We start from the raw sequence: 105,164 nt of genomic DNA on the forward strand, positions 1-105,164 counted from the left end.
GTAAATGCATAATCAAGATTGTAAAGATGCCGTTCCACTGGTAGCCAGGTTCGTGAGTTCATAATCTAGATTATGAATTCGACAACTTAGCTTTAAGAAAGATCGCTATCTGAGATTGAAGATCTTGTGAGGTCGTGAGCCGGGCTTAAAAATTTAGCTTTTCCATAATTAACCATTTGACAATCCGGTTTTTAGAAATATCGTGGTTCCACTGGTAATTCTAAGTCTTGCTTCAAGAATCTGGTTTCCCATCGTTTTAAACAAAGTAAGCAGCACAACACCTTTGAGCGACACATATTAGGCTTAGTCGAACTAACACCCTATTCCAGGAAATTAAATGCTCACTTAATGACATAAAATGTATCAGTTATATCATATACTTGTTTTTCTTTCCTTTTTTCGTTCTGCTAACTAACTGAATTTGAAGGAAGCCATAATAACAGTGCAAGAATAAGCCATTCATATTCATGTTTTTATTCCACAAATTTTGAGAAAATCATACAAAATATGCGAGATTTGAAATACTTCTTGTAAAATTAATCATGGTCGCAGAAATAGTTAGAGCCTACTAAAGAGCAAAACCTTAATAGAAAAATACAACTCCTTGATAAGCAAACATAAAAATAGTGGCTAAGCATTACAGGTTACAAGCTAACAAACATAATCGATTTCGAAAAGAAAAAAACATACAGAGGCTTTTTATTTTGGGGTCCACGGAGCTTTACGCTGTTTATCAAATATTATGAGGTCTTCAACCTGCTTTAATTTTTGTTAGGATTTCTAAGATTAACATATCCATTTTTAATATGTCTTTTATGATTTCAATATATTACATGAAATATGCATGGCCAAAGCCAGGGGGAGGAGCAGACAATGCAGCTACCTCCTCCATAGAGATAAAACAGACATCTGTTAGATGTCTGTAGAAAATAGAAACATTTCTTTAAAAATGGAACAGAAAAGTGTCCTACCTTCCAACCCTCTTCCAGAAAAATCCTACTAACCCTCCATTAACTAAATTTCTTTCGGATCTGATTACTGGAATTTTTAAACAACCATTATTTCAGGCTTAAATATTCTTACTTTACGCCTTAATAAATCATAGCAATAAGCTTCCAATAAACTATAATAATGGAAAGTTGCAGAAACCTTACTCCAAAATTGGCGATGGGAAGTCCTCGTATTGTATTCCATAAAGATATTTTGTAGAAGATGAGCCCATGACCTTTGCCAAGCAAACACGCTAGCCACGGTAATTCAAAATGCCACGGTATTTTGGTAATTCCCCTAGCCACGGTAATTCAAAATGCGTTACTTAATGATGCCTCAAAGTGAGAATTATGCTTCAATATCTCCGATAGACTCTTGGTTTGATTTATCTTCTAGCGCATCATTTATCACTAATATTTAAATATAATTTTTCAAAATACATTATTTCTTTTTTCCTACTAGCACAAAAATCATTAAAAAACATGAAGATTTTAATGAAAACATCAGCAAAATGCTGATCTGGTTTCGCTACTAGTTAGCGCTGATTGCCTGGCGACAATTTTTGGCAAAAACAATAGCACGGAAATCAGTACAGAGTATGAGCACTAAAATAAAAAGAGGAGGGTAACGGTACATTTTTTTTATTGAAAGTGGGTAAGGAGGATTTTAGGACATGGTGAAACAAGTTAGCTTTTTATGAATTGAAATATCTCCAAAAATTCTCGAAGACGGCTCTATATTTTTTTTTTTTTTTGGCAAATTGGCATCCTGGGATTTTCTGGCCTGAAAAAAAAAACGATCTATATAGTTTACAATTCGGAGAAAATTCGTTAAGAGCCTTTGACATAACATTGACGTTTCATTATGACGTCGACTTAGTCAGTCATTTTCGGTCGCTCTTATTTCAGTACAAATTGAGAGCTGAAAAGTTAAAATTGAAAGTGAATTGTACTGAACAAAAAGATATTACTGAACAAAAAATTGCTATAAAATATGAATATATAAGCTAAATAGGGACACATGTAAATGAATTGCAGTATATTTGGTAATTTTTCCGTCCATGGTGCAGCGAAATGTTTAAGACAAACATTAAGAGCCATAATATCAAAAACTTTAGGAAAATACAAGGAATTCTAATTTTTCCTAAAAACTTTCAGAGGAAATTCTGAAAGGATGATTTTAGAACAAGCTGAGACAAGTTTCTTATTTATTTATTATTATTTTTTTGAAGTGATGAAAACTAGGTGTAAATGATATTAACAATTTTGAGTTACTATCTCATTGTTTACCAATTTATGACACTATCATTGCTACGATAATTAGCTCCTATGTTTTAAAACACTTGAAACAAAAGTTTCAAACAACTGGCCATTATTAACATTAAAATAGCCCCTTTTCAGTTTTCGGTGGAATATCAATACAGTCGATTTTCCATTTATCCCGTCTTTAACCCCTGAAGAAATTGCAGGGTTTTCTCGTTTGGCAAAAGTTTTGTATAATTCCAAAGTTTTCCCTACTTCACAAATTTCCTGGCAAAAGAGTGTCATGTAGTGTTGGAAGTGCGGAAAAATGTTTCGAGCGATTCATCACAAATTTCCTTTTTTCACAAGTTTTTCGGACAACTTTCCAGCACGAAACAAAGTGCTATTATGACAATAATGGCAAGAAGATTGAAATAGAATAGGGCTAATTAGCTAAAAAGAAGCAAGAATAACTCTTGTCCAAACGCTTTTCAGTTTTCTGTAAAATGTATGTCCTTTCGAATGTCGCACAGCCACAATATTCTAAGATTAAGAGTCTATAACTAGAAACGAGGCTTAAATAATACCATTCTATCAGAACATAGGCTAAAAACTATTGCGTATCACAGCTCATTTTACAAGCTAATCAAACTGGACCTTCAGCAAATCATCAGCAGAGATGCACAGAGCATGGGGCACATATCACACTGGCCGCGTGACCAGATCGTCGAACACTTAATGGCACACTTTCAGTCCACACATCCTTTTCAAAGTCATATGCTTCGACAGAGGCAATAATCCCACGTCCATCGTATCCACCTTAAAAAATAATTTAAAATCATTGTTCAAATTTTATTAATAATCTTTACCTTGCCATTAAGCACAAAAAAAACCAAAAAAAAAAAAAAAAATCCAGGGAGGGTAAAATCAGATAAATCTACATGTACGAGGTTGGGCAATGACGGATTAAGGTCTCTGGGAATCCCGGGCCCTTATTTATACCCGTTGTCAATCATTGCTGCATGTTTTCCCTTTTAAAACATGGGATAGTAGCACAATGGGAAACCTTTGTCCCTGGGACGACACCCACCATTTCACATCAGGAGACATATTTCTGTAGAACCGTTTTGGTTGCAGCTACTACCTTGAAATATTGGTCAAATGTCAAACGAGGCATAAAAGACACAAAAGGGGTTCTGGGCTTCCTCAGATTAGTTTTGTTGCTGAAAAACTACAATGGATCCCAGCATTGAAGATCAAATGAGCCCTTCTTTTATCTTATCATGATCATCAGTGCCATATGGCAGGGTCGGGGGATAACTAATAATGAGGATCGATTAGATTTAATCATTTCGTTAATTTTAAGTTACTAACATTTACCCCGATTGAACATCAGACAAGTGCGCAGGATTATTTTTTGGGGGTTGGGGAGGAGGTACAAAAATAAATTTGGATTCAAAGAAAAGCCCTACCGATGGCATAAAGTTTTGAATCCAAAACTACAAGTTGGAATGCACTCCTTGCTGAAATCATCGGTGATAATGATGTCCATACATCATTCTCTGTATCATACCGCTCCAATGCTGCTAATTGATTGTCCCCATCAAATCCGCCAGCGAGGTAGATGTAGTGTTCGAAGGCAGCACAACCTAAAATGGTTTTATGAAATGATTTTCCAATCAACTGTAAAGCTCGATTCTGACATAGGACAACAATGTCTTTTGCTTCGGGAAAAAAACAGCAAAGTGACACTGTCACGTGCGATTTAGGTGTTAAATCTGATGGAAAGTAAAATTCTCTAAAGAATTCATGGAAAAACCCTTATTTAAAAAGGTAGGTATTTGAAAACAAAACTTTTTATTTATTATAAACGGGTTTTTTCTCACTTCGCACTTCCTGATAAATCAACCCTGGCGAAGCTCTGACCCTCGTCCACAACAGGCCGCTCTAGAGAAGATTAACGGCACTGAAATGTCTTCCCCTCTACGCGTGCACCGCTGCCAAGCAAGAGCATTAAGAAGATATTTTTTGCGGCCCGAGAAACAGATTTTTTGAATTTATTCAAAACAGAAATTAATAACCAGAGACTTGAAGATATTTACTCATCAGATGGAGAGGAAATCCGACTACCGAAGTGAAATTCTTCTCCTGTCTTGGAAAACCCAACCAAGATTCATAGAAAACTAAAATTTAAGGGCGTGGATAAAAGGGTCCAGACTAGAAGAGGTCAATGTCTTCAACCAAGAATACACTCAGGAGGAGAGTCCGGTTAACAGGTCCTCGTACCCATTGAATAGCAAACATAATTTTGGTTTCAGTAAAGTGCAAATGAGATCTAAATAATTATTTCGATTTTGCTTTAAAAAATACTCAATTTTATTTTTTACCTACCCAACAATGTTAAGGGTATAACAATGATAGAAAGAAAAAAAGGAATTTAATAGGAAGTGTCTTACCCTACCGAACGATAACCTAGACCTTACCTGCGCCACTTTTTCGTCTGCTACAGGGAGATACTTGAATCCATTCGTCTCGTTCAGGATGGTAACACTCAACACTAGATAATCTCTGTCGACCATCAAATCCTCCAATGGCATATAATAGACGATTTACAACTGCAACTGCAACGCCCACTCTAGGACTGGCCATTGGGGCCAAAAAGGACCATTTATCTTGAGATGGGTCATACCTTTAATGACGGCAATATTAAACAGTTACAAATTATTGAAAATCTTGAACATACGTAAACATCACAAGAATGAAAACTCCCTCTTAAATGTGTCAGAACGAACTCCCTCTTAAATGTGTCAGAACGAATTTCTTTAACCTTGCTGTTAAACTTTCATAACTATAATAGTACTAAACTTTTTCATGAACATAGTTTAACTTCCAAAACAAAGCACTGAAAAATTTTTTTAGGAGAATAGAATAAGAATAAGCCATTTATTAAAAAAGGATGATATATATATATATAAAAAAAAACACAGGATAGTAAATAGTTCAACTTGCCAGAATGGAAAGAATTGAATGCTGAGCAATGAAACAAGATTATGTTTATTTTCGTAAAAGAAAAAGGAAAAAAATTATATACGATGAATAAATACAAAGATTAACAATCTTTGATGATTTGGCGTTAGAAGGGTGGGGCAAAAAAAAACAAACAAACAAAAAACAACAAAACAACAATCAAAACAGCTTTACCGACAATTCCAAATGGTTTTATGTTGGTTCTAGATTTAACGAAAGTCGAACGTTAAGTAGAATATTTTCTTTTGTCTTTTAAGAGATCCAAAGACTTGATGTTCTTCCACCCTACTTGTTCAATACCTTACATTTTCCCATGGTGAAAAATGTCTTAATTTAGATCTCTACAAAAAATGGCGGAATATTTTGCATACAAGATTCTCAAGGTCAACTTATCGTCCAAAAATTGTTACTAAAGACGATAAATACCACGTACACATGATTTTACAATAATTCTAGACATTGACCCGTCATGGATTTAAGAAATGTTGCACCATCATTGTAAAAAGATAATAATAATTATTTTTCCAGCAGAGTTAATTGTTTAATCACCTGTCCTAAAATAACAAAAAAATCGTCTGAGAGCATATATTGTAAATGAAATAATTACAAGACAGAAAAGTTACGAAAATCCGTAAATTGAATAAAAAACGACCCAAATAATTAGATGCAAAACAAATTTGACACAAGAAGGTAAAAGAAAAGGAAGAATTTCAGTCGAGAAGAAAAGTAAAACGCAACTGTTGAGCAGTTACCTCAGCTGGGCATCAAGCCCTCTTTAATGCGGATAAAATGAAAAAAAAACATGAGAAATAAAAACCGGAAAGCCGAATTTTGAAAAGTACAACGTACAAAGAAACTGCGACCAAATATCAAGAAAAATAACAATAAGTCAAAAACTCTAGAACTGATAACAAAAAATAAATATGAAAAATTCAAACATCCAGCGGTTTAAATTTTAGCGTTATAAAAATTTTGGAGGTATATGAATAGATTTTATGTGTAAAATATATGCCAAGAGATTTTATTAGTGAAAAAAAAATACTTTAAAAAACAATACGTTTAAGTTCCTTGTGAAATACTCGATTTTGGGACAATCTTACAGCAGCAATACTTACCGCTAAAAAGGAAAGATATTCGTATCACTGAATTAGTTAGCTTCAGATTTATCCATTAGCCAAACCAGAATTGTGATATTACTTACACTTTTTTCTAGATAATGAACTAAAAGGGCTTAGAAAACCAAATCTCAAAATGTAATTTGGTAGATAGACAGAGTTGAATTTAAGCTATCGAACAATGGCAAAATTGCCGCCTTTTACTGAAATATTAAAACCACCGGACAGCAGAAAAAAAGAGCATACCGAAAACAAGCAAAGCGCAAACAATTAAAACAAGCGTAAACCCTAACAAATAAATAAGAATTGTTGTTACAGACAATCTCATGGCAAGGCTATTAAATGAAAGAAGCAAAATCTTTCGCGGGAAGAAGCGGATACTTCTATCTCCCTCCCTTGTATTTAGAAAAATAGGATGCGTGGGATGGGAACTTGATGTCTAAAATTAATCAAATTCCCTTAGAACTACTCAAAATATCTTTTATTTTTAACTTTCTTAATAGTAGAAAACATATTTTCGTCTACAAACAAAAACCGTCTAAAACGGACATACTCTGACGATACATTGACATTTGATGCGATAGTTTCCTACCGTTTTTTCTGTTAGCTTGAATCTTTTTTTTCTTTAATGGTTAACCGGATTGTTCTCTTTTTTCTTCTTATTTTTTAGAAGGTGTTATTTAGACTTATTGGGTGATTTGCAGTTTATTGACAAAAAAAGGAGAGAAATATGGAGGGAAATAGAGACATTTCAAACTATGCAGGATTAAGAGACAAAAAAATGTCTTGGGTGGCCTTAATTGCGAATTGTTAATTATTAAATCAACCTTACTCTACAATTTCATTTTAAACATTTTTACTGGTCTATTTAGGTTTGCTTTTGGGGTTCTATATTCCCAAACATGACTCCCAGACTACATTCCAGACGCTAAGGCGTATAGAAGTGCGTACCTTAGTGAAGAGAACGAGAAAGCTTTTTCGAAGTAGAACAAATACCACAAAAAGCACAGCTTACTACCAATTGCGGATCCAAGGGGGAGGCCGGGGGCGACCTTGACCCCCCCCCCCCCTAATATTTGTTCTGGAGCTCACATTCTTTGTTTTTTCTTCTGTTTTTCACTCTCGTTTTAAAATAGATTTGTCAATTTAGTCAATTATTGACACCCTTGTCACATTGGCCCCCGAGATTTTGGCTCTAGATTAGCCCCTGCTGCTCAAATTCTGGATATGGAAGGTCCATTCAATGTTGGTGGGATTCTTATAAGTTGTAAGGTATTATAGGCTGATCCTTTCTTGATAAATGATTCATTTAGTTAAAAAATTAATTTATTTAAGTAGTTATAGGGGTCTATCGTTGTCAACTAAAAAATAATCTTGTCAGAAATAGTTATGAGTCATATGTAAAACATTGTTTACATTATTCCTCGGTCAGCATTACAGATATAAAATGCAGTAATTCAGCATACCAGCACATAATTTGGGATAGGTGGATCCCCTCCTTAAATTAATTGAAAGGCCTAACCAAACTGGAGTGTCCAGTATTTGGGGAGGGGAGCTCAACTATGGAAAAGGTGTCTTAACAATAACACAAATAAATACACGTATTTACATACAATTATACATTTTGCAGGAGATTAAAATCCTGACCCTCCCCCATCCAGAAGGGTACGGTGTCAACGATACGATCAGTTGATAAATTTTGGCCATGTATAAGAAACCAAGAGAGCAGAGGATACAATAAATGAAAAGAAAAATCAAATCGGTGAAAAAAACGAGGAATTTTATCAGCCAGTGGTAACACATGAAGACGCAAACAAGCAAATATTTTGACAAGGACCTCTGCTAAGTCGTACTCAGTGAAAAAAAAAAAAAAAAAAAAAAAAACTATTTTGTTCTCTTTTCGATGATACATGTTTTGGCTATGAAACCAAAAATATTATATATCAAAAATATTTAGGTTTTACGATTTTTAGGTCACTATCTTTAATAAAGGTTTAACCCTCTACTACTATACATTTCTACACAAAAATGAATAGGCAATTTCGTCTAAAAAATTGTCAGAACTATTTTGTTTTCTGTCATTATATCTCTGAAAATTATCAGATCCCCTCTTACCCCCCTCCCCGCCCTGTTGTTTGTCTTTTTTATACGTACTGTTTTTTATGTGAATGTCACGTCTAATATTTGTCCATATAACAATCGGCAGCAAAATCACAGCTCTCTACCGAAATATGCGAATTTATTTTGTAAGATTTTTCGTTTAAATGAATATATATATCCATCTAATCAACGAATTTTGACGGTATAGTACTTTGTATTGGTAACTGTATATTGTAATGCAAGTGTATTTTTATAAGTTAAGGATACGGCACTTCTATAAATCCTTTAAGTATCAAGGGCATGAAAATAGAAGAATTTTTAGACCCCCCCCCCCCCTAGACTCACCTTAGGCTTATTCATACCTGAAAACTAATATTTCCCAAGAATTGTCTTTGGGTTGTTTCAAAACTTTGAAATTTTTAGGGTAGTACCATATTTTCGTAAGTGTTGCCACGCTGAAACGGAAAACCAAATAAGCAAAATTAATTTGTTAAATTTAACAACGCTTTTCGGCCGTTAAAATTCAAATATTAGCGTTCTGTTTGTTCCCAAAGGCAACTAAACCTTTAAAAGAAAGCTGCACTTTTTCATACGTTTGTTTCAATCTACTTTTAGCTTATTTTTGCCGATTTTTCACCTACCCTTTTTTTTAAGTTTAGTGCCTGCTACTACCAGAAACGGAATCACACAATATGGAGGCCTTTTCATTTAAAATTGGATTCCCTTAATTGTTCCCAATTTCAAAAATACTCATGGTTGTGGAAGCTTCTACTAAACCGATTCAAACAATCATATTTCCTTTTCATTGTACTTGATACTTGAATAGTATCCCCTGAGGCTGTTTATCGCACCCTGAAAAGTGAGTTTCAAAAAATGAACCTTTGGATTAAACAGTTGAATTTGAGAGTGGAGCTGGTTCTCTCCTCTCAGCTTAATGAAAAAGGTCTTTATTAAAATAGCCTTAAGATTTTAGCGCTTAGAATTTCCAATGTGGAGGCAAGAAAACGTATATGACCATCGGAAGAGCTAGTTAAAAAAATATCTACTCTAATTAAACTTTACTAATGTTATAGATCGTTTCCAGTTTTAAGACCATTCTACACTTAAATTAGGAGAGGTTGCTTGATTTTTTTTATTTATTTGGCATCCGCCTGTTTTTGAAAAATTACACTGATCAATTAGTATGTCATTAATTAAAGTAAAGAACCATAAAATTACCTTTCTACACTATTTAAGAATACTTTCCCTTGAGAGCCGCCAACTGCGTAAATATAACCATCCAAAGCAGCTACACCATGCCTCGTTCGCCTCTGAAGCATGGGTTGTCGAGGCTCCCATTCATCTTTAGCAGGGTCATACACATCAACCCACTGACAGTCAGAATTTGTACCAGGCATTAAAGTTCGACCTCCAATTACATAAAATAATCCTCCTACAAAAAGAGAAGCGAAGAATTATACAAACACTGAGAAGGACGCATCTTTTTATGATAGCCAGATTTTCGATAATAATAATTTTATTTATCGGTTAATATTTTTGGCAACACAAATGTGGAGAAATTTACAAAAATCAAATCCATTTGATAATTTGAATAAATACTGTCCAGAAATCCGAGAAAACTTGGGATTCAGAGGGGAGATCAGCCCCAAGGCCCTCATGCGCACATCCCAGATTAGAGCCCCCTTCTGAGACAAAGCCTTGGGTCTTAGCCCCTCCCCCCAGGGTTGGATAAGCCCCCACGCCTGGGATACAATCCGAGATATCCTGACAACCCTAAGAAAAACATTTTAATTACACCCACAATACAACATACTTACACTAATGATCATAATTTTTGGTTCGAGAATTAAAATACTTAGTTCCAGACTAACTTTTAAATTAAATGTTTAATTGTCACAGGAATGTTTCTTCTACTTAAATTGTTGGTACAACTATCTTTTAAGGTTTGTTTGTATGCAAAATCCGAAATTTGTATACTGATTTATAATTCAACTTACGCTAAATTAAATACGTAAATCACTTGTTTAAGGGGAGGGGGAATTGAAATATTTGTGCTATTGCCTTTTAGAATTTCTCTGAATACTCGGTATTCAAAAAATAAAATTAAAAAATTATGATAAAACAAGCTGTTACGAATTTAAATTTGGAATATTAACTTTTATGAGATAAACCTCATAAGCAATTAAGGTTTTACTTTATTTTCAATAGTAGAAAATTCCCAAATTTGTTACAAAAGGCTAACTTTGAAAAACCATAGCAGAAAAAGTGCAGGCATTGGAATACTTCTGATTCAATTATTCAGATTTAAAACAAAGGTTATACTCAGTTCACATATTTAGAAGAAATACGTACTTGGCTACGTTTTCTTTTCTTTTTTCTTTTTTAATATCAAGGTACTCCCAGAGGTTCGGCTATAGTACAGCTAGCGTTAAATTACTTTTGTTCTTTCTTTTTTGCTTGAATATTTCGACCGTATAAAGCTTCTTCATGTTTCTTGATCACACTTACTTTTTTCTAGTTAATGTAAGATATTTCTAACGTTGTTTTGATCTAAGCCACCATTTTAAGCCTTACTGTTCTGCTGAGTGATTATAGGGTTTATTATTAAATGCAATCAATTCTAAAAGTAATAATATCAGTATTTAGCCTTTGGCTGATCGACCTTAGAAACCAAATCTATATGTCCAAATCCATATAGTAAACAATCAATGCAAACAAACATACAATAGATATTAATGTAAATGAATAAATAAATCTTAAAACGAGTGAAACTTAAACTGAATATGCAAATCAAGCTTGAAACGAACAAAAATCACTACAAGAAAGAGTTTGGGTATCGCCTCCTTTTTTCACCGTAAAAGTCAAATCCTAGTGCGCCATTGGCGCTTTATTGAAAACTATATATCTTGAACAGTCTTGGAAAGTACAAACAACAACAAATTTAATATTTGATATATAATGACATTAACTTTCTAAAGATCTATCAGTTAAAGATTTTATTTCACTGTAATTTTATTTTCATTTTCAATGCTGTAAGAAGTGGAAAGGAAAATATTTGTAATATAATTCGTTTTCAGGGAAGCGCCAATGACGCAGTAGGCTTTTGGTTTTTACAATTAAGGAATGGGGTAGTATCCAAACTCTTGTTTATAGTGAAACTATATTCGTCTTGAGGAATTTTAGAAAAAACTAATAAATTAAAGTGAACATTTGATGTAAAATGATATTAATTGCTGACAGCTCATCAGTTCAAAATTTTACTGTAATTTTAATGTTTATTTTCAATATTAAGTACAAAAGAAAATGTTTTTAATAAAATTCGTTTTAAGTAAAGCGCCAATGACGCAGTAGGTTTTAGACTTTTACAATGAGAGAAGGAGGCGATACCCAAACTCTTGTTTGCAGGATTTTTGTTCGTTTCAAGCTTGATTTGCATATCCAATTTAAGTTTCACTCGTTTTAAGATTTATTTATTCATTTACATTAGTATCTATTGTATGTTTGTTTGCATTGATTGTTTATTTAATTTCTGTTAGTTCTGAGTTTCATTTATACTTCAATAGCAATATTTTTTTTCGTTTTAAGCTTGATTTGCTTATTCAATTTAAGCATTAATCGCTTTAAGATTTATTCATTTTTGAGATTATTATCATTTTAAGATTATTTCGCTTTATTTATTTATATTATTACTTGTTGTATGTTTTTTTTGCTATGATTGTTTATTTAATTTCTGTTCGTTTTGGGTTCCATTTATTCTTTAATAGTAATTTTTAGTTGTTTTGAGTTTGAAATTTAACAGGTATTTGTATCTGCTGATCTTAAGTTTAAAATGGCGTTTACTTTTCCTTGAAAAACTTCTTTTTCGAAAAGTTTTTTTTTTAATTAATCAGCATAAAAAGCCAACTCTTTTAATGGATTATTTGTTATGAAAATCCCTTGTTTGGAATTTAGGTTACTATTGTGCAGAGTCGCTCCTCATTTACAGCTCGTTACTACGAGCTTTTTGATGGTGACTCAAATTAAGGAGTTTGTAGATGCCCTCCTATGGATTACTTCTGCTAGCAGATTGCCCCAGACATCAACCGTATGCCAGATGAAGATGTTTGACAAAATACCTGTATCCTTTTCAAGATTGAGAAATTAGGAGGTTGACAAGAATGTCATCCAAGTTTCCATTGATCAAACATCTCTCGTCCAGAGGTTCCATTGATTCTACCGTTATTTTTTTTTTTTTTTTTTTTTTTTTTTTTTTTTTTTACTTTAAACCGCGAATTTTCAGTTCTAGGTCGTTCAAGGGGTTGCAACACTTGAACAGTCTTAGTAATTCTTTTACTTAATATTTCTTCTAATATTTTTAATGTAATCCTATTGTATATAGATTTTGCACTCCTCTGCAAAATAAATGAACTACAAGAGAAAATCACAACCTTAAATACGAATAAATGAACACAAACACAAAAGATACATTCATTTTTATTTGAACGAAGTGTAATGTCAGGTCACTGACCTATTAAATTTAAGGTACACATGTCATAAATTTTTTGAATGAGAAAAAAAAATATATATATATATATAGGCGTCATTTGAACGTCTCGAAAGGCAAGCTGACCAAGTCCCCTCTTAGGTTGTAGCATCAAAGCTCTTGATTGGTTTTTAGCTTTGTGCAGTAATAAGATATTACCTGAGAATAAGAACTTTCAGGAAAAAAACAGAATTAGAATCACTTTTTTTCCTTATGCACAATTTACTGAATGGCATTGGAAAATCTCTTTCTCCTACCTTCTGTTTCTGATTTCGTCTTTTACTCCATTATCAATTTTTTGTAACATTAATACAAATCTTAGCGTTGTTATTGTTTTTGTCGCTAATGTGCCAAACATTAAGCATCGTATAACAGCACGGCACAGGCATTTCTTTTTGTTTTGAATTTGTAAATCAATTAGCCATGTATGATTCTTGGCCAAATTATGTTCAGGAAAGGGAAAAGGGGTTCCAGGCGATCTTTAGAGGGGATACAATCCCCTTCCTTTCTGAATGATTGTATGTATTACTTTGTCATTTAAATTGTGTCAACAATGCGTAGTCATTTAGTCCGTTGTCTAAGGTTAGCAGTTTATTCTCATGCATCGAGAGTCACTGACGAGAATTCAAATTCTCTATATCACCGCGCCTCACATATATTAATTTAGTCCTAATACAAAGGTTTGAGAGGGATTATCTTGTTAAAACTCTGTGTGTTAACTCGAGAGTTAAGAGAAAGAATTACAAGAAAACTTTCTAAATTACCTAGAATTGCACCTCCTAAACCAGAACGCGCATGGGGTAAACTGGCCTGAGTGGTCCAAATTTTTTCAATGCCACAATATCGTTCCACATGGTCAATTGAGACGCCACCGTACCCACCAGCAACAAATATTACGCATGGTGAAGCCGGTCTCCTCTCTTTAACCCCTGGACGAATATGCAGAGATAGCTCTTTGAAAATTTTTGCCAAATATTCACGACAAGCAGGGGCCTAGAAACAAGGAAAACACCAAGATGTGAAAAGCAGAATTTAATTTATAAATGGAAAAAATTTGAAGATATTATTACATTGTTTGTTTTTTAGCCTGACATAAATAGAATATATAATATAGTAACCTACAACAATTTAAATGATACACCTATATTTACTCAGCAGGATAATAAACATATAAGAAAGACAAATTTGGGTAGTGCTTACACACAGAGCCAATTAAATAAATTTTAAGTGAGATTGAAGAAGCTGAGAGAAACAGGAGGAAGGGAGGAGGAGGTAGAGAGACAGAGGGGTAGGGAAGAGTAGAAGGAGAAAGAGACACGATTTTCTTGCTTTTTAATTCATTTCTTATTTTTTAGTAAAGAATTGAGTTTCCATTGCCTAACTGTGCTTATATTTCACATAGCAAAAAAAAAGAAAAAACAAGAATAGAAAAAAATTATTGCAAATTGAGTTCAAACCGAACGATGTAAGCTGTTTTTCTATCGGTAACTCACAAAGAAAGAAAAAGCTACTTTTTGCACTTTTTTCCCCTATTTAAAAACATATTTTCCAAAAAAATCAAAGACAAATAAAGAGCAGATTTAAACCTAAAACACGTAGAAGCAAAACAATATAATAATCAAAACTTAAACAGAAATTACAATAAATTCTCAAATACCCAGAAAACAGATTCTACTATGGACATATAGATATAGGCTATCCTAAAGCGAACGCAAATTAAACCGAATAATAAAATCCAACTTAAACGAGCATAAATTACCATAAAACAAGTTGGGCTACCACCCCCGTAAACTCCCTGAAGGTCAGAATGTCATTTGCACTTTATTGAAAACAAAGAATATTTTAAGCAGTTTCTCATTTACAATCATAAAATTTAAAAAAAAACATACTTGAGACTCCCTGGAACTAATATAATAACATTTAGATAATCAATCTAGTTTTATTAGGCTTGTATGCAGTAATTGTTTATCCGAACTTCCTTCCTTTTTAATACATTTCTAACAACAGCTAAATTATTATAAATTATATTATTTTTTGTTTAATTATTCTACATATTTTATCTATTTTTAAGATATTGTATTTATTTTTAAGTATTTTACTTATTTTATGTATTAAATATTTAAATATTTTTTATATTATGTTATTAACTATAAACAACAGTTAAAATATTTACTGATTCATCAGCTCAAAATATTGCTTCAAAAATACCAATCTCCAATCTAGAAACTTCTTTTTGAAATCAATGTTCTATTTGTTTGTATGAAATAGGATCAAAAGAAAAAATAATGACAAAAAGAACCAATAAACAATGGTAAAATAAGGTTTAAAGTCACAAATATAATTATTCTGATATTTTTTTTTCCTGTATAGAAAGTGTCAGAGATGAAGTGACGTCATTTACTTTAATTTTCTTTACTTTTCTTTTATGACATAAAAGTTCGTTGACATAAAACTTTTGTGTCATAAAAGTTCTTTACTTTTATGACATGACAATTTAAAAAGGAGTGAGGTCATAATAAAGTATATATCGAGGGCCATAATATTAATCCAAATAGTTTCTTAAAGCTTTCACGAGAAAAGAGTCTAGTACTGATACCAAGAGAAGTGATCTATGTATTCCAAGCGCAGGGGATTAAAGCTCAATTTCTGATAAAAGAATGTTGACTGTTTGAATAAACGCTGAGTTCTGTTAAATATGTTGATTTTTAGAGTATATGAACAATAACCAATATTCGAAAATTGCAGCAAGATTATGTCACGAAAATGGAGAAGGATTAGCTTCGGGTAAGGGTTATAATTCATAATTTTAATGTACCTTTAAAGAAAGCTGTTTTTTTTATGTTCACTATATATGCAAACAAATAAGACAAAGGATGATCGTCAAAAGAACTTCGTTTTGAAGTATTTGAATAATAGTAAATATTAGTCAGTGAATTATCATACATATTAGTCATATACAGCAAAATTTATCCACAAAGGGTAACTGGATCAATTTGAGATAAGAATATTTAATAATTCAGTTCATTTAAGGCTTTATTTATAAGAAAAACTTTTTTTCTCTAGATTTATCATTATGCCAACAAAGAAGAAAATGTATGAGCGTTAAAGGAAGATTATGTTGAAGTATCTGACTAATAATACATATCAGCCATATAATTCAAAATTTAACTGGATTAATTTGATTTAGATATACTTGATAATTCCGTTCATTTAAGCCTTTGCTTAAAAAAAAAAAAAATTTTTTCTCTAGATTTATCATGACGATATCATCACTCTTTGATATCATCACGGCGAGGAAAGTTTGCAATATAAGATGAATGGACAATCAAAGCGTCTGAACACCAACGTGAAAGGCTCCTACAGAAATGGGGGGGAAAAATATAGAAAAATCCTCTTTTCAAAATACAATGTCTGAGAGCGCACCCATTATTTAAATGACCATTTCTGAGGACGAGAGTATTATTTCTAATGTTGTCACCGGTACTGTTGGCAAAGGTACTCAAAAGCTAAGAAAAAGGGCAAGGAATAAGAAAAAACCTAGTCAGTTGGCTGGGAAAAAAGACAAGTTTTGCTGAGGCTACAAAACGTATCCCAATCAGGGTGAAAAGCAGACGCATCAAAAGATTGGCAGAAGATAAACAATGCATTTTAATGCAGTGGACAACAAAGTCTTGAGCCAATTCGGCTTTTTGTCAAAAATTCTTCTCTATGAGACTAGAAGAGAACTGATTCAGGGCGAGAATATGACGTCAAGAAAAAAGCGACAAAATGTGTAAAGGGGTTGATAGATGGTGCTAGTATACCTGACCCTAGCAGCAGGAAATGCATCTCCCAAAGAATATTACCACGCAAAGGACCTCGTTAAGGTACGACCGAAAGAAAAGTCGGTCATATGGTGCCCAGCAACGGGTTTTACGTGTGAGAAAAAATAAGTATAACCAGGCCTCATGTTAAGGGAGATGTGAAATATACTCACTTAACTATTGACATAGACTTGGCTGAAGAAATTGAGAAGCGGAATTTCCGACTCAAGATTGGTATGAGGTGACACATGCTTCTTAAATCTCTTTACAGTAGGATTCAAAGCCATTCGGCATAAAGAAAGACACAACCTAGACTCTTATAATAGATGACAAACCGGTAGCAGCAAGGAGGGAAACATTTACAGCGTTGGTAAAGGGATCTTGGATTTGTTTCAAGTTCAATGATGGAAATAAAATTATTTCATTTGAACGTATGTATTACGTACACTTTAGCTGTGTCTCTGTCTCCGGGGAGCAGTGATAAGGAATACCAACATTTGCATGCTTATACAGGCCACATTATTGTCGCCGTCCAATCTTCTTGTCCTGGGTATGCACTTTCTTGGGCTATCCCCACCAGCACAGAAACGTTTCAGTCTTGCGCTTATAACACATAAAGTCTTTGAACAATTTTATTGCGTAGATATGTTTCATTGTTTGTTTTTTTTTCAGAAAACGATCGATTGTCCTTATTTCTCGCATATAGTTCTCAATAGTATAATTGGAAAGATTCTTTAGAATCTCGTTTGGGGGGGGGGGGTCACCCTCAACTCCCCCCCCCCCCTTGTATCCGTGCTTGGTTCATATACTTCACAATTTATCCAAAAAGATTAACTGGATCAATTTAAGGTAAGAATATTTGATAGTTCAGTTCATTTAAGCCTTTACTAATAAGTAAAACTTTTTTCTAGATTCATCATTATGCCAACAAAGAAGAAAATGGATAAAATTTATCCGCTCTCAATACCGCTCTCTAGAGCTATAATGAAAGAAAGGTTGAGGTGGTTAGGGCACGTTGTGCGGATGAAGGATGACAGATTGCCGAAGATTGTTCTTTTCGGCCAACCCTCTAGGGCTAAACGGAAAGCAGGTCATCCCCGTCTGGGGTGGGAGGAGGTCATAAAGAAAGATTTAAAGGAAATGGGTACTTCGTGGACGGGTGTAAAAAGGGAGGCTTTGAATAGATTGGGGTGGAGGAGGATCGTGCGTAGCTGTGTTGGCCTCAGGCGGCTTGGTGCTGCGGTGAGTTATTAGTAGTAGTAGTAGTAGTATATTTGATAATTTAGTTAATTTAAGCCTTTACTTACAATACAAACTAATTTTTTTAAAATTCACCAACAAAAAAGACAAAGGATGAGCACTAAAGGAACTATGTGTTGAAGCATCTGACTAGTAATACATATTAGTCATATACTTCAAGATTTATTCTCGAACAATAACCGGATCAATTATTTGATTAAATAAAAAAAACAAGTTTTTTAAACTGAAAGTAAGGAGCGACATTAAAACTTAAAACGAACAGAAATTATTCTGTATATGAAAGAGACTGTCCCCTCCTCAACGTCTCGCTCTTTACGATAAAGTTTTTTATTATTTTAAAAAATAAAGTTGTGAGACAGAGTCAAAGTTTAGCGTAAAGAGCGAGGCGTTGAGGAGGGGACAGTCTCTTTCATATACAGAATAATTTCTGTTTGTTTTAAGTTTTAATGTCGCTCCTTACTTTCAGTTTAAAAAACTTGTTTTTTTTATTTAATTTTTGAACGTTTTTGAATAAATGCAAGTTTTGATCTTGGCTCACCGTACATGAATAATTAAAACAAAATTTTCATATCAATTTACTTTTATTTAGTTAAATGGCTTTCTCGAAACTTGTTTAATTTTATTTCCGAACGTTTTTATTAGTAATAAATATACGTAACTTACGAATTAACTTACGTAACGAACTTCTATATTCATATATTTTTAATACGTTTATTAGGGGGTTCGCCCCCTAGTCAATACCTTGCTCTTTAAGTGAAAGTTCAAATTTTGTTCCAATTCTTTAGAAATGACCGCTTATTCACAAAGGCCGTTAATTAGAATAAATAGCTCTTATGAAAGTACTAAAAAATGTTTGGCTTAAAGAGCGAGGCATTGACTACGGGGTGAACCCAATTATATATGTAATATTTTCTGTTCGTTTAAAGTTTTGATGTTGCTGCTGTTGCAGTTGAAATACTTGTTTTTTTATATTAAATTTATGATCTTTTTTTAAATAATGCTGGGAAGTGTGGCGTCCCCTTCATAGCAATGTCCCTTCCCCCATGAAAACTTCCTTCACGGAAAGATCCTCCCCCATAACCCCTGACCCCCCCCCCCCCACGCCCAGGAAAAATAGCCCCTGAAAACGTCTGTATACTTCCAAATAACCAATACTATGTGTTAACAGTGGGTAAAGTTCATAACTTTCAGCCCTCCCCCCGGGAAGTTCGGGGGATTAAGTCATCCTAAAGGACATACTTATAATATTTTCGAACATGCTGAACAAAATGGCTATGTCAAAATTTTGATCAGGTGTCTTTTGGAAAAAAATGAGCGGGGGGGGGGGCCTAGTTGCCCTCCATTTTTTTGGGTAACTTAAAAAGGGCACTAGAACTTTCAATTTCCATTCCAGTGAGCCCTCCCACGATATTCTAGGACAACTGGTTCGATACGATCACCCCTGGGAAAAAAAAAAACAAAAAAAAAACAAACAAACAAATAAACACGCACCCGTGATCTTTCTTCTGGCAAAAAATGCAAATATTCCACATTTTTGTAGATGGGAGCTTGAAACCTCTACAGCAGGGTTCTCTGATACGCGGAATATGATGGTGTGATTTTCATTAAGGTTCTATAATTTTTAGGGGGTATATCTCCCTTTTTTCGAAAATCAGCCAAATTTTCTCAGGCGCCTAATTTTTGATGGGTAGGATTAAACTTATATATTTGAAATCAGCATTAAAATGTGATTCTTTTGATGTATCTATTTGTATCAAAATACCATTTTCTAGAGTTTCGGTTACCATTGAGCCGGGTCACTCCTTACTAACAGTTCGTTACCACGAACTGTTTGATAATTCAGTTAATTTAAGCCTTTGTTTAGAAGAAAAACATTTTCTTCTAAATTCGCCAATAAAGAAGACAAAGGATGGGTATTAAAGGAACTATGTGTTGAAGCATCTGCATGTGAAGCATCATATACTTCAAAATTTATGCGCAAAGATGAGAAGGATCAATATGAGGTAATGAGGAACTATGCGTTGAAGTATCTGATTAACAATACATATTAGTCATATAATTCACAGTTTATCCAAAAAAATTAACTGGACAAACTTGAGGTAAGTATATTTAAAAGTTCGATGCATTTAAGCCTTTGCTTATAAAAAAAACTTTATTTTCCTAGATTTATTATTATGCCAACTAAGAAGAAAACGGATGAACGATAAATGAAATTTATGTTGAAGTATCTGACTAATAATACATATTAGTCATGTATTTCAAAATTTATCTACAATGATTAACTGGATCAATTTATGGTAAGCATATTAGATAATTCAGTTCATTCAAACCTTTAGTTGCAAGAAACACTATTTTTTTAGGTTCACCATAAATGGCAAAAAAAGAAGACAAAGGATGAGCAATAAAGGAACTATGTGTTGAGGCATCTGACTAATAATCCATATTAGTCATATACTTCCAAATTTATCCATAATGGTGACTGGATCAATTTGAGGCAAGCATATTAGATAATTCAGTTTATTTGAGCCTGTACGTACAAGAAAAACTTTTCTAGTGTCACCATATATGCCAACAAAGAAAACAAAAGATGAGCATCAACGGAAGTATGTGTTGAAGCAACTGGCTAATAATATATATTAGTCATATAATACCAATCAACCAAAAGTACTTTTTTTTCTGGAAACAAAGCATCAACATAAAGAGTCAAGGCGAAAGAAGTACGGTTTTCCATTGGGAAATAAAATGTCCAAACATTGTCAAAAGGAACCTAGAAAGTCCTAGAACTATAAAGACATCAATTTACCTTCTCTAGCAAGTCACATTTGGCCATTTGTTCTACAATATATGAGGGAGAAAGAAATTGACATCTAACAGCGCCAAGAATGGCCTCCATTTTTGGCCGTCTAGTTTCCTCATCAGCTCGAACCCAACGGACCACTGCTTCGTACACTTCTCTTTCGTCATTTATATTTAATCTATCATTTTGAATTAAGTCTACTAATTGACAAGGGGACACTTGTAAAAATTCCTCTTCTTTCGTCACCTGGAAGTGTTAAAACCATTATTCATTTTCCGATCAGGATAAATATTATAGATATTTGGGCATACATAGAATCTTTTGAACCTTCACTAGTTTTTTTGTATTCCCTGCTTTTTGTATCATGGTTATATGAAAATTGCAACTTGTAATCAACATCTTGACTGACGAATTAAAACGCTTTGAACTAGTTTTATTTGGGGTTTCAGAAACTCGCATCCCAGGGGTGGGAAACATGAAATTAGGTAAGAATTTATTTACTTGGGCAGGAAGGATGGGGTGCATAGGCAGGGAGCAGGGCTCATGATGAATAAGGTAGCTGCTAAAATTTGTCTAGGTTGAGATGGTATTAATAATAGGATGCTAGTGGGTTTCATTGCACTAAAAAATGCAACGAAACAACAAAATTAGGTACTTGTGTATTATCCCGAACACACTCAAGAAGTAAAACTAGGTTAATCCTAATGAAATATACCACAACTCAAGAAGTAAAACTAGGTTAATCCTAATGATGAAAATATAATAATTTAGAAACAAAATTAAGGCCACTACAACAAAGAATTATGGAAAGCAGGCCGCCCAGAACGCATTATATTAAATCGTTAACCGCCTCTATATATTAAATATTTAATTAAAATATACGTGCATCCAACTTTTTCACGAAAGAATAAGCTAATTATAACTGAACATGAAAGAAAAAGTGGTTTTACTAAGATCAAACAAAGTAACTTCTTGAGTGTGTTCGGAATAATATACAAGTACCCAAAATTATACATGAAATGTGGAACGTTCTGATTTATTTAATGAAAATAACAAACCGTTTCGCAAAAGGAATAAATCAGTAAAGCTTACCAAAATCTGTACAAAAATTTCCCCAGACAGGACATCATGCCCTTTGGACGACAAGTTCTCCAAAAGCTTAATTCTTTGGGGTTTAGACATGCAAGTTGGGCTGTGGAGATTCAAGACTTGGCCTTGGAACGCATTTCATACTGATTTCTCTTCCTATTTTTTTAATCAGGAAAACTGATAACTAAAAATTTACCCATAAGAAAAATGAAAATTCTCACACTGGCCCCTTTGCGGCACAGGTCATGGATACTTTACACACTTATCTATCTTTAAGATCCGAGCTGTTAGCCCCAGCAAGGCCACACCCAGAGAGGGAGGGGGGGGGGGTTGAACTCCCCCCCCCAAATGTTTGTCTGACTCGTAAAAACGTAACAAAAATAGATATAAACAAATTTTGTATGCGTTTTTTGTTTTTTTGTTTAACCCCCCCCCCCCCGAAAAAAAATCCTGGGTACGGCCTTCAGCCCCAGCATAAACCAAAAATTTTATTCAGTGAAAAGTATTTGGTTCTAGTGAAATTGTTGCTATAAAATGAAAAAAAAATCCTTAGGTGTACCTCTTATTTAATGGGAATCGAAGCGTTCAATTAGTCGAATTGCTTCACATGTAACAAGTCGAAATAAAACCACAAAGCCCTAGATTCAAAACTTCAACGGCGTAAAACAACATACCAACGCGAAGTGAGTTTGTATGAAAGCCTTTGCAGCTCTGTAGAGATCTTGACAACCATGCTGTTGCGCAAAATTGGCAATTCCTATTACGTTGCTTGGATCAAGATGATGTTCAAGAAAGGCACAACACGCCTCGACAATTGCATTGACCTGCAAACACAAAATTTATAGAAAAATTTTATGAAAAGGAAAAAATAAATAAATGTAGGGGAGACGTGGGTTCGCTGGAACAAGGGTACACTGAGACATGTGTACTTCCGCAAGAAAATATGGGGTAAAAAAAAGTTGTCTATGCGCATCGCGTTTGCCATCTATCACTAAAACTGTGGACGAAAAATAGTGACTGTTAGATGAAATTTCTTTCAAAGTTTTGAGGTGAGAAGTTTTTCTGTGTATTTTGAAAAAAAAGCCAGTGTGCAAGATTTTGAAGTAATTTAAGGTAAGCTCAGTTGGGGAAATGCATTAGTTCAGTTGGAATTGATCAATTTCTTGGCTTTTTGTTGATATATTCTTCATTTTGGCCGCTTGCCATCTACTGGTAGAGAAGCAATTTTTTTCTAGAACAGTGTCTATATGGTACTCTGGGATATTTGGTTCAGGGTACCTAATGACACGTCGAGTACATTGTGTCCCACGATACCCAAATGCTTACAAGCTGCTAGTAATCCTTAAAGAGTGGGAAGGGGGGGGGGGCGCTAAATTTATTTAGGAGCTGAAGGAGGGCGATAGACACATTAGCTGTATGGATGATGTCTTTAACGGGGATATCCCACTTTAAATTTGAAGAAATTGTGACGTCAAGTAGTTTAAATGAGGACACAGAAATTTCAGGAGGGATAGGATTGAGACAACAGGGCGAGGATTTGAGGAAACAAACCGGCAATATCATGAATTTAGAGGGGTTTACTGTTATGTCTAAGTCCAAGGCGTCATCTTCAATTTCATTGAGAATACTCTAGGGTCGCTTATTAAATTTCTGAAGCAAGTTTCAACAACCATCAGATCATCAACAAATTTCTATTGGTCAGGAAATTCCTTCGCTAGGCTGTTAACAATGACTGAAAAAAGGAGGGGGGCCCCCTTTTTTCGACCAGTTTTATCTTTTTAACTCTTTTATTGACTTTATGCAGTTAAATTATTTACATTTTTTTAGTGTCCCTTTTAATTTACATATATTTATATCTCGTTCTTTTTTTGTATTTATTCGCTTACTTTACCCGCCTTTTTTCTAGTGTCCCTTTTAATTCTTTTTCTGATTTGTATTTGTTGAAGTTTAGTTTGACAAGTTTTTTTTTTTGACTTTTTAATTGACTCTCTACAGTTTAATTATTGACTCATAAATTATTTCTATTTATCGTTGTTGTTTTTTGCATTTTTGCCAGTTTTAGTGCAACCATATGATTTTTCGACTCCGAAGTCCGAATTTGGCCCTTTCTGGGCTTGTGGTAGATATTTTTAAAAATAAATATCTTATCTTATCCATCTAGCTGGGCTTAAACCTGACTATATCCTACATAAGTCCAACTCAAAATTATTTAAACTACAGTAAAACCGAACTGTACCCACAATCCGTCATTCTTCTCTTTTTCATATTGTCAACTCTTACCTTATTCAGGATGCCAAAAATCAGGAAGACCAACGCATCATTGTATGCTTAGAAGGCTGGAGATATGAAGAATGCAATTTATGCTCATCTAGATGGGATGCCACTCCGAGCGGCTGTAGAAGTTTATAGCATAAAACAACCTCCCTCGGCAGATATGCTAAAGCATATCGTGATGCGACAGACGACAGACGAAGAAAAAATGCAATTTTCTTTCACCCTTGGCTATGACAACAGAAGGGTATTTTTAAGTGAACAGGAGACATATCTTGACCATTATATACTGTAGGCTGCAAGAATGCACTATGGTCTAATTAGAAAGAAAGCAAATAGAACTTGCATGACAATTGGCTAAGATGAATTATGTTACATACCCTGCAAATTGGGATGAAGAAGAAATTGCTGGTGAAGACTGGTTGAAAGTTTTTCTTCAAAGACATCCCTCTATCTCACTGCGTCGACTGGAGCTTACCAGCATTCATAGAAACCTAGGATTCAATCGCCTGGCTGTTGATGTATTTTACAACAACCTTTGTGAGCTGTACTCGAAGCTCAAGTTTCCTGCTAGTCGTATTTTCAACATGGATGAAATAGGGTTCACAAATGTCCGAACAAAATGCCAAAAAGTGCTGACTCCCAGGGGTGCCAAAAAAAAAAAAAAACTTGCCTGGGCTACTTCACAAGAAAGGGGGAAGCTGGTAACAATGGTTGGAACAGTGAGCGCTATGGGCGGATTCATTCCGGCTTTCTTGATCTTCCCGCGGACCCGTTTTGTTCTCAGGCTTCTTGATGGAGCTCCTCCCGGAACTGCTGCTGTTGCAAGTGGTAAGCCTGGTAATGCCTGGATGACAAAGGACTTGTTCAGGCAGCAATAAGAGCATTTCATTTCTCATGTGCATCCATCCCCTATTGAGCCTGTCTTACTTCTGATGGATAACCATGATAGCCACACAAGTTTTGATGCAGTGTCGTATGCTAAAGAAGTAGGAATACATCTACTTACCTTTCCACCACATACATCTTGAAAACTGCAACCTCTTGATGTTTCAGTGTATGGCCCTATAAAAAATTACTGGTGTCAAGCAATTGAGAAGTGGCTGAGATCTCACCCTGGCAGAGCAGTGACTGAGTACAAAATAAGTCAGTTGCTTGGAGAGTCCTTCCCAAAAGCATTCGCTCCCGCAAACATTGTCAGTGGGTTTTCACAGCCTGGTATCTTCCCTTTCACCACTGATGTCTGGCCAGAGAGTGATTTTCTCCCAGCTCTGCAGACTACAAGTAGAGCACCTCCTTCTACACCAGAGGAACAGTCAATTGCATGTGAGGATGATTTGTCAGAGACTGATGGAGTCGTGGGTGACTTGCCTCGCCAATTTCAAAATTTATACTGGTCCTTGCTTGTTCAACCAGAAGATATAGCTCCACTACCAAAGAGAGAAGCTGCAAATCGGAACAGAGGCAGAAAACCTGTTCAGTCAAAGGTACTTACATCTACACCCGTGAAAGATGCTATTCATGCGGCAGAAACTGAAATGAGACAGAAAAAAGAAAGGAAGGAGTCAAAATTGAAAGGGAAAAAAGCGTTGTGCAAGAAGTCAAAACACCAGCCAAAAGAAAGACATGACCAAAAAAAAATACTTAACCTCAGTAACCAAAGTGAAGAGGAGCAGGGTGTTGTGTGTGACGATAACTCGGAAGACTCTTTCTGATCTGAAGACCTAAGGATTGCTATGGATCAAAACAAAACAGATGCGATAAAACCTGGTGATTTCGTTTTGGTGGAGTACAAAGACAAGAAGGGTTCAAAATTTTATACTGGTGAGGTCCTAAAAGAACTAGGTGATGGTTACTTTGTCAACTTCCTGAAAAGGCAACTCCCATCTTGGAAGTTTGTGTTCCCCAGTGAAAGAGAAGAGGCCTTTGTGAATGCTCAAGAGGTCAAATTGCGTCTTCCAGTTCCTAGGGTATATGGTGGGACTGAACGCGTTTCAAAGATGATTATTTTTTAGATTGATCTATCTAAATATGCGGTTGAATGAGAGAAACTGGCAAAATTATGTTGCTGTAGTGCCTACCTTTTTGACTTGTACCTGAAAAGTTTTTGCATGTTTTGTAACATGTTTTTTCTTAATAACTGAAAACAAATTTGTATTAACAACTATGTCCCAGAGTACCTTGAAATTGTACCATAGCACCCAGCTCATGGGTACTATGGGACAAAATCAGTGCATTCAGAAAACGAACGGGCTCAACCTCTGTTATAAGCTTTGAAAAATAGAAAAATATATATTGAAATGGCGAATGATTAGGCTATTTCAGAGCCGGTTGATTCAGTAAAATCGAGTCAGAAATGCCTGAGATATACATCTTGAAGCTGAACATGTCCCAGGGTAGCCATATCTCCCCTATTTAATTTCTCAATAAATCAAGAACACCAATTCATATACACATGTCCAGCCCTTAAAGGGAGGGTATCAAAGTAACAAACGGAAAATTATACTTCTAAACTCTAATTTCTAGAATTTTTCTAGAAAAATACTCGCGGCCAACCTTAGACCTCCGTCCTTTCCAACAGCAGGCATTAGAATCTAAAAAATTATAACAAACAACTTTCTTTAATTTACACCCTTTTGGCTTATATCTTACAATTTAACAGCTTTTTAACATTTTGTTTTTCCGTTTATTTTGTTTTAACTGCTTATTTTCGGTAATTTCATGATTTTAACACCTGGTTTTTTGTTTCTCTGAGTTTTAACAGCACGTTTTTTGTAATTCCAACTTTTAACATTTCACTTTTTTCATTTTAATTTTTAAATTAGTTATTTTTATCTTTTTCAAGATTTATATATTTCATCCGGGACATACGAATGTATCGGCATTTCCGGAACTCACAGCCCTGACTTTTTTAGACTGTGGGGTTATATAAGGATGCTTTTGGGTCGGTCGTCCTCATTGACTTTCTTTAATTTTGGCCTTTTTGCTTATATCTTACCTTGCCATACATTTTTAAAGTCACAGAGAGAGGGGGCACCTCACGACTCCGTATAGGGACACCAGAGAGGCCTCTTGACATCGCATAAGGACATAGGATACGCTTCGTCCATCTTGGGGTCCTTATGGGGCTTAGGAACGTCTTTCTTTAATTCACACCTTTTTTGTTTATATTTTACGATTTATCGGCTTTTTAAACGTTTTGTTTTCCGTTTGTTAAGTTTTGTTCGTTTTCTGTATTTTTCGTTTTCTGTTCGTTTGTTCGTTTTCTGTATTTTTGTGATTTTCGTTTTCTGTATTTTCGTTTTCTGTATTTTCGTTTTCTGTAATTGTTCGTTTTCTGTATTTTTATGATTTGATCATTTAGTTTTAGAGAAATTCAAGTTTTATAGTACTTAATCTTAACTTTTTTCGAAATTTTAATGTTTCACACGGCATTTGGCTACCCAGCGATCGCAATATCTTTTTAGCCATTCTAAGTGATCGTAAGAGGATTTTTTTTATATTGAGGGTAGTGTGAGGATTAGGAACGGATAATAGGGGGCACAGATGAGCAAATCGCCGCAGCCTGTAGAGGGATAACGCATGATGGATGTTTACTTTGCCGACTTGGAGTTTTCTGTGGTTGGTTTTTAGCCTTTGGTAAGTGTGTTGTCAGAAATTTATAGTTTGCAAGGTTAAGTTTGATTTTCGTGGTTTCTATGGTATATTTCTTAGAATTACTGAGTCCTACTGAGTCGTATTCTTAGTAGGAGGCCTCCCCCAGGCTACTCAGCGCATCCCAAGGTGGTGGATAGGGGAATGTCCTACAGATATGTAGGATACCTCCATAGGAGGCGCGGACCTAAGGGGGACCTAGTTCCTGGGGGTCCATAATTGAAACTGGGACACCCTAGCCCGGGGTCATAAATACAGGCGTAGGAGGAGGAAGGCCCCTAAGATGTACACCGTATAGGGCCCACCTGCGTGTGGACACTTCCCGGCGGTTACAAACCCTCCCCCAGCAATGGGTCAAATTGTTTGGTGCTGCAGAACACCGAACGAGAGGATCCCTTTCTAGAGGGACAACTGTGAAGGGCAGATGATCCAGAACCATGGACAATGGCCTCTGCTAAGGATAGAGAGGAATTGCATACCGCTATCCTGACAAAAGTGCCACGAAACTCCTTCTCTTTTATATGAAATGGCAAAACATAGAATAAGAACCTGTGCTACCGCGTCCGGGGCAACCATATGTCTGATATCTAGAGTAATAAATAGTAGAAATGATAATAACGATGATAATGATAATGTTTTATTTACCGCGTCCGGGGCAACCGACGATTATTTAACCGATTTGATGACTTTAACCGAAAGACATCACTTTCACTCAGAAAGTTAAACATACGAACACTTGCTAAACCGGGAAACAAGAAATTAATTTGAAATGAAATAACCGCTACCATCGGGATATTATTGGATTATCAGAGGCCCACCTTCCTTTAAATGGAATAGAAACCATAAACGGGAACAGCCTCATCACCTCAGGACGAAGTGACGGTGTTCACCGTCAAGGTGTTGGCTTTCTACTCTCAAAACGTGCTAAAAAATCTCTACTTGCCATAAATCCACTCTCAGAGCGTATCATTACTGCCGGTTTTAAGGGATCCATCGCTAAAATTTCTATCATCCAAGTTTATGCCCCCGCCTCTTCCCGGAGTGACCAAAATGTAGAAAACTTCTACGTCCAGCTCCAACACACAATAGACCAGGTGCCCAAGAAGGATGTTCTGTACGTCATTGGGGACTTTAACGCTATCGTCGGACAATCAAATGCAGGTTTCGAAGACGTAATGGGCAAGTTTGGACATGGAAGACAAAACCTTGGGGGGAAATGGACATAGATTTCTGTCGTGATAACAAGCTTTTCATTACCAACACAATGTTTCGACATATAGAACGCAGAAAGGTCACATGGAGATCCCCAGACAGCCAAACCTCAAATATGATTGACCTCATACTGGTCCGTAAGTGTTGGAAGTCGTCAGTGCTGAATACAGTATCTTTGGCCGGTGGTGATTTTGACTCACACCATGTTCTAGTCATGTCAGAACTCCGTATGCGCCTCCAAAAACCCCAACCCTCTAGGAAAAGCTACCCAAAATACCGTATCGATCTCCTAAAAAACATCGAAACAAGAAACAAATATAAAACTGCTCTCTCGAATAGGCTGTCAAGCATCCAACTCACGGGAATCCCAACCACCAAGGAAGTCGACCGCCTGGTTGGTGAAAGCGCTTCAATCATCAGAGAAACGGCTCATGAAATCTTAGTCCCGCTCTGATAAACCATGGATCACACCCAAAATCATCGATATCTTTGCTGAAAAACATATTCACGCCAACAAACAAGACCAACAAAGCCAGGATGAATACAAGAGGTTAAAACGTCTAGTAGAGAAAAAAATACGACAGGCTCTGCGCCAATACGTCAACGACAAGTGCTATGAATGCGAAGACGCCTTAAAAAAAATGACAGCCACTACATGTAAAAAAAAAGTACGAGAACTGTCGAAAAAGAAACCTGCGGCAGCAACAACCCTGTTAGATAAACATGGATAACTCATCCCAGATTCTGAGGAGAGGTGGGAACGCTGGAAGGAACACTTTTGCCAGAAACTGAACCCCACAATAACCCCTGGCCCATCTATCCTACTGTCTTTTCAACTTCCGGTGTACCCAGTAGATCCAAGTCCACCACCATTACGAGAACAGGTAGTTGCTGCTATACAATCCTTGAAAACAAATAAAGCTCCTGGCCCAGATGGCATACAGTCAGAACTACTTAAGTCGGGCCCAGAAGAACTGGTTGACATCTATCATAAAGTCACAGTAGGCATCTGGGAAACCGGCCACTTTCCCAGATCTTGGGCGAAAGCCATGATTGTCCCCCTTTACAAAAAGGGTGAAAAAGGCGAGTGTAATAACTACAGACCAATTAGTATAACCAGCCAACCGGCAAAGATCCTCACGAAAATCCTACTTGACCGACTAAAATCCCTGACAGACCTCATTTTAGAGGAATATCAGGCCGGCTTTTGAAGAGATCAATCTACTATAGATCATGTATTTTCCACCCGGGAACTGATGGAGAAAAATATAGAAATTGCGAAAGAATTGCTCTTATTTTTTATTGACTTTAAACAGGCCTTCGATTTAATATGGCGCAACGGGCTTTGGCGCATATTTCTGCATTATGGAGTTCCCAAAAACATAGTAACGTTGATTAAATATATGTATTTGAACTTCTGTACCCAGGTTCAGACGCCTGAGGGATTGACAGAAGAGGCCCAGACGTCAGGAGGTGTTCTTCAGGGTTGCCTCCTATCCCCTCATCTATTTAATCTGTTTCTAAATGCAGCTTTACCACTTTCTGCATTTAGAAACACGCAGACGACATCGTGAAAATTAACAGTTATGAACATCTCCTCCAAACAGACACAAACGAGATAGTGTCAGCAACCGAAGCCCTTTGAGATGGTTGTTAACACAACAAAAACGAAAGTCATGCGGGTATACAGAGACTCTGCAGCCAGAGCCACACAGCTAACCATAAAAGGAGAGCAAATTGAAAATCTAGAATCTTTTGTCTACCTCGGCAGTATTTTAACCTCTAACAACGATTGCTCAAAATCAATTAGGTGTAGACTGGGCCTTGCAACCAGCAGCTTCAAGAGCCTATCATCAATTTGGAAAAGTAAATTACTATCAAAATCATTGAAGGTCCGGTTCTTTAACTCTCTCATAATCCCCATTGCTATGTATGTAAGTAAAACATGGTCAATCAAAGCTGATGACGAAAACTCCGCATTTGAAACAAAATGTCTCCGTCGCATAACAGGGATCACCTACATCGACCGAGTATCCAATGAAGACCTCCGTAAACTCCTCCACTGCTCATACACTATCATGGACCGAATTAGAAGTCAGCAACTCCGCTGGGTTGGTCATATGCAACGAATGTCATCAAATAAACTCCCCAAAATCATGTTTGAAGGACGGGTAAATGGCACACGACCTCGTGGCCAACCTGGCAAGAGATGGTACGACAACTTCAATGGCCAGAACCTCCCCCAACTCCTGCGTCTTGCACCAGATAGAACCGAATACCCTCGCCATATCCAACAACTAGTGAGAAGAGAAGAAGCCCCAATGCAGCCACAAAGGCCGGATGGGACATATGTCATTTCTTAGAATTCCAAAATGCATGCTGACTGAAACTTATAAATTAGGATGTCTAGTCTAGTATTTCATGGTTTGACTTGTGTGAAGCTTATAATTGGGAGGTTTAGTTTGCTGTTTCGTGTTTTATCCTGTCTGAAATTATGAAATTGGGATGGTTTGTTGGATTTTTCAGGATTTTCAGACTTGGGTTTCTTAGCTTTTCGTGGATGTATGGTGCCTGAAGCTTATTATTTGATACGTTTACTTTGATAGTTCGTGGTTTGACTTGTCTGAAATTTTGATTTGGGATGTTTAGTTGGCTGTTCGGGCTTTACCAGTGTTAGATTTCTTAGCTTTTCGTGGGTGTGTAGTGTCTGAAGCTTATTATTTTGGGTGGTCAGTTGGCTAAAAATTATAAATTGAGATGCATAGTCTGATATTTCGTAGTTTGACTTGTCTGACAGTTATTATTTGGGCTTTTCCGGGTTTGGTTTCTTAGTCTTTGGGTTATTAGAACTTTATGGTTTGATATGTTAAGTTTGCTATTTCTTAGACTTTCGTGGGTGGGTGTTGTCTCAAACTTATAATTTGGGATGTTTCATGCTTTGACTTGATGACTTGTGTTAAATTTAGGATTTTAGATATTCAGGTTGCTACTTTGACCTATGCTTAGCTAGATTTCTTAGCCATTCGTGGGTGTGAGGTGTCTGAAGCTGAAGATTTTTTGCGTTCAGTTTGCTATTTCGTTGTTTATTTTCTTAAAACTGGGGAGGTGTGTGTTGGCTGAAACTTATAAATTGGGACGTTTATTTCATGGTTTTACTTGTGTGAAACTTATGATTGAGATGTTTAGCTTGCTATTTCAGCCTATTCTAAGCTAAGCATCTTAGCATTTGTAGGTGTGTGGTGCCTGTAACTTATTATTTGAGATGTTTACTTTGGTATTTCGAGGTTTGACTAGTCTGAAAGTTCTGATTTGGCCCTTACCGAGCTTCGTTTCTTAGTCTCTGTATTGTTATAAATTTATGGTTTGATATATTTCACGCTTTGACTACAATTGCCAGCTACCCTCTTGAACATCAGAAAAGTTAGTTTAGATTCAAGTTGTTTTGTTTGTTTTTTTCTTCTTTTTTGTACGCTGAAAATGCCTTGTTCTATACGGGCGAAATATTCGTATGATTTTTCTTCTCTTCGTTTCCTTAACTGGCCAAAGACCCCTTTGTCATTTTATGATGCATTTCTTTGTTTTGTCATGGCTGGTCAGTTTGGCTTTGGATCTTTTGTTTTTTCTTAGAATTAATTAAAAAAAAAATTTCCACAAAATAAGTTTTTCAAAGAAAAGTAAAGAACTCCATTAAACAAAAAATGAGCAAAATAAAATCAAATAATCTATCAAGCGTGAAACTACCAAAAATCAGCACGATAAATAAATGAAACCCAAAAGGAACAGAAATTACAATAAATAACCGAGTCAAACTCAAAACGAGCAGAAATAACATAAGTTGGACACAAAACCCCTATGCCTTCCCATGGCCAGAACATAATTTGCACTTTACTGAAAAAAATACAAGTGAATGCGCATTGTCAGTTTAATATACATAGACTGATATTTAGTCATCAAAATGTTATTATTATTTGATTTACTAAAGTTATTTAAGTAAAAAAATTTATATTTTTTTCAGTAAAGCGCAAATTATGATCTGGCCTTGGGAAGGCATAGGGGTTTTGAGCCCAACTTATGTTAATTTCTGCTCATTTTGAGTTTGACTCGGTTATTTATTGTAATTTCTGTTCGTTTTGGGTTTCATTTATTTATCGATGCTTATTTGTGGTAGTTCCACGCTTGGTAGATTATTTGATTTTCTATTTGTTCATTTTTTTTGTTTCATGGAGTGCTTTACTTTTCTTTGAAAAGCTTATTTTGCGGAAATAGTTTTTTAATTAATTTTTGTTCGTTTTATATTGACATAATCTTGTCAGAGAAACGAAAATAATACTTTAAATCTTTTCTTCTTTTTAAGAATTTATATTTTGGCCTGCTATTTGTATACTAGTGAAACATTTTAAGCAGTTTTTAACGACATACACCCTATTAAAACTCAGGACACAAATAGTAGTGCTTAATTTAGTTTCATACCTCCTCTAATTGACCTGAAATGGAAAACTTGATACCATTCGCGAAAAATTCTGCTTACTTTCTTTGATAGCTTGAATACACTTACGCTATTTTAATTTGGTTCAATTTCAAGAGCAGAAGCACCCCTAAAAGTTTGAACATAATACCCTCAATTATTCTTCGGATGCTGCTGAGATACCTTATTGGGAATTAGCATTAACTCAATGCATTTTGATTAAATCTTATGGCAACATTTAGTTTTTAAACATAAAGTCAAATGGGAGGGTGGGCGTGGGAGGGGGATTAGTTTCCCTCCAATCACTTTCGACTATTAACAAGGGCACTAGCCCTTTGAATTTCCAATCGAATGAGCCTTTTTTGAAGTTTCTACGACAACGCCTTCTATAAAAAACCTTATATGCCCCCAGGGCATAACTTACAACCCTTGCCCTGAAGACGGTGGGGGAGTGTCCTCCCCCAAAAATAATTTCCATCTGGAAATCAACTACGCAAAACAAAATGGCTATCTCAAGATATTGATTGGATGTGTTTGGGGGAATGATGGGCGTGGGGGGGGGGTTAGTTGCCCTCCAATCACTTTCGACGATTAAAAAGGGTACTAGCCCTTTGAATTTCCAATCGATGAGCCTTTTTTGAAGTTTCTAAGATAACGCCTTCCATAAAAACATTAGACACCCCCAGGGCATAACTTATAGCCCTTACCCTAAGAGCTGTGGGGAGTGTTCTCCTTAAAAACGTAATTTATATCAGGAAATCAAGTATACTGAACAAAATGTCTATCTCAAAATTTGGATTGGATGTATTTTGTGAAATGGTGGGCGTGGAAAGGGTGTTAATTGCCTTACAATCACTTTCGACAATTAAAAAGGGCACAAGCCACTCTAATTTCCAATTGAATGGGCCCTTTCCGAAGTTTCTACAACAACTTCTTCGATACAAAGTGCTCTGCTCTAAAAGGAAAAAATTATTAATGATACATTGGGCCAACATCATTCTTATATGCCCACAGGGCATAACTTAAAACTCTTGCCCCGAGGGTTGTGGGGGAGTGTCCTCCTCAAAAACATATTTTCTATCTGGAAGTCAACTATGCTGAACAAAGTGGCTATCTCAAAATTTTGATTGGATGTGTTTGTGGGAATGATGGGCGTGAAGGTGGGGGGGCCAGTTGCCCTCCAATCACTTTCGACTATTAAAAAGGGCACTAGCCCTTTGAATTTCCAGTCGAATGAGCCTTTTTTGAAGTTTGTATGACAACGCCTTCATTAAAAACCTTATATGCCCCCAGGGCATAACTTAAAACCCTTGCCCCAAAGGTTGTGGGGGAGTGTCCTCCTCAAAAACAAATTTTCTATATGGAAATAAACTACGCTGAACAAAATGGCTATCTCAAAATTTTGATTGGATGTGTTTAGGGGAATGATGGGCGTGGGGGGGGGGCTAGTTGCCCTCCGATCACTTTCGACCATTAAAAAGGGCACTAGCCACTCCAACTTCCAATCGAATGAGCCCTTTTTGAAGTTTCTACGACAATTTTTGTGCCCGGATCAGGAAGTGCCCGGGTATGGAGAGAGAAAAAGAGAGAAAACATTGTGCCCAAATCATTAAAACTACGTTGAATAATCTGACTATCTCAAAATTTTGATTGGGTGTGTTTGAGGGAATGATGGGCGTGGGGGGATAGTTGCCCTCCAATCATTTTCGACTATTAAAAAGGGCACTAGCCCTTTGAATTTCCAGTCGAATGAGCCTTTTTTGAAGTTTGTACGACAACGCCTTCATTAAAAACCTTATATGCCCCCAGGGCATAACTTAAAACCCTTGCCCCAAAGGTTGTGGGGGAGTGTCCTCCTCAAAAACAAATTTTCTATATGGAAATAAACTACGCTGAACAAAATGGCTATCTCAAAATTTTGATTGGATGTGTTTAGGGGAATGATGGGCTAGGGGGGGGGCTAGTTGCCCTCTGAGCACTTTCGACCATTAAAAAGGGCACTAGCCACTCCAACTTCCAATCGAATGAGCCCTTTTTGAAGTTCCTACGACAATTTTTTGTGCCCGGGTCGGGGTTTTAGTGCCCGGGTATGGAGAGAAAAAAAAAGAGAAAACATTGTGCCCAAATCATTAAAACTACGTTGAATAATCTGGCTATCTCAAAATTTTGATTGGGTGTGTTTGAGGGAATGATGGGCGTGGGAGGGCGCTACTTGCCCTCCCATCATTTTCGACGATTAAAAACGGCACTATCACTTTGAATTTCCAATCAAATGAGCCTTTTTTGAAGTTTTTATGGCAACACTTTCTATAAAAACCTTATATGCCCCCAGGGCATAGCTTACAACCCGTGCCCCGAGGGTTGTGGGGGAGTGTCCTCCTCGAAAAAGATATTTTCGGCCTGGAAATCAACTACGCTGAACAAAATTGCTATCTCAAAATTTTGATTGGATGTGTTTGGGGGAATGATGGGCGTGAGGGTAGGGGGGCTAGTTGCCCTCCAGTCACTTTCGACTATTAAAAAGGACACTAACCCTTTGAGTTTCCAATCGAATGAGCCTTTTTTGAAGTTTCTACGACAACGCCTTCTATAAAAACCTTATATGCCCCCAGGACATAGCTTACAACCCTTGCCCCGAGGGTTGTAGGGGAGTGTCCTCCTCAAAAACATATTTTCTATCTGGAAATCAGCTACGCTGAACAAAATGGCTATCTCAAAATTTTGATTGGAGTTTTTTGGGGGAATGATGGGCGTGGGGGGGGGGGGGCTAGTTGCCTTCCAACCACTTTCGACTATTAAAAAGGACACTAGCTACTCCGATTTCCAATCGAATGAGCCCTTTTCGAAGTTTCTACGACAACTTTTTCGATACGAAGTGCCCGGGTATGGAGAAGAAAGAAGAAAAAAAAAGAAAAACAAATAATACATTGTGGTCACATCGTTATTTATTCACATCGCCTATGATCTGGGAGATGTGTGTAGCTGAAACTCATAAATTATGATGTTTGGCCTGGTATTTCATGGTTTAATTTGCGTGAAGCTCATGAATGGGATGTTAAGTTTGCTATTTTTTCCTATTTTGAGCAAAGTTTCTCTGCCTTTCAAAGGTGTATTGTCAAAATCTTATTGTTTGAGATAGATACTTTGGTAGTTCTTGGTTTGACTTGTCTAAAAATTATAATTTTGGAGGTTTAGTAGGCTGTTTGGGCTTTTATAGTTTGGTTTCTTAGCCCTTCATGGGTGTGCGATATCTCAAGCTTATTATTTGAGATATTTACTTTGGTATTTCGTGGTTAGACTTGTCTGGAATTTATTATTTGGTCTTTTCCGAGCATCGTTTATTAGCCTTTTATAGGTGTATTGTATGGAATTTATGGTAAAACTTTTCATTTAAAGTTTAAGAAAGCAAAGGAAACATACCCGAGAAACTTTAACAGAAGAGGTGAAAACACCTCTTGCTTTTAGCCCCAGCTTGGGATATATAGCCTAAAGTAAGGTTCCCCTTAGGAATAGTAATATAATGGCTTTACAAATTTTCCCGTCCCTTTTGGAGCACAGTGACACATTTCCTATTACCACTAGGGGATATAAAAGTTTGAAAGTTGTCCAGAGCTTTTTTTTCCAGTCCTCTGTTATAAGTTGGGATACTAGCATTCCTCCTAAAATGAAATTATTTATAAGCTGGCTTAGGACTGATCTAACTTGGATGGCAACTATTAAGTCAGCATCGGGTCATTTTTCTTTGTTGACTTAATACTGAAGTCCACCAACTATCTATTCACTCTACTTCGTTCATTGGCGTCAGGGGAAAATTCCCCTGGTCCTCCTCAGTTCTACTTGGGCTAGATGGCCGATTATAAGGGGTTTCAATTAGCATTTGATGTAAGTGAGCCGAATTTTTTTTCTTTATAGCAGTCATAGTTTTTTGGTATTTTTTTTCTGTTGGACATATAGAAGTGAAATCGTGTTCTACGATAATCAAAGAATGACGGAAGATCTCTCATGCGCCATTCCCACGAACAATCTCTCATACCAAGAAGAAATTAATGTTAAAAGTAACAGCTCTTTCTGTCTTCTTGTTATGGAAGAGATAAAAAAACAACAAAAAAACATGTAAATATAATAAATCAAGAAACAGCATAATCGTCTTGATATATTAACAAACAACGTAACTCAGCTATCAACAGGACTTTTCAAAACATATTTTTCATTCCTGACAACCTACGAATATTTATGTGGCGGGATATTGGATTTTGATTTTTCTATGAAAATTGCATATTGCACAATTTACTTAAATAGATTAGTGTCTGTATAAATTGAAAATTTGTGGGCAATAGCAACAACCTATTAAACTATTAGATTTAAGGGCGTTTTTCGAGGGAATACGCCGGGTTCCATATTTAGGAGTTAAATACATGTTTAAACAATGGCCAAATTATATAGAATATCAGATATTGGATAAAAAATTGCAAGAATCACAACCTTTTGGAACCACTTGCCAGGAAATTCTCCTTTGCATGTGCCTTATTAATAATTAAAGCCATTATTTTTAATATTGCTTTATTATTACTTAATAAGGTACAGAAGGAAGCAAGCAACTATTTCTGCAATTCTGCTTTTTGTACTTAACAAAGACCATTGTATGATACACCTAGAGACTTCATTATTTCATAAGTACTTACATCATTTTACAGAGAAAATTATCATTTAAAACGTTCATCCTCTATGATTTTCAGGAACCCTATTTTGTAGAGCGGGGGGGGGGGGGGACTAGCCCAAAAAATACCTTTTTATCTTCAGAATGACTAAATAGAAAAAAATCCTCACACCTCCTACATTTTAATAATTAGTACCACTGACACCTGCAGTTTTTATTTATAGAAGTACACAACGATGTCAATTCACGAAAATTTCGGGGGGAAAGAGATGCATTTTTCAACATCTAGGGGGGCAAATTGTGGTTTTTTTAAATAAGAATACTCCATCCTTGTGACAACCCTGGATTTGTGGCGGATGTTTGTCTTCTCATTCTACGAGTCTTCCATATTATATGTCTGTTATTTGCAAATAAATCAGTGATAGAAATTATTGCGACTTTACCTGAAACATGGTAGCAGCTGGCAGTATTTGGCAAATGGAGAGCTCATTGACACTAATTTCACCAGTATAGATAAAGTTTAGTAACTTATGCATGACTGTGGGACAAACACCTTGAAGTCTGATTGTATGGGCTTCCATTTCTTGACAACCTGATGTGAACATTGCCTAAAAACAGAAAATAACTTGATATTTCTTGAAATGAATCTGATGGAAACGAAAATATGACATATCTGATGTCGATATTTTCCATTATGGCAACATCTTCAGTCTTCATAACTTTGAATGTGCGGACTGAACAAACCACAAGTAGACGTTTTATTGCTGGGGCAGCAAGGTGTCCAACCAGAATTGCCGCTACTGATCTATCTTTAATTTTAGGAGAAATTAGAAATAAATTTAAAGCATATTGCTCCGGAATTAAAAAATTTTATATCTTTAATCCATATTGGAGTGTTAATAACTCGTTACAAGTGATAGATTCTTTGGCGAATTTTTCACCTAGAAGAGTCGATTAATTTGATTTTACTACTTTTTATAAAAAATTGTCACTAAATTTTTTATTATAAAAATTGAAAATGGTGATAAAGAAATCTTTTCTTTTTTCTAATATCGGATTTTTTAAAATTGATACTTATAATGAAAAAGCCCGATGGACGAATTTCTTTAGAAGTACTATTAATTCAAGATGTTATAGCTTGGATATGGTATACAATTTATTGGAATTTGTTCTATTTAATACATTTATAAGATTTAATGGGAATTTATATAAACAAACTGTAGGTATTCCTATGGCTGGGAATGCGAGTCCATTCATAGCAGACCTGTTTTTAAGTCAATTAGAACATGAATATATTATAAATAAAAATAGCCCAATTAATGTAAAATATAACCTTTCAAATAATAAAAGATATCTGGACGATCTCTTGGTCATAAATTGTGCAGAGTTTATTGAGATTTCAAAAAATATTTATCCACAAGAGTTAATTCTTGAGCCTAGCTATGGGATGGGACACTCCGACCATTTCTTAGATTTAAATATTAATATTTCAAATAATTATAAATTAGTTTTTAAATTATATAATAAAACGGATGATTTTAATTTTGAAGTAATTAATTTTCCATTTCTTGAAAGTAATATACATTCAAATATTACTTATTCGGCTTATTATTCCCAATTATTTAGGTATGCAAAAATATGCAGTAATTACACAGATTTTAAAAATAGATGTAAAAAGCTGAGCGAAAAACTTATCTTAAGAGGTTTTTCTGCCAAAAAAATTAGTTGGCAATTCAAAAAAATTTAGTTTTATGTATCATGAACTTTTAAGTAAATATACAAAAAATTATAAAGAAATACTGAATGATATTTTAATATAATTTCTCTTGCGCTTTTCTTTTTTTGGAAGTTTGACTTTGTAGGGGTTTTCAAACAAGCTTGAGGATCTTTAAATTGGTAATTGGTTCCAGATACCAATAAAAGATACATCTGGACATGTCTTCATTTGTTCCAGAATGGTCTCTTTCAGTGACCTCTGGGATTTTGTTATGGAGACATTGAAACACTTTTTGTATGTAATTTTTAATAGCTTGACTAGTATGCATGTATTTCACAAGTTTTACCTGACATAGGGTTACCATATAGATCTTATGGTAGAGGCTCCACCGTGCTGGGTAAAGAATGTAAAGCCTCGAAACCCGTTAAGGCAGGTGGCATTTCTTCTGATGAGCCCTAAATGGAAGGTTCTACTTGGAAATATTTTGCTAGATTTAAGGTGCTTTTGCTGGTAAATTTACAACGACTTATATTTATTGATGACAACTTTGCATGGATTTGGACTTTTCTATTTGGTTGACGGTTCGGGTATACTGTTTGGTCCTAGGTAGTTGGATAGATGGGTAAGGTAAAAGCCTCGTTCAAGTGCACATTTGTCTCAATTGCTGGATTAGGATGACAGGTTTTTTTTTTTTTTTTTTTTTTTTTTTTTTTTTTTTTTTTTTTTTTTTTTTTGCCAAGTAATTACCTCTTAAACATAATATATATATATATATATATATATATATATATTTTACGATTTTAGAGAGTAAGATTTTACGATTTCAGAGAGTAAATATAAAGATTTTACTAATGCTTTTCCCTCTAAATTTCCCCCCTTCCCCCTCACATCTTTTATTCACTTATATGATATTTTATATTTAAGTCCAAATTTGGGGCGGTATGCGTGGCTGTGTTGGCCTCGTCACAAGCATGAGGTATAATTATTATTTAAAAATAGACAAAAAAGAAAATATATAATATAAACAGGAGGTAATAAGATTGGAGGTGGAGCATGCGCGACTTTGTCGGGGTTCTTGAGAACTCGAGCTAACATTAATAATTAAAAAAAGGGGGAAATCATAGTTTATGATGAAAGAGTGGAATAAGTGCATATTATGAATTGATTTATCCCGAAAATAACATAAAAAATATCGGAATTTTCTAAACTAGATTAAGATATGTCAGGCTTCTTAGTAACAAGAATTATAATTCACTAAAAATCAGTTCAAAAGAAAAAAAAATCAAGAAAATAAGAATTTGACATTGCATGAAAAAGTGGCATGTAGGGATTCTTGGGGGAGGAGATATATCATATAAATTAGCCCTGAAATATAAAAGGAAATTGAAACATAGGTATATTTGCCCCATAGTTTAAAAAGAGAAATTTTCCCAGCTTCTGTTCAGCGATTGGGGCTAATTACTGTTATCATTTATTTTTGAATACAGTCAAAAGACTAAAATGTGAAAAATTTAGTTCAAAAAATTTGAAAAATTGAAAGTGTCAGGAATGAAAAATTGAAAGAGAAACAGAGTTAAAAGAAAAAAAAAAGAAAATAATCAGCCTTTTACCCAGTCTTAGGGAACAGGCAAGGCATCATTGATTTTCAACAATAAAAGAAGTAAAAAATCCATGCTAGTACATAAAAGATTTTGACGTGAGTGCGAGGTGTCCAAAGCACATCTAAACTGGAAGAGGGTACAAAAAAATGACTGTTCCCCGCCCCTTACTTTCAGTTAAATAGGATCTCCCATAAATCTAATCGCAATCATCTAGACTACTCTCAACCACTTTCTTTAAAATATTAAAGAAGGCTCTTAATTTCTTCAGATATGCTGTTTTTATTACTACCATCAGCTCGCTTAAGCACCAAGTCACCAGAGGCCAACACAGCTACGCACGCTCGTTCTTCATCACAATCTATATAAAGCATCCCTTTTTATCCCCAGTTAAGAAGTTCATATTTCCCTTTAATCCTTCCTTACAACATCTTCCTACCCCATTCGGGGACAAATGAGGTGGGCCCTAAATTCAGCCCTAAAAGTTTGGCTGAAAAGGACAATATTTGGCAAACTGTCGTCCTTTATCCGCAGAACATGTCCTAGTCATCTCAATTTTTCTCTAATTACAGCGCTAGAAAGCGGGATAATACCACATTTTTCGTATAAGTTACTGTTTGGAATACAGTGAGTCGGTCGGGTAACCAAAACAATTCGCAGACAATCCCTCTGAAAAAAATCAAGCAAATACTTCTCCGTTTTTTTCGAGCACCCACATTTCAGAACAATTCTTGACAAGTGTCATCTCTATAGCTTCCAGTATTGGCTTCTAGTCTTATCTTCCTATTTTTCCAAGATTTTTTCAACTGTGAGAAACACCCTGGGCCTTCGGCTATTCTACTTCTAACATCTTCACTGCATCCACCATCTTTGCCAATAATTTTATTTGGGCAAGTGAAGCTATTCACTTGATCGATCTTCTTCTTACCCAACATAATCTCTTCACCTTTACTTTATTCCCAATCTAATCGACTTAGTCTTCTTAACATTAATTTTCAAACCTATTCTTGCACTCCGAACTCAAAACTTCCAAAAAATCATTCATTTTGCTCACATTTTCATCCAGGACACTCAAACCATAATCTAAGTCTAAGAGACTTTTACTTCCCCATTTGATTCCATGCTCTCGCATAGCTTTTGTCATGTTCCTTTAGGACAAAGTCCTTCAAAAGATCCATGTAAATGGGCATAAAACGCAACCCTGCTTAAGTCCTGGTTCACTACGAAATAAGCTACTAACCTGATTTCCTACCTTAACCGCATCAATGTTTTTCTCGTATATAGTGCTAATGATTTTAATGTATTTATCTCGTATACTATACAAGGATAAAATCTTTGGCAAAGCTCTTCTAACAGTTGAATCAAACGCTTGCTCATAATCTACAAAACCGAGGATTAAAGGGGTCTGATGACTCGGGCACTTTCAAGTCTTAATCTAAGAGTGAAAATTTGGTCGATTCATCCTCTCTTCTTCCTTAAACTACACTCTTCTTCTCTTATGAGTGAATTAAGGCAATATTTCAGATGAAGAATTCTTAGTGGGCTCTTGAGGTCCATTCAGTTAATACATGCTCTTTAAGTTTAGAATGACTCTTTCAGCAGCTAAGCTCTATACCCACAAGCCGTGGGAGGCAGCGTGTCCAGGCCTCTAAATTATGTATAAGTTGAGTGCTGGACTCCATTCAAACCATTTTTTATGCATGAAGCATCTAGATATACTGAGTTACATCATTCTTTTAGTTTGTAATTAGATAGGGTAAACAATTACTTTGTGAACAAACTTTCATGATATTTGTTTCTGCACATAAATTCACTTCTATGTCAGTAAGCAGTAGTAGGCAGTGTGTCAAGCTTTGTAAACAGCTATTCTCCACAATTTGTCTTTTTCAAATTAAAATAAACATTCTCTTTTCAGATGTTTTTTTAATATTTTTAAAGAAAGTATTAGAGCTAGGTTAAAAAAAACTTTCAGACACATTCAAGAATACATCTTAGGGCTAATTTTTGAAAGTTCAATTTGCTTAACTCAACTAATCTCTTAAAATGCTAAAGAAAATTTGTATGAGAAGTAATTATTTACCTTAGGCTAGTTTCTAAGAAGTATGTGCCGTTGCAGTACCTTGGTTTTAAGATTCATTAAAATGTGGCTGACATGGTCAACAGTACTGTTAAAAAAGCATGAAGTCTTCCCTTTATTTGAACCGCCAGCCAAATAGGACTGATCAGTTGTGGATTCTTCTTTGCTGAAAGCTTCAACTTGTTTCAAGGACTTTCCCTAAAAGTTCTCAACTCGAGCACCCCGGCAGTGAGACATCAGAGAATACAGTTACAAAAACTGAGTATAAATCATTCATGAAAGTCAATAAGTATCAAATTAAATATACTGACTGCATAATGAGACCTTCTCACTTAGCTTTAGGCTTCAGATACCCACTCAAAATAAAGTCAGACGATTGCTTTCAGAGATGAAGATTAATGCCTGGCTGGAAGTTGTCAACATGGGCATCTCATAAAATGAATTAGGACGCAAAATATTTAGAACAGAAGTGAAACGCACGATAGTTATAGTTGACACATTTTTTTCACTAACAGAAGAAAAAAAATCCCAGAAAAAGAAACAACGGAACTTGATGGTTGAATATACCCTGTCCCAACACGAATGAGTTTTCCCAGTAAATTTTTACGGTTAACGCAATCGAAAGCTTGTGCAATGTTAATGAAACTCTAACACCCTTAAAAATGTAATCTAAAGTCTAGAGCACTATTGATATTATTGGTAAAGAAAATAAACACCTATTCTATCTACCTATTTAAAGAAACGCGGAGCTGAAATCCCCCAACTAAGCTATCAAAATAGTTTCTTATCAGCTTTAACTTCAATTCCTTTATCTAAATAAAAAGAAACATTGCTGCCTTGGTATATTACTGCCACGATAAGAGGCAAGCTACGTTTTTTAAATAAGTGATTTTGATAAGTCAATCAATATCACCCCTAAATAAAACCATATTAATCAGAAAAGGCCAAAAATTACAAACAGATTATGGCAATCTGAAAAAAAAAAATAAATTAACACCTTGTTTACAGGTCTTGCCAGGAATTTTTTTTTTTTGAGGGAGGAACAAAGATTATTTCTTTTTCAAAAAGATTTGTTTGTACCAAGTAAGTTTCGTCAGAGAGCAGAAACCGTGAGATTCTTCTCACGAAAATATATTATCAATTATTACTTTTCCTAAAAAAAAAAAGACTGCAAAAGACTGCAAGTGGAAACATACTTTTTCTTACCACATAATTGCTTAGATATTTAAGAGAGTTAGAGTTTTTATTCTATAAGCTGATTTATATTTAAGCGTGGTCACACATCAAAATTTATTTTACATACTAACTATGAGCCATCAGGAAAACAATTGAGAGGGAGGGAGGGGCGGAGAAATGAAGAGAAAGAGGGGAAGGAGGAGGGACGTTAGAGTTGGAAGGATATAGAGAGAGCCAGAGTTAGACGAGGAGAAAGACAGAAAGAGAAGAAAGAGTACTGTTCACTTATGTTTTTTTTACGAACCTTAAAGTAAGGACTGCTAGATGCTAAGACAATTCTATGTACATTGAATATTTCTTTGCCAACTTCCAGGCGGAGATCTGTCAGCATACCATTGGCTCTCATGATGGACATTGCCTGCAAAAAAATATACTCATATCGTTGCTGTCACATCCAAATATCGTATTTATCATTTTCATACTTCCGAGGTAATTGCCGAAAACTGATTTCTAAGCTGTTCCCAAAGGGCAGATTAGCAGGGCACTATAGGTCAAGAGGATCAAAGTGCAAGGATACGTACATAAGAGTCCGACCCTTAAAAGGGATGGGCGAGACAAAAACCATGGGGACTATCGCACCCCCTATGTACAAGTATGAAGATGATAGGCTACTTATACTATACGCTAAGAATGTTCTTAAGAAGGGAATTGTAAGTAAATGGCAAGTACATCTCACCAGACTGTATTCTTTACCCAAAATTTATTTAGGCTCACCGAAATGGATATTCGAAAAATTTATAATCTGAAAAAAGAAGCATTTCATAAAACATTGTATTAGTAAAGCAAAATAGGGATAAAGAGCAGGGCATGAATTTCAGATTCCAGAAAGATAAATACTTGAAGATCAACTTACTAGCTATTTCGAAGAGGAAAGTAAATACATCTTATTTTTTCATACTAGTTAAGAATTCAACAGACATTGCAAATAACGCATGAGAAGTTGGCCTATAATAAAAAACGTCACCATTTTAGGCAAGCAAGTACTCAATTCCCCAAACTTGAGTGCACAACACGCACAAAAATAAAAACTAAATTATTGAACCGACTGTATGCTAATTGGTGCATCTCGACTTAGTGATAAATCCGGTTTATGAAATACCTGTTAGGTCTTCAACAACAATCTTCTTAGGATCAGTGTGCGAGGATATGTAAACAGAAGTTTCAACCCTTAGGAAGGGATGGGTGGGGCAAAAAACAAGGAGACTAATCCCTCTCCCTATGTGCAGGTATGAAAATGATGCTAGTAGCCTACTATGCATGAAAATGATGCTGATAGCTGAAAATATTATTAAAAAGATGGTCATAGCTATATAGCACGTATATCCCGCCAAATTGTTTTCTTTGCCCCAAATTTACATGGGTCCACCAAACTGGACACAGAAAAAAAAATCCTGGGAAAAAAAGCATTATATAAAACATATAACAGGTAGAGCAAAATAGATCGAATGCGGTATGACAGTATTTCCCTGCGTAGTTTTGTAGAGAAACAAAATTTCTGATTTTTCAGGTAATTTCCTTACCTCACTTCAGTCTGAGTTCTATAGCTCTGTAATGTGTCAGAGAAAGCTGGTGAAAAGTTCTTAGATAATAACTGACTAACTGTTTTATGATTCCATACAACGAAATTAACGCCTTCCTGTACCCGCTCCTAGCCGTATGATTATTTTAACAATCGCTCACAATGGGGTTGGTTCGGACACACCGTAAGAGGTTGGTTCGGACATTTTCACCCACATCGTGCTGTGCTCGAACTAACCCTTGTGCATAAGCAGAAATGTTCAAAAAGTTATATTTTTTATTTTTCTGTCGGTTTCAGAAATTCAAAATTCCTTCAAAATACTATTTGCCCAATCTAAGGAGAGTTTTTTTCTTAATTTTTGTTATATGTATTTTTAACTGAGATCTCTTGAAACATCTTCTATTTCAATATTTACGAGGGGAATTTGCGATTTCTTACCAAGTCTTTAAAAGTGAAATTTACCTGGAACTCCATTAATGTTTCCCGAAAAGGTGTGACTTCGTTAATTTTTAGAGTTTGTCAGTAAATTCCCAAAGAAGTTAATTTTTCAATGATTTGCCATGAGAAAATGAAGGTTTAGTTAGACTACTCACTTGAATCCTAGGTTGTTTTTTTTCTTGCCTTTTTCGCAAGGTTATTGGCTGTTTGTTGATTATTAAGGGATATTTTCATTCGATTATCGGTATTTACAGCCAAAACTTTGAATATTTTGAATCAAAAAATTTAAATCTACGATTCTAGTTTTTAACCTATGGCAAAATTCATTGAATTGTTACGCCATCTAGCGGATAACTCAATCCCTGTGCCTTAGAATTGTCTTTTCTAAGGCTAGTGCAGAAAGCTTATTATTAGATGACTCAGGGTCTCATGAACACGAATCTGGAATTCCTATGTCCCTGGGACTTAGTTTTCAGTCCATGCATCAAATTCTTGATTACCAGAGTGAACCAGGCTCTTGTAATGTATCTGCTCATGGGCGCCCATATGGGGGGGCAGGGGGTGCTCTTGCCCCCCCCCTGGCTGAATGATGCTGCCTTATTTTTATATTTTTGTTCTAAGATTTCTATTATATAGCATTAAAAGTAGCAATTAGACGTAGTTTGCCCCTCCCCCTGGAATTCAGCTTATGGGCGCCCATGTATCTGCTAGAGCATAGAACCTTATTTTTACACGCTTTATCTGGTGATTCAACCTTCTCCTTAAATGCCTTGAAATGTCTTGAAAAGAATCCTTAAATAGAAGCCTCTCTTAAAGTTTTATATCTCTGCTTATTAAACCTTTCCTTAAATCCTTATCAAAATGTTGTCTTAGTGTTATATGTTCCACATATTCCTTTATTTCCATGATCATGTCTCAGATCCTCTGTATACTTTTTTCTTGCAGATGCCTAGGCATCACAAAACAAGACCAGATGCCCCTCCGAACATGGAGGACATGAAAAAAGCAGTAGAAACAGTCATACTTGGCAAGCAGAGTCTTCAAAAAGCTAGAGCCTTATTTATTGTAAAGAAATCCACACTTGATGACTACATGAAAAACTACGCGAAGTGACAGCGGAATAGCATCTTCACAGCCCACAACAGAGATCGGACAACATAATTTTACCGCCAGAAAGACATTCCCTCGCCAGATTTCTACTGAAGACCAGGAAAGATTACTTAAACATGACTGCAGAAGAAGCAAAATTCGCCTACATGTTTTGCACAAGCAAATGACACCAGAGTTACCCATACCTAGCATGACATAAAAGATGGCTTCCAATGATTGGCTACTAAATTAAAAATAAGGAATATAGATGCATCTGTTTATACACCTAAAGCTACCAGTCAATCTTGTGCTAGTTGCTTTAACAAGTTAGCAGTCTCAAGCTTTCGAAAATTTGTATGAAATCTTCACATAATTGGGAAGTAACCTTAGACCTGAGCAGATCTGGAATATAGACGACAGTTTCATTCTGACTGGTCTTACACCACCCAAAGTCCTTGCCTGTCAAGGTCAAAAGCAAGTCAGCTAAACAACTTTTGCTGAACGTGGCCAAAATCTGATGGTATTTGGCTTTGCCGATGCGGCTGAAGGTACCATTTTATCAGCAATATATTCCCCCGTGTTCACCACTTCCAGCCAAGAATGACTGACGGCACCCCTTCAGGTTCAATTAGACTAGATCACGCTAGGGGGGTGGATAAACGGGCATCTTCTTCTCCAGACCATGAAAATTATTAGCAGGGTTACCAAACAAAAAGAGCCCTATTGTTCTTCTGTTACAAAGTCGTGACAGTCACCTAGATATTCGAGCGATAAAATTTTGCAACGAAAATAGCATAGCGTTGCTGACTTTTCCAACAAATTGCTCGCATAAACTACAGCCATTAGATGTGTGTTTTAGACCATTCAAGAAGAATTAAAGAAAAATTCAATGGGTGGCAACATCTGAATCCTGATAAAACCATTCCTGTCAATGACATAGCGAAGCTGTTATTTTGCCCTTTTCCACAAAGGTTTAGCCTTTCAGACATATTAACAGCTTTCCAGTCCGCGATAATTTACTTCTTCACTTGCGAAATATTTCCAGATGCAGAATTTCTTCCATCAGAAGTCACTGACAGGCATCTGCTTGGCAACGATGGACCCCCAGTCATGAACAGTCAAAGAAATAACCAAGAAAATTCTTCGTCTAAGTATGCTTTGAAGTTGCCAAAAGAGATTAGACCTTTCCCAAGATCGGCCTAGTTTGAAACTCCAGGGAAATTCCTGAAAGGTTTGAAGCTCTAGGGCGGGGAAACCACCCAAGAGGAAGAAAAATAATCCTGACTGATACTCCTGAAAGGTAGAAATCGAGAGGAAGCACCTAGAGAAAAACCACCAAACTAAAGAAAGGAAGCAGCCATAAGAAATAACAAAGATCAACCCCTCAGACCACTCCAGCCAAGAAATCACAGCCACCAAGGTCGCAAATAGATCCAGATTCTGAGGAAATTGGGATTAGTCTGAGTTGCTCCATTGTATAAAGTCGAAGGATTTGAACCTTTTGACGCCAAAATGCTCAAAGCAGATGATGTTCATTTTTACCAAATTTTCCCTTGACAAAGAAAATAAATTTTCAATGCAGCACAAGTAGTGGAAATCCTAAACAAAGACAAGACATTTATTTTTATGAGGAGACAGGGAAACAAGTTCGTCTTTGCCGACATTCCCGATGTGGCAGAAGGATCCAAATTTGACTTACTGATCGAAACTACCATTTCGGTCCCACTGCAGTTGGGACCGAAAGTAGCTAAGTACTACCTGATTAGTTATACTCTTTACTGATTTTGAGGTTTTTTTTTCAACATTCGGTTTCTGTTTTTCGCGTCTTTCAGCTTCTAAAAGTAATTTCCTCCATATTTGAAGTTAAATTCAAACTTTCCGTATTATACTATTAAATGTCTGAAGATGTCTGGGTTAGTTTAGACGCAAGGTGAAAATGAAAAACATCAGTAACTCCAGTAATTATTTGCTGAAGGGATAAATATGATTGCTTCAAAAATCAATTGTATCTTCTGGTACTATCGCACACTTTTTCGATGTGTATATAACCAAAACGGAGACGATCAAAGACTTAAGTCCAAAGTAACACTAATACCCATATAGGCAACACATTTTCAGGCAAGAAGGTACCCGATTCCCTTAACTTGAGTGCATATAGCACAAGAATTAGAAATAAAATGTAGAACGTTAATAGTGATTAAAATTGTTTCACTTGAGTTAATACATTATATATGGAGCCAGGTACAGGTCCATATACCCATTTTCTTAAAATTCAGAATTTAGTTAAAAATTTTATATTCAACAACCTTATTATTAATAAAGATGACGTGATGACAAAGTTTGAAGTAAAGAACACAGTTAAAAACTAAAGAACTTCAATGCATTTATGCATCAAACAGTTCGAGGTAATGACCTCAGAAGTAAGACGTAATGCAGCTCAATAGTAACCGAAACTTTAAGAAACAGAGTTTTGATAATAATGGATACATTGACAGAATTTTGATCCTTATTCAAAATATACAAAATTCATCAAGTTTAATGTTACCCATCAAAAGTGGAGAGCGTGAGAAAAATCACCAAATTTTGAAAACAGGGTGAATAACCCCCAAAACATCTACTGATCTCAATAAAATTCACACCATTAGATGCAGCATATCAGAGAACCCTTCTGAAGAGGTTCCAAGCTCCTATATACAAAAATGCGGAATTTTGCTTTTTTTTTGTCAGAAGCAGGATCATGGATGCGTGTTTATTAATTTTTTCTTCCGATCGCTAGAGACCACGTCTTATCGAAAATCTAAAGTTCTAGTGCCCTTTTTAAGTGACCAAAAATTTTTTTTTTTGGGGGGGGGATATGTTGGATGATCTTTCTACGGAGGAATTTTTTGTGAGGCGAGCTATTTTTTCATGGAGGGGGAGCTGAATTTCCCGGTATTGTTTAAAAAAACGATAAAAATATATTAAAAATTCCATTGCAGGGACTCGGCCATAAGAGCTTGCAAACCAAATAGTCGAATAACGTCCTACTAGTCCTGATATCTTCAATAGCATTTACCGTTGGAATGACCTATATAGAATCACAAATGGAAAAACGCAAACCCCCCACTTGAGGCATCTTTAAAGCAGATATTCATAGTGCTTTACAGTTATATTATTCACCCATACTAAGCAGAGTAAATGATTGTAAAGTCAGGTTAAGAACATAAAAAAGCCTTTCCAACGTAAAAGCAAATGATTAAATAGAGCTAATCTTGCCAAGACATTGGAACCGCTTCTGTCTTCATATTGTTTATTCACTTTTGAAATTATTATTTCTAATCTCTTAGAAAAATTGGCCAATATTTGTGTTCGTTTTATTTCTGTTACAGTTATTATAAATGTAGTACCGAAATATTTACTAGAATCGTTTTTTTGGAGTTTTGAATTATTTAGTTTAATTTTTATGATCAGTATTGAAAACGGTTGTTTAAGTGAATATATAAGAATTTTATGACTATCAATTTCTTGACCAACTTCATCAAGGAAAAACATAGGTACTGAAAAGTACAACTAAAGAACTCTAACCTTACCATCATTGCTTCCTTTGTGTGAGCAGGCGCAACATATTTAGAGTCACCAACTATCGAAGAAGTCTGTTTTCCTTCCACGAAAACTATCTTCTTTTCCTTTTCCTTTGTTGATGCTTCATTTCTACTTTCATCTGTCTTTTTTCCGCCACACTGCCACTTTTGACACCAAGTAGGAACTTCACTTCCGCTAGAACTCTGACTGGATGCATAGCTAGAAGCCCACATTTTCCATTGCACAGTCTGTTATTGTTAACATTAAAATATCACTATTTTATTTTAAAGCATAGAATTTAACATTTGTATTCTACTTAAATAATTGCACGTATAATATTGATTCACAGAAAAACTATGTCTCTAGCAACGAGCCCGCCACCATTCCGTCAGTTAATGTCCTAGAAAAAAAATATAAAAGGAAGTAATTAGATTCGAATTTGAATTCAGCCTTATAATATTTTTTTTTTCAAGAGCGTTGCATCTAGTAAAGATCTACAATTAATGTTAATACAGAGGGACTAAAAGTCTTGTCCTAGCATTTTTTTTTTTTTTTTTTTTATATCAGAATCGCTGATGACTTATTGTCATAAAAAATTATTGAGATAGGTAAAAACAACAATACGACAATGAAAATATTATATACACTATGTTAGTACAATTCAGAAGGCATTATTTTAAACAGCACACATTTCATAGGAGGATGGAAAAATTATTGAATTTGAATGGGGTTTTTGGCTGTTGCATTTGAGCTACTGAGAAGGAAAACTTAAACTTGGCTTCTGCACTAAAATCTTCATCAGAAAACCTTAGTACACTGACAAGCATAAAGACAAAGCATTTTCTGCAAAAGATATATTTTTGATCATGCAAGATACAGCACCAACAATCAAACAGTTTGTGGTAACGAACTGTAAGTAAGGACTGACCAAGTTCAATGGTAACTGAAACTCTTGAAAACGGGATTTTGACACCAATAGATACATCAAAAGAATCATATTTTAATGCTGATTTCAAATATATAAGTTTCATCAACTTTAGTCCTACCCATCAAAAGTTACGTGCCTGATAAAATTTGGCTGATTTTCGAAAAAAGGGGGAAAGACCCACTAAAAGTTATAGAACCTTAATGAAAATTACACCATCATATTCAGCGTATCAGAGAACCCTACTGTAGAGGTTTCAAGCTTCTATCTTCAAAGATGTGGAATTTTTATTTTTTGCCAGAAGAAAGATCATGGATGCGGGTTTATTTGTTTTTTTTTCCCAGGGGTGATCGTATCAACCCAGTGGTCCTAGAATGTCGTGGGAGGGCTCACTGAAACGGAAATTAAAAGTTTTAGTGCCCTTTTTAAGTGACAAAAAAATGGAGGGCAACTAGGCCCCCTCCCATGCTCATTTTTTCCCAAAGTCATCCAATCAAAATTTTGAGATAGCCATTTTGTTCAGCATGATCAAAAAATATAATAACTATGTCTTTTAGGATGATTTAATCCCCCGAAGTGCCCGGAGGGGGAGTTATGAACTTTATCCAATGTTAACATATAGTATTGGTTATTGGGAAGTATAAAGACGTTTTCAGGGGGGATTTTTTCTGGTAGGAGGGGGGGGGGTCGGGGGTTATGTGGGAGGATCTTTCCATGAAGGAATTTTTCATGGGGGAAGGGACATTGCTAAGAAGGGTGCGCCGGATTTCCCAGCATTATTTAAAAAAAAACATTATTAAAAATTACGGAAGCGGGTTTATTTGTTATGTTTTTTTTCCCGGGGGTGATCGCATCAACCCAGTGGATCTTTAGTGGGAGGATGATTCCATGAAGGAATTTTTCATGGGGGAAGGGACATTGCTAAGAAGGGGGCGCCGGATTTCCCAGCATTATTAAAACAAAAGTTCAGAAATTAGATATAAAAAAAACAAGCTTTTCAACTGAAAGTAAGGAGCAACATCAAAGCTTAAAAAGAACAGAAATTATTTCGTATATGATTGGGTTCATCCCCTAGTCAATACCTCGCTCTTTAAGCCAAAGATTTTTTAGTACTTTCATAAGAGCTATTTATTCTAATTAAAGGCCTTTGTGATTAAGGGGTCATTTTTTAAGAATTGGAACACAATCAGAACTTTAGCTTAAAGAGCAAGATATTGACTAGGGGGAGAACCCCCTAATATACGCATTAAAAATATATGAATATAGAAGTTCGTTACGTAAGTTAATTCGTAAGTTACGCATATTTATTACAAATAAAAACGTTCGTAAATAATTTAAATATAATTAATTTTTTAATAATCATTGAAAATAATTAATCATTGAAAATAATTAAAGGGGATAATAGTAGATTTTAACAACTGATAAGTAAGTATTGGTTATCCCTCCAGCTTCGTTATTCCATGCTCAAGTAAAAACTCCCAGAAGTGAAACCAAACCCTGTATATCACTCTCTGTCAATGACTGCTATGAAGGTGTAAACATGTGATGCAGAGACTGTAGCTTCAGTCGGTTTTCAAGTGACTGATACTAGGGTTTGACAAGAATAGATTTCTGGTTCCTGCATTAGCACACTCCTCTGACCTCCTGGTGTTACAGAATAATCAGGATAAAGCAGCTCAAAAATTTATCTATTATTGAGATTCTTGTTGGTGATGTTTTTTAGTTTTTTTTTATTTATTATTACAGAACTGCAATGCTAAGCAAAAGTTTACCATAATCACATTATGGACACAAAAACTAAAAATACAATTTATCCGGCCCTACTTGTTTTGTATGGACTAAGATTGTAACTTGAGCACCCCAGTTTGTTCTCAAAGCTAGCAAGACATGTTATCTTAATAAATTCTTACCGAAATTGTTCCCAAAAAAAAAAACCTACATTCAAAACCATGTTTGTCAATGCTCTTGAATGGCTATCAAGTGTATACATCACATGCATGATGCCTTGTTGATGAATAAGTAAGCATTATAAAAACAAAAGAGAACAATAACATTGCATGTTCTCTTCAAAATTGCAGGGATTCAGCTTGCAGTTAACTTGCAGTTAAATTGCAGTTAATTTGTTGAAAAAAAGTGAATTTACTGACTTTTGGATACAGAAAGTAATGAAAATCAAAGATCCTTAGGGTCAAAAAGCAGCAGTAAAGCCAGTAAATGTTGGTTTTCTACTTTTCCATCATATTACTAAGGACCTTTTCCTTTCTGATTTTTTTTTCTGCTCATACAGTACTTTGGTTATTGGTATAGAAAACAGTCACAGCTTGAATACAGAAGGTACATTGGAAATTAAGCTTATTTTTGGATTTTTAATAAATGAATATATCAAATTCTAATTTGTTTCTCACCTATGCAGGATTCCAAAATCATTTTAGCAAATTCCTTTTTTAAAAGGTATTATCTTTATTTCCATGACTATAAAATATATATATATATATATATATATATATATATATATATATATATATATATATATATATATTATATATATATATATATATATATATATATATATATATATATATATATATATATATATATATATATATATATATATATATATATATATATATATATATATATATATATATATATATATATATATATAAAATATTTGTAATTTTATTTCCATGGCTTTAATCTGTTAGTACTTCTTTCTATGTATAGATCTTTGCTCAAAGTGCCATGTAGCAAGAATTATCTTTTTTTAAGATATGAAAAATTACTATTTAGGAGTCTCCACAATAACATGGGAAGAGTCTCACTCTAATGGTGAAATTGTCAGTGCAGTGTGACATTGGTTTAATATAGCATAGTACTGCAAGTATTCAATTATTTGTCTTCTTCCCCTTTATTATTATTATTATTATTTATTCATAACCCATCATACAGACAACAAAAAAGACAGAGTACAGCAAAAACAAAAGAAAAAAAATACACTTGAATAAAGGTAAATGCACCAACTACATAACAGCAATAACTTCTACTAATGACAGTCCGTAGCATGAACAATTCCTGGAGAATCACATGACACTTGTGGCTAATAATTTTCCTGTTAAACTGTTGTATTTGTTTTTCTATTGTAAGTGTGGGATCAGCTATTTTGTATTTTCTGACCAGATAAGTGTTGTGTGTCCAGGGTGAAAACCTTAGTAGGTATTTTGCGTATTTAAAGAATATCGACCGTAGTTTGTGCTTCGTAGTTTGCGGGAAAATTCGCCAGAAGGGGCTAAGGTACAAAAAATGAGGGAGAATCAGTGCATTATAGAGCTGTGCTACGACCATTCGGTTAAAGTTGAATTTCTTTGCTACCATTTTGCTATATGCAAAGCTCCTTCGTTTCTCGAGATACTAAATGAGTAGTGCTCTTGTGTGCTTTAGTGTCTGGCCAATGAGTAACCCTAAATATATAATTCGGTCAGCTAGTGCTATGTTAGTGTTTCCGAGCATGATGGATTCGGGCTTCAGCGTTTCAGGCCAGTTGTGCAATAGCACTTTCGACATCAAAGTGTTGAATTCAAGACAAATAGCTGCATACTCTCTTTCAAAAATTTTAAAATTTTCTTCAATTCTTCCAAGTTCACGGGCAATGTTTCATAAGTCATCAGCAAAGCACACTAGGGAAAGATCTGTACTTTTAGAAATGCAAAATTTTAGATAATTTTCTTATGCCGGAATCACGCTATTATTGAAAGCTGGAGCAGAAGTGGGTGTACCTTGACAAGCACCCTTCTTTACTGGGCTTCTAACAGAATCTGTTCGCTTCTCATACTTGCTTTTGATTTCAGCCTCGAGATTTTCATACATATATCTCTCAGGGATAGGAGTGTATCATATTGGACATAGTGCTTTGCCATTTCAAGTACAATCTGTTCCTACATTAATGAGTCAAAAGCTCGTTGTATATCACGTATGCTAAGAGCGACAGATTCGCCAGAATTTTCGGCATCCAATAGTACTGAAACTACCGCGCTTAAAGGTTTCAGCCCAGGCTGAAACCAAACTGGAAAGGCGGTGTGTAGCATTTTGTATTAATTTCCTCAATAATCAGAAGTTCGAATATCTTGCAAAAAGTGGTAGATACTGTTATAGTTCGAAATGATGTGCATTCCCCAGGAGGCTTTCCCTTTTTTGGTACCGGTGTTAAGACTTCCGACGCAGAACGTACTAGGAACAATACCTTGTGCAAAAATCATCTGTAATATGAGGGTTAAATGTTCAATAAGCAGAAACGACAGGTTTTGTAGGTGGACAGCAGAAATTTTGTCAATACCTTGCAATCGCTTTTTTTTAAGATGACGGAGGACGTTCCAAATGTCAGAAACTGATACAACATGATTGGTGTGACTTGCATGCAATAGTTGGTTATTGAGATAATATTTGAATTTTGTGCTTTTTTCTGGGTACGGGGGTAAAAACTCTTGTTCATTGTGTGCTTTCCATGACTCTAATGGGATTGACGATGCATCAGCAGCTGGTTTTTATCTTGCATGGACCTCCAAATATTATTGGGGTTTTGCATAGCAATTTCCGATTACTTACAAATAATTTCTGCGCGATGATTGGCTAGCTCTTTGGCAAATTTACGTTTGGTGTGAAGCCTGGTTCCAATCACTATTCCGGTTCGTGGACATCCACAACCTTTTCATATAGAGAGCCAGAATTTAGCCTATCACACGCATCAACTAAAGCCGCATTTTGTGACCAACCTTTTACTTGTGTTCCTGTTTTGATTTTTCGTTTTAGTACTGCAGCTTCCTCAGCTAGACGAAGCGCATGTGACAACTGAGCAGTGTACGTGTTAAGCTGAATTCGCGCTTACTTTTCGCGGCTAGGAGTGGACTGTATTAGCAGATTGTATGGAACTTTTATTTTTGATATAATGCTATCACATACGTGATTGTAAAGGAAGGGATCCTTTTTATTCCAATCCATAAGCTCTACCCATTTTTTGCAATTTTGTTTTCTGACTAGTTTGGTGAGTACTTGAAGAGGGAGGTGCCATATTTAATTCTATTGGGAAGTGGTCCGCAGAAAAGGGAGTATCAAAGACGCGCACTTGAGAGGGGGAAAGCTGTTTTGAACAAATCACATGGTCAAGATCAGATGTGGAATCTGAGCTATGTATGTATGTGAATTTTTGTGTTTTACCTGACACAATAAACAAGTCATCAAGTAAACCGTAAATCATATTTTTCCGGACGCTAGATTCAATACTATCAATCTCGTTGACATTAGCACTCAATAAGCAACTAAAATCACCTAAAATAAATGTAGGGAGTTTCCTACGTTTCGCTAGGAGAAGGCACTCTGATAGTTTAGCAATACTTCTGGCAAAAAGCGAATCTGAATGGTCATCCCGGTAATCTGTCGGCAGATACACGTTAACTACTACTAAATTACCACCTACTTGCACTGCAAGGATATTTTGCATTGAGAATAAAATCTTTGACTCAACATCTCTCCAACATAAGTTACAAGTCCACTAGAGGGTCAACCAAGGGCTGGTTATGCTAAGCAGGAACATCATACATCAAATTAGACTGAAAACTGTCTAATTGATTCGCAGACAATGGAAGGGCAAAGTGCTCTTGAACACTTACAATATGGCTGGTTTTCAGCATTTCAGCTATTATTAAAGATTGGTCAGCACAGTTGCCGTTTATGTTCCAAGACACAAGGTTCATGAAATTCAAGAAACACCAGATTTCATATCAGACTTTGTAGACTTGTTTGTAGGACAGCGTACGCTATAGTAAGTGTGTCTGCTTGAGTTGCAGCTCATGCAGAAGGCTGGCTGATTGCACTTGTTTAGGCAATCGGAAGTGTGATCAGTTGATCCACACTTCGAACGCTTGGTTGATTTGTGCATTCGGCTTCAAGATGATCAACTAAGTGACACTTTTAACACCGTTTCGGCAAAAATACAAAAGGCTGTGCTGGTAGTTTCTCGTAGTGTATTTTCACAAAATTACGAAGAAAAAACTCGAGCTTGGTCCGCAATTCGAAGTGTACTTTGAAGACATGTGAGGTACCACAATGCAGTATTTTTACAGAATTTGGGATGAACAGTTTGAGTGACTGTTCATCAAAGTCCTCTGGGACACGTTTCAGGACACCAATGTGGCTCGCAAGCAGACAGATGCCAAAACACCCTAACTATTATTCTTCAACAAAGTAACAACTGCATCTGCTGTTTTCTTCGATTTTACAACTAATTTCCAATCATTTTTTGATTTGCAAAGCTCATTTATATCATCACTACTGGGACATAAGGTGTCAATAAACGCTTTTTGGGCAGTAGTAATGTTCAAACTATTAGGCATGTTCTTAAGAACAACAGCATAGCAAGGTCTTTGAGCAGGCTTGTCAGTTGGTTTGCTAGGTACCCATGGGGATTGGCTTATTTTGTGCTATGTGATAAAGTCCATCAACTTTTTGCTTAATTTTGGTAAAGTGACAGATAGCCATAGCAGATGAGATTTCATCCACTGCAGGAATAGAGCAAGGCGACAATATGGCAAACATTGGAATTAGACTTTTGGAATGATTAGCCATTTGATCAAACCATTTGCAAATGTCTATAACATTTTCTTCCTCCTTCATACTATGCCTGATTAGGAGAGTTTTCATTTTTAACTCCTGGTGAAGTAAAGTCTGCATCAATAATATCATCAAATGAGAAGAAACTCATGGCTTTTGCAATAATCACTTCCGCTTTTTCCCCCGTTCTCATCGAGTTTGAAATGTAGTTTAGCACAGGATTGATAATAATCTTTCCACCATGACCTGTATCACTTTTTTTGGCCCATAATGAATGAAATATCAAGAGTGTCTGGGGTGTCTTCACTCAAAACCAGCCAGTGTCTTCACTCAAAAACAGCCAAAGTCTGCTGAATCACACAATACTAGGAACAAGGGAAGTGTCAGGACCTACTCACCAATTCCCCACTATTTAAGGGTAACTAAATACCGGCAGGTTCATACGGCGCTTGCAGCAGGAACTCTCCCCTCTTCTGCTTATTACCTAAAATATGTTATCAGTATTCTGTTCCGGATACTGCTTTTGAATTTTGGCTTATTTTTGGATGGTACAGTAGGTGGCAACACTGCACTGTAAGGTAATTAAATCTTTCTGTCTGAGTCCAATACTTGTTAAGTCACTAAATCCCAAGGGAATTTAAATTCAAGCAGGCAAAAACGTCAATATCAATTAAATAAAATAAGCTGATTAAAAATATCTGCAGGGAATTGCACAGGTGGAATTACGTTATTAAGTAAGGTGGAATTACACACCTTACTTTATTAAGAGGTTAATATCCAAAACAAGGAGTTGACACAACAAACTTTCAATCAAGACTGATTCTTCCTTACCCCTTTTTTTCCTTCCATACCCATCTTCTGCACTAGCTTCTTTATTAACTTCATCCCTCCCATTGCAAATGCATTGCCAGAAAAATTGCAGTTTTGAGGTAAAGATGACAAAAATTTTTATGCAAGGAAAAAATCATGAAACAACAAACAGCCCATAAGAATACTTGCAGTAAAACTGGACCTTTGGTCCAAAATGCTAGGGAGGTTGTAGATAGGTACCATTGTTGCCTTATGCACCAATTGCCATGGGGAGACATAAGTCCAAGTAAGGCTAACCAACTTTGTTACATAGTAGCTTAGGATTATTTTATGATATTCATATCATCAAGAACTCAAGTAACTGCTCATGAAGACAAACTAACTTAGCTGGCATGTTCCTAGCTTAATTATATGAGTCCCATGAATTAGAGTTTCTGTTCCTCAGGCAATTACACCAGACCTATGTTTTGTTTATTCTCTTAATGGCATCTACAACAAAAGGCACAGGGTTCTTGTCAGGTTTTGAGTTGTGTCTCCTCTATTTTTCCTGTAAGCTAAAGAAGACAGCTTTAGTTCAAATTTGAATCCATAGAATGCAAATTTTAAGTTCACATAGTCATTGTTTGTTGATGTATGTTTTTGGGATGCTCAATCAAACCTATGGTTCTACTTTCTGCTCTTACACAATCCAACTTTGCACACAATCTAAGCTCCATTGTTTATCAGCAAAAACTTTGTTGAGAAAAAAGTGTTTATCTGAATTTATTTGAGAATAAAGAAAAGCAGCGGCTAAAAATTCAGGAATCACTGCTACAGATTCTAAACCATCACTGAAAAATCCAATTATTCCTAGAAACCAACAGGTCAGATGAGGAGTCTTTTTATTTAAGATTATTTTACTATCATTCTGTGTTTTTTCTTCTGAGTTGAAGAAAATGGAAGTTTGTTCCAAACTGAAAATGTTCAAATGAATTTGACAGTAGATGACTGTTTTTTTGCTATCTTGGAGAATAGTTGATATAGGCAAATAAAACTTTCAGGATTGAATCTAAAGCCTCAAACATACCCCGAGAATACATTTTCAAGCTTGTATTTCCACCCTTCCTTATATCTAGTGCTTAAAATATTGTACAGCAGACAGGTGCCACTAGAAGTTGGAAGAGGAAGACATTTCAAAGAAGCTTCGCATAGCATTATTGAGGCTCAATATCTATTCCTGCTAGTTTCATTTACCTAACTAACAACTTTCCAAGATAGAAAAACTCCCCTAATCTAGGATTTTACCAAATTGATGGCTTCTTGGAGTCTTATACACATCCTGTCAAAGCTCTTTTCACATTATTACACTCACCACTCTTATGAAATTTCCTTAAATGACTTCAGAAATGAAGGTTATTAACAAAACCATGCAAAATGATGACTGAGATCCATCATTGATGCAAGTTTATCAATAAAAAATTGATTATGACAATGGAAAAGGGGTCATTCTTCAAATAACTTACTCCTTCAATTATCATTCATGACTTGTTTGTATGATTATTGCTACCCAGTCTTATAACCTGGCTTTGGTTTCTATTGGTTTTTGGTACTAGTACTTTTTTGCTGCTAAGAAATGGAATATTACAAATAAAGGCCTTTAAACATGCACACATGTCATCCCAATATCAGGGAACATACTTAGAGAAAATAACTAGTCATTTATTTATTAGTTTTCATCATTCCAAAACAGTGCAGTAAGCATACAGTGCTTGTTATTACAAAAATAAACACATGAAAATGGCACTAAAACTAAATTAAAATTTCATGAGAAAGGTTTCTATGCCTCAGAGAAAATATATGAATGTACAGCAATGAGTATAATGGTGTGTTGATAATACCTTTCCTGAATGTCTGAAGACTTTCAGCACAAACAACATCATCTGGCAAGGGGTTCCATAGCTAGTGGGCCACATTAACAAACCTAAAATCTCCTATGTGTTGCTGAGGTTTTGTAGGCAGATTTTCTGTGTATGTTGAATTTTTTGCACAATTCCTTAAGAATTTAAAAACTAAATTTGGATATGCATTATCAGTACCATGGATAATATGATCAGCATTAATGAGGTCAGTTTGGTTCTGTCATAATTCCAAGCTTGGCAACTCTGGTGCCTCCATTTGCCTCTGGCATGTTTGAGATGACAAATGCTTGAGATATGGTACAAACTCATTTGCAAGACTATTTGAATATTTACAACCAAGAATTGATATGACTTACTTAATGGAAACTCACATTATAGAACTGTACTCTAACAATGGTCAAACAAGGGTTTTGTACATCATCCTGAAGTTTGTAAGACTGGATTTCTTAAATGTTTGTTTCACTGTGCAGAGCTACTACTATTATTAACAACTCACCATAGCCCCGATCCCCTGGAGACCAACACAGCTATGCAGGCTCCCCCTCCATCTAAATTTATTCAAAGCCTCCCTCTTTACACTGTCAAAAGAAGTCCCCAAATCTTTCCTTTTGGCATCCTCCCACCCTATTAGGGAACAGTCTGCTTTTTGTTTGGCCCTAGATGGCCAAACATGCCAAACCTAGATGGCTAGTAAACAAGGATCTTTGGCAATCTGTCACTCTCCATCTACAGAATATGTCCTGGTCATATCAACTTTTCTCTTATTATAGCCCTAGAAAGGGCAACTGAGCAACCTTTACTGTACATTCCTGATGAGCTCTTGTCATCATTGGTATTGGGAGAAAAGGTAGCACTCCTTTTTAGTGAGAGAGGTTCTTGTGCTTCCATGTAAAATAAAACTAGGTGCTGCCATGCAAAAAGTGGGTAGCAAAGTAGCAATGCTACTTGGCAGTTTTCAAATTTTGTCTGAAAATACCATTTTTACATGTAAAAATACTTTTTGCTCAAAGAAAAGTTATCAAATCACAAGGTGTGCTGCTAAAGTTTTGGCAGCTTTTGGAATTCTGCTACTGGCAGCTTTGGAAATTTTTTCATACATGCCTAGGTAATATGGGAAAAATTGATTAGATTTAAAATGAATTCTGTATTTCACTTAGAATCTATGGAAATTTCCTTTTTTTGGGTCAACACCTACCACTTGCACTACTTTTTTTCATAATGCCAATTTGTCAGCAAAAATTTGTATTTGTATGTTGAGTTTTTACCACCACTAGGAATAAGAAATCATTTGGCATTGGCAATATCACTAAATTCTTTTTTGGGTTTTGCTGATGCTCCAAATAGTTCTCCCAAATATGATTATGGTAGAGCAAATTACATTGCATTTTCTTATTCTATTTTGTCTCTTTCTATCCAAGCTTAGTTACAGCAATGAAATGCTACTACTGGTGTGTCCTTTGAATATATTAAGAAGGCCCTTAAAGAAGGTAAAGATCAATACATACCTCTCTATAGAGGGTCCTGAAATTTGCCTACATGACAGGTACCAATTGAAATTTTGCCCAAACAACATTTTACCTTAATTTTCAGTTATCAGTTTCTTTTTCTCAGGCTTTAGTTCTGAAAATGCAATTCCTGTTATTTGAGTAGAATTTTAAGCCATATCAATATTTTTTTTTTTTAAGTTTTGGAAATGTATTTGCATATCTTTAAAACCCTATAAATTGGGATTGAGCAAAGTTGTGAAGCTGAAAACAATTGTGTTGTACTTTATTTAAGCAGAAGATCTATTTTGCAAGGTTTCACATTTATAACACACAGATTTTCAAAGGTCAGGACCCTCTAGAGGGAGAAGGAGTGGAGATAGGTACTTCAAAATACCTTCCCAGGACATACTTTGGTAAATTTTTCATTGTTCATATTATTGACTTACAAATAAAGTAAACATACCACTCAGTGCCTTTTTTATTAAGCTGAAAACAATTGTGTTGTACTTTATTTAAGCAGAAGATCTATTTTGCAAGGTTTCACATTTATAATGCACAGATTTTCAAAGGACAGGACCCTCTAGAGGGAGAAGGAGTCAACGTAGGTACTTCAAAATACCTTCTGAGGACATGCTTTGGTAAATTTTTCATATTATTGACTTACAAATAAAGTAAACATACTACTCAATGCCTTTTTATATGCTCTTTCCAAATGTAATAATCATTTTTGTTGGAAATGAATTTAACCCCCCACCCCTATATATACCAATTCCGGGTATATATTTGCACATTCGGGGGGGGGGGGGGTAAATTTTATTTCTCATGTAAATGAGAGGTAAGTTTAAACTTTCCACCACCTCCCTAATGTGAAAATATATATCCTGAATTGGTACATATAGGGGTGGGGGTAAAATTCATTTCCAACAAAAATAATTATTATATTTGGAAAGAGCATAAAAAAAGGCATCAAGTGGTATATTTACTTTATTCATAAGTCAATAATATGAATAACCAAATATTTACCCATACTTTAGTCTGTAGACACATCCCTGAAAGTTTCATTTTCCTAACCTAGCCCTTTTCCAAGATAGCCAAAAGTAGCTAAAGTAGAATTTTACCCATTAGGCTATGGACATCCACCATATGGATAATATGGGAGTAAAGTTCATTTGTGATGCACATAGATGTTACATTTCGATTGAGGATGCAATTCTTGGTATATATTTGCACATTAGGGGGGTGGGGGAATATAGTCTATGAATATATAGGTCCTAAGAAATTCATGAATTTCTCAGAAAAACTGGAAAACAGGGTAAGACATGAAGATGACACATTAACACATTTGCAGAGCTCTCCCCCTGCAAAATGTGTTAACTAGTATTATTTTGCATACTATGGAGTAAGAATTGTTTTCTTAATATGTTTCCTTATGTCCAACTGGACTCCTAGGCTTAAAATTCTGGTTGGCCAGTTGGCTAATTTAAAAATTTGTATATATATACTATCAAATTAGTCATCTGGTGGTATCCCTTAGGCTACTAATAAGTTTTATTTTTGTAACCTAACCACTTTCCAAGGAAGTGAAAAGTAACTTGTCTAGAATTTCACCAATGATGCCACTGGTGGGACCATTAGAAGAAGATATGGTTGCATAGTTAGAAAGTTGATCAAAACATCAAATTGTCAAGAGAGCCAATCAAGAGAGCTTATGCAGGCAAAACTTTCAAAATTGTAATCCTTATTTTTACTGTCACAAGATAATGGATGAGATAAGCAAAACAATTGCCTTAGTGTGCTACACTATTATGTCTGGAGTTGCATATTTGCCTAAAATGAAAAAAACAAACAATTAATGAGAAAACAAAAATTTAATTTCGAAGCTGAAAACAATTTTGTTGTACTTCATTTAAGCAGAAGATCTATTTTGCAAGGTTTCACTTCTATAACTCACATATTTTTAAAGGTCATCAAAGGTCAGGACCCTCTAGAGGGAGAAGGAGTGGAGGTGGGTACTTCAAAATATCTTCCCATGACATACTTTAGCCTGTAGACCCATCCCTGAAAGTTTCATTTTGTTAACCTAACTCATTTCCAAGATAGTCAAAAGTAGCTAAAGAAGAATTTTACCTCAATTTCAGTTTACAAATGTAAATAAAAATGATGGAAATAGTGGAACTTGACACATTCTGATTGACTGTAATCAAAAATCCTAGGCCTAGACATTGAGTTCTAGAGTCTAGAACTCAATGTCTAGCCAAGCGCTTTGTCTAGCATGTCTAGCTAAGCACCAAATTTTACTTGTGAATGGCTGTTGTCTAGACATGTGTCTAGACATGCTTGTGAATGCTGCTTAAATAAGGAATCTAATGTCATAATTTTTATATTTTTAGCATATTTTCCCCAGAAGAGGTGAGATACTAAATACTTACTGAATGTAAATTTATGGGCTTCTCACCCCATACCTAATCTTAAAAGCAGTTATGACTGAAATGTGGTGACTCAGTCTCTTACACCCATACAGGCATACAGGATCCTTGAGACCTCAGATAGGCTACTTTGGATTAAAGAAGTCGAGGTTCATATATTACACCTATAAGTATCTGATCAGTGTTACAATTTATAGATTAGCCAAGAAAGAGCCCCTTCTGGAATGGTATGTTAGCCTAGCCTATTTCTTGGCTATCAATGAATCATGAGAAATCTATGCCTAAATAGCCTACAACTATCAAGCTAATCAGATAATTTTGCTATGGGACAGTTATCTTCCATATCTAACTTTCCTGTAGTAATGCATACACTTAGCTAGCCAAGTTGTAGGCTATGTTTTGACATTGTCATACCTTTGGGGTTGATTGTTATTATGTAAATCTTTTCTTCGTCAAATTGTAAAAATTGACCGATTATTCCAAAACTCATCCTGAATTAATCAAATTGTAATCCCCGAGTGTTTTGTCAAGCCCAATTATACGTTTTTAGTAGTTTTTTAGTAGTCATGGGGGGAGGCATTTCCTTGTATGATTTGAAAAACGGTCAGAAACCAAAAAAAAACACAAGATTTTCCATATATGAAGATTTTTCCAACATTTTTTTCTTATATGAGGGGAGCCAGGGGCGTCCCGAGGCTCATTTTATTGGAGGGGCGATTTTCGTAAATTTTACCGAATCGCTACCTGATTTATGCCGAATTTTCTGCAGAAATCCAGAATTTTGCTAAATTTAGATCGATTTTGCAAAATTTCTGCCGAAATTTTCGCCTTCAGCAAAAATTTTACCGAATTTCAAAAAAGTTGGGGGGAGGGTGGCGCTCCTTACTATGTTGCTCCTTACTTTCAGTTCAAAACTTTTTTTTATTTAATAACAAAGTTAGAAAGATTGGTGCAATCGATCCTTCAGGTTTTTCGCTACTAGGTGTTGTTGGTGAATGACACACTGAATTATTTTTACTGTTTTACAAGTAACAGTCATTGAGCTTCATGAAATATTTTCTGCCTGAATTTAAAGGTGTAGTTAATCTAAAATTTTAATTCTTCAATATTTACACCAAATAAACTTTTGAGGATCCCCGTTTAGGAATTGTGAACCTCCTATTTTTGTCATGCCAACGGAGACCCCCGTCGAGTTTACTGTGGACCCCTGGGGGTCCTCAAGGACCACTTGAAAATCAATGGTTTTGCTTTTACCTTCAGTTTTGGTTTAAGGCTGTATTTGTCCATTGGGATAATAGAGTCAAGTAACGAGCGTGGGTGATGCCCAACGGTTGTTTTCTGTTTTGCTAGACAGGTAACCTTGGTAGGCCCCATCTTAATAATTTTAAGACTTTACAGGAGAAAAACTTTACGAAAACGATTGCAGGTCAAAAATATTTTTGTTTTCTTAATGGAAACACAAACAAAGTAATATTCAAAATCTAGGGGCGGGAGTGCTTATTTTCTTAATGACGTATCCAAAAACAAAGATTTTTAGAAAAATATTGGCTTGGCCAAAATTTTATAGCAATTTTCATGGCTTGGAACCAATTGGGGACCCCACGCCCCCAATCGGTGTCAAGCCATGAAAACGGTTTGAAATCCCTGCTCAGAAAAGCTAAACAGGCATATTACCATAAACAGTTTCAAGAATTAGAAGGATCACCAAAGAAGATATGAAGCCTAATAGATGAATGCCTAAATAAAATGTACCAACACATTTCCTGAGATCATGAGAAGCCAGATAAAACGCTTTCAACATCGCAGCAAGAAGTAGCCAACACGTTCAACGAATTTTTGTATATATTGGAGAAGCAACTGTAGAGGAAGCTTACGATCGGTGAACTATCATTACGCATGGTTACAAGAAGTATCTATCTTGGTCATATAGTACTTCTATGTTTATGTTATCAGTCACTGAAAACGAATCCCGAAGATTGTGCAAGCTATGAAAAACTGTCACTCCGAAGGTCCAGACGGGTCTGTCAACTTACATCATAAAATAGACCATCATTTTCTATGTCAGCTCTATTACATATGTCATCGATTCATGCTTTAACAATGAAATCTTTCACACGGTTTAAAATCGGCAAGGGTTACGCCCCTTCACAGAAGTAGCGATCCCAAGCAGCCTTTGAACTACAGCTTTATCTCTATCGTCTCTAGTTTTTTGAAAATTATGGAGCGTATCCTCTACAACGGAGTGATGAATTATCTGACCAAGACTAAATTCTTCAAGATGCATCAGAATAGATTAAGACCTGGGCTCTCTGCCGAGCATTCTATAATGGTTTTGCTAGTATTTCTAAATGATGCAATGGAGTGTGATAAGTTACCAGATTCAATATTTGTGGATTTGAACTATTTGATAAGATTTTTTTTCTGATTCCTCTGGGTAAGCTTGACAACTGGTGAATCACAGACAATGCTTTCTCACTCATCAAGTTTGACTTCAGTGGTAGGAATTAATTTTGGATGGAGGTGGAATAAGATCAGTAAAAACCCAATGTTAAGGAAAGGTAAGAGTGCCGCAAAGCTCAATCCTTGGACTACTTCTGTTTCTAATACACATTAATGATCTTCTTGACGCAATCACTTTTGACCTTTTTGATCCGCATGACCTTCTTGACTAGCTCTATTATTCGCAGATGACACGGCTAATTCGATTGCAGGTGCGGATGAATCATCAGTCACATCTGTCGTGGTTCAACGGAACTATTGCAGTGGTTTGCTGACAATATGTTCCTCGATTTTCATCTTTTCTCGACTTTCTCATGCCCTGCGGTCGCTTTCTGAAATATTTGTACATTTTAATGAAGAACTAGTTACAATTACTAGAAAGGAATCTTGTAATAAGTACCTAGGTCTTATACAAAAGGAAAATTTATCTTAGAAGCTTCATCTTGATAGATTATAAAATTTTACCTCCCTGTCCCTGCCCCTAATTCAGTCTATTATTCTATAGATCATCCTAAACTTCAATTATTTTCTCATTGCTTATCCAAATACATTTAATCTCGAATTAACCCCCTTCAGCGTTTTCGAAATAAAGCCCTACATACATTAAGAGCACTCCTTCCTTCACCATCGGCACTCCCTGATAAATCCTCTAAGAAGGATTCTGGTATATATTTGAGAATATTGCTAGATGATCTCGTCCTCTTAGTCCATTGCGTCCTATTTAGGCTTAAACAAGTTAAAGGATTATTACCATTTGATCTTGATTCTATTAATTTTCTACTAATTTCTTTCGTTCAGAATAGGTGTAGTTTATGAAAACATTCAGCAAAATTAACTTATCCTACAGTTCATACTGAACAATCTAGGTTTTCTCCAGAAAATTAATAATAATATTTTGGAGTATTTATTAAAATTTGGGGGACTCCCATTCTTCTATTTCGCATTCTAAAAATAAGTTAAAACTATATCTAATTGATGTTTATTAATAATATATAGTCATGGAGATCGGTGCTGGTATTTATCTACATGAAGGTTAATACTTGATTTGGAGTGTAGGTTATCAGTTGAACGTGGTGTCTCATATTCTTTTTACCTTGAGTATTTTGATTTTCATTATTATTTCTTTTTGCATTACTTTTGTAAAATTAATTTTTTTTTCGTTTAAGGGTGCCCGTTTTTGAGTATAATTCACTTTGTAGGCAAACAATGTAAATATTTTCTTTTCAGTTGTAACATGAATTACAGCATTAATTTGTGATGTAGTGAAATTAGTGTGGAAACGATTTAGTTCAACATCCTCCTCAACATTTCCTGAGAGTTTCACTATAACACCCTTAGATCCCGTTGTGCTATTAGTCGTAGTAGCAGTCGTTGTAGTTGTTAGAGTGGTAGTAGCAGTCTCAGTTTTAGCAGCAGTACTAGTATGCAAACAGTGCCTCTTTATTAGTTCAAAATCCCCCTTAACCTGCCCTAAAAGTTTCAACGTAACCCCATGGACCATTCCTGGTATATTGCTGATTCGCCCTTTTTACAACCTGAATGCACAAAGTGTGTTTGATTTAGTTCAGTATAACTCTAAAAATCCCTGAAAGTTTCACCGTCATGTCCTTTAGTTGTAGTAGAAGTAGTTGCAGAAGCAGTAACAGCCCCACACAACATGCCTGTGTAAGTTTCAAATTAATAGTCCAGTCCACCTAAGATATTGCTGATACTCCCTTTTAACAAAATTCTTGCCCATAGTGTGTTTGGATTTAATTCACATTCTCCCTCAATACCTCCTATAATTTTCACCTCTTTACCCTTAGCAGCCTTAATACTCTAAGCTGTTCCTAAGATACTGCTTATATGCCCTTTAGACCCCTGGCATGCATATGGTGTGTTTTGAGTAAGTTCAGTATTCCTCTAAACATTCCCTGAAAGCTTCACCGTCATACCCTTAGCTTTAGTAGCAGTAGCAGTAGTAATAGTAGTAGTAGTAGTAGTAGTAGTAGTATTATTAGTAGTAGTATTAGTAGTAGTAGTAGTAGTAGTAGTAGTAGTAGCAATAAAAATAGCAGTAATAGCATGCAAATATTGCCTTTTAGTTAGTTCAACATCCCCAGAGAACATGCCCATTTAGTTTCAAATTAATAAACCAATCCACTCCTAAGATATTCCTGATACGATCTTTTAACAAAATTTTTGCCCATAGTGTGTTTGGACTTAATTCAAATCCCCCTCAATATCCTCTATAATTGTCATCCCCGTATCCTTAGCCTTAATAGCCCTAACACTCTAAGCTGTTCCGAAGATACTGCTTATATGCCTTTTTGACACTCAGCACCCACATAGTGTGTTTCGAATTTGTTGACCATCTCCTCAAAAGTTTAACCTTAATGGCGTTAGTCTCATTAGTAGTGATAACCATGAAGGCAGTAATAGTAGTATTAGTAGTAGTAGTAGTAGTAGTATGCACATGGGGCGTTTTAGTTAGGTCAACACCCCCTCAACATCCCCTGAAAGTTTCAACTTAATGTTCTAAACTCTAAGCCGTTGCTGAGATATTGCTGATACAACCTTTTGACAACTTACATGCAAATAATTTGTTTTGATTTATTCCAACACAGGGACGGATGCAGGATTTTTTTAGGGGGGGGGGCGAAATAGGTTGATCCGATAAAAATAAATTTACGGGGGGGGCAAAATAGGTTTATCCGATAAACTTGCGTTAGGAGCAAGTTTAATTAACGCAAACTTGGGTTAATTAAGTAAATTACACTACTTTAGACTACGCTAGGGGGGGGCACCCCTCACCCCCGGATCCGCCACTGGTCCAACATCCACCTAAATATTCTCTGAAAGCTTCACTATAATATTCCTAGCCACCGTAGTAGTAATAGTCGTAGTAATAGTCTAAGCATTAGAAGCAGTATGCACATACCGGCTTTTGTTGTTTTTCAACATCCCCCTCAACATACCTTGTAAACTTCAACTTAATACCCATAGCAATTCCTGGGATATTGCTGGTTCGTCCTTTTGATAATCTCAATACAAATAGTTTGTTTTGATTTTGTTCAACATCTTCTCAATATTCCCTGGAATTTTCACCTTAACACCCTTAACTTTAGCAGTAGTAGTAGTAGTAATAGCATTAGTAACAGTGGTAGCAGTAGTAATAGTACTATTAGTAGTAGTAGTTGCAGGCAAATATTCCCTTTTGGTTCTTCTAAAATCTCCCATAACATGCCCTTTAGGTTTCGACTTAATGTTTCAGCACATTCCTATGATATTGCTGATTCGTTCTTTTGACAACCTGCGTGCACGTGCACAGTGTGCTTTGATTTAATTTAAATTCTTCTTCAATATTCCGTATAATTTTCTCCTTCAAACCTTTTGCTTCGGCAGTAGTAGTCGTTGCAGCAGTAGTGTTTGGAATAGGGGTAAAAGAAGTTGTAGTAAGAATAGTAGCAGCAGTAAAAGTAGCAGTAGTAGTATGCTGAATACCCCCTCATCATACCCTGAAAGTTTCAAACTATTGCTCTAAGCTGTTCCTATATTGCTGATACACCCTTTTGACAACCTGTTCGCACATAGTGTGTTTTGACTTAGTTCAGCTTCCCCTTCAATATATTCTGCATTTTTCACCTTAATAGCCTTAGCCTTAGTTGCAGTCGCAATAAAAGTAGTAGTAATTGTTATAGTAGTGGTAGGAGTAGTAGTAGTAATAGTAGCAATAGTGGTAGTAATAGTAGTAGTAGTTGTAGTAGTAGTGGCAGTAGTAGTAGTGGTAGTAGTAATAGTAGAAGTAAAGGTAGTAGTAGTAGTAGCAACAGTAGTAGTAGTGGTAGTAGTCGTAGTAGTAGTAGTAGTAGCAGCAGCAGCAGTAGTAGTATAAAAACTGGCTTTTCGTCTGCTGAACATCACCCTCCGCATGCCCTGAAAGTTTCAAATTATTGCTCTAAGCCGTTCCTATATTGCTGATACACCCTTTTGACAACCTTGTCGCATATAGTGGGTTCTCACTTAGTTCAGCTTCCCCCTCAACATTTCATAAAATTTACACCTTAATATCCATAGCTTTAGTTGCAGTCACAATACAAGTAGTAGTAGTTGTTGTAGTAGTGATATCAGTAGTAGTAGTAGTGGTAGCAGTAATAGTAATAGCAGTAGCAGTAGCAGTAGTGCCAGCAGTAATAGTAGTAGCAGTAGTAGTAGTAGCAGTAGTAGTAGCAGTAGTGGCAGTAGTAATAGTAGTAGTAGTAGTAGTAATGGTAGTAGTAGTAGTAGAAATAGTAGCAGTAGTAGTGGCCAGGGGCATCCCGAGGGGGGGGGGGGCTGGGAGGGGCAAACCTCTCCAATTTTTTGGCCTTCGGTAAAAATTTTGCCGAGGGCAAAACTTTGGCTGAAAAGAAATTTAGCAAATTACCGATTTCTGCACAAAATTTGGCAAAAATCAGGTAGCGATTCGGTGAAATTTACAAAGTTCGCCCCCCCTTTAATGAACTGAAGCTCGGGACGCTCCTGGTAGTGGCAGTAGTAGTAGTAGTAATAGTAGTAGTAGTAGTAGTAGTAGTAGTAGTAGTAGTACCAGTAGCAGCAGTAGTAGTAGTATAAAAACTGGGTTTTGGTCTGCCAAACATCACCCTCCGCATGCCCTGAAACTTTCAAATTATAGCTCTAAGCCGTTACTATATTGCTGATACACCCTTTTGACAACCTGGTCGCATATAGTGAGTTTTGACTTAGTTCAGCTTCCCCCTCAACATTTTATAAAATTTCCACCTTAATATCCATAGCTTTAGTTGCAGTCACAATACAAGTAGTAGCAGTTGTTGTAGTAGTCATAGCAGTAGTAGTAGTAGTGGTAGTAGTAGCAGTAATAGTAGTAGTGGTAGTAGTAGCAGTAATAGTAGTAGCAGTAGCAGTAGTAGTAATAGTAGTAGTAGTAGTAGTAGTAGTAGCAGTAGTAGTAGCAGTAGTGGTAGTAGTAATAGTTGTAGTAGTAGTAGTGGTAGTAGTTACTACTACCACTTGAAGGGGGAGGGGCGATCTTCATAAATTTCACCGAATCGCTACCTGATTTATGCCGAGTTTTCTGCAGAAGTCAGGAATTTGCTAAATTTCAGCCGATTTTACAAAATTTCAGCCAAAGTTTTTGCCCTTGGCAAAAATTTTACCGAATGCTAAAAAAATTGGAGGGGGTTCACCCCTGCCAGCCCCTCCTCTCGGGATGCCCATGGGCACTACTGCTGATGCTATTTCTACTACTATTACTACTACCATTACTACTACGTACTACTGTAGTACGTAGTAGTAATGGTAGTAGTAGTAGAAATAGTAGCAGTAGTAGTGGCCAGGGGCATCCCGAGGGGGGGGGGGGCTGGGAGGGGTGAACCCCTCCAATTTTTTGGCATTCGGTAGAATTTTTCTGATTTCTGCAGAAAATTTGGCATAAATCAGGTAGCGATTCGGTGAAATTTACGAAGATTGCCCTCCCCCTTCAATGTACTGAAGCTCGGGACGCTCCTGGTAGTGGCAGTAGTAGTAGTAGTAGTAGTAGCAGTAGTATTAGTAAAGGTAGTAGTAGTAGTAATAATGTGCGTATATTGCATCTTATTCAACTGATCATCTCCCTCATCACTCTGTGAAAGTTCCAACTTAATACGCTAAGCCATTGCTGAGACAAGTTCTTTTGACAATTTTTGCATGGACATAGTGTGTTTTGATTTAGTTCAATAATCCGCTCAACATTAATATGAAAGATTCACCTGAATGCCCTTGGCGTTTTTGGACGCCAAAGGTCAAACATACCCTCTTTCCGATAACAAATATGATATGAGAACAACTGGAAAATCGTATAGCTTATAACCCTTACTCTGAGAGCTGTGGGGAGGGATTACACTCCCCTAGTTATTGGTCCTTTCAACTATGCTGAAAAAAATGGCAATTCTGAAATTTTGATCCGATAAACGTGGGGAAAAAGTTGCGTGGGAGGAGGCTGTTTGCCCTACAAACACTTTTAGCTCTTAAAGAGGGCACTACAACTTTCAACTATCAATCAAATGAGCCCCTTGCGAAGTTTCTTCAACAACTCTTCCCGTACTAAGTGCCCTGGGGAAAAGAAAAGAAATATAATACATTGTGCCCATTTTGCTCTTTACTTAGGCAGTACTATTGCGCTGCCTATGATATATAGTGTATGGGATGGTCTAGAAATTCCCAGGGGACTGTATTAATTTTTCAGGAAGGCTAAGGTTTGAAATTTTTTTTCTCCAGTAAGCGTCCATTTTTTCTGACTATTACAATTTTTTGCACTTTTTGTTTATTTTTAGTGCCCTAAGAGGGAGGTGGACACCCTCTCGTACACAATATCCCAATTTTTCAATAATTTGAATTAGTTTAGTTTGGTGGCAGTGGAAACTACTTGCTGCTAAAAAGATATGGCCAAATAGAAGTCTATATACCTGAGAAAAAAAAATCCATTGTGAAAGTGCGTCGAATATGTGCAATCCAGTATATTAGCTGAGTCACTCTTGCATCATTAATTGAGCTTGTGTCATGGAAACAAGTTTCTTGTCAAAATTACGTAAAATAATTCCATTAAAATAGTTCCTTCTACAAAAACTTAATGACTGAGTTTGTATTGTGGAATGAAGAACTCTTGTTTTTTTAGTATTGGACACCCTAGCTTTTAATTCAAATTTAAATTGCATGTCATTGTTGATATTGCCGATAACGTGACAAGATCTCTATTGGCTCATTTACCTTGTTGAGAGAATAGGAGAATAGTCGAGCCAATTAACGAAAATGTTTTTCTTTTTTTTTTTGGGGGGGGGGGAGGGAGGATGTATTTTCAAAATCTCGGGTAGGACGATTTTGATTTTTATTTCGACTTTTCGAATGCAAACATTAAGAAAGGATATTCGTCAGTCAAAATACCAATAAAGTATTTTTTGAAATCTAAGGGGGCAAATAATAGGAAGAGGGTCAAATATAACGTTGATTCACGTTGGATTTCCCCAATCCTACAGCATGTGAACTAATTTTTTTTATCTTTTTTTTTAAATTAAGATTCATTTTGTCGTAGGATAGCAATTCGTTATTTGGCACATTGATTCAGTGACGTCAATTAAAGGGAAGTAATGTATCGCCGTGGATTTTCTTCAACCCTAGATTTAAAAAATGGGGATCATTTTCATTGTAAAATACCTTTTTTTTGTATCTTTAATAAAAAAAATTGACGAAACGACAAATTTACACCTCTCCCCAAATTACAAGAATTTTTTGACAGGAATGTTGAGTTGCTTTGATGTTTTCTTCCTGGAAATGCCATTGCGAATAACTGTCAAAGCTTCTTTTATTGTCTGCCCGTCTGTTAAGCGTGTGAAGTTTGACCTTCTTAGATAAGTTTTTGCTATTTGAAACAGAATAGGAGAATAGTCGGGTCAAATAACGAAAATGTTTTTTTAGGGGGGGAGGAGGGGAGGACGTATGTTTCAAAATCTAGAGGGGGACGATTTTGATGTTTATTTCGACTTTTCGAGTGCAAACACTAAAAAAGGGCATTCCTCATTCAAATTACCAAAAAAGTGCTAATTTGCCAGAAGCAAGATCCGTATTTTTTGACAAAACAAAGATCACAGATTCACGTTTATTTCTTTTTTTTTCAAAGGTGATTCTATTAAAAAAATGGTCATAGAAGATCAGAAGAGGGCTCATTCAAGCGGTAATTAAAAGTTCTAGGGCTCTTTTTAAGTTACCAAAAAGGTTGTTAAACAACTAGTCCCCTTTCACAGCCCCTATCCCAAAGACATCTGATAAAAATTTTACTTGAAATATGCTCTTCAGCATAGTTGAAAAGTCCAACTAATATGCTTCTGGGGATGATATAAGCCCCCCCATAGCCCCTGGGGAAAGGCCAAATGAAATTTGCCTATTGTTTACGTACAGTATCGGTCATTGCAAAACATACAGACATTTTTAGGAGGGGAGGATATTCAGTCGGGGACAATTTTTCGTTACAAGGGAAGTCTTCTTGGGATTTTCCAGGGAAAAGTTTACATGGGGGGTGGGATTTACCAGAGTTCAAATGTGGATTTTTTGTATTTGTACTACTTTCTCTTTGATAATTTAATTTTAAATATGGAGATGTTTCAGGGGAACTGTCCAGGAAAAATTTTCTGCAGGGTTGAAATTGCCAGGGGGATTTTCCTGAGAAATTTTCCATGTTGAAATTCTCTGTGGGTTAAAACCTCAGTTAGGGGAGCGAGATTCCGGGTAAAATTTTCCAAAGAGGCAGGGAGAAGGGAAGATTTCAGGTATGATTTGAAAAACGATCAGAAGTAATTAATCTTCTAATGAAACTAAGGAGAATAAGAAAGGAAATAAGAAGCTTCTGTTAAATTGGAATAAGAAGCTTTCTTAAAGTATTAATTAAGAAAAATATTTCCCCAAAACAAGTTTTTCAAAGAAAATTAAAGAGCTCCATTAAACCAAAGATGAGGAGAAATAAAGTCAAATAATCTTCCAAGCGTAAAATTACCACAAAGCACCACCATTAAATAAATGAAACCCTAAACGAACAGAAATTACAATAAATAACCGAGTCAAACTCAAAACGAGCAAGAATTAACACAAGTAGTGCTGACAAACCCCATGCCTTCTTAAGACCAGAACATAGTTTGCAATTTACTGAAAAACAAAATAAATTAGTAGTATGGCCTCAACGAATACTAGCCGAGCCCTATCCCGATGTACTATAGGAGTTGTTAAACCCTCGTATCCCTTCAACAAGTACTAACAGAGTCCTATCCCGGTGCACTATTAAAGTTGCTATTTCCTTGTATCCACCTATACTTCTATGACCGCCATAACATTTTCTGGGAATATTACATGCCAAGTTCATTTTCTCGGTGAAACCCTTCAATGACTTTAAGCAGAGCCCTACACATGATGTTATCATAACTTCCGGAGATAAGAATAATTCAAGGAAACTCTTACCAGTTGTTATTTATCGAGGAAACAATGCCATGAATACAAGCGCCATTTACTCGGTATCTTGCGTAAAGCCTCCTGCGATGGATATATTTAAATGCCAAAATATTTGATATAAAAGAATGGGGTTTATGTCTAGTTATTATCAAAGGATTAACTGAGTTTGAACTCGCAGGATGTCTAAACAGAAATTTAACAAGGACTCTAATATACAAAAGGTTAGTGATCTATAAATATTTTGTTGTATGCTAACTCATACAGTTTCGGTTTGTCAAATGACATCTACAATCCCCTTTAGTTACTAAATTGTATCTATATCATCTATAGTTTTAAAATCACCCCTCCCTACTAGCCATTCTCGAGCTATTAAATTCAGTCCGTGGAATATTTTGAATCTGAACCTTCAGTGGATGGTAAAGAGCAATACCAAATATAAAAAAGCATTTACCGAATTTTATGTGTTTGTAAATTATATAAATTAGTTTAAAAAACACTCCTCCCTATTAGCCATTCTTGAGCTATTGAATTCAATCCATGAATTACTTTTGATTTTTTTATATTTTTTTATTATTGATAATGATTACTGGTTTTCGATTATTGGATATCGATTACTGATTATTGGTTATTGATTGTAGATTATTGACTCTGGATTATTGATTATTGATTATCAATTATTGATTATTGATTATTGCTTATTCATTATTGATTATCGATTATTGATTTTCGACTATTGATTATTGATTATTCATTATCGATTATTGATTATCGATTATTGATTATGATATGTTTTCTTTTCCAACGATACATTTTTTAGCTTCTAAGCAGTTTTCATTGATTTTGTGAAATTTATGTCTGATGTATGAATCGAACGTGAGACCCATGATTTCCTATGGTAAAAGAACGAAACGTTACTCGACTGAGCCAACAAGTTGTTCATGGTATTTTGTTCTTAGAATTACATTCTAAGCTAACCCATGTATCGTTTCTGGGACGCTAACCAACTGATGTTAAGCGTCTCTATATCGTAACAAGTTAATTGCGCAATCGTTTTTACAATTGAAGTTGTATATTTGATAAATGCTATCAGTGATTTGCTTCCAGGCACCTCTTTTGGCATTATTCCATAAATATAAATACCACAGTGATTTGAGATAATTGCTAGACAGATATGTTCTTTTGATGGTGAATGAAACTTGTTTCGATCTCCAAAAATTGTAATGACTACAACAGACCAGGTATACTTCTTGTAATTTAATGGTCCTGAACTCACCACTTTTCCATTACCAGGCTTGCGCATGAGTTTGGTTTCCCAAGTTTCTCTCCAGGGCCCAAAATCCCCTCCAGGGCCCTAATACCCCCCCCCCCCCCAAAAAAAAATATTTGTTTATTTATTTATTTTTCTAACTGAAATTTTTTCAACTTTTTTTTCCATGTCTTAAAATTACATTAATTATAATTAACAAAAAAATAACTTGTGATATTCCAAAAATACCAAATTAAAATGATGCAAATATGTCAGTCGTGATGTTTCTATTAGAAAAATAATGTTTGTTGTAAGTAGGGAAGCCCTAATATCTCCGAGGATAACACCGTGAGTTAAGCTCTGGCCTATTTAAAGTCTCGATACGCTCCTCTGGTCTTGGTTTCACATCTTAGTGTAAACAGCAAGGCATCATGGTTAAAAAAAATATGTTCCAAAAAATGGTTTTACGACAGTAGGGAAGCCCTAGTATCTCCGAGGCTAACACCGTGCTGCCATCTATAATTGAGTCTAACGCCGTACGAACATAATTTATTCAAGGATTATTGATCGAGTCTAATGGGGCCAATGCCCCCCTTTTTCAAGGTCGATTTATTTGTTGTTTCTAGGTGTAATACTCCGGGGCGAAGTTTGCACATGCGCATTGACGGGAACAATGTATTGATCTAGGACAAGAGGGAAAATGTATTTCTGAGAAATTGATTACATAAGCAAAGACGGTGAATTATTGATCGAGTCTAACGGGAACAGGATCACGTGTCTCTTTTTAGGACAATCAGGGAGTCGGAAATATTAACGGGACAGGATTGCAGTGAATATAAGGAAAGGATTTTTGATATCGTTTTTATTAGTGTGTGAATAGAATTCAAAGGAGTGAGAACAGTTTGACTTTACTCATTGGTATATATTTGTAATAATGATGAGTGGAATGTTTACCCTATTAGAAGCTGATAGTGGAGTTGGTAGCAATAATACAAGAGCACCAAACATTGCGCTGGAAATCACGAGAGGATCACGGCTTTGTCTGGAATGGGATGAAGTAAATGCAAGATATGTGATATCCTTGAGCAAATTTAACATGGAGGATCAATTATGCTTTGCTGCAAAAGTTGATATAGCGCATGTGAATAGAATCCAATGTGCTTTAAATGCTTTAGTGAAGCATACCGAAGACAATAAACTGTATCGCTAATTTTACATGTGTCCTATTATTGCTGTAATTATACAATAAAATTGTTTCGAAATCGAAAATGTTCCCTTTTTTTGTTAGAATGTTAGGCTAACGAATCATGGTCAGTCTAGAGTCAGCAGTCAGAGTGATAGGATTGAAAAATGAATAAATTCGAGAAAGAGAGAATTAGATCGAATCTTGTGATTATGGAAAATCATTTGATTTTAGATGATGATTTTCTCGAGTTATCTCTTCAACAAAAGATATTCTCACGGGGAACACTTGACAATATAATGAAAACTGATTCTCCCCCTTTGGACTATTGTATGAAACTTTTTCGATGTGACTCAAATGCTTATACTCAATTTAATGATATATTAATTGGAACAAAGCAGAATAATATCGTGGATATACTTTTGAAAACATTGCCATAGATTCAATGTAGATAGCACCGCCTTCGAAAGAGGTGACGTCACAGAGTTACTCCTCTCCCATTCCTCCCTCTGAATTTATCAAACGAGGATGATCAGTTTCGTTTTAGCTGTGAGAGAGTTGAGATCGGAAGCCAAAAAAAAAATGTTCTATACATATCCACTATGCATGTACACTCTTGGCAGTTGGATATCCTGTGAGAATCGTACAATTATTGATGACTATAATAAAAAGTGCAAATTATGTAATCCTTTTAAATTACATAGAGGATATGCAGTACAAATTAAAGGATGTAATTCATGTCTTGAAGAGATTTGTGACTCTCACCCTAGAGGACATCTGTGCTCCAATTGTCACTATGACAAAAGTGATCAGTGGGAGAATACTTACCCCGGTATGATTTGAAGGAATCCAAAACGTGATTTTAGTTTATTTCTACGAGATTGGTATCGTCGTTGATTTAAATTATTCTGGGAGGTAGAATCTGGTCTAAGATTCAGCTGTTGGGGTAACACGACAATTTGGTTTCTACGTCATCACTGTGACGACACTGCCGATTATGACTATAAACCAAGTGATTTTTATTTGGCAGTTACTGAATGTGATTCACCATTTGAAAACACTGTATGTGATATCGCTTCAAATAGACAGATTGAAACTCGTGAATTTCATAATATGAATGCAAATAGTATCATTGACTATACAAAGAGATATGACAAGAGTGAAGTTACATTATACTTTAGAAAATGTGACCCTGACTTTGCAGTCAATCAAGATCAATATACAGTGAATCCAAATGATTTACTGGCATTAGTAGTTCACAACAGTTGTCTATACACCGAAGAAGAAGAAATCAAAAGTGAAGAATAAGACATTGTTGTATATATATATTTTTTCATTTATGAATAAACAAATTCACTTACATTTTTTAAGCACTTTACTCTTAGGGCACTGAAATCAATATTATACAGGTCAGAGAGGATATTTTCCGCTAGAAAGTCGTTCAGACGTGGATTGTCTACATAAATGTTGAGAAACTGCTTGTAAGTATAGCCGCGACATCGGAACACAAAATATAGTAGCGAATGGACGCCACAGCTTTTAGTAGTCAGATTCTGCACTCTCTTCTGATTTTGAAAAATAGTTTTCCCTCTGCTCTCAATATAGTTGCTGATGTGGGGAGTGTAGAATGTATAGGGTAGGCCAAGAGGATAAAAAATTCAATCGTCTTCATTGTTTGAAAGATGTACAGCCAATGACCCGTCTGCACAGTCGACGGACTGCTATTAAAAATAATTAGGGTATTGTTGGTGCTTTGAATTTTTCCAAGAAAATCCGAGGGCAGACAATAGCATCTGTATTTTGACATGTAGGGGTCCGTATTAAATACATTGGTTATTTGACTGGTGTTCATGGTGCCAAGTCTAATAGAAAACTGCCTTCGGGAGTGATTTCCCAATAGGTTTCATATTGATTTAGCGAGATTAGTGCAATACTCTCAGCTAAGGGGTCGGCAAATGTACACTCTAAACGCACACTTCCCGTATGTACTATACTCATATCCTGGGTGCCAGACAAATCCAATACAATGATACCATGTGTTTTAGCAGACATTTCTTCGGTTACACCATTTTCAAATAGTTGCGAATCATGATCGAGGGTTTGCATGGTCAACTCATACAATGTTCTATAGGATTTATCGAAAGATAGATTGTAGAGTAGGATGCCGTTTACTTTGCACAAAAGAGATGAAAGTCCAAACATTTCAAATTTATTTGTACATCCAGTCTACGATTCTATTGCACTAGCGCTTTTTACAAATGCCAAAGCGAGTTTTGACGGAATTTCGCCATTGATAAAAGATGAGTCGGTGAAGGTGTGGGACCCCATGGCAATATGACGTTGATTGGTGATTTTATGAGGAACAAGTAGTTTAGAATCATTTCCACTAACTCTCAGGTTTTCCATTGCCTAAGCAGCAGAACTCATGAGTTGTTGTTTGCGTACATGAAGTATTGCCGAGGTAAGGGAGGGAGTCACATCAGTTTTAGCATCAAGTTCCTTTCTCATTATGATATTCGATGGAGCAAGCGTCAATTATATATCCACTTTAATATTGGGTGGTAGCCATTGGGGTATATTACATATTTCATGATATATTTGTCCAACTAAATGTAATTCACTAGTTGTAGCTTTTTTAAGTGCATCTGTACTATCAGTATTAGTAATATATTCATGTCCATTGGAGGTTCCTCTCAATTCCTTGTATGACTTGGGTGTCATCAGCATGAATTGCATATAGCTTGTATAATTTGAGAGATTGTTGCTTGTGCTCACCAGCGTGCCATTGATGTAGACACTGATTTGAAGAAATAAATTATGTAATATACAATTTTCATAGGATATTCCATCAGCAAGAATTGGCAATGTATTATCGGATTTCCGGACTTTCATTTGTAAATCTATAAATGTCGAAGACATGTCCATAAAGTAGTCTTCATTGGAATAGTATCGGAGTGGATATTATCGGAGAGGGGTTGTTGTTGATAAAATTGTTCATAGTATCCATGCTTTACACTCACATCAAAATTTTCTGCATTGAATAGATTCAATGAGAAGGTGAATGAAGATTGAGAATCCTTATGCGGTAGGTTTGAAATCTTAGGAAAAGAAATCTAGTTTCGATCTAACAATTCTCTTCCTGGGGCTTCTTCTTCTAATGTTTACAGTGCGTGTTGGCTTTTTCCTTTTTTTCTGTGACAGGAATGATGTCTTTCGTTTCTGACCTGAGTAGAGACTAATGAGTGATGCATTGTTTCTCGTCCTTTTTAAACCATTTCCATTTTGTTTTAATCTCTTGCCAAAGGTTCGCGCACTGGACCTAAGATTTTCCGCAGCATTTTTTTTCAAATCCTTGCCAGAGCCCCAATCGTATAGTGTAGAGGATGCAAAATCTGTCGCGGCCGGTACAATATATTTTCTAGCCAGAGGTAGTGCAGAGCGAAACAGCTTAGAAAACCAACTGCCAAGACCGTAGCCAGACATTGACGAGCGATCTTACCCATTCTCTAGAGAAAACTGTTTACAAGTCCTGCAAATATTGGCAGTAAAAGTGTAAAAAAGCTACCGTCCGCTTGAAGGAGAAGTTTTCTTTTAAATATTTTCCCCTTGTTTTTGCAAGCCAAGGCACGTAAAGTGGAATGATGTTGCTTTTTCTGTTGTCTAACATTTTCAGACAAGTGTACATTACCCTCAATTAAATTTAAACAAAGTTCCGATATTAGATTAATGAAATCACTTTCAACACCATGTTTGAGTATAGCCTTCCTGAGTGGAGGTTTTGAAGTGCCTAAAACGGAAAATAAATGCCGTTGTTCGTGTAGTTTCTTCAGTGTCATAATGGCAACTAATAGCTTTTTCTACTGTTCCCCGGAAGATATACAGTAATTTCTTTGTCGAAAATGTCGGTGACTACACGTAGATCCTCGGGTGTGCTCTGATTAAAATCTAGCAGAATGTAGCCGTAGGGCTTATTTGTCGCCTGAGTGTACGCTGACAGCAGAAATTTGGGAGTGCCGGGATATATTTTCTTATTGAGAGTTATTAGCGAGCTAGAATCACGAACAACTCGGTAGATAATATAGATGGTGCAATTCAAAGCAAGGGTTCTCATACATTTGCTCTAATGAAAGAGATTGTGTAGAACTAGGATTATGGAAATTTGTTCATGATGAGAGCGTGGTAAACAGCTCTAGCATTTCCTGAGAGAACTGTTCAATGGATTCAGCCAAATCATCAATAATCAGCCACGAGTTTGGTTCAATACTATTGAAAACATCAATTCTCCGTATGAATTGTATTGGTATAGATGTGGCAATAGCTTTTGTTTGATCATAGGACTCTTGCCAAATACTATAGCAATAATAAATTTTCTTTGGTTTTTCCAAAAACATTTTATTACAATTTTGAATTATTTTAGCTAAAAGTGTCGTTTTCCCCGACATTAATGGACCACACAGAAACGATCTGAATGGTGTTTTAAATTGATACATACTGCTGCTGCTGTTGACAACAGTCGGACTACAACTAAGTGTAAACCATACTTGCCCAATAAATAAGTAGTAATTTTTCCTTAGATGTATCTATTCAAGAACAACAAAAACAATATTTCATTCATTTATTCGACATAAGAACACTTATTCTAACAAGAACAACATTTATTATCAAGTGTATAAAAACACTTTTTCAACAAGAACAACATTTATTATCATAAAAACACTTTTCTGTTCAAAAAGAAGAAGAACAACATTTATTAACAACAACATTTTTTTTCACTTTTCTGTTCAAGAAGAACACTATTTATTATCAAAAATACTTCTGTTCAACAAGAACAACAACAACACTATATGTACAACAATAACACTTATTGTCATAAAAAAAACACTTTTTGTCCAGCAAGAACACTATTTGTACACACACACATTTTTTTTTGTAGAATAGCACACTATTTGTACTACACATAAAAAAAAACGAACTCGAACAATAGCACAGTTGAACACTATGAAATTATACCCTTCACCCCTCGGGGAGCCGCGGGCCAAAAGCCGGCTGCGGGTGGGACCCCCCACCCCCCGGGCACCCCAGGCAGAAAGCCGGCCACGGGCGGGCCCCCCCACCCCCGGAATCAAAACAGTATACAATAGTCGCCGTCACTGCAGGTTAGGTTAGGTTGGGTTAGAGCATTTAATTTATCAGGTGAGGTTGGGTTAGGTTGGAGCATTTAATTTATGAAAGGTTAGGTTTGGGTTGGGTTGGGTTAGGTTAATTTATCCAGACCAAGTTGATTGCGATAGTCTACACATTCAACCCGGTCTGAAATACGATAGTGGCCGTGGGGGAGCACATTTACACCATGATATTGCATTCTTTTCCACTCTAACAGTATAATTTTTATACTGAAGAGAACGAATTGCAAGCACTTGTGCTCTCGGCACTAGGCTACTCTCTACACAGTCTCTGTAGACACTCATGTTGAAACTGTTCTTTACAGAATGTGTAGGCACCCCTTTACACGCCTGCTTAACATCCCTGTTATGAGTTTCAACACAATATACTTTAGGACCCGGGAACACCCCACTGGAAATAAAATACCTCTCTATCTCTGATTTGAACATTAGTAGTTGGCTTGGAGCTTGACGTTTCAACAATTCGGGGTAGAGGGATGGATTCCTGTTAGTGAAATCTATTTACGAGCTGATATGCTCCCTATTTTCTAAATACTCCAATAAATCCTCGGTTTTTATCTTTAACAGCAGAGAATCTGTATCCCCATAGTAAACTTGAACCTCCCCCTCCCTTGACCATTGCACCTTGCAAACATTGTAAAAAAACGACAACATGGGCTTTTTGGAAATTTCAAGTACTGAACTACTTCCTGCTATATTCTTGTTCAGTACCATATTTCTCTTTTTCCTGTGTAGAAGAACCATGCTTGTCTTTATGCTCGTGAAAGATGTAAAATTGGGGTCTGTGATAATTCGTGCACACTCTTGAGGGTCAGTCACGCCGTCGCAACGAGATCTGTTCCGTACGCTTTCACACACTTTTCCAAAGGCTGAATTTAGAATGAGCCTGTACATTTCCTTCTCTACTTTAGTTTTTGCCCGAAAGCGTTTATCAACAAAGATGTTGACAAACATCTTTAAATAGGGTTTTTGACTGAATTGCAGGACCCTATGTATTTTGGTTATCTTGAAACCATTGTTCACCATCCAGTGCAAAAGCACATGGTGAAAAACGATATTCTCCTTAGGGTCCAGATCTGCAATCAGTTTTTTCTTAGAGGGGATCCAATGCATCCCCATATCCTAAACCAATGATCGCTTGTATGGACTCAGTGAGTCCCTGGTCACTGGTCGATTGATACAAGGGAAAACAAAATATCTGACTGAATCATGAAGCGCCAATGGAATGTGACCATCAATTTCAAAGAACCATCCTTGTGGCCTATTTTCCTCGACGGTGTGATTGTCGGGGAGCTCACAAGGATTCTCAAGCCATTTATAGTTCCCACACGGCAAAGAGTAGTGAGACATTGCCGAGGGATATAGCGAGTTCGTGTCCAAGAAAACTGCATTTGACTTTGCACCGGTGCTGTTTTGTCCGTTTGGATCTGTTGTCAAAACGCGATCCCCATGAAAAACATACCCACCCCACATTGTTCTTTCTACAAAAAGGTGTTGATCTACATAAGTGATTAAGCCTATTTCCTACCTACTAATTTTTAAAATCAAGTCCATCACCAAATGTGGAGTGGAAAAATAACAGCCTATATCTAGTCCAAACTTTGAATAGATTTGATCTGTGTTCTTGCAGACAATATCTAACAGAGTTAAAACGTAACTGGACAAGTACAGTCTACAATAATCCCACCCATTTTTACAATTTCCCTTAGCCCACACCTTATTGGCAAATTCATATTCCTCGGCTGTGCATTCACTTTTGGTGAGTGAATTATAGAAAGCTTCAATTGAAGGTAGTTTCACCTCGCTTAAGCGAGCGCCAGAACAGTAATAGTTTTATGCATATACACCTTTACAGGTCAATAGGTCATACATTTAACTGTCTGGAAAGTGCTGTTTAAGCAAAGGAAAACTATCAAAATTGTCGCTTTTCTCCACTTGAATCAATTGACTCAATGCCTTGGGAAAAAAACTAAATGAATCTAAGAACCTGATTTTATCCAGGCACGTATGCCCGATATTCACTACCTGCCATTTCAACTCGAGAAGCACTATCTTCTCTGCTGATTTGGGGATGATGTTATAGGTAAATGAATTATTTACCCAAGGACTATCTACTCCCCCTCCCTCCCTGTGCATACGTTCCAAAGCCGGTAAAATAAATTTTAAATCATAATTTGCGTTGAGAATGAAAACCGGAATAAAAAAATGCTGAATTACATTCACATTGCATGATTGATGCGCTACCCCTCTAAAATTACTCCCTCCCGATGATATTTCCTGCCAAGTGATTGTGGTGTCTGACTTTCTCCTTCCCCCCTCTTTTCCCTCTTGTCCCTGTCCCCTTATCCCCATCTCCCCACTACCCCTTAAAAACCTAACATATGTTTTGGTTTTTAATTGCGAGACAATCCTCTTGCGAAGAGTACCGTTGGATAATGTGTATATCTCAAGCTGTAAATAGCGCCATTGGTGTTTATAGTTAATTTAGTCAGTGCCTTGATCATGCATTCGCCCTCATCCAACGTTTCAACTATTTCTAACAACTGCATAGTGTTAGAACTGTCTCTTTGCGCGTGAGCGTAGGAGACTGCAATAGCTTGATGCTCTTTGATTCGATTTGGAAATCGAGGATCGTTCAATTCCACTAACTTCGCTTCACAATCCAAAGAAATTTTATTGCTCTGGAGGAGGGTATTTTGAAAATTTTTAAAACGTAAAATAGCCCTATCCCCTGAAACCGTTTCCACTGACTGATAGCCATGCCATCTACAATGATTCATATGATCCAGTAGTTTTAAATCGCTACGAAATCGAGACAGGCATGTCGGACAGTAGAACCCTTGCGTCCGCCCCGTTGTTCTCTCCCCCATAACTTTACTGATGTCTGTAATTGGGTTGAAATGGCCAATTGCATTGGGTTCACTAGGTGGCATGTACAACAACCAAACCCAGTGCTTCACCAATTCAATCGACGGGACCCTTACTGGGAACACCACCCTCTTCTTTTTAGAACGAACCCTATCCTCAAATTCAGTTTCATATTGAACCACAGTAACGCCGATATTTAATGGGCATTGGCCCTTTCAAAAATATCAATGGAACTGAGTGTTACTAGGTATTTTCCCTCTAAACAAGTGAAATCTACAGTGGGAAAATCGGACCCCTCCTTCCCATACACAGCCCAATATTCTAAATTTTTCTTTTTAGCGCCATCTTTCAAAGGTCGGAATGCTGAAATATGGAAAGCATACATGAAACATTTTTGACCTGTTTCAAAGCAGATTCGTTGTACGCCTTGACATCCTTCTAAATCTGGATTATATTTTAAAACTATTGACCCCTCCTCCACCCCACCCCCTTAAAATTAAATCTTTTTTAAATTTGCAAATATTTACACTTAAATTTTCAGCAAATAAAACCACAGACCCAATCCATTTTCGCTATATTTCTCAAGATTGGTAATAAAGTGGTCTATCCAATCCATAAAAACACCCTCAAAATTTTCTAAATGCGGATAGACCACTCGCATCTCGGTGTGTACATAATGATGATAAACCTCGCTTTTTCCCTCATTTAAATAAAACACTTTTAAAACAATTGAAACCTTAATTGAATCCTGGGAAGCCAATTCAGTTGTTTGAAGTGGAAGTATGTAATCAGTGGGGGGAGGGTTCCCTGTTAATTCCCGGGTAAAATCCACTAAAAGCTGTAAGGTGTTTGGACTCAAGTCCCCCTGCTCAACTGCGCTATTATCTACATTAAAAAAATCAGTTAAAAAATCGTCAATATTATCTTGTATTTTCAGTGAATTCACATTCCAGGGTGAATTGTTGGAGAACTCCACAGGCGCGTCTTCTTCTCCAACTTATTATGATGGCGACATGGAATATGGTACCAATACAACCTATAAAAGAAAATAGCTTATTTTCAAAGTGTCTAAATCACCCTATATTTAAAATTGGATTATTATTTAAAACGCAATTAGTATGCACATAGTAGCATTTGGTTCCCTACTCTATATATATTCTGAAAGTTCCAACTTAATACAATCTAAAAGATGACATAGTATCTTTTGATTTTGTTCAATCCCTCAAAAAAATTTTTATATTCATACTCGATATCTGCTTTGAAAAAAACCAGGGTCTTTACTTGGTAACCTATCCCTTTCAGGCCATATACAACTCTTTCCGATAGAAAATTGTCTTTATAATATTTGTATAAGCAAGATTAAGCATTCGTTCATAATGCAGTTTTTATCGCAAAGATTTTGCTATTTACTATTGAAAATTATGTCCGGGATATAGTGCCTTTTTTGGCCTTGTTATGAGAATTCAGCTGGCAGAATGTATACAATAATTGACATGATTCAAAAGGGGGAACGCTCTATTTTATCAGGTTAAAAAAATATCTCTGACACGTTTTTACTGTGCTGAAAAATGATGAAATGAATGGCCTAAAAGAAAGGCTTACTTCTAAGTCCCTTAAAACTCGGGGGAAAACTATAATATTCTAGCAAAAAATAGCATTATTAGTTTCAAATGGCGAGATAAAGGCTCTCTAACAGCAAACTAGAAATTAGCGAAAAATATTATTATGAGGTTGAAAAAATAGCGAAGATGTCTGCAGTAGGCAGAGAAAATAAAGTAATAGAAAAGAGCGGTTTCTTTGACAAACAAAAAAGTTATATTATATTTAGGTATCTCTTAGGGGAGGGAGCAGTGCAATTTAAAACAAGGAGTGTGGGTGGGGGGAGTTGGGAAATTATAGCGAAAATAACATTTTAATGTCTTCGACAAGCTTGTATTAGGTTGAAAAATAGGTTTGTTTAGATATTTCTATAACCTGGTCCTGAATAATAGAAAAAAGGTGAAAAGACAAAAGTAAAGAGTAAAAGGCTCTCTAACAGCTAAAAAAATAGCTTATTTGATTTAAAAAAATTTAATCACGTCTTCAAATTGATCAACCACTTGACAGAAAGCTGGAGGCTTGGGCATTACATGATAGGGAGCCTTTGGTTGGTCTATGACTTGCATGGAGGGGCCAACCCTTCTATCTTGCATGGAAGGCTCAGTACTTGACGGAGACAGTTGAGGAGAGTGCACTGACACTTGACGGGGAGCTGATAGCTCAGATATTGCGTGAGAAGGAGACGATGTTTCTAGTTGACCTGAAATGGAAAACTTGATAACATAAAAAAATTTGTTTACTTTCTTTGATAGCTTGGATACACTTACGCTATTTTGATCTGATCAAATCTTAAGAGCAGAAGAAGCCCTGAAAGTTTGAACATAATACCCTCAGTCGTTCTTGGGATACTGCTGAGATGCCTTATTGGGAATTAGCATAAACACAGTGCATTTTGATTTAATCTTAAGGCAACATTCCCTTTTTAAACATAAAGGCAAATGGGAGGGTGGGGGTGGGAGGGGGATTAGTTTCCTTCCAATCACTTTCGACTATTAAAAAGGGCATCAGCCCTTTCTATTTTCAATCGAATGAGCCCTTTTCGAAGTTCCTACAACTCCTTTGATACGAAGTGCCCTGGTCTAAACAACAAAAACAACAAAAAAAATGATACATTATACCCACATCGATCTCTACTATAAAAATGTCAAGCCTTCCAATCACTTTCGATTATTAAAAAGGGCACTAGGCTTTTTGATTTCCAAACTAATGATCCCTTTTTGAGTTTCTACGACAACGCTTTCTATAAACACCGTATATGCCCCCAGGGCATAAATTACAACCCTTACCCTAAGGGCTGTGAGGGTGGTTGTCATCCTCTAAGACCTAATTTTTAGAACTTTCAACTACGTTAAACAAAATGGCTATCTCAAAATTTTAATAGTATGTGTTTCGGGAATTAGTGGGCGTGGAAGGGGTGTTAGTTGCCTTCCAATCATTTTCTACTATTAAAAAGGGCACAAGCCACTCCAATCTCTAATTGAATGACCCTTTTTCGAAGTTTCTACGACAACTTCTTCGATATGAAGTGCCCTGGTCTAAAGGAAAAAATAATAAATAATACATTGTGCCAACATCGTTCTTATATACCTCCAGGGCATAACTACAAAACCCTTGCCCTAAGGGTTGTGGGGGAGTAACCTCCTCAAAAACATATTTTCTCTCTGGAAATCAGTTACTCTGAACAAAATGGCTATCTTAAGATTTTGATTGGATGTGTTTGGGGTAACTTCTAATAGGGTAAACATTCCACTCGTCATCATCAACACACAAATATATAACCAAATGAGTAAAGTCAAACTGTTCTCACTCCTTTGAATTCTATTCACAGACTAATAAAAACTATAGCAAAAATCCTTTCCTCATATTCTCTGCAATCCTCCGCCGCCAATATGTAAGCGAGTCTGTGATTGGTCTAGAAGGAGATGTAACCAAGTCTCTTATTGGTTTAGAAGGAGACACGTGACCCTGTTTCGTATTCCTGGATCTTAACATTCGCCCCTAGCGTGCACTTGGCCAAAACAACAACAACAAATAAATCGACCTTTGGAAATTTAGGTCATTGACCCACTTCGATTACGCAACCTGTTCTCCCTGGGGATTCCATGCCCATATTTGGTGCCCCCCGTTGGACTGACATCACAGGTGTTCTCCCTAGGGACTCTATGCCCATATTTGGTGTACGTACCGGAGATACGTTCTTTTGATAACCGAATTATGTACGTACCGGAGTCAATATGGCTTTTCTACTCACGTTCATTGTTCTCCAAATTTATCGGTTTCAATTGTTTCTGTTCACGAAACAGAAAGTGATATAGACTACCTACCAATTTCCTTTTCGTTTGATATCTCTCTGTCACCAGATATTTCACGCGTGAATCGTATATGGATGTGTTTGGGGAAATGGTGGACGTGGAAGGGGTGTTAGTTGCCTTCCCAATCACTTTCGACTATTAAAAAGGGCACTAACCATTTAAATTTCCAATCAAATGAGCACTTTTTGAAGTATGCAGGGGCGTCCCGAGGGGAGGGAGGGGTGCTTCGCCCCTCAAATTTGTTGGAATTTGGTAAAATTTTCGCCGAAGGCGAAAAGTTTGGCCGAAATTTTGCAAAATCGGCTGAAATTTAGCAAAATTCTTGATTTTTGCAGAAAATTTGGCATAAATCGGCAAAATTTACGAAGATCGCCCCCCAATAAAATGAGCCTCAGGACGCCCTTTACGCTAAAGTTTGACTTTCCCACAACTCTATTTTTTTAAACAAAAAAAAACTTTAGCGTAAAGAGCGAGGCGTTGAGGAGGGGACAGCCCGTTTCATATACGGAATAATTTCTGTTCGTTTTAAGTTTTAACGTCGTTCCTTACTTTCAGTTAAAAAAAAACTTGTTTTTTTTTATTTAATTTCGTATAGGAAGGAGACTGCCGCTTCCTAATCCACAACTCCACATTATGGTGGCAGAAACTTCAGAGAGTTCTCATTAGATCAGAAATTGAGAGTTCTAGTCCTTTTTTTATAAGTCAAAAGTGATTGGAGACCAGCCAGCCGCGTGGGGGGGGATGATTCCTGGAGGATATTTTCTGGAGGTGTATTTTTTGGGGGTATTTTCCGCAGGGGATATTTTCCGAGGGGGTAAAGGCCAGCAATCGAATCTACACACTTTGTATCCAGGGAGGAAGTTTTTGCCATGATTTTTGGTCTTCTCTGTGTAAATCTTGAGGGAAAGTCGGCCCGGACTTTCATGGATAGTGTTGAGGAGATCCGGGTACTTTTTCAGACTTCCAGATACTAGCAAGGTTAGGTCCTGCTGCTCTGTCATTCTTCAGCTTATGGGTTCCTTGTCGAACAAGGTTCTTCGGTGCTGATTTGGAGAATTAAAAAGGGGTTTTCAGTGTTTTCTGGGAGATCCAAAGGGCGGGGTCTGTTCAGAATCTTCTCGAAATGCAAGGCCTATACTATGGAAATTTCTGATGGGTCTGAGAAAATTTTTCCATTATTAAGGAGGGCCACCTCATCCTAAAACTCCACTCTTTCAGTCAAACTTTAACTTCTACAGATAAGTGCTTTGAGAAAGAGCTAGTTAGTGTAATTGCTTTCCAATTAATGTACAGTTTTTCAAAATCAACTATCCTCTCAAGGGGAATTTCCGACCCCTAATATATACTTATATATACATATATATATATATATATATATATATATATATATATATATATATATATATATATATATATATATATATATATATATATATATATATATATATATATATATATATATATATATATATATATATATATATATATATATATATATATATATATATATATATATATATATATATATATAAAAATATATATATATATATATAATATATATATATATATATATATATATATATATATATATATATATATATATATATATATATATATATATATATATATATATATATATATATATATATATATATATATATATATATATATATATATATATATATATATATATATATATATATATATATATATATATATATATATATATATATATATATATATATATATATTCCTGATTGAGGAAAGCTATATTTGATGTAATCTTAAAATTAATTCAATTTATCGGAAGAACTGCTCAGACTTTATATTTGTTAATTTGTTAATTTATACAGTGGATGAATATTTATTAATGAATGATATGCCGGTTGCAAGTAAGGCCTATGACACTGGTAGGTTATATAAAACTCTTTCAATAGCTCTTAGAGTCTTAGCTCCACATCATTTTCCCTTTTGGGCAAATATTGTCGTTTTACAGGGAAAAATGCTTGAATTCTGCTCTTTTCTGTGATTTGAACCCCTTTATTACATGTAAAGGGAACTCTGGTTTATAAATTTTCTTTCAAATAAACCCTTTTACAACAATGTATTACATTTGGTTCGATATGAACATCCCTGGGGAAAAAAGCAAACACGCATTCGAGACCACCATTTTCTGGAAAAAAAGAGATTTCATAAAAAAGTGACATTAAAACTTAAAACGAATGAAATTATTCAGTATATGAAAGGGGCTCTCCTCCTCAACGCCTTGCTCTTTACGCTAAAGTTTGTAATTGTTTTAAAAAATAAAGTTGTGAGACAAAGTCAAACTTTAGCATAAAGAGCGAGACGTTGAGGAGGGGACAGCCCCTTTCATACACGAAATAGTTTCTGTTCGTTTTAAGCTTTAATGTCGCTCCTTGCTTTCAGTTAAAAAAATACTTGTTTTTTTTTTACTTAATAAAACATTAGAACCGCATGGCCTTTACTATAGGCAACACTATAGCGTTGAAGTCTCGTTGAAGTGCCTCCCCCCCCCCTAAACCCTAAATAACAACAGTTTAAATATTGTAAACGCAATAAGCAATCGCACTTTGCAATCCATATATTTATTGCGAATACCCGTTTGACGGGTTTCCATTTATATTCCTTGTACAGTCTATAGCGCTGTGTTATTTATAATGCATAAGTACCCTCGTTTTAGCCGGATATCTGGCGTAAGCAATGGAGAATAAAATTTTTATATCGCCTTTATTGAACTTTTTTCGTTAATGAACAAACTTGATAAAGATAAGACTATAAAACATGCAACAAAGTTTTGTAGTAAGGATTCCCTCAGGGAAACGATGGAATTATGCAAAATATGTATTTCGGTCGGATATCGCAGAGGAACGTAGAGGAACCCACCCAGCAATTGCCTTTTTCAATGACATTTTGGATTTTTGATTGCACTTTCGGAAACGATGGAATTGTGCATAATATGTATTTCGGTAAGATATTGCAGAGAAACGTAGAGGAATCCACCCAGCGATTGCCTATTTCAATGACATTTTTGATTTGCTGGAGAACCGAATGAGAGCCACTGAAGACCTTGCCAAAATTTGCCATTCTTGATCTATCGGACGTGCCATTAATACCTAACGAGCCAAATACTATTATAGCATATCGTCTGAACGATACTTTTGAAACGCTGAAATTTCTTTGGGAAAAGCAAGAAACCTCATGCACTATCCCTCCTGTTCCTTTCCCAGTTCAGTGGCATTCCGCTCCTCCAATTATGCCTATCTTAGTCCAGGTGGTGTCTATGTTGCGTAAAATTAAGATACCATATCATCTTCTTTGTTCTTCGCGTCGTGGGGACCCCCTGGATGTTGAATGCTACCTTGCAGAAATATCACATTCTCTAAAGGTAGCCACAAATGTTGCCGTCCCTACTGTATCAGTAAAATCTAGCAGGCGTAAAAGGGGATGGTCTGATTTTCCTGAGGTAAAGGAAGCTAAACTCCGTCATCATTTTTGGTATAGAAAATGGAAGGATTGCAATAGACCCCGTTCAGGTATAGTTTTCGGTTTAGTTAAATGGACGAACCAGAATTTCCAGAAAGTTGTGAAAAATTGGAAAAAATGCCAATTTGAAAACTTATCACAGTCAATACACGATAATCCACAGGTTTTGTGGAAAGACGTTACTAAACTTACGCGTTCCACTTGAACCCTGACAAATCAGATTACCAACAATAAATGGCACACTCATTTCTCATCAATTTATGCTTGCAATCCACCACCAATTGACACAGATGCCCATGGAATATTGCAGAAAGAAATTTTCAAAGCTGAATCCCCAAAAAAGTTACATCACTATTACACCTTCAATGCTATTAACTCACATTCGTCTTCTTCAAATATGCAAAGCCCCTGGTGCAGATGGTCTGCATGTAGAGCATTTGAAGTACGGCACACATGTACTGTTCGAACACTTACGTCTATTATTTCAGATAATCTTGTCCCAACAGTATGTCCCTAAGACACTATGTGAAGAGCTAGTTACATGTGTGCCCAAAAAGAATAAGGATCCCGCGCTGTGCAATGCATATAGACCTATAACCATATGCTCTGTACTCAGCAAGTTACTTAAAAAGTAATGTGTCCGTTTCTGTGTGAAAAGTAGTATTTTGAGGATCATCAATTTGGTTTCAGACAAGGCTTAGGAGTCCAAAATGCACATTGTGTGTTCTTGTCTATAATTAATTAAATAAAAAACTTCCCGAAAAATAAGTTTTTTAAAGAAAAGTAAAGGCCATTTTAAACTTAAGCTCAGCATATACAAGTAAATTTTAAAATTCAAACTGAAAACGACCAGAAATTACTATTAAAGAATAAATGAAACCCAAAACGAACAGAAATTATATAAACAATCATAGCAAAAACACACAACAAGTAATAATATAAATGAATAAATAGATCTTTAAGCGAGTAATGCTTTGATTGAATATGAAAATCAAGCTTAAAACGAAAAAAAATATTTTCCTATGGAAGTATAAACAGAACTTAAAACGAACAGAAATTAAATAAACAATTAATGCAAACAAGCATACAATATATATTAATGTAAATTAATAAATAAATCTTAAAACGAGCGAAACTTAAATTGAATATAAGTAGAGGAGGGGGTACCAGCACAAACATTACCACGTGGTTTATGGTCCAAATATGGGCATAGAGCCATTAGGGGAGATGGATTTCTGAGAAATTGAGTGCGTAATCAAAGTGGGTCAATTACCTCTTTTTCAAGGTCGATTTATTTGTTGTTTCTGTGTGTAATAACTCAGAGGAGAAGGTTGCACCTGTGCCTTGATTTCTAACGGGAACAATGCTTTTGATGTAGGACTCGAGGGGGGAGTGAATTTCCGAGAACTTGATTGCGTAATCGATCGCGAATGTCATGGTGTCCAGAAATAGTATTTGTTGTTATTGTAAGTGCACGCTCTCAGCGAATGTTATGATCCAGAAAGAGTATTTGTTGTTGTTTTGGTCATGTACATGCTCGAGGCGAATGTCATGGTGTCCAGAAATAGTATTTGTTGTTGTTGTAAGTGCACGCTCTCAGCGAATGTCATGGTGTCCAGAAATAGTATTTGTTGTTGTTTTGGTCATGTACATGCTCAAGGCGAATGTCATGGTGTCCTGAAATAGTATTTGTTGTTGTTGCTCTCGAGCCCAATGTTATGACTTTCCCGGAAACAGTTAGATCACGTGTTTCCTTCTCAGCCAATCAGCGAGTCGGTTACATCCTCCTTCTCAGCCAATCAGAGACCTGCTTACATATGATTTTACCCGTTACATAACAATTCACCCTTGAGATTTCGTATATAACGGGTGTCTAATATTGACTCCAATTGCTCACCCCTGCTGCCACCTACAACTTTTTTTGCACACCAAAGAAGGGCTTGGTGTTTTGTTTTGGAATTCGTGGGTTATAGTGCAAATTACAGTATGCTCACAACAACAACAATGACATTCACAGTCGTGTAAAGCTTGCACTTAACACCAAAATGACAAAGACTTTGGACTTCTAGTGCTGTTGACCTCAAGTCACCAATCGTGACTACATAATTCAACGTAGAAACAATAAATTTAATATCCCTTCTTAACAGATCAATCAATCAATGACATCATCTATCAGACTTTAAAAATTTCCGCCTAGAAACATATCTCCAGGAATAGATCCAGGTCATTAATGTCTTTGCCTCGGAAACAACTCTTTTGGTCGAACTCCAAAAGATATTAATAACCCCAGGCCAGGGAAACAATTAGGCAAGAAAACATCTTAGCGATGAATTGTTTTAGCGCGCGAGAAGGTTTCCTATTAATTTGAAATGCGTTAGCACAGAGATGCCAATAACAAAGGAACACGCTGAATTTACGTTTAGGGATAATTTGGGCGAAACCGTTTTAGACAGGTTATGGAACTATTTCGGTGAAACAGATAGAGACATTTTAAAAGAAGATTTTTGAAGAGATTTTAAAAGAGAATTTGAGTGTGGTCGTTATAATACACAAGCTTCATTTGAACAGTGTTGTGATGTCCTCTAACCCAACCCCAAAGGGTTCCGATCCTCCTACCCCAACCCCGAAGGAAGCCCCCGGTCCTCAAAGCCCCCCCAAGCTCCCCCAGGGACACCGGCCCCCCCAAAGGCCCACCCAGGCCCCCAACTGCCCCCCCCGACCCCCAAACGCCCACCCAGTGCCCCAAAGGTCCTCCACCGGTCCCCAAAGGCCCCACGAGCTCCCACACGACCAATGGGGACCCCAAGGCCCACGACCGGGCCCCAACGGTCTCCCCGGCCCCCAAAGGCCCTCCATGTGCCCCAACTGTCTGTCAACGGTCCTCAACGGCCCTTCGAGCGTCCACCGGACACACGGTCTCCCAACGGCCCTCCACAGGTCCCCCCCGGCACCTCACGCGCCCACAGGCCCTACGGTGTCCCACAAGCCCTCCACGGGTCTCCACCAGTCCCCACGGTACCCACCGGCCCTCCCCCGGCCTACACCTGCCCCCCATGCACCCACAGGATCACCGGCGCCCCCACCCGCCCACCCAGACCCCCCAAAGGCCATCCCCCGGCCCCACCAAGGAATTATTTACTGACCTTCAGTTATTGTGATTTTAAAAGTTATGATTTTGTTTTCTAAAATCATCGCCTAAAATGCCTCAAACTGTTTCTCCCAAAGAGACACATACACAGAGACACACACACAGAGACACACACAGAGACACACACACACAGACACACACACATAGACACGAACACAGAGACACACTCAGAGAAACACACACACACAGAAAAACGCACACAGACACACACACACAGAGACAAACAAACAGAGACATACACAGGTTGTTGATTACCTTGTCACAGTTACATTTTCTTGATTTTTCAAAGTTCATTTTGAATTTCTTTAGTTGAAATGCAAGAGTTATAATATTTCATCAGTGTTTGGTTATGGTTTAAATTGTCAAAGATACATTTTATTGATTTTTCAAAGTTCATTGTTAATTTCTTTCGTTGAAATGCAAGAGTTGGAATATTTCAATAGTGTTTGGTTGTGATTTAACTTGTCACGGTTACATTTTCTTGATTTTTAAAAGTTCATTTTGAATTTCTTTAGTTGACATGCGAAAGTTGGAATATTTCAGTATTGTTTGGTTTAGGTTTACCTTGTAAAAGTTAAATTTTCTTGAATTTTCAAAGTTCATTTTGAATTTATTTCTTTTAGAAGAAGGAGTTTGAATATTTAAGTAGTGTTTGTGTTTGGTTTAAAAGTACAAAGTTAAATTTTCTTGATTTTTAAATTTTCATTTTTATTTATTACTTTTAAATGTAAGTGTTGTAATATTTCAGAAGTGTTCGGTCTTGTTTTAACTTGTAACAGTTAAAGTTTATTGATTTTTAAAAGTTCATTTTGAATTTATTTCGTTGAAATGCAAGAGTTGGACTATTTCAGTGATGTTTGGTTATGGTTTAACTTGTCACTGTTACATATTCATGGTTTTTCAAAGATCATTTTGAATTTATTTCGTTGAAATGCAAGAGTTGTACTATTTCAATAGTGTTTGGTTGTGGTTTACCTTGTCACAGTTATATTTTCTTGATTTTTAAAAGTTCATTTTGAATTTATTCCGTTGAAGTGCAAGAGTTTGACTATTTCAGTGGTGTTTGGTTGTGGTTTAACTTGTCACAGTTACATTTTCTTTATTTTTCAAAGTCCATTTAGAATTTATTTCGTTGAAATACAAGAGTTGGAATATTTCATTGGTGTTTGGTTATGGTTTAGCTTGTCACAGTTACATATTCATGATTTTTCAAAGTTAATTTTGAATTTCTTTTGATTTATTGTAAGAGTTGGAATATTTCAGTAGTGTTTGATTGTGGTTTACCATGTCACAGTTACATTTTCTTGATTTTTCAAAGTTCATTTTTAATTTCTTTCGTTGAAATGAAAGAGTTGGAATATTTCAGTAGTGTTTGGTTGTGGTTTACCTTGTCACTGTTAAATTTTCTTGATTTTTAAAAGTTAATTTTGAATTTCTTTAGTTGAAATGCAAGAGTTAGAATATTTCATTAGTGTTTGATTGTGGATTAACATGTCACAGTTACATTATCTTGATTATTAAAATTTAATTTTGAATTTCATTTGTTGAAATGCAAGATTTGGAATATTTCAGTAGCGTTCGGGTTTTGTTTAAAATGTCAGAGTTACAGGACATTGATTTTTAAAATTTCATTTTGAATTTATACAATTGTAGTGCACGAGTTTGAATATTTCAGTAGTGTTAGGTTGTGGTTTTCCTTGTCACAGTTATATTTTCTTGATTTTTCAATGTTCATTTTGAATTTATTTCGTTGAAATGCAAGAGTTGGAATATTTAAGAAGTGTTTGGTCGTGGATTACCTTGTCACAGTTACATTTTTTTGATTATTCAAAGTTTATTTTGAATTCACTTGGCTAAAATGCATGAGTTGAAACATTTTACTAAAGTTCGGTTGTATTTTTCCTTGTCACTGTTGAATTTTTTTGATTTTTCAAAGTTCATTTTGAATTTCTATTTTTGAAATGCATGAGTTGGAATATTTCAGTAGCGTTTGGTTGTGGATTACCTTGGCACAGATACATTTTCTTGATTTTTCAAAGTTCATTTTGAATTTATTTAGTTGAAATGAAATAGTTGAAATATTTCCGTAGTGTTTGGATGTGGATTACCTTGTCAATGTTACATTTTCTATATTTTTAAATGTGAATTTTAAATTCTTTATTTGTAATTCAACAGTTTGAATATTTCAGAAGTCTTTGGTTGTGTTTTACATTTTCACAGTTACATTTTCATGATTATTAAAAGCTCATTTTTAATTTATTTATTTGAAATTCCATAGTTGGAATATTACAGTAGTGTTTGGTTTTGGTTTACATTTTCACAGTTAAATTTTATTTATTTTTATAATTTCATTTTGAATTTATGTCGTTTAAATGAAAGAGTTGGACTATTTCAGTAGTGTCTGGTTGTGGTATAACTTGTCACCGTTACATTTTAATTATTTTTCAAAGCTCATTTTGAATTTCTTTCGTTGAAAAGCAAGAGTTGGAATATTTCAGTAGTGTTTGCTTATGGTTTACCTTGTCACAGTTACATTTTCTTGATTTTTCAATGTTCATTTTGAATTTCTTTCGCTTGAAAAGCAAGAGTTGGAATATTTCAGTAGTGTTTGGTTGTGGTTTACCTTGTCACAGTTAAATTTTCTTGATTATTTCAAAGTTAATTTTGAATTTCTTTAGTTGAAATGCAAGAGTTGGAATATTTCAGTTGGGTTTGGTTATCGTTTAAAATGTCACTGTTACATTTTCGTGATTTTTCAAAGTTTATTTTGAATTTCTTTCGTTGAAGTGTACGAGATTGAATATTTCAGTAGTGCTTGGTAGTGGTTTACCATGTAACAGTTACATTTTCCTTATGTCTAAATTTACATTTTGGATTTATTTTATTGAAGTGAAAGAGTTTGAATATTTCAGGAGTGCATGGTCGTGATTTAACATGTCACAGTTGCATTTTCTTGATTTTTCAATGTTAATTTTGGATTTCTTTCGTTAAAATGCAAGAGTTGGACTATTTCAGGAGAGTTTGGTTGTGGGTTACCGTGTCACAGTTAAATTTTCTTGGTTTTTCAAAGTTCATTTTGAATTTCTTTCTTTGAAATGCAAGAGTTGGAATATTTCAGTAGTGTGTGCTCATCGTTTACCTTGTCACAGTTACATTTTCTTGATTTTTCAAAGTTCATTTCGAATTTATTTAGTTTAAAATCAAGAGGTTGAATATTTCACTAATGTATGGTGATGGTTTAATTTGTCAAAATTACATTATCAATATTTTTCACAGACCATTTTTAATTTCTATCTTTGAATAACAATAGTTGGACTATTTAAGTAGTGTTTTCTTTTGGTTTATATTTTCAAATTTACATTTTAATGATTTTTCAAAGTTCATTTTTTATTTATTTCGTTTAAATGAAATAGTTTTACTATTTAAGTAGTTTTTGGTTATGGTTTACATTGTCACAGTTACATTTTCTTGATTTTCAAAGTTCATTTAGAATTTCTTTCATTGAAATGCAATACTTTGAATATTTCAGTGGTGTTTTGTTATGGTTTCCCTCTTCACAGTTACATTTACTTGATTTTCCAATGATCATTTTGAATTAAATTCTTTGAAATGCACGATTTGGTATATTTCAGTCGTGTTTGCATATGGTTGAACTTGAATAAGTTGCAGTTTATTGACTTTTCAATTTTAATTTGAATTTATTTCATTGGAATTAAAGAGTTGGAATATTTATGTAGTGTTTGGTTATGTTTTAACTTATAACATTTACATTTTCTGTAATTTTCAATTTTAATTTCTAATTTATGTCTTTGAAAGGCAAGATTTTGATTATTTCAGTGGTTTTTGGTTATGATTTACCTTCTCACAGTTACATTTTCTTGATTTTCAAATTCTTTTTGAATTTCTTTCTTTGAAATGCAAGATTTGGATTATTTATCTAGTGTTTTTTTCTGTTGTAAATTTACACATTTACACGCATTTATTAACATGTGTACACACACACACACACATACCCGCATACACATACAAACACCCACATACACACACACCCAAATACACAAATACACAAACCCACACACACACATACATAAACACACACACACACCTCTATACATCCCCACCTACACATATCCAAAAACTTAATCAACTACAAATACACACACACACGTTAGGTTAAGTTCGGTTAGGTTAGCCACTGTACGCTTCACTGAGGTTAGATGAGGGGAAGTGAGAGACGGGCACAAATTTAGGTTTATGATTAGGTTTGGTTATATTAGAGTACGTTAGGTTAGGTTAAGTTAGGTTAGGATAGGGTAGCCTACGTACGTGCTCATATAGGTTAGTTTAGGTTGGATTAAGGTAGGTTATGTCTAGTTAGGTTAGGTTAGATTAATTTAGGTTAGGTTAAGTTAGGATAGGTTAGATTAAGTTAGGTTAGGCTAAGTTAGGTTAGGCTAGGTTAGCCTACGTACGTGCGCGTACGTAGGCTAACCTAGCCTAGCCTAACCTAGCCTAACCTAACTCTAACTCTAACCTAACCTAACTTAACCTAATTTAATCTAACTTAACCTAACTTAATCCAACCTAACCTAACCTATATGTGCGCGTACGTAGGCTAACCTATCCTAACCTAACCTAACCTAACTTAATCTAACCTAACCTAACCTAATCATACACCTAACTTTTTGCCTGTCTCTCACCTAAACTCAGCTAGCATAAGTGAAGCGCACAGTGGATAACATAACCAAACTTAGACTACAAGGTGTTTATGTATGTTTGTGTGTGCGTATGTGTGTGTGTATGTGTGTGTGGGTGTGTGTATGTGGATGTGTGTGTGTGTATGTGTGTATGTGTGTATTGGTGTGTGTGTGTGTGTATGTGGGTGTTTGTATGTGTATGTGTGTATGTGTGTGTGTGTGTACACATGTGTATACATGTGTGTAAATGTGGCAAGGTAAACCAGAACCAAACACTAGTGAAATAGTCCGATTCTTACATTTAAACTAAAGAAATTAAAAATAAATTTGAAAATCAAGAAAATTTAATTGTGATAATGTAAACCATAACCACACACCACTGAAATATTCAAAATCTAGACTTTAAACTAAAGATATTTTAAATTAAATTTTAAAACTAAAGAAAAAGTATATTTTAGAATTTAAATAATAACCAAACACTACATAAATAGTCCAACTCTATATTTCAAACGACATAAATTCAAATTTACATTGAAAAGTAATGAAAATGCAACAGTTACAATGTAAACCATAATTGCAAACACTACTGAAATAGTCCAAATCTTTATTTTCAACGAATGAAATTCAAAATGAGCATTTGAAAATCAGGCTTCTTTAACTTTGATGATTGAAAACATTAGAACCCTCAAGTTAAATATGAAAACTATTGAATTTCAAATAAATAAAAACGACATTAAATTTTAAATAAAAATAACATGTAACTTTTACACGTTAAACCCAAACAAACCACCACTGACATAGTCAGACTAGGTCTTTTCAACGAAATAAATACAAAATTAGATTATAAAAATAATTAAAATTTAATTTTGAAACTGTAAAACAAAAGAACACACTAATTACATAGTCCAACTCTTTTTTTTCAAATATAGAACTTAAAATTGGTGTTTGAAAAATAAGTATAATGTAATTGTGACAAGTTAAACCAAAACCAAACACTAGTGAAATATTCCAAATATAGTATTTCAATGTAAGGAATTCGTAATGAAATTTGAAAAATAAAGAAAATGTAACTGTGACAAGGTAAACCACTAGCAAACAAAACTGAAATATTCCAACTAGCGCATTTAAACTAAAGAAATTAAAAATGAACTTTGAAAAAATCAAGAAAATATAACTGCGACAAGGTAAACCACAACCAAAAACTTCTGAAATATTCCAACTCTTACATTTCAAATGAAAGAAATTCAAATAACCTTTGAAAAAAAAAGAAAATTCATCTTTTACAATGAAAACCATAACCAAACACCACTAAAATATACCATATCATGCTTTTCAAAGACAGAAAATCAAAATGACCTTTGAAAAATCTATAAAATGTAACTTTGACAATGTAAACCACAACCAAACACTGCTGAAATAGTCCAACACTTGCATTTCAACGAAAGAAATTCAAAATGAACTTTGAAAAATCAAGAAAATGTAATAGTTACAATTTAAACCACAACAGAACTATACTGAAATATTCCAACTCTTTCATTTCAACTAAGGAAATTCAAATTAACTTTGAAAAATCAAGAAAATGTAACTTTGACAAGGTAAACCATAAACAAACACTACTCAAATATTCCAACACATGCAATTCAACTAAAGCAATTCAAAGTGAACTTTGAAAATAAAATAAATTGTAAATTTGACAAGTAAAACCACAACCAAACATTTATGAAATATTCCAACTCCGACATTTCAACGAAAGAAATTCAAAATGAACATTTAAAAATAAAGAAAATGTAACTGTGACAAGGTAAACCATAAGCAAACACAACTGAAATATTCCAACTCTTGCTTTTCAACGAAAGAAATTCAAGAATGAACTTTGAAAAATCGAGAAAATGTAACTGTGACAAGGTAAACCACAACCAAACACTACTAAAATAGTCAAACTCTTGCATTTCAATGAAAGAAATTCAGAATGAACTATGAAAAATCAAGAAAGTGTAACTTTGAAAAGTTAACACATGCGCAAATACTACTGAAATATTCAAACTCTTGCATTTCAATGATATAAAATCAAATAAACATTGAAAAATTAAGAAAATGTAACTGTGACAATGTATACCATAACCATACACTACTGAAATAGTCCAACTCTTGTATTTCAATGAAAGAAATTCAAAATGAACTTTGAAAAATAAAGAAAATGTAATTGTGACAAGGTAAACCACAACCAAACACTACTGAAATATTCCAGCTATTGCATTTCAACGAAAGAAATTCAAAATGAACTTTTGAAAAATCAAGAAAATGTAACTGTGACAAGGTAAACCATAACCAAACACTACTGAAATATTCCAACTTTTGCATTTCAACGAAA

General features: G+C 35.7%; 1 protein-coding gene across 2 annotated transcripts; it reads right to left on the minus strand.

The window, feature by feature from the left end:
* Positions 1-458: 458 nt before the first annotated feature.
* On the minus strand, positions 459-74,652 carry LOC148956615 (kelch-like ECH-associated protein 1). 2 transcript variants are annotated; one of them, XM_089086107.1, is made up of 11 exons: positions 74,527-74,652; positions 51,447-51,838; positions 45,076-45,189; positions 38,647-38,811; positions 22,619-22,768; positions 20,862-21,101; positions 13,760-13,988; positions 9,692-9,905; positions 4,715-4,920; positions 3,704-3,880; positions 459-3,050 (listed from the first exon to the last, which is right to left on the minus strand). In XM_089086107.1, exons 2-11 carry the CDS (start codon positions 51,669-51,671, stop codon positions 2,902-2,904), a joined length of 1,869 nt encoding a protein of 622 aa, XP_088942233.1. In that variant the 5' UTR covers positions 51,672-51,838; positions 74,527-74,652; the 3' UTR covers positions 459-2,901. The 2 variants fall into 2 exon arrangements, with proteins under 2 accessions (XP_088942233.1, XP_088942228.1); XM_089086102.1 differs by lacking the exon at positions 74,527-74,652 and adding an exon at positions 65,999-66,017.
* Between the last annotated feature and the right edge of the window lie 30,512 nt (positions 74,653-105,164).

Source organism: Artemia sp. Qi Xiang Cuo, chromosome 1, assembly GCF_049724085.1.
Source record: "Artemia sp. Qi Xiang Cuo chromosome 1, ASM4972408v1, whole genome shotgun sequence".
Classification (NCBI taxonomy): Eukaryota; Metazoa; Arthropoda; class Branchiopoda; order Anostraca; family Artemiidae; genus Artemia; species Artemia sp. Qi Xiang Cuo.

Coding starts and splice junctions, on each gene's coding strand:
- LOC148956615 (XM_089086107.1), bottom strand. CDS start 51,671: ATGTGGGCTTCTAGCTATGCATCCAGTCAGAGTTCTAGCGGAAGTGAA. Junction 45,190..51,446: donor ACACAAAGGAAGCAATGATG/GTAAGGTTAGAG, acceptor ATTTTTTTGCAG/GCAATGTCCATCATGAGAGC. Junction 3,881..4,714: donor CAGACGAAAAAGTGGCGCAG/GTAAGGTCTAGG, acceptor AAACCATTTTAG/GTTGTGCTGCCTTCGAACAC.